This window comes from Candoia aspera, chromosome 16, assembly GCF_035149785.1.
Source record: "Candoia aspera isolate rCanAsp1 chromosome 16, rCanAsp1.hap2, whole genome shotgun sequence".
Taxonomy (NCBI): domain Eukaryota; kingdom Metazoa; phylum Chordata; class Lepidosauria; order Squamata; family Boidae; genus Candoia; species Candoia aspera.
Window position 1 is genome coordinate 4,817,116 of NC_086168.1, and position 121,896 is coordinate 4,939,011.

Consider the following 121,896-nt stretch of genomic DNA (forward strand, 5'->3'; position numbering starts at 1 on the left):
CTACTTTGGACACATTATGGGAAGTCCCAGCTCTTTGGAGAAGGCTCTAAAGCTGGGAAGGTGGATGGAAAGAGACGAAGAGGGCAACCAGCAGCAAGGGGGACTCAGTTCTGCTGGGGATGGGGGGCACCGTTGGGAGACTTGAAAGAACAGGTTAAGGATAGATCAGCATGGAGAAAATCTATGTGGTCATTAAGAGTCAACACCAACTTTAACCTTAGAGAGAGCGGGTAAAATATAAATGGATCTATAACCTGTCAAGAAGATCAGAAGCCACGTCTTTAAAATCTTTCCTTTGCTTTTCCTATTTTCTTTTCTCACTATTCACTATTTTTCTTTACTTTCTCTTATGCTTTTTAGTTGGTTAAAAAATTCTCTGATAATAACTATCTATCTATCTATCTATCTATCTATCTATCTATCTATCTATCTATCTATCTATCTACCAATCAGTCAAATTTTATCACTGCCCATCTCCCTCCTAAGGAGGGGCTCTGGGCAGTTTACAATAAAATAGAATTAAAAAGCCCAAACAGTTATAAATACAATAAATACAGTAAGAGTAAGAAGGTGATGGAATCAAGACGGGAGAGAGTTCTTTATCAGCCCATGAGTGTAGCAGGTCTGTCTGAAGTCACTCTAGGGCGCTAGCCATCCCCAAGTACGACTGTTCCCCCTTCCATTCCAAGCCAGCTGGCAAAACCAGGTCTTTCATCTTTTTCGGACGTCCAGGAGTGAGGTGGCCTGTCTCACCTCTGGGGGAAGGATGTTCCAAAGGGCGGGAGCTACAGCAGAGAAGGCACGCTTCCGAGACCCCGCTAGGTGGAATTCTTTTATGGATGGGGTCCGCAACATGCCCTCCCTGCATGACCGGGTGGGGCAGGTTGATGTAATCAGGACAGGACGGTCCCTTAGATATCCTGGTCCCATGCCATGCAGGGCTTTAAAGTTAATAACCAACACCTTGAATTGGACCCGGAAGCAGACTGGGACCCAGTGCAGCTCAAACAAAGATGTTACATGTGCAAAGCTTGGCACACCCAGGATTGCTCACACAGCTGCATTCTGGACCAGCTGTAGCTTCGGGATACTCTTCAAGGGTAGCCCCATGTACAGCATGCTACAGTAGTATAGTACATATATATATAAAAAGAGTCAACAAAACTCTGTGGCATGTAATCAATCCATCATTGGAAAGAACAGACTGTTCCACTCCGCCAAAGTACTAAAATTCAGCCCCCAGAAAGCCATTGGGTAGGAAAGCATCAAAAAGTCTCTTTTCCTCTCCCTTTCGCCTGCAAATTGTCCTCCTCAAATCTTAACTTTCCACCAAGGAAGCAGACTGCCAAGCAACTTGCTAGGAGAGTTCCCAGCATTAAAACATTGGAAACCCCAAATCAGTGGTTTTTCTGATCTAGGAAATAGTGTCTTTGAGAAGTCCTACGATGTCAAGTGGGCTATCAGCAGAAAGCAAAAAGAGAGCCTACAATGTCATTCCTCTAACAAAATCAGGACATGAAAAAATTTATTGCTCAGTTCTTCAAATCTTCTACCGAGGGGAAAGGCCAACTGGTTCTCAGGGGGGGGAATCTGTTATCTGGTATTTACCTCTCATTTCCTTAAAAAGCACGAAAGGGGGGATGAAATACGGTTGTCAAGAACTACTTGGATCTTTTTCCTTTCTGCAAGGCCCCGCGCTGGCGGTCCTATTGCCACCCCCGCCTTGTACGCCGGGATGCCTCCTGCACCGTGCTGCTTTTGATCTACTTAAACAGAACCAAAGGGAAAGGTTGCGAGTAATCTCTCTCTCAGGATGAAACGTGGAAGACAAGGAGATCTCTCACTTGCAGAGGTTACCAACAAGGAAAGCTTGAAACGCAAGCGGGCTTGTTTTCAATTTCCTGGGCTTGAAAAACACCCCAAGGGCTCTTGATGCCTGGATTTAATTCAAGGATGAGGCCTTTCCCTTTCAAAAGGCCCATTTTGGCATCAACATCTCTAGTCACCAAGAGTCACCTTGGGATCGTTCTCAACTCTCCCTAGAAGCTACTTTTATGAGGAATGGACTATTGAGATCCGTGTAAGCATATGCGTTTGTTCGTTCCATTCCCATTTCTCTATTAATCAGTTTTTTTAAAAAAAAAGTGCACAATGGATTGTGAATATGAAGGGCCTTTATACAATGTGTTCAGTCTTAAAAGCACATATTTTGGGCTTTTTCTCATCACAAAAATCTGCCTGTTTAACCAAGTAGGTGCTTTCGGGAGGTGGGGTAGGCTGATAAAGAAGGGGGGAATGCAAAGGATAATTATATTCCAAACAGCACATCAGTCTGGGAACTGCAGACAAGCTGAGTTTGTATCAGAATTCCCAGGGATGAAATTATTGGTGGAAAAAAAAAAGATTCCCTGATGAATCTTGCAACAACTTAATACATACAACAGAGGTAGCTTTAGCCCAGTCCAATTTTAGTAAAAGAAGGGGAAAAAGAAACTTGCTATTCCTTTTCTCCAAAAGAAAAGAGCCTATGATAGCTTATTCCACCTCCAGAGCACCATGTTATTTTGGCTGAGTTCACACTGCTCCAAGTCATGGTTTATGGAATAAACCACAATTCCCTAGGTTCACACATCACACCAGCTCATTGGTCTGTCTTCTCTGTCTTTAGAAGGAGTGTCTTTTGCTCCTACCTTTGTTTTCTTTTGTTTTTCCCTTGTTACTAAAGGAAATATCCTCCTTGGCTCTACCTTGGCCAGGTAAAGTAGTGTAGAGAGTAATGAAGATAACCTTGATGGAAATATGCAGGAACCATTCCCTAGGCAAAAGAGGCTGAAACATTTTTGAAGTCCAGGACAGTGAGATAACATTTGGAAGTGATTAGGCAGACACCTCCCTAATTCACTGGAGTATATGGGGGGGGGGAGGTCCAGAACAATCAGACTTGCTTGATTATAGCCAATCTGAGTAGTTTTAGCCTTCCTGTGGAGTTGACTTCCTGATCTGGTCTACCTAGTGGGGCTGACAGGTAGTCTCCAGCTGGGAAGTGGGCTGAACTCAGCTCATCTCAGCTAAATCCCTTCAGCAATGTGGGCCAGGCTGTCTAGTAGAAGCAGCACATGTCAACCTCTCTTAGGGATGGGGGAAGGACAGGGCAGGCTGGGATAAGCACTTTTCTTTCCGGTAGAATAAATCAGATCACTGGTAGAGAGCCTCCTTTGCTTGTCCAACGTTTATCTAGATGACATATGGACATCCTTACTTAAACCAGGATTAAACACAGCTGTCTTGGGTATGCTTTGGGCAGAAATATAGGCCAGGAATCAAACGAATAACCATACTAGCAACCAAATGCAAGCAGCTCAGCCCCAATCAAACCACATTCTGCTTCACAGGATGTGTGAATTCTCTGACAGCTCCCCACGACGCTTCACTTGGAACTTTGCAGTGAAGTGAAAAAAAGCAGGACGGATTCTTTTCAACACGGTCCCTTGTTTTAATAACAAAGGTGAAAACAAACAGGAATGAGCTAACAACCAAGAGTTTAATTCATATGACTAGTTTTAGTTTGCAGGCAAAATAAAGCATAGACAAATGTAAGGGAGTTCACAGAGTCTTTCCACTGGTGACTTTTTGCTCCCAACAGAGCTGGATCCAGGAGAGGCCTTGAGAAGCTGAGGAACAGGCGTCAGAAAGCAGGAAGGAGCAGCTGCCCTTTCTGGAAATGAGTAAGGGGTTATTTGACAAGATTCCTTTGGAACCCTGATGTTCTAATCAACAGCCCATTGCGATAATAAGGAGGAAAGGGGTGAGGAGCCCATTTTGGACTTCTGCTCAGAAATTTTAAAAGAAGGAGAATCGAAGAGCAAAAGGATCAATTTTTATTTATATAAAGAGAAGTTTAGAACTGCAGACCAATTTGATGGAAAGCCCACATCCTCTTGAAAGCCATCAAGGAATTCACATCAAGTAGTGATGCTGGGTTTCGAGAGATGGATAATAACCACTCTCCCCATTCTTGGCCGAACCAAGTCATTATCATGGGATGGGTTACAATGGTCCACCAAAAGATTCATCTAGTCCTCCTGAGGTTCATGTAAATATTGATCTTGGTCAAGGAGGAAACAGAATTTTTAGCCATATGGAAGGTCTGACTTCTGCTTTCTTTTGTTTCCGTGTGTTCTTATCAGCCTCTAGATTGGGTCATTGCCTACATGTGTCATGGAAGGCTTCCAGCGTCCGAAAGTCACGCCAGGTTGGGGGGAGGCCATCCTGCAGAAATTTTCCACAGCGTTGGCAGGGAGCTTGGAATAGCTTTATGTAACTTCTCAGCCAGGTCTGAAAAAGAAGAGAGAAAAAGAAAGCTATGAACCAACCCAACATCAGAGCTTTGGTTCAGACCACAACATGTCTTCGATGAAGCCCTGATGCAGATGTAGAAAGGAAGGGTGCAAGGCCCAAGAGCACAGTTTATCTGAGCTTCCGTTGTTCTGTTCTCTTCCAACTTTCTCTGGAGGCAATAACAGAAACGGACGTTCCTGCAGCTACAAGCAGGTATTTGAAAATAGATCACCGTGGACTGAAATGAAATTCAGCTTGACCATTCACCTACAAGGGAGACTTTGCAATGCAAGGCACCAGCTCTCCTTTCTGCCTTGTGGCTTCATCTGTTCAAAAGCCACCAGGAAGAGGGTAGAACCATCCTAGTCCATAAAAGATCCCTACAACCCTTTTCACACATCTCTTTCTCAACACCTATATATTTTAGCGCCAATATAGATTTTAAATGGTTGTAGAACGGAGGCCCTGGTATTGGAAACAAAATCATCTAGGGAGGCAGGAGCAGAGCTGCAGATGGCAGGTCCATTTAAAAGCGAAGATGTGGGAAACCTTTTGTCTCTCTGAAAAAAATCTTTCAGCCAACAACCATCACCTAACTTATTTAGACTCTTTGGAGACAATTCTGCTGCAGTCACAATGTACCTCCTTGGTTTCCTTGGTCAACTAGGGCTGCAAATTGAGTTGGGAAGGAGAAGGAAAAGGGAAGATTACCCTAGGACTCATGAAAACTTTCCTTTTCATTAAGGATGAGAATTTTGGGGAAGGGTCTGAAGTGGGGAGAGTCACAAGGTGGTCTTCTGGGTTCTGGTTAGTGCAAGGTGAGATGATGTAAGAAAGGGCACTTTAATATTTAATCTAACAGAATATAGGAGCTATTTGGTAGACATAGGAATTGAGCTTCCACAGAGAACCCAACCCCTGTTGTTTGTAAACGATGCCTTCTGTCATCGATTATTTAGTCATTCATATCCTTGTTGTTGTTGTTGTTGTTCAGTTGTTAAGTCGTGTCTGACCTTTCGTGGCCCCACGGACCACAGCACGCCAGGCCTTCCTGTCCTCCGCTGTCTCCCGGAGTTTGCTCAGATTCTTGTTCGTTGTATTGGTGATGCTATCTAGCCATCTCATCCTCTGCCGTCCCCTTCTCCTTTTGCCTTCAGTCTTTCCCAGCATCAGGGCCTTTTCCAGTGAGTCCTCTCTTTGCATTAGGTGGCCAGAGTATTTGAGCTTCAGCTTCAGGATCTGTCCTTCCAATGAGCAGTCAGGGTTGATCTCCGTAGGATTGACTGATTTGACCTCCTTGCAGTCCGAGGGACTCTCAAGAGTCTTCTCCAGCACCACAGTTCGAAAGCGTCAATTCTTCGGCGCTCAGCCTCCCTTATGGTCCAACCCTCACAGCCAAACATCACTACTGGGAAAACCATAGCTTTGATTATATGGACCTTTGTCGGCAAGGTGATGTCTCTGCTTTTTAATATGCTGTCTAGATTTGCGATAGCTTTCCTCCCAAGGAGCAGGCGCCTTTTAATTTCATGGCTGCAGTCACCATCTGCGGTGATCTTGGAGCCCAAGAAAATAAAATCTGTCACTGCTTCCATTTCTTCCCCTTCTATTTGTCCGGAAGTGATGGCCATGATCTTAGTTGTTTTGATGTTGAGTTTCAAGCCAGCTTTTGCACTCTCCTCTTTCACCCTCATCAAGAGGCTCTTTAGTTCCTCTTCACTTTCTGCCATTAGGGTGGTATCGTCCGCATAGCTGAGGTTGTGGATATTTCTTCCGGCAATCTTAATTCCGGCTTGTGATTCACCCAGCCGGGCATTCATATCCTGCTTTTCCCCAAAGCTGCTGAAGGTGGCATATGTAGTATTTGCTCTTCCAATTTTATCTCCATGATGATCTTATGAGCTAGGCTGGGCTGAGAGGAAAGGAATGACCGGTCCAAAGTTTCCCAGTGAGATTCTATGACCAAGGATGGACTTGGATTTCCCTCTCCTGTTGACTATGGTTGCCCTCTTCAACATGAGCATCCTCCAGGTGCATGGACTTCAACTCCCAAAGTTCTCAGCAATGTCCATGACGGCTAGGATATTCTGGGAGTTACCCATCAGCACAGAGGGAGTCCACCTGAACTACAGCATCATCTCAACTGACTCTTGACATTGGATTGCACTGACTTATCATTAAAAAGGTTAGGGGACCTAATTATAAGGGCATGCATTACCTTGGGGTAAAATCATGGAAGATTTGGAACCCTGCAGAATTGCATGATGATCTCCTAGATGTCTGGGCTGTGAATTTTTCCATCAACTCCATCAAGCCAGAACATTAGCGTTTGCATATTGGCAGGCCTTCTGCCAGGAGCCAAGCCGTCCCTCAAAACACATTTCAGTAAACTACACAAAGTCTGTTTTGATTTCCACCTCTTCTGGCAATGCAGCTTTGCACTCATCATCACGCATGCGTGCGCTAAGACCAGACCAATCGTGAAATTGTAAATAGCAAGAGCCTCCACTGCTCACCTGTTCAAATGGCAAGGAGAAAAAAAACTGCCTTGCACAATATGTGGGAATGTGGAACCCAGTTCCAAAGTAATGTCCCCTGAGTCATTCACCCCGCTTTTAAAGATGGAAACAATTTTGGAAGACCAGCCGATACAGTCATTGCCAACATCACCAACCTGATGCAGTCTTTTAAATCTTAAGCACGCTGCTAAATGCAAAATCTTAGTCTTCATGTTAATGTGGGAATGGCCATCAATTTAAATCGTTTTAAAAGGGGAGGATGGAGGATCTGGGTGTCAACAGCTACTGGTCTTGATATCTCCATAACCACCACTTCTGCTTGAGAAAAGCAATGGAGGAGGGCACCTTGAGTTCCCTAAATTCATCCAGTTGGCCAACATGTGTCAAAGAATGTTGGATTTGATTCATCTTGGACTGATTCAGAAGAGTTTTTGGGTTCTTCAGCCAATGTTCCTGCATGGCCCATAAGCCGGATACTGCTGCCGTTCCCAAGTTCAGCTGTTCCCAAGTTCACTAGATGCATACTTGTGGCTTGCTTATGTAAGGCTAATGGTCATAGCAACATCAGTGCATAGTTTGAAAGTGACTTACTTTTGCAAAGAGGGTGCATACATAGATGGAAGTGAACTCCACCTAATCACTTCCCATTAGATAACATCTCCACAAGCCACGTTCAGCTGCTGGAGGGGGATAGGAAAATGGCATGGAAGTAAGGCGGAGAACCTTCTGTGGCTGTTTATGGACAGTAGAGAGCCACATTAGTTGAAGAAGAGTGGAAAGTGGGCAAAGTCAGGATTTTTTTTTAATCCTGGTTTTCCCTTTTTAAAAACCATGCTAAGCCTATTTTAGAGCTTACCACTATAGTGTCTCTGTGTGTGTGTTCGTTCCCTGCTTTGGAATAGGACCAGTTTTCAGGAACTGCAGTCAGAAGAGGCAGTAAAAATGGTCTCTGAAGCTTGTGGTCCCTGTTTTTCTTTTTAGAATAATTTTTATCAAATAAATTTTTAACAAAGGCAAAACCACAAGAGAAAATAAAGATAACAAAGAATAGTAAATACGGGAAAAATAGAAAAAAGAAATAAACAGAGAAAAGAAAAAGAAAGAAAAGGAAGATTATAAAGAAGTGGCTTCCGATCTTCTTGACAGTGGCTGTAGGTACTTTTCATAATCTCCTTCTTCCATAAGCTACCCTTTCTAATCTTCAAACCCATAAATCACAAGTTCATTTTTCTCTTTCTTCAGCAAAAAGTCCATAAGGGGTTTCCAGTCAGTAATAAATGGAGTTGTTGATCTTTCTCTAATCACACAGATTAATTTTGCCATCTCCACTACTTCTGTCATCTTCACCAACCATTCCTCCTCTGTTGTGCTTATTTCAGAGCCTTTGAAGCTTGAGGTCCTGAAGACAAAGGGAAGTGGTGGTCATCAGGCACGATTTAGCACTTCCATCCTTTGCTCTCTGTGAATTCCCTTCCACTTGCCATGTAACTGAGGAAATTAAACATATAAATGACTATCTGGACATAGGTGAGAATGGAGGTCTACCAAGATTAGTCTCATCTACATGGAGTGGTGATGGCTCCCCAGAATTTCTGGCACAGGATTTTTTATTTTTATTTTTTAACTGGAGGTGCTGAAGATGGAATCTGGAACCTTTGACATGGAGAGCTATAGGGCTACTGAAAAATATACCTAGTTGGGCCTAAGCAAAGGCCAAGAAATAATAGAAGAACAGCATTTTAACGTCTCAGCTTTAATTAGTCCTTGGTCATTGGGATGCAATTGGTGGGGATGAGAAAGAAAAAAGAAGGTAAGAAAGAGAAGAATGCTAAGCATGGTTTTCTAAGGTTAAGGTTTAGCTAGATTCTTCTTGTCTTTTGTAAGAGTCCATGTTATAGACTGCAATTGCAGGCTCAAGGAGATATGCAGCTAAAACAAATAAAAATAAAACAAGTTTCTGGGACAATCAGATTCAAACCAGGAGCAATGCTCATGAATCTTGTCATCTGAGGTCTTGGTGAATTATATCGATCAGAGAAAATTGTTCTCTGAAGACAACGTTGGCCGCCTTTATTAAAATGAATCCTTCTGTCTTCATTGGAACTGCCTCTCCATCTCAAGCCGTCAATAATGTTCTCTCTCCTCCCCCAGTATTTTCGGAGTGGAGAAATCAAGCAGAATGGTATTCAAACAGGGCTGGCCAATGGTGGTTTATTCGAGCGTCATCGGACTGGCCTCGCGTTCGTCAAGAGCCTGAAATATTCTGATGTGTTTTTCCTTTCTTGGAACATGAAGATAATTCAGGTCCGATGTGGTCTTTAAACTATTTTCAGAAGGTGGTTATGAAGAGAAGGAAGGTTAGACCTTGTCTAGATAATTAAGACTTCACTATATTATGTTGGTGGGACTGGACACTTGACCATTACTGTCAGTGGAATGAGTGTCTCTGGCTTGGCTTTGTTCAGTGCCATTGAAGGGAATCCCAACCACGAACCAACAGATCAAGCGTTCTCACCGGTCTCCCCACATCCACTTTGGGTGGTGGGACATCAGCCATAACGAGCAAGGAGCTGGAGAAATGTGAGAACGGTCTGAGGACCGAGTGGTTTGCAGCTCTTGGTGAAGTTCAAAGTCCTGGGCAAGAGATTAGTTCAGATCTGATAGAACTCTGTATCTTCTCCACTCTGCTGTCTGGGGGGCTTTGTACCCACTTTCCGCTCTTGCCCCACCCACGATGGCTTCAGCCCCACCCATTTTTAAAATGTGATTTCCACCCCTCTTTCATTGAGGAGCTTGACCACATCCCATTATTCTCCACCGCAACCCTCTGAGGTAGACTGGACTAAGAGAGAACGGCTGGCCCAGAGTCTCCTAAGACTTCCCACTCCTAGTCCAGCCCCATCACCATTAAGCCAATTGGCTCAAAATCCACAGGCAACTTCTGTGGCTGAGGGGGGACTAGAACCTAGGTCTCCCTGGTCCTTGTCCAGGATCTTCACCATTGGACCACATGGGCTCTTGGGTTAAGAGGGAGGGACTGTCTGGGTCAGAGGGACTGAATTGGGTTGAGATGGAGGAGGGAGGGAGGTTCTGTGGCTGAGGTGGGACTAGAACTTGGGTCTCTCTGCTCCTAGTCCAGCATCTTCACCACTGCCCCGCTCTGGATCTCATTATGCAGTCCCCAGCAAACCACCACTATAAGTGCCCTTGTCTGGAATGAGGAGGGAGAGGTAACTACAGGTGGTCCTTGACTTATGACCACAATTGGGACTGGAACTTCTGTTGCTAAGTGAGGCGGTTAAGTGAGTCGTGCCCGATTTTACAACATTTTTGGCCGCGGATAAGTGGATACAGCTTCTCCCACTGACTTTGCTTGTTGGAAGTCAGCTGGGAAGGCTGCAAATGGCGATCACGTGACCCTGGAACACAGCAACATCGTGAGCTGGTCGCCAAGCACCGTGACTGCAGGGACACCGTGACGATTGTAAGTGCAAGGACCAATCATAACTCACTTTTTTCAGCCCCGTCATAACTTCGAACGGTCACTACACAAACGGTCGTAAGTCGAGGACTACCTGTACTGCACCACCACCCTACAGCGGTATTCTTTTCAAGTTGCTCACAGAGAAGAATGACCTTGCACCAATTAAGACGTGCTGTTCCTTCCTGTGAATGTATTCAAACGTTTTGACTGGATCTGCACCTGTAACTACATATAAATTGATGGAAAACATGACCAGTGGTGGTCGGGGACGCTGGCAGCAAACCTACCATGAAGGACCTGACGACCACGTCTGGCATCTGAGGTAGCTGGTAATGTAAGAGGGCTGTGGTTGCATGATCAGTCACCTGCAGAGGAGGTAAGGAAGAAGAGTTAGGAAACCATAACTCAAGTAATTCTAGTTAGTGTTATATTACAAGATCAAATAATAAACATACGGTTTCACATGTCTTTATCATTCCTCTCCTACACAGTGGATCACCTGATGCCCTCTTTGGCCCGAGAGGGGCAATTTCCATCCATTGCTTATTTTTGCAATAGGCTACCAAGTGGTTGGTCGCTGGCTGTGTGAGAACGCTTCCATTTTCCTTCTTCGTGGGAACTTCTACACTGCAAGCCTCAGAGGCAGGGACAGCCTTGCTTTCAATAAAGGTCGCCCTCACTTGGCGGCCACAATTGGGACCGGCAACTCGATCTTTAAGTGAAGCAGTCGCTAAGTGAAACCGAGACAGTGCTTGTGATCCTACTTCAGCTTTCCTTTGCTTCCCAGACCTGCGAAGGTCGTAGCTGTGAGGATCGGTCGCCAAGTTACTTTTTCATCACCGTCGTAACAGCAAATGGTCACTGTACGAGGCAGTCACTAAACGAGGACGGCCTCTATTTACATGATGCTCTAGAAGGCTTTGGGGAGAAAGGGGGGCGCCTTCAAGAAGTAATTTAAAAATACCCTGTGTCATGGTTCCTGTCCTATGGAACAGTATACCTCTGAAATTCAGAGGTCCCTGACCCTGATCACCATTTTTAAGGCACAGAAGACTTGGCTTTTTCCTGGGTATTGACCCAGGCTGTTGGGTGACCCTCTCTTGGCGTTTCCCCGCTGTCTGTTTTTGAGACACTACAAGCACATTGTGCTGTTTTAATTTTTCTTTAAATTATCTAAACCGTTTTTCTTTACTGATGGTTATTCAGGAGGTCTGCCACCAAACTGTAGACAATCCTTTCCTCCCGCTTAGGAAGAAACAGAGCCAGTCTCCCTTCCTTGCTAAAAGACGCAGTCCTAAATTCAGGGGGGGACAAAATGTTTCTGTAACTATGCTCGATCTTAGCTCAAGGAATGCGCTGAGATCCGAAACCTAGTTCCTCAGGTTTTATTTTTGCGAATTAAGATTCTTGAGTGGCACCAGAGAGATTGCAACATAGTTGGGAATGTAGCTGGACCCAGTGAGCATGTGAATGGAAGACACCAAGAAATCTCTGGGCTGCAGACCAGAAGGAAAGAAAAGCAACGCCTTTAGAAGAAGATGGATGTAAACAATTTTCACTACAACTGCCGAGAAAATTGCACGGATGTCTTCATGGAGCTGAGCTTGTCTCGAGAACATCTATTTAAGGGGAGAAAACAGTGCTCTTAGATCTAATCAGGGAATAGCGACATCAGAGGTCATGTTCTAAGCTACGACACGGATATTGGCGTGCGTGTTAATCCCCTTCTGGCTGTGCTCCCTGAATGAAGTCTGGCCTGAAAGTTAAGCATTGAGGACTATCCTTCAACGGAAACCCCTTTTTCACACATACCCCCACTTTCCATTAACCTCCTCGGTTTCAAAAGGGCCACGCTGGAGAGCTGAAGTTATAAAAGAAAGTTGAAAACTTGTTGGCTGGAGGAGCTAAGGAACTGGAAAAAGTTCCTCTGATACCTCTGATTTAGGGAAGGTTTATGTAACTGAGGTCAAAGACATAGGATTTACACTTGGTAAATTTTAACCTTGGTTAGGCTTTCTGTGAGCTAGCATGTCATGAGAATGAGGAGTAATAGGGTATGGATGTATTTTGTTAACAAAAAGTCCTGTGGCTTTTTTTTTTAATACATATATTTTGCTGGTTAACTGTGCAGAGAAGTGACTGTTACCAGCTGGCAACCTATAAGGATTTACTTATTCATTTATTCAGTCAATCTATATCTTGCCTTTCTGATCAACTGAAAATTCAAGGGAGTTTACCTGGGGATAGATAGGCAGGTAGGTACACAAGGGGTATAGCTGGATAGAGAGATAGAAGGAGGGGGAGGGATTTAATGTATTTAATTTATGAATGCCTGACTTTGCACAGTATACAATAAAACCAAACAGAATGAAAATACAACACAATAATTGGACGGACAGACAGACAGATAACAAACAGAAAACAAAGATACTTAAAAACACACATTGCAAAATAAATAGAGCACACTCCTAGCTAGGTTCAAATGGGTTAGGGTAGTTTGTGCTTTAATTTGCAATGGGAACTCCCAGCACAATTCATTCCTTTGGGCACCCTGTAACAGCAGCAAGTTTGTATGGCACCAAGCCAGACCCAAACAAATTGCATTGTGGCTGAGCAGAGTGCGGGAACCTGGTCTCTAAATCCCGCGGTTGGAGGCTGGCGCATACAGATGGCCTTCTTTTCTGTATCTCCATCGCCCTTCAGCTCACGCCAATTAAAATTCAGGCCCTGATGCTCGCGGAAAGTGCAATTCATCAGTGGAAGCGCACACACCCTGGCCTTTAGCTCTGCTGTAGAGGAGGTAATTTTCTCCCCTCACGGCGAGTCAGAAATCTTTGTCAATCCTGTGCAAAACATCCCAACATCTCCCAGCGGCCATTCCCAGCCTGCGTTAATAGAGCCGTGCATGGAAGGCTGGGAGGGATTTTTTGGGGGTGGGGTGGCTGCTGAGGAAAAGAAAAATTAAATCTCCCCTTACGTGTTCAGTTCTCCAGATGAAAATCTCACTCTTGCCATGGTTTACTGGAAAGAAGGAAGGAAGGAAGGAGGGAGGAAGGAGAGAATGAGAAAAGGAAGGAAAAATAGGAAAGAGAAATGAGAGAAGGAAGGAAGGAAGGAAGGAAGGAAGGAAGGAAGGAATTAGAAAAGGAAGGAAGGAAAGAATAGGAAAGAGAGAGATGCGGGAAAGAAGGAAAGAAAGAAATTCCAATGGCCACATCCTTCGGAACTCACCATGTTCCTGCCCTAATTTTTTTAAAAAGGTGCTTTAAATTACCGAGGAAAGGTAGCCTGCTGCCAAACAAGGCTGCAGCCGCAAGCACCATCTGCATTTTCCGTGCTGCCTCTGCGCTCAGTATCGATCCCGGAAGACTTCTAAGAAAATGAAAAAGGAGGTGCCCACGGGTCAGCGGCTCCCTTGCTTTCTGCTAAATGGGTGGGGGCTGGCACTTGGCGAACGTGCTCACCCACCCTTACTCTGTTCCAGCCTCCCCAATTCCTTCCGTGGCCCGTTGGCTTAAAAATGTGGAGATGCTTCTGGCACTAGAGAGGCAGCAGGAAGAGAAATTAAGTTAAAAAGTAGAAAGGGATTACTTTTGCCAACAGGAGAACGGAATGACGAATGGTAAGCTGGTTGTGAAGGTTAACACATTAGCTGAGTAAATGTTAAGTTCACAGGTGTGTATAGCAAAAGGATTCACGCACCCAGTGGCCCCTGAACTTGGATGTGGCCCCTGGAGGCCTCCCCAAATTGTCCATAATTATCTGTCGTGTGAAAGGAATTAAATGCTCTGATTCTGTCCCTGGGTGATGCCAACACACAACATCTATTTCCTTCCTCTTCTGGAATGGCCGAAAGCAGACCAGCACATCTCTGACTCGGGAGGAGTTGGCCAACCTTGTAGGGTTGTACAGCATCCAGAGGATGATCCTTTGGAGTGCATAAAATCTTAATTCACAGGTTTCCCTTTCTGGGCCATCAGCATTCCCATTCTAGCCAACCAGCTTTCCCCCAATGTCTAGTTTTCCCCTCCCCAAAGCAAAGATAGCTTTAGACTCACAGCACAGCCATGCATACAGTCAAACCATTAGCAAAAACATTGGCCTGCTGTTGTTATTTCAGCCTGTGCGAGCCCTTCAAGGTAGACCAGACTAGGACACCAAAGTCACTACTTTATTATAAGGTTCTGTTACTATCTTGCAAGTCTGAATGTGCTCCTCCCCTCCCTTTAGCGAAAACTAGGGAAGGTCTTGTCTGAGACGCTTTCTCAGATTACAATTCTGGACCAGACTCAGATTTCTTTTATCTGAATGTTGTTTTGGCTGTAGCTCTTCCTCCTGTTCCTCAAGGTTATTCTTTCTGCCCATTACAGCCTGTGACTTTTGTTTTGTTTAACAGATCCACCACTAAGGTGGGTACTATTACTACTACTACTACTACTACTAATAATAATAAGAATCTGCTTTGGAGAGAGATAGGCATTGCCATTAACGAATTCAGCATGGGCACGCAGCATACTGTAATACCTGGCTAATGAGATTTCACTGCAATGTAAAACCTTATAATCATATTTTCCAAACAGAACGAGGGGCGACCTTGCAGCTACACACGCAGAGAAAGAAGCAGTGTTTTGAACACTATCAAAGCAGATACTAAAGAAGAAGGAGAAGAAAAGAGAGAAAAATCTCCCCGTAATAACAAACAAGGCACAGCGGCGAACGAAAGAAAAAAAAAAAATCAAAATTGAAGCGTCTGAGCAAAGGGGAGGGTGTCCCTGCCAGAACTCTGGCTTTTGTCCCCTCAAATGGCAATCTCTTTCAAGGTGCATTTGCTTTGACAAAGGAGAAAGGGAAAGATCGGCCTCCGCAGAGTTATTTACAAGGTAATTAGTTTTCCAGGCCACGGGAATAGAATCATAGGTTCCAGATATTTAATTTGCCCGTCCAAATTTGGATGCTGTTTGACTGGCAACCCCCCAAGTCATTTCATTAGTAGTCCCCCCCCCATTCCCAATCACTGCTCATTTTAATGCAATTTGATCTTCTAATCCCAAACTCCTTCCTTTAATGCTGGTTTTAATTCAAGGGGGAAGTCCTAAAGTTGCACAGGTCTTGACAACAACCCCAGGGGCATGGGGGGGAAACACAGACAGACCCATTGGCTGTTGAGTTAAACCCCTTTAGTTTGATAAAAGAAAGCTGTTTTGAACTTACAGGTTGTCCTCACTTAACAACCATTTGTTTAGTGATGGTTTGGACTTAGGACGGTGCTGGAAAAACTGACTTATGACCAGTCCTCATACTTACGACAGTTGTGGCATCCCTGCGGTCACGTGATCACAATTTGGGCGCTTGGCAACCAGTTCACATTTATGACCATTGCAGTGCCACTTTTAACCTTCCTGGCCAGCTTCTGGCAAGCAAAATCAATGGGGGAACTGCATGATTTGCTTAACGACCACATGGTTTGTTTAACACTCATGGTGATTCACTTAATGGCCACTGCAAAAAAGGTTGTAACTGCTTCGCTTAGCAACCAAAATTCCAGTCCCAATTGTGGTCATTAAGCAAGGACTACCTGTATTATTTTCAACTGTTATCTCCTTTGATTAAAAACTACGATATCAGCAAAGGACCAAATCTGGTGTGTCAAGGAGAAAAGAGCAAAAGAAAAACAGAATTTGCAAATGGGGTGCACCCAACTGGGAGCTGGGAATAAAAATATTCTTTGCACATGCCCTGGCTAGATCAGATCTCATTGGGTCTTCTTGTTCTATTCTGGGTAGAATTTGGTCCTGTTCTGTTCAGTTTTTGGACAGTCGACTGATAGCCAGTATTCTGAGCCCCTTTACACAATTTCCTTCTAGAAAGCTCAGCAGCAAACATTCCCAAGAAACAGAGCAGATTGATTAATATATCGTTATTGTATCGATATTTACATCAACCCCTGCAGGGGTTGGTACTACAGATCCCAGAATGCCAGTGGGCTAAGCCCCAACACATCTGGAGGGTGCAGGTTGCTTAAAGGGACAATCAATTTTATGAATGAACTTCACTGCAGAGGGAAATGTGAGTCCCGGCTAACTGAGCGGCTGGTGGATTTAAGTGACAGGGAAGCAGATCCTGGTTGAATGTTAGGAAAACTTGCTAAGCAGATCCTGGTTGAATGTTAGGAAAACTTGCTAAAAGGAAGAGGGAGTGAGCCGGGGGTGGGGTGGAGTGCTGCCCTTTCTTGGATGTGTCAAGGGTTTTTTTTAATTTGGATCCCCACCCTAGCAGATGGATGGCCTCAAGAAGCCCTTTCAATGCCAATTCCAAATAAATAAACAAACAAACAAATAAAATCGCTTGTTCACTGCACGCTCTGCCTCCCTTTTCTGGCTAGCACGTTTTATTAAAAGGGATCAGCTTTCGTGAGCTCCACCTCACTTCATCAGAAAAATGAAATTCTCCTAATTTTGGGGAGAACTGGCCAATGGCTGGCTGTCCAGGCTAAAGGTCATTTTTAGTGGGCTTACAGCAAAGGGTAGCTTCCACCAGCTCAAGGACTCCCAGCTATAAAGGGGGCCTTTTAATTTTTCCTTTAATTCTTGTAGGTCTCCATTTTAATTTCTCTCCTCTTTCGATTCTTTTGACTTTTTTACGCTGCTGTGGTTTGAGGGGAGGTGGAGGGGTGGATGGCAAAATTTCATCTCCGGAAAAGTAAGATGCAGATTAAAAAAAAAAAAAGCCCAAAGAAAAAGCAGAGGACAGGATGACTCTTGAGATCCCCCCCGCCCTGCCGCATTTTCCCTTCCTCTACAAATGAATCAGCCTTTTTTTTTTTAAACAGGCAGAGCAAGCAGAAGTAAAAAATGACAGTAGGTGATTATCCGGCGCAGATTTTAATAGGTGAAATAGGACACCTAATCTTAAACAAGGGAATACAAAGGGCCAATTTTTTAAAGGGGGGAGTTGTTTTATGTGCTGATATGATGAAAAAAGGTGTGAAAATGTCCCCCCACCTCAAAATCCAGCCAATTGCTACTTATTCCACGAATCAAGGGTAAAGAATGAGGGTTTAATGTGATTTTGATGCCGTCTGGTACATATGTGAAAAGAATGAAGTTGATGCCAAGGTTCATCAGAAAACTGCTAGAAAACATGATGAACCCCCCCCCCAAAGCCAATTTTGTAATGTCTTTTAAATATACCTCTAGCCATATATACTGAAGGCACCAAAGGAGAGGAAGAAGCTGAAAAACTTTAAAAAAAATACAAAGAATTTAGGGCATCTCGAACTTTGGCTTATTCCTATTTTAAACAAAAAGATGGTTAGAGATTTCCAGAGGATGCAGAAAAAAGGAAGAATTGTATCTCCCCTCTACAACCCTGACATTTGGGGGATGCATAATAATTGACAGGGCAAGAAAAAAAGAAAGAACGTTCTTGTCTATAATAGATAATTAAATTTTAGGAATTTGGTGTCCTCTGCTAGGTGGGGAAGCTTCTGGGGGCACCAAGGCAGGAGATACTTAGATTCAATCTTCCCATGTTGTCAGCCTTACCAGGTAGACCAGACAGGAATCACAACCAGATGAACTAATTCTACTTTATTGTTAAGCTACATTAACAGAATCTTGCAGGTCTGAAAGTACAAATCTGCCTCTCTCTCCTTTACAGCCCGAGAAACTAGGGAGGGGCCCTTCTGAGCCTCTTGCCCTGCCTGCTATCCAGCCGGGGGGTGTGCCCTCTCTTATCTGACCATTCCCCAGGCAGCATCTCTTCACTCCATCTCTCAAGGCCTTTCCCACATCCATTGCAAGATTCTTACAAGTCTAAAAGTACATCTCTCCCCATCTCCTTCACAGCCCAGGAAACCAGGGAGAGTCCCTTCTGAGCCTCTTTCTCTACCCATTATGCAGCTGTGGGTTCAGCTGCCTCTTATCTGACCATTCCTCAGGTAGCATCTCTTCGCCCCGTCTCCCAAGGTCTTCCCCACATACCATTACACACGCCAAGTGGCATGAAGTTGATGCTCAAGCCTTTGGAAAGTGGTGCTAAAATTTTGGTACCCCGTTGTACATTCCAACCATGCAAGGGGGCAATTTAACTGGCTGTCCCTGCAGCAGCTCGTCCCTCGTCCTTGGGGGAGGGTGGTCAATATTCAACAGCTGATTATGCAGGCGTTCATTCCATGCTTTTCCTCAGGAGATTAATGACAGGAATGCATCTTAATATATTACAATTTTGTGGTGCCCTTGTGGCCCTGGGGAAGCGGGGCCTTGAAATGGCACACTTGGGACAGCAAGATTGTGCACCAAGCTGGGGCAGTTAGAGGCCTGTTGGAAAAGCCAGGGTGCCCTCCAAAATTTCTCCCATCTCATGCCAAATTGGCCGAGTCTCAAAACTAGGGGACGACAATGTTAATCAATAGAACGGAGAGTTTGCAATTGATAGATGGTTCCTCCTTTCAGGCTCCTGGGATGGGAACAGGCTATGAATATTTTTTTAAATAGGATGTTTAACTTATAAAGTCCTACGCTTCTTATGGATCCATAGTTATATGGGTTTGGAAGAAGATGCCTTTAGGTGGCCTGTAGCATTTCTGGAGGGGTGGGAATGCTTTCTGTGTCGCTCCTGAATTGGAGAATGTGCTGCCCACCCCAGGAAATAAAATGATGCCCCTTTGGGATTTTTTTCAGGCATCTCATTTTAACTTGACCTTTCTTATTACGACCAGCATTCTGTTTAACAATTCTGTTCCCTTTTTTTTTAGAAAGCAACTTTTATGCCATCGTAAAAAAAAGGAAACATTAAAACACACCAAGGAAAAGGAATTGTTGCTAAAAACATCCATCAAAACCAGAAAATTCTCCCAAGCTTGAAGGCCCACCTGATGGATGGTGAAAATAAAATGATATAAAAGGAAGCTGAAGATCCTCAGATCTATCTCTATCATCTACCCACCCACCCCTCTTTTTCTTTTTTAATATTTGTGATCAATTTCTCTGACAGAAGCAAATTCAACCTCCCTCAACCATTCTGCCATGATGGTCTAGAGGGGGAATGCCAACAAGATGCTATTTTTAGTTGTGCTGTGTACAACTGCAGAGAAACTGAGATTTGATTAAGCAGAGTTTCTTTTTTTCTTCATCCAGCAGAGAAGACGAATGACCACCCAGCAGAACTGGATTTAGGGGCCCATCGTACCTGTCTTCATGATCACAAGACTTTTTGCTGAAACTTTTTAGCTTCTGGGCAAGTTAGCTACATTCTTGTATGCATGCATGCATGCATGCATGCATCCATCCATCCATGTCTTCCATCCATGTCTTCCATCCATCCATGTCTTCCATCCATCCATGTCTTCCATCCATCCATCCATGTCTTCCATCCATCCATCCATCCATCCATGTCTTCCATCCATGTCTTCCATCCATCCATCCATGTCTTCCATCCATCCATGTCTTCCATCCATCCACCCACCCATCCATGTCTTCCTTCCATCCACACACACACACACAAACCATACCTCACCTACATCCAAGGAAGAGAAAGAGAAAGAAATCTGGTATAATCTATCAGTTATTCAATACTATCCATACATTAACTGGAGAGAGAATTCTCAGAATTGAGGGGAATGAACCTTAACTTCTATTGACAAAAATTAATTAATAGGGAGCCTCAGACTGACTATAAAGAGATACCCCACACCCCAAAGACCACCCAACCCCAACTTTCTGATATTCTTTTCCTTTGTCACACAGCTTTCCAAAACTTGAGTTCCTGGTGGCTTCCTTTGTAGTAATTAAGAAATAAATGTTTGGATTTGGTGCCCCTGCAGATGCCTCTTTGTTGAAGTGGTTCAGGAGATGGTTTTCAAAATGACAAGAGCTAATGGGTGGAAGCCTCACAGGAGGAGATCCAAATTGACCATGAGAGCTATTAAGCAGTGGTGCAACCTGTCTTCTGGACTTTTGGGGTCTTCATGACTGAATGCTTCAAGCAAAAGGTGGATAGCCATTTGTCTGGGATGGTCTGAGGATTCCTGCCCTGGGCAGAGGGTTGGAGTAGAAGACCTCCAAGGTCCCTTCCACCCTTATGACTCTATGATTGTATTCTCCATAACACCCAAGGGTAGGACAAGAGCATATGGGTGGAAGCTTTACAGAGGGAGATCCAAACTCAAGTTAAGAAGGAATTTCCTGACCATGACAGATGTGAACAGTGGACCAGTTTGCCTTCTGGAGTTGTGGGGCTCCATCACTGGAGAGTTTTAAGCAAAGGTGGGATAGCTGTTGGTCTGAGGATCTCAGCCTTTGGCAGGGTGTTCAGCTAGAAGATCTCCAAAGCTGTATGAGTGTGATTCTAGCTTGGGCTAGTTTGCATTTGCTGTAAAATGCCATGGGGATATTTCAGCAAAAAACGAAACCAAAGAAGAGTGACCCACACTGCTACTTAAATATATGAAATTGATCAATATTGCACAGGTTTTATTTTCATATTGTAAAGCCCGTGGCCCGGCTTCAGAATGGAGTGCCCACCCCAACAGGAGTTTTTTTCTTGTTTATTTCAGTGGATGCCGGTCTGAGCATTAATAAAAAGGTTAGAGATCACCTCTGCTTTTTCACCTGCAGAGTTTAAAATGTCAGGAAGAGGCGGAGATGCCCCCAAACTACCCTTGGCTCTTTGTGATTCCACCCTTTAGAGTTTCCAGCTTGCATTTTGCAGCTCTATTCTCTCAAACTCTCCCTGCTGAGGCTAACAAAAGCTCAACTGCCCTGCAAGGCAGCTCAGGAAAATCTCTGGGGATGAACGCTGGTAAATACCTGAACACTTGAGCTATAATGGGTCTTCTGGGAACTTGACCCCCGCCCCCCATCAAATTAATCAAATCACATCCCGGGGAGCTTAACAACCAAGAAAAGATCTTTGGGCAGCTTCAAGAGACAGGAACCTGATCAGCTCCAGATGTTGCTTTCATGCAAATGCAGGGAACCTTTTCAAAATTGGGGGTGGGGTGGGGGGGAGGAGGGCAGCTCTTGTCCTTTCCTAAATTGAATTTGTTTCTTTGGCTTCTGGGGACTGCCAGGGGTGTCCAGTGACACAACAGCGTCACAGAGTGGACCATGCTGACCCTTTCGGCTAAAGTTTCTCCGCACCAATAGCACCACAAAAAATTGGGGGGGGGGTTCCCCCCAATTTTGGCAGCACGATATAAAGTTGACTCAGAGGTTTTGGGCTGAAGCAGAATAAGGGGTTCTGGGCTCTGCGTGCACAGCTGGTTTGTCCCAACTTTATTGCCACTCCAAGGGAAAACAAAATCACTGTTTCTCTGCTTTGCAATGTTTTTTTTAAGGGGCCACCTGAAAAAGGGAAAGCGGACTTTCTCATTAGACATCATTAATCACTTCTGGGGTGGCAGGAATCTGCAAAGTGTTCATACATCCTCCTGATTTATTTGTTGCTGGGTTATCTTTGGGGGGCGGGGCGGTGTTAGCTTATAATAGTGCTACTTTTATTTCTGCCCAAGTTCAAAGCACACCCACCGCCCGCACACTTGCAAGCAGCTATACGGATCCCCAGAAAAACAATCCAATCCAAACCAAACAAACCAGTTATAAAAACCTAAAACTTAGAAACATCATCTGCCAAGGTAACCACCTGATCTCTTATAATCCTGGAGCAAAATTTGGCAGCCTTTCTCATACGCGTTGTGTGTACGAACTGTGATGAACCCAAAATAAACAAGTGGCTGATTTACCTGGGAAATGAGGTAAAGTAGATGTAATTTATTTATGACAAATGTCCTTGAATACCAAAACACAAACTGAGTTTTTTCCATACTACTCTCTAGACAAGGACATAAATGTTCAGAATAAGGCATCTTTCTGTATCTTTCAGTCTTCTATTAAAAATGTAATTGCAAGGATTAAGAGAGAGATCCAGAACTCTGGCAGAGTATTAGAGCTACTGGCCAGGATCATGCCATGGCCAGGAATTAGACTAATCTGCTGTAAGTGGCAACTGTTCCTTTCTCCTCAAAGTGTGAGGCCTTCAGACTCTTGAATTCTTGAGTAGGGATACCAAGACATGAACCTTGATTTGAGTATACATAAATAGGGCTTGTGTTTTATTTATTTATTTATACTTCTTTATTTATTTTCGTCCCACCTTTATTATTTTCATAAATAACTCAAGGTGGTGGACATAGCTAATACGCCTTCCTCCTCCTATTTTCCTCACAACAACAACCCTGTGAGGTGAGTTGGGCTAAGAGGGAGGGACTGGTCCAAGGTCACCCAGCCGGCTTTCATGCCTAAGGCGGGACTAGAACTCTCCTACCACACCTGATTGGCCCGTGGGCTGAGAGAGAGCGACTGGCCCAAGGTCGCCCAGCCGGCTTTCGTGCCTAAGGCGGGACTAGAACTCTCCTACCATGCCTGATTGGCCCTTGGGCTGAGAGAGAGCGACTGGCCCACGGTCGCCCAGCCAGCTTTCATGCCTAAGGCGGGACTAGAACTCTCCTACCACGCCTGATTGGCCCTTGGGCTGAGAGAGAGCGACTGGCCCACAGTCGCCCAGCTGGCTTTCGTGCCTAAGGCGGGACTAGAACTCTCCTACCACGCCTGATTGGCCCTTGGGCTGAGAGAGAGCGACTGGCCCACGGTCGCCCAGCCGGCTTTCATGCCTTAGGCGGGACTAGAACTCACAATACCTGAGTATTTATGAGTAATTATACCTGGCAATCACCGGAATTCTTTCTTGATGGTTTTGTTCTTGCAATGAACTTCCTTATCGGAGTGCTGCATCCTTAAACCATGGCCTACGTGACTTGCAGTTCTAGTACCCGCGAAGAGAAGCTGAACTCACAGCATTTTTCCATAATGGATATTATTAAATCTATATAATACTAAAACTCTTGCATTTGTTTGTACTTTGGGGTTTTAACTGGGCGAAACGGTCCATCGTAGGGCAACCGTTTTTGAACCAAGGTATCTGAAATGGGCTAATTTACGGAATGCGTCCAAAATCCGGGCCCCATGACTCCCGTGGGATTGAAATTTGGCAAATTTTATAAACCATTTTATGACATTAAAATGATCATAAACCATTTTATGACATAATACAAAATGTCACAAAACATGTCCTGTGGTCAACTCCTGATGTTTGACTGGGCTATACCATTCAGCGTGGGCTACTGTCAAGGCAGAGACATTTCTGAAGGTCTCCCTGGATTTTTGAGAACTTTTCCGGTGAAGGCAGGACATTAGCAGCTCTGCTACTGTTGAAGGCATTGAAAAGTCTGGTAAGGAAATCTCCCTGAAACAATGACCCAACGGCTCATGGGTTGAGTAGTTGTGTACTAAGACTGGGAAAGGAGGGCATAACTTTGTGGGGCCAAGGGCCATGCTTTGAGCCATGCTGAGCAGCGCTCAGAATAAAGTGGGCAGGACAAAACAAAGACGTGGGTGTGGTGAGGACAAAATAGCAGGTGGTCCGAAGAAAACCATTTAAGTCTGACTTCATTTCAATTGACAGTTGCATTCAAGATGGTTGGTATGATCATTCCCCACCCATTTAATATATATTTAAAAAATCCAAACAGGGAAAAACTTTTTAACAGCCCAAACAAAAGCTGTTTCATTAGCTGTAACAAGTTTAAGGCGTTATTGATGAAGGATTATCACTGTGGATTCTGTTCTTCGCTGCTTTGCATTATGCTCTTCTCTGACTGACACAAGGCCTGCATTTTTAGAAGGGAGAAAAACGTGTGGCTAATCCTTTAATTCTCACCCTGCCTCCAGAGTAACAGACTAACTACTGCGCTATTCTGGCTTTAATGCTAGTTAAGGACTGGGCTGCTTCATACCTCCCCAAAGCTATCCTTTTGATCTGGAAGAAGTTGGCCAAGGTCAAATTTTTTCATTTCTGGTTGCACAAAACACTCCACTCCAGAAATGAGAATCATGGGAATTGCAGTTCAACTCATCTGTCAGACTGGGCATGGATGGGATCACCTCATTAGTTTAATAAAATTCAATTCCATTTCTGTAAACAAGAAGTCCCTATTAGAAACCAAGAAGCTTACCTTCTGAAACACTTGATAGTTGGACTTTGACCATATATCAAGCTATGGGGGGTAAAAAAGAACCTTGTATTAGCATACTCAGCAATTCTGACAACTCAAGATTCATTCAAGCTTCCGTAGGCTTATTTTACTTCAAATTATTCTTGATATGCCCAGAGGGTACAAATATAAATCAATATTTTCAACTTTACAGTAAGTTTTGAAGACTGAAGAGATGGTTCCTTAAGTATGTTTAGAAGTTCAGGATGACTTTCATGACTGCACACTCCCCAGTTTGAATCTCATTCCTTGATCCTGTAAGACTGACTTGTGTAGATCATGGCTAATTGACAACTACACTTTCATTTTTTTTTAAAAAAAAAATTGCAATCCCTGTTGTGAACTAACCATCGTTTTTTTAGATAGGGAGACTTAAAGGCAGATCCTTCACCATTAACACCCAGGGAGGGGTCTGGAAACTACAGTCTGTTCCAAATAGCCATACAAACATTTTATACACAACACAACTTTCAGATTAATGAAGAGCTTGATACCGGGCAGGCTGGGATCAATTCTGCCCAAGCCATTGACTTTCTGAGCTTGATTCCTGGTGATTTCATGGACACGTTCACGTTGTTTTCTTGGCAATAATATGGATGGAGTTTGCTGCTGCTTTCTTCTGGAAAATATTTCCAACTTCCCAATCTAGCCTAAGATTCCCAACAAATCTCCTCTGTAAATTCTAATCACGCCTGACCCTGCTTAGCTTGCAAGCCCAGAAGATTAGAGAAGCTCAAAAGGATCTTGTTTCCTTTGTGGCAGGAACTGAAGAACCAAGTCTCTTCGGTGTACAGAACTTCAAAAGTTTCTCCAGAAGTTACATTTTTCTGGTCCAATATGAGCTCACTCAGGCAAGCTGTTCTTGAGTTCCCCGCCTTCCACGGTAGCGAGATTGCTTCAACTCAGTTGGAACAGATTGTGCTGATCCATATGAATATTTAACAGCCTCAGAATGGTGTCTACAACAAGGGCATCTCTCAACGCTTTGATGCATCCTTGTGTCCACAACATAAGTAATTCAGTGACAAGTGACACAGAAAACATTTAGCTGAATTAAGGCAGAAAACTGCCCTGCAGAGACTAAATAAAATGACCCCCTCCACTAAATATTACATTTAGATCCCGGAGACGGGATGTGGGGAGAGAGGTTAAGTGAAACTCAAGGAGTGAAGTTATACATTCTGTAAGTTGGCTGTTTTCACATTATGATGTCAAGACAAAAAACCTTTATCTTGACTTATAGGATTACGAAGAAGGCAACATTAGGCAATTAAATTAGACATCTCTAAGTAATTGTGTTCAGTTTCATGTACCGTCTTTAACTTCACGTAGAGACTTGCTATTCTTTCAGAAAAGTTGCGAGTAAATCAAGAACAGCTTTCATTGCCTCACTTCATCCCTCCTAAAAATATTAGATTGAATATGATTAACCAGCCACCACAGATTTACTGGGGGGGGGGGGCGGGGAGGACCCCTAATTATTTGGATTCTCGCTGAGCATTTATCCCAAATAAAACCATGTGCATATCAAAAGGTACAACAATAAATGAAATGCAGGAGAATAACTCAAGTTCCACTTGCTATTATAATGTGGAAAGCCAAGTCTTGTTTAGAAATTTCACAAGGACATTCTCATCCAGAGTCACTTCATCAAAACTGCTGTAACGCTTTAGCCCAGGCTGGGCTCAGGTTTCGTGAGTTGGTCACCCGGCTTTTTCAAAACACTAAACTTTCATGCAATTTTTGTGGCCTCGTGTGAGAATGCCAAAACTTCACACGGGCCCACCCAAACCTTGCAAAAATAACACGGTTCTTGCCTGAGGCCTCACCAGAGTTCAAGTAAGAACACTGGATCTTAGAAATGATGCGCGTGCGACACCTATGTCATTAAATCAGAGGGTCTGTGAACGCTGTTGAGTGGTGCTGCAGATCCTTTCTGGCTGATCTGTCAACCTTCAATTCAGAATGTGGTCTGATTGCTCAGATTCTGTACCGAAGAGATGGTTTTCTCTGGCTGGTTTTCCTTCCAGGTTTTAAACACCGATAATCAAGGACATATTTAGCTTAAGGTTCCATCTGCACATCATCCAGTAAAAGATGCAACATTTCTTCCTCCAGTTACGCAATCCTCTCCCCCCATTACAGACTTATGGCCCCATTCCTTCCAAATTCCAAATATCCGACAACAGCTCTGTGTTTTCCTCTCCTGTCCAGAAATACGGCTCGATTAATATTTTAGTTATTGCCATTATTTATTCATCCAACGCTCCCAAACGTGCCTGGCACTTGACAGAGTACAAGAACAGAGGTCGTGGGCAAGAAGCCCTTCCGATCACTAGCACGGCGTCGGAGAGAGACGTCGGATGAAAGGAGGGAGGGGAGCACAGGTAGAAAACTGGCTATGCGGACTCAAGGTGGCTCCCAAGGGACTTCTCAACCCTATGAGGTAGACCAGATTAGGAAACTGAGACTGCAACTCTGCTTTATGAGAGTTACAGTAACAGAACCTTGCAAGTCAACCTGTGTTTTCCATTTCTCCCTCTTATACCCCAGGAGCTGGGGGTAGCCAGTCTTTTTCTAGTACTTCCCACCCCCTGGGCTTAAAGCAGGCTTCTTCTGCACCTGTTATTGTCCTGATGGCCTTTGGGTACCTTCTCCAACGTCATCTCCATGGCTCCATGGACTTGAGGCCAAAGGAAGAGAGATCACACCTCAGGAATCCTGTAAGAGGCAGCTCCAAGCATGGGCTGATAATCCACCAGATCAGGAGGGCCCTGTGATCATGGTCATGGCAAGAAACGAAGTCCTATGCTGAGGGAGCGGAGGAACGGGGTGCATCTAGTTTTGAGACGAGAAGGTCAAAGGGGACCTTTGCATCACTCTTTGAATGTTTGGAAAAGAGGAAGGTCAAGACTTTTTGCTCTTGTTCCAGTGAGTAGGGCAGGATGTAGAATAATGGATTTAAGCTACAGGAAGGCAGACTTCCACTGATTGCTTGGGGGAAACCTCCTGAGGGTAAGAGCAGCTCAGCAGTGCAACTGAGGACACACATACATTCCAGTGCACCAGATGCATTCAGACACAAGTTGGACAACTATCTGCCAGGGAGGTTTTATCTGGGATTCCTTTACTGAGCAAAGAGTGCAATTCAAGATAACTCTCCTTTGCCCACATGGCTAATAGGGGTTACATCATCACACCTTGTGACAAGATGGGCAATGTAGGCCTGCGGCTCACTGTTTTCTCACACATAATTGGGTGATCAAAGGGGTACTGTCCTAACTACCAGGAAACACGCTGAGACAATGAACTGGTCTCTAATATTTATTGCTAGTACTTAACAAGAATCCTAACAAACTGAGGAAGCGTGGGAAAAACCCAGACATATAACCCCCAAGGGTTAAGGCGGTCCCGATCTGTGTCTCTTTGAATGGCTGAACCGTTCCTCAGTGCTACGCATGCGCTTGACGGTCTGGGTGGGAGCCCCCTGCTCGCCATCCTTACTCATGACAGGTATGTAATCCACAACATGGTTTCCTGCCTTCCCTCAACCCTCGTTGATGATCTTCTGAATGGTGGTGAAGTTAACCACCCAACCCTGTTCCAGCTACACCTGCCAACCCCAGTTACAGGACCGTACAATGGATAAATCTCTTATTTTCCCCTTTTGGTTCTTTAATTTTAAAAGAAATTGAACGATATAGAAAAAGTATGTGGCCGTGGCGGCACAATCAAAATTGGTACTGAACAATTCCTCAACATCAAGGCGAGCGAGGCCCGACATAATTCAATCTGGGCAGCTTTTAATGCTCCCCAAGGTTTAAAAAAAAAATTTTTTTTAAAGAAGGCAAGGCATATGCAAGGCCTGTAGAGCCTACACCTTAGAACCAGTCGAAATGAAGCGGGCGAGCTAAACAATGCATTGTTGCAGGTCTATTATTCTTCAACTTTTCACTTTCAATCAAGACACACATTTGTAACTTAAAAAAAAAAAAAAGCTGCTGAAAAGCACAATTTCAAGGCATCTTCCTGCATGCGAATTAAGCCGGGCCTCTTGCTCTTCCTGCCCGCACACCCCGCTCTCCCGGCACCCATCCCTGGCGCAAGAAAGAAGAGGCCGCTTTCTGAAGGTCGTCGGAACGATTTCAAAGGCGATCACAAATCAAAATGTTCCCTGCATCCAATATCAAACAGAGCTGGTGCCAACTTTTATTAGAGGAATCCGATTCACCCCCCCACCCTCCTCTTCACCCATACACACACACTGCTCTGCTTTGAAGTGGAAAGAATGCAGGGATCAGAAATTACTTGGGAGACAGCTCTGCCTACCTTTGAAGCTTTCGCTTTGATACAGCAAGGCCTTCTCCCAGCTCAGTGCTGGAAGGCACAAAACAGTCTTTTCTTATTGACACAGAGTAATTAATGAAGGCAGAGCATTAACATAACCCATGAGGCTTAACATTCCATGATTTCTACCTGGTGCAAACATGTATATACGTTGGGCCAGACATTAGCAACTTGGGATGCCCATCCTGAAGTTGCCAAGTCATGGCCACGCCCCAGGTATAGTGCTTAGAACTGGGGAGGCATAGACAGGGTCAGGAGAAAGCAACGGGTGGGGCCAGGATATAAACCAACTAGCTTCGTTCCAAGGTTGTTGAAGTTTGGCACTCCATTAAAAGATAATTAAATAAAGCCGACACGATCCCTGCTTGTGAAAGCTTAGAATATTCCCCCTTCCATCACATTCAACAGTTCGTTACAACCGGGGGACTCAATCCTTGACTTAGCCCGATCCCAACAGAAATCTTAATGGTATTTCATTTTGCCCATCCAGAATTGGATGGGCAAAGCAAACTCCTTGGTATTTATTTTATATATTTATTTATATCCCGCCTTTATTCTTTCTGTAAATAACTCAAGGCGGCGAACATCCCTAATACTCCTTCCTCCTCCTCTTTTCCCCGTAACAGCAACCCTGTGAGGTGGGTTGGGCTGAGAGAGAGCGACTGGCTCAAGGTCACCCAGCCAGCGTTCATGCCTAAGACAGGACTAGAACTCACAGACTCCTGGTTTCTAGCCCAGCATCTTAACCACAAGACCAAACTGGCTTTCCTTAATGTCTTAATGTTTTTAATTAAGCCATTAATCTTAATGCCTGCTCCCCAAGGAAGCTGAAGAACGTCTATTTCTTCAACAACTTGGGCAACCTCATTTAACTACATGCTGTACAAAGGCCTTGGTGAGGGACGCCTTACAAAAATGGCATCCAAAAAGAAGATCTATCAACAGGCACTGGGAACGCAGCCATCTAACTTGAGTAGAAGACCACAGGCCTGGTGAATGTCTAATATTTAGTACAACCCCATCCCTACAAATAGGCAGCTTTTCACTGTTCCAGGGAAAATGTGCACATGCAGGACAAAATCCAACCTTAATCCATTGCAGACCTGAGCGAATTCCAGTCTTGCATTGGCTAGTGAGTTAAGGCACCAGGCTAGAAACCAGGAGGCTGTGAGTTCTAGTCCCGCCTTAGGCCTGAAAGCTGGCTGGGTGACCTTGGGCCAGTCGCTCTCTCTCAGCCCAAGGGCCAATCAGGCGTGGTAGGAGAGTTCTAGTCCCACCTTAGGTATGAAAGCCGGCTGGGCGACCGTGGGCCAGTCACTCTCTCTCAGCCCAAGGGCCAATCAGGCGTGGTAGGAGAGTTCTAGTCCCGCCTTAGGCATGAAAGCTGGCTGGGTAACCGTGGGCCAGTCTCTCTCAGCCCAACCACCTCACAGGGTCGTTGTTGTGGGGAAAAGAGGAGCAGGAAGGAGTATTAGGTATGTTTGCCGCCTTGAGTTATTTACAAAAATAATAAAGGCGGGATAGAAAACAAACAAACAAACAAATAAACCAAAGTGTCCTTGATTGCTTGAGATTTCTAAGACCAATGCCAGTTAATAGTATTTTGTGAAAGGGGAGTGCTGGGCAAAAATAAACTTGGATTTCTTTTGGCTACCCTCTTAATTCCTGGAAAAATTTCTCAAGACGCTTTGACGCTGCTCCTTTGCAATCTCTCTTCAAAAGCCATTTTCTCCCTTAGACTAGTGCTAACCTTCATCTCTAGTGTATGAGATGCATCTGCTCACCTACTGCACACACTTCCTAGGATATGGTTCTCACCATTCCAAATCCAGATTTTCAACAGATTTATAAGCTACTCAGTGGAGGAATGGATGTTTTCCCTCTCTTTCACATCCATAAGACCACAACGAAGTTTCTTATTCACCACTCTAAGATCACTTGCAATGCCCCCCAAACCTTCGGTGTGGCCCTCTCGAGAACCTCTAGAAGTTGCCGTCCAATTGTATTTTTAATGTAACTTTAATGTGAGAGTGGTCTAGTAGATACCCAACTGATCTTGTCCAATCTTAGAAAACTAAGCAGTCAGAGAAGGAGAACCCAGGTTGTAGGTTGGGAAGAAGGCAATCTCAAATCCAGGAAAACTATGAATGTGTCCATGAAATCACCAGAAGCCAGACTTGATTTGAGGGAAATATTATTCTTATCAGAAGGAAGATAACCATCATGAAACCTTCTTCCATGCTTCTCAGCACCACTGTTTACCAGCTTCACCTCTTGCCAAGCAAGCAACATGGATGTATCTCCTAAGCTTCAGCAGATGGCAGCGTATCTTCAACCTTGGCTGATCTCAGAAGATAAGCAGAGCTGGCTCTGGTTAGTAACTGGATGGGATACCGCCTGGGAATTCCAGAGTTTTAGGTAAGACTGGGAAGTGGGGAAAAAACCCAGAAGATGGCAAACTGTTTTTGTAACATTGTGGGGGGTTAAAAAAACACAGACGCAGTGACCAGAGTCGAGCCCAACTCCGTGGTGGCTCTTCACCAGGAAAACAATTAAATCCACGTGGAGTAATCCTGTTCAGTGCGTTTAATTAACGTCATGTGAAATGCATATACATCCAAATTAAATTACATCAAATGTAGTTTGGGGCTTGGTCCCACATACCTTTTGGAACGTACCCCTCTCTTCCAAACCATCCAGAAGAGACCAGCTCCTTGACACCCCAAAATATTGCAATTCCTAATCTACAAGGATGGTGCTATATGAGTTAGAATAAGCATGTATTAAGTATCACTGGGTGATGGGCGCACCTTTGGAAGACCTGAAGGACCAAGTTGGAACAGATCCTCCTGCAGGAACTCTGCATCTTGGTTGCTATAAAAGTTGACCCCAACTTGATGGCACATAATCAAGTTTCGCTGGGGAAGATGGAGATGTTTCAACTTACAACCCAACCCTGTTCTTCATGAATCTCTACCTTTACCCAGCTTTCTTTTCTTTCTGGTTACCTTCTGACAATGCAAAACTGGTTTCTTTTGCATTTCCTCCTTTCTTTGATGACCTCTCTATAGGTTACATGAGTTGCTAGAATAACCTTGTTCAACATCACTTAAATGCTTCTTTTTCAAAGCAACCTGGCCAGGGTGCCGTTCGCTCAGTCTCAGGAACATACGAGACAAACCAAACTTTGCATATCAACTGTCTTACGCAATTCCTTATGTCACTGCAATAGACCTATGAAATGTAGGGCTTTTTCCCCCCACAGCCCAAGTCAGATTCAGTTTGACAGGAAGTATTAAAACAGGGCTTTGCAGCCTTTTCATGCGCGGAAAACCTTTCCAATTGACCGTTTTATCCCAGATCTTCAGAGATTTCAGCACTTGTGCTATAAATCATTATGGAGATTCACGAGTGTTGACTTGGTGAAGATTCATGAGATTAAAAAAGAATTGTATTTTTGAATTTTTTAGACACCATTTCGCCAAGCTTTGATTGCAACATGTTACTTTGTTAGTCAATTACCGGTAGTCCTCGACTTACAACCACAAGTGGGACTGGAATTCCCGTTGCTAAGCAAAGTGGCTGTTAAGTGAGTCATGCTTGATTTTATGACCTTTTTTGCTGCAGTCGTTAAGCGAATCACTGCAACTGTTAAGTGAACCACGTGGTTGTTAAGTGAATCCAGCTTCCCCCATTGACTTTGCTTGTCAGAAGTCAGCTGGGAAGGTTGCAAATGGTGATCATGTGATGCCAGGATGCAGCAACTGTTGTAAATACATGCTGGTTGCCAAGTGCCTGAATTTTGATCATGTGACCTCAGGGATGCTGCGACCGTCGTAAGTGTGAGGACCAGTCATGAGTCACTTTTTTTCAGCACCGATGTAACTTCGACTGGTAGCTAAAGAAATGGTCATAAGTTGAAGACTACCTGTATGCTACTGAGCTATTGAAAGACATTTACCAAACTCAACTTTCCCTGTTCTGTAAACATCCCAAGCTCTGAATTCAAGTCTTATTGAGAATAAGCCCAGGAGAATTTTTTCAGTCATGGTACATATAGGCCAGCTTTATTGAGGGCAAAAATGCAAGATGGAGGTTCTAAGGCTATATTGCATTTAAAAATTGATTTTACACTACACAGGATGCCATCTTTCTTTTCTATTTTACTGTCATTACTTTTATTATCTCATATATAGCTCCAAGGCATTTTGGAGAAGAAAAGAATTAAAAAAAACAAAAAACGTCTCCTGGCTGTCAGCTGCTTACAGTCTCAATTTAAGGTGGGGGTAACCCAACAGCAGGCAGAAGGTAGCAAAAAAAGATGACTGAAGACAGCAGAGACTTGGTCTAACTTTTCTCACAAGCTAAGCCATGTAAGCAACTTTCATATTTTTTAAAGCAGAAGCATATAGTAAAAAGTCATTTGAAATCAGGTGACACCAAGATTGATGGATTGATTCAATCAATCAATCCATCCATCAATCGAAGTACAATCTTGTTAGGCAAGGAAAATGTGCCTTAACTGCCAGTTAATCTACTTTTGCATTAAAAAATTATCTAGGCTATTAAAACAGATGTCAGCCTTATGAGGTAGACTGGACAGGAAACGCAATCAGATGAGCTAATTCTATAGACTTGGTTGCGTCTCCCTGCCCTGTCTCCCAAGGTCATTCCCCCGTACCATTACAACAGATGAGTGAATCTAATTTCACTCTGGAGCGCTAGAAAAGTAACAAGAGAAAAAAGAAAAATGATTGGGCCTTGTGAGCGGGGGATATCAAGAAGTTGCAACATGGACTCCGGCCTTATCTATTTTCCTTGCCCAAAGTTGTAACCTTTAGAAGATCCTTCTTAAGATGAAAGAGAGAACCAGAACTGGGTGTTCTGCTGGAGGGAGCGATGTTGTGAAGTGAGGCAGCCTATACTAATAGGCATCTTGTGTGTGTTAGTCAATTTCAGGTAGTCCTTGACTTACGACCACAACTGGGGCCGGAACTCCCATTGCTAAGCAAGGTGGTGGTTAAGTGAGTCATGCCTGATTTTATGACTTTTGCCACCGTCGTTAAGCAAAACACTGCAATCGTTAAATGAATCGCGTGGTTGTTAAGTGAATCCAGCATCCCCCGTTGACTTTGCTTGTCGGAAGCCAGCTGGGAAGGTTGCAAATGGTGATCACATGACCCTGGGACGCAGCAACCATCGTAATACATGCTGGTTACCAAGTGCCTGAATTTTGATCACATGACCATGGGGACAATGCGATGGTTATAAGTGTGAGGACCGGTCATAAGTCACTTTTTCCAGCACTGACGTAACTTTGAACGGTTGCTAAACAGACGGTCATAAGTTGAGGACTACCTGTATGCTACTGAGCTATAGACAGACAGCAGAGTAGGCATGGAGGAGAGCGTGGAAACACTACGGAATGGCTGAAGCAAGGCTGACAGCATCTTCTTACGAAGACCTTGAACAACAGATGCAAAGTACAAAGTCAAAGTCAAGTCTACCAAGGAAGAAGACAAATGCTGGAGAGAGCTGTCTGGGTAGAGGAGAAGTATTTAATGGAATGGCAACAGCCAAATCCTCTCCCACCCACATTTGGACTTTCCAAACAAGCAAGGATGTGTTGGCAAGGAAGGTAGCAAAACTGTGTCCCAGTCAAGAGACCTAAACAAAGATCTATTTCCATCAACATCAGATTCTCAGAAACCTGCCATCCGGCTCAATGAACCAGAACAGAGGGTCAGCGGAGACAGAAAAGGAACTTCTTGTCAACAAATGGACATGCAATTAACTTCTTCAAAGACCAGAAAATGGGAAAGAGATAGCTAAGAGTCACTCCATCTGGGGAGGTGTCCAGCCAAAAGGAGATGAGTCCGTCAGCAAAATCTGACAGCAGATGCCATTGATTTTCTCGCTCCTGCCTTAAATGGACGACCTGCAGCTGTGGCGAATGGGACACTTCCGTTTTCTTTTTCGTTTACACGTAGCTGTAGATGCCGCTTGGTCTGGGCCTCATACTAGAAGTCCCAAGGCCTCCCCCCACCCAAGCGGGGCTTTATATAACTTTGCCTTGCCATTATTTGCCATGGCCAGCGTGGAATATCATCACTGTAAAGCATTCCCCGTAAACTGTGCCAACCTAAGTACAAACGATGGAATGAATAACCAACTTTCTTTGCTCCAAATGTTCTAACACAGAACTCACATATATCTACATATGCATGCGTGCGTGTGTGTGTGTGTGTGTGTGTCCTGGATCACACCTGAATGTTGGGATTGCTGCTGCAGTATCTCTGTGATGGAATGAGCCTCAGGAGGGGGAGATGACGTGATGGCCTTCACCAGCGCTGCTGGTTCTCGGGAAGGAGGGAGCACATTCCGAGGAGGGGAGCAAGATACAAGAAAACACAGCCCAGGGAGGAATGTGGGAAGACTCCGAGGTTCAGAGTAGCCCTGCCCCAGAGCCTTCCCATAGTTATTTCCCCTTCGGTGAGGTAGAGTGGCTTTCGTTCGGCAAGATTCTGCCTAACGGTATGAGCAAATAAGGAACTGAAGTTTGACTGGACTGATCCATCATCGTTCCTGGGCTGGCCCTGACAATATCCTTCTTCACTGGCCCCGCAAAGCAGCTCCATTGGGGGGTAGGGGGTGGATGGGGTAAGTTCAATAAAGCTGTGTGCCTCTTCTGCCCAGGTAAGTAGCGAGAACTGGCCAATTTTGGCTGGGCTAAGCAAAGTTGGACCGGGTTGGCAGTTGGATGAGAGAAAGCTAGGACATCCTACGGCTGGAGGCTGGACTGGCACAGTGAAATGAACATCCTGGAAGAATGAAACTATGGGATGCTTCTATCCTGTGGCCAGGAAGACTGCATGAATCAGGCCATGGAGGCATCAGGGGTCGAGCTCTACTCAAAGGAGACTTTATCTTATACCTCTTCCCTGGGGTTGTGGCAACACAATGCAGGCACTGGACTCCAAGAAATGAAAGTGCAATTTTTTGACTCATGCTGTCAGGCAATTACACAGGGAAAGTGCTCCATTATTCTTCCTTGGGAGAAGGTGCCGAGTGTGTATGTAGTGTGCCTTTCCCAAGCCATGTGTGTTACTTAGGAAACCCGAGTTCACGCCGGAGCAGCTTTAGACACTTTTTAAAGCCTTTTCCCCAAGCAGGAGTGAAAAAAAAATGAAACAATTTGTTCTTTCCATCTGAGCAGCCTTTTTTCCCCCAGCCCTACGGAGAGGGACTCCGGGTATCTAACAGAATGTTGTGTGATGTAGCAGCATCTTCTGTTTTTGGGTGGGGGGGGGGGAAAGAAAGAAAGAATCCAAATGGCTGTCCTCATTATAATGTGGCCTTTGGGTTTCAAGAGCCCATCTGGTAAAAACGAACCTTGTGTTTTAATGGATAGAGAAGGGGGTGAGAAGAGGTAGAAATGATCTTTTCTGGCTAGTCAGAAAAGGTTAACCCTGGGTGGGGTGGCTTAGGAAGAACCTATTTCTGCTCTGAAGTGGGCATCAAGCAGAGTGCATAGAATCATGGGGTTGAAAGCTGCAGGTCCCATTAACATCTGGTAAAGCTCGGCCCAAAGCCATATGGAGCATATGGAGTCAGGAGAATTTAGGGGTTCAGGATGGATTAATTTTTCAGGAAGCAAATTCCTCGCAGAGGTTCATGCTTCTCTGCCTGGCTAATATCTGAAATGCCACATCCACTGTCAAGCTCAACTGACCGAGGACTGGCCTGGTTCTCCTGGGAGGGGTGATCTAGCTGTGGATAAAACAGCTGCAAGATTTTCCAAGAATCTGGAGGAAAAAGGAAAACTCTGAGTCTTCTGCTCTTGAGGCTACCAAAACACTGGGAAACAGAGCCCCACGCTCCCTTGATCAATGGGAATAACGAGGTAGTAGGAGATGGATGAGAAATTCAAGAACATCATGAAGGCTTAGGAAAGTAACAGATGTTCTGAAGTCTGTGGGTCAGCAGAGGGGGAGAAAGAGATTACAGGAGGTGGTAGTTCTCATGCCATCACCACTTGATCATGTGGTATGCTGGTACAATCCTTCTACAGCGCCCTAAATAATATACCAGGAAAGGAGACGCAGAAGTGATGCTCACCTTGCCATCTTCTGTGTAGACATTTTCATGGAAACCCTTGACTATTGTCCGGTCGATGAAGAGGCTTCTCATGACTACTAAAACTTTTAATACCTTTCCCAAGGTCACCTGCAAAACAAAGAGAAAAGAGGGGAAGCGTGGATAATACAGAGGATGCACCAGCTTACATAGTATATCAAAAGCAAATAAGAGTTTTCACTTGCAGTATTTTCAACTATGGCAAGCAAACGTGGAACCAGTGAGCATCAACATGGATCACATCTCCTTTCATCTGATGGGTCCAGATGAATTTTTAACAATTACAAAATGAAATAGGAAGCTGCATTCTGAAAAGCAAAACACCTGCATCTAGAGGTGTACTGATTTATGGCAATCTTGCTGGGCACCACTGGAATGGTGAAGAACATCTTCTAGACCACGAGTGGTTTATGACCAAGTGAGGCCTTCAGTTCAAAAGAGATGGGCCATTCCTGGCTTAGGGCAATTTCCCCAAGTCCTGCCTGTCACTGGAAGCAGAGAACATTCAGCCCCGACAGAAAAATTCAGTGTGCCATTTTCATGAAACTTACATTTCACAAGGGTCCCATTTTGGGTGGCATCCAGACCTTCTGCATATCAGCCTCAGAGCATAAAACCTTGAGAAGGAACTTTTTATGCTTCTGATCTTACAGTCACTTGTTTGCAATTCCAACTAAATGCATTGGGTCTTACCTCTCATTAGGTATGCACTGAACCTACCATCAGAGTTTATTTTTCAATTCGTTCAAGAGAAAAATGATGCTTTCTCAGCACACATATATCCAGCATCTTATAAAGGAACTCATTCTCTGAAAGTTATGTCACCAAAAGACCATTGTTCAACCACTGCAAGGGATTATTAACAGGTTCATGAGGACCCTAAGATTTGCAAATCTGGGACAGAAATATGAAGGAACCAAAAGAATAATTGAAAAATAATGAATACAGCATGGAGGGTTATTAGTCCTACCTTAAAAAAGAAGTTTAAAAACTAGCTTCTGGAAAATCTGTCACAAATACTATTATATTGACGACCGCACCACTAGCAAGGTGTACTTCCGTTTGAGAAGGATGAGATTCCATCCTAACTTTGAGGGGAACATTTTTGTTGTTTATTCGTTCAGTTGCTTCCGACTCTTCGTGACCGCATGGACCAGCCCACGCCAGAGCTTCCTGTCGGTCGTCAACACCCCCAGCTCCCCCAGGGACGAGTCCGTCACCTCCAGAATATCATCCATCCACCTTGCCCTTGGTTGGCCCCTCTTCCTTTTGCCCTCCACTCTCCCTAGCATCAGCATCTCCTCCAGGGTGTCCTGTCTTCTCATTATGTGGCCAAAGTGTTTCAGTTTTGCCTTTAATATCATTCCCTCAAGTGAGCAGTCTGGCTTTATTTCCTGGAGGATGGACTGATTTGATCTTCTTGCAGTCCAAGGCACTCTCAGAATTTTCCTCCAGCACCACAGTTCAAAAGCATTGATCTTCCTTCGCTCAGCCTTCCTTATGGTCCAGCTCTCGCAGCCATATGTTACTACGGGGAACACCATTGCTTTAACCATGCGGACCTTTGTTGTCAGTGTGATGTCTCTGCTCTTGACTATTTTATCAAGATTGGTCATTGCTCATCTCCCCAGGATTAAGCGTCTTCTGATTTCCTGGCTGCAGTCAGCAGCTGCAGTAATCTTTGTTACTTTGTTTGAGGGGAACATACTTGATTAAAAATGCTATTGCTCTCTTAATTCTGTAATTCTGGATTTAAGGTAGGTGAGAACTTACGCCACATACATTAAGACCTGCCAAACATTTAGGCACTATAAGCATTGCTGCTTAAATTCTTCACAAGAGGCACAGCAATATGGAAAACTTCCAACTTCACACCAAGGTTGTATTGACTCTCAAAAACCAGCAGCTGTTGTGCTGACTGGAACAGCAAATGGGGAGGGTTTGAAAATCAGGCAGTTGCATGAGACCCTAACTGCCAGATCCAGAAGGCAGGCAGCAGAATGAAGATAATTGGATGTTACGTCTTAGATACTATTCCAATTTATAGAGCCACCCATCATATATACTGTATGTACACGTGTGTGTGTGTGTGTGTGTGTGTGTGTGTGTGTGTGTGGCGTGTGAATGACTCTGGGTAGCTTACAAACAGATAAAACAACAATTCAGAAACAATAACAACTATACAAAAGCATATAAAAACCATTATTAAAGTATCATAGTGTTCAGGCCAAACTGATTTCTTTGATGAGAGAAAAGGCACTATCTACATTAATTGCTGACTGAAAAAACCTCTTATGGACTTTTTGCATGAAACCGAAAAAAATGAACTTACGATTTAGGGTTTTGATGGTTTGACAGGGCAGAATATCGAAAAAAATCAGGTTATGCTGTAACTGTAGAGCGAGAGGTAAATTTATAATCGTACTTAAAAGCTGCTGTAAAGAAATTGGAAGCTACTTCTTTGTATTTTCTTTGCTTTTGCACTTTTAGCTTTCTTTTTATCTCTTTTCTTCTTTTTCTTACTCTATATTAGTTTCTGTTAGTCATTTGTTTGTTTATTTATTTATCAATCAAATTTATTCCCTGCTCATCTCGCTCAGAGAGCAACTCTGGGCAGCTTACATAAAATAGGAATAAAACATTAATTCTATCTCTCTCTCTCTCTCTCTCTCTCTCTCTCTCTCTCTCTCTCTCATCCATGTCCTATCTATCTATCTATCTATCTATCTATCTATCTATCTATCTATCTATCTAATTTATCCCCGCCCATCTCCTCCCGTCGGAGGCCTCTGGGCGGTTTACAACGAGCGATTAAAACCATCACAATAATACAAAAAGTAAAATACAGTAAAAAATACAATAATTAAAATACAATAAAACACTAAAAAAAATCACAGCGTTCACTGGTTTGGTGGTGGTTCTTCGTTGATCGTAAATTGGAATTAATTTTAGCCCCCGAACAGTAAGAATACTGTTATCACTGTTGGGTATTCTATGCCCGTTGGCCCAAGTGGTTGTTACGAGATAGCTGGCCTCGTAAGTTGCTCCAGTGAATAAATGAAACAAAATGCCACCAATGCCCATCATCCCTGCCGCCCCATGGGGTGGGGATGATGTGAGTTGTAGTCCGACCCCTCTGGACCCTCCCCCGGCCACAGATGACCATTCGTTCCACAGGCGGTCCCACCAAGACACGGCCACGTGCTGGGGGCTGCCGGGCAACCCATGAGCTTCTGATGTGCGGAAACCTTGAGAGGATTGCGTGATGAATGAAACAGGGATGGTGCTTCCCAGCATGCTTAAGAGAACTGCAGAATCGCTCCCAATGGAAATACCGACCTTGTTTTATACACTGCAATAAGTCAGGGTGAAAATAAAGCTGGCTTAAGTGTGATGTGTAAACCAGTTCACAGAAGAATGTCATGATTTACGATTTGGCTTTACTGATTTATCTGCCTTTCATGGGTAGGTCAGGATGTGGGGTGAGGGGGGGGGAGAAAAGCTTAAACCAACAGGTAGCATCTAAGAATAGAAGCCACCACCTTGTAAATGCTCTTCAGTGACTGAGGAGGCCCCAAACGAAGAGTAAAGAAACTCAAAGAGATCTTCAGGGAAGCCAAGAACTAAAATGATGAAAAAGTAGTCATAGATTGATAATCTGGAGGACACATGCATGGAAGACAGAAGTAAGTCTTTCCAGTTGTCCACCATCTCTGATCCCCGGCTTTGCAGACCAGGCTGACAGATAAGGGAAACCAGCAGCAGCTGCTAATGGCAATTGGAAGTCCACTAACTTCTGGTTCTAGGGTGGAGAAGGCAAGGCATATGGATTGGGAAGCATCTTTTCTTGGTTGCTCAACACCAAGAAAGTCTGTCTCCTGCCCGGTGGACAATGTTTTGGCACTGCTTGAGTTTGATTTTGTTAATCGGAGCACCACTCTCTCATCGTAACCAAGGATTTGGCTCCATGCTCTATGTCTGAGAAGAAGACAATTCCCAAGGAACTTCCTTGGTTGTCCTGTCTCTCTTCTCCCCTCCCTTGTAGAGGAGAAGAAAAGCAGCTGGTGCCACTAATATTTTGCTCTGCATTATTCTTGGCCTCTCTTCCTTCCTCTTGGGGGTGGAGGGGAGAAACAAAACAACTCATCTCCCATTCCCTGGCCTACCCTCGTTTGGCATTAGAAAAGCTCAGGAAGAAGGACAGTGACATCAAACTGTTTTAATTAAGCTCTTTCATTTGGGGAGAAATGGACCATCTGAAAACTCCATACCCACTATGTGACATCAACTTGCAAGTCTTGAGACATTTCACTCCATTTTTGGTTGCAAGTCAGCAAAGTTCAGTCACTGCGAATGCTTGCAATTTCAGCTCCACTAGGCTACCATGATGACATATGTACACCATGACAGATCACAGGCAACCCCCACGGACTCCGTTGATTATTGTGCATGACTCTATGGGAAATACTGCTTTAGACACCCCAGCTGCTACCTTCCAAAGACTTGAGTGCAGAGTTCACACTCTGGTTGAGTGCAGAGTTCACAACCAGGCATCAACTCTCCAACTCTCAACCTTTAGCAAAATGAGAAGGTGGTAATGAAGAGAAAAGAGGTTCTCCATACTTTGCTCCTCCTCTTTCACCCATTCCAAAGAGAAGGGCATTATTATCAGAGTAGCAAAATTTAACTAACTGATTAGCATGACCTGAAACTCTTCCTGGAAGAAAGGACATCCTGAAGTTAAAATAGAGATATTAAAAATGGAAGAGCTTACATAAATTGCAACTGACAAGTGCCATTTTAAAAGAGATGCCTTAGCTGTTCTCTTGCAAGGCGGGGAAAGCTGCTTTTAAGCAGACGTAGGATGCGGTGGTAATTTGTTCTCAGATGTTCACATCTAACTTTCTATTGAACTGCTCCATCAACAAATCCAAGTCCTACCATGATAAAATCTATCTCCCCCCACTTTTTCCTCCAACAAGAGAAAGTATATGATCACAGCTACTTGGTTATCACATTTATCATTTACATTCAGTTTTGAAGACCAAAGTTTCAAGAAATGGCTGAATGTAAGCTACTTCTGAATTTCACAGTGGTCCAGGTATCATTGGCTGAAAACCACTGGCCTATGACACCGAGGTATAATTTTCAAAGGAAAAACAGGCTTTTCACTTGCAAACTTATGCTTGAAAAGTGTTTGGAAGCTTCAGCTGGTTTAAAATACTGTAGCTAGACTACTGCCTGGAGCCAACTGTATGGTTACATGGGAACTCCCTTGACACTGCAGTTTCACTAGATCCTAATCTGTTACTGGTTTCAGTTCAAAGGGCTGGTTGCAACCACACAAAACTCTATATGACTTTGGACTAGCATTAATGGAGAGGCCATGTTCTCCCAATTTTTTTTTTTTAATCCATTCAATTGTGTCCGATTCTTGGAGACGACCTGGACAAGTCCCTGCAGTTTCTTGGCAAGGTTTTTTCAGAAGTGGTTTGCCATTGCCTTCTTCTTGGGGCTGAGAAAAAGTGACTGGCCCAAGTTCCCCCAGCTGGTTTCATGCCTAAGGTGGGACTAGAATTCACGGTCTCCCGGTTTCTAGCCTGGTGCCTTAACCACTAGACCAAACTGGCTCTTTCCCAAATTAGCTGGTCCAGATTTAAGAGGGAGGACTTTCATCCCATCACCATCAGAGACCCATTTGGCAGGGGTTCAAGATGGAACACAAAGCCAGCTCCATTTTTATGTTATTTTTCTGATAGAGATTTTTTTTTAAAAAAAATGTTTAGACGACAACATTTGGTTCTGGGGCTGAGCAGTGGGTCTTGTTCATTCCATTTTCCTCCTGTTTCACTGTACTTTTCTTGGTGAGCTTGAATCAATTTGCTTTTATGGCGGGGCGGCGGGCAATTTTCTGTTTTATCATTAATAATTATTATTGTTAGCCACTTGAGCAGGAACCCAGGCTAGAAATCAATGATTTTTGTAACAATAGTCTTCATTTGCAATCAGGAAATAAGACTGTGGAATGCTACATGCTAGTAAGGAGATAGGCAACCAGAACTTACTATACTGATTCCCTTCCAGAAATACCAGCTTACCTATTCATTTCTGGTCCCTCCTGTTTTTAACCTTTAATGTCCAAAGCAGCTTGGAGACCATACGTATAAGAAGTACCACCTAAATCCATGCAAACTTGCATTGCAACTAAACTCAAGTCTACCAGTGAAAGGTCAGAATGCTTTTCTGCAGTGCAGCCTGCTTCAAAACCCCTTCCTGAAGATGTCTGCGTAGCCCCTCTGCCATGAATTTTAAGGATTTTATTCCTTCCCATCCACCTTTATTTAATTTACCCAAACTGCTAATTAAGTCAAATTATACCTCCTGTTTTGTCTCATTATTTTAACACTCTAACAATCTGATTATTTATTTTGCAAGGTTTAAAGTATGGTGTACAGGAGGCATTTACCCCTGGGGAAGAGGTTGTGAATCTGTTAAAATTAATAAATTTTTTTAGAAACAAATTTGCAGGTCTCATCAATCTGTAAAACTCATCCAGAGAAGTGTCTGACCTTTCCTTCCTTCCTTCCTTCCTTCCTTCCTTCCTTCCTTCCTTCCTTCCTTCCTTCCTTCCTTCCTTCCTTCCTTCCTTCCTTCCTTCCTTCCTTCCTTCCTTCGTTTTAATTATGGCATAAATAGTTAGAAGGAAGAAATACAGTACATGCCCGGCTCTAATATGGGAACATGTTTATCTCTGCACTTAGTTTTTCTAAAATAAGTTGCCCACTTGTATGTAAAACAGAAAACTATTTTGTTTGTCACAAACAGCTCCCCAAAGTGTTAGATCCCTAAGATGTTAAATCTCCAAAATGCTGGAAGAGATGCTGGTGGAAGGAAAATTTGGAAAAAAAAAAATTCCATTCACTGGAAGACCAGCCACTGCTTAAACAGCATAACAAAGGCAACATTTTTTTTAAAACACTGAGGCCGACTTCCCCCTATTAAATTTCAGTTACTTCTATCGATACTCTGATAGACACAGTACTTGGCTTTTTAATATCTAGCCTGTAGGATATGTGCCAACTCAACCTTGATGTAGAAAATTTTAATTCAAATCAATACGTGTACAAGGTCACTCTAAAATTCAATTAATATGAATGGGGGGAAAATGCCCCACATTTCTTTGAGCTGAAAATGGAAAGGCTGCACGTTAAACCAGCATGCAACCTTCTGTCTGTTATTGCTACATTCCTAGCTTGTTTTTAAATACTGTCATGCTAATGCTTGCTGTCAAGATCTAATGCTCCTGGCTGATTTTAAAGGACAAAAGGCCACATTGATATTATCCTTAAATACTTACTGACAAAAAATAAAAACAAAAAAAATCAACACAATGAAAATTCCCCAAGGAACTTGGAATTTGGGGGAAAAAAATCCTCTCTAAGCAAAGTTGCACTGTCATTTGAGTTAATGAGACAGGAATTGGAAAATACCTGGTGTGAATACTGATAAGTATAATGAAATAAAAGATGCAAGCAAGACAGATACAGAACTCACTTTTTTTAAATCTTATACTCCAACCTTAACATTTTAAAAGCCAGAATCATGTATTTAAACACAAGCCTTGCACAAAGATGGAAGGAAATTCATAATCTCTGCATCTGGCTGATTGTATGTTTTGAAGGATTTAAGACTCTGAAAATATTCCCACCTTATTTTTTTTTTAAAGGGCAAAAGCCAAGCATTCAATCCAGGCATTCTTGCTTTCCAAAGATTTCTCCAAAACTCGACTTACAAAGCTCTGGAGCAACAGGATCCAAAAAGTTGTACCTTTCAAAGTAATGAATGGTCGTTTTTGCAAAGTTGGGGAAGGCTGTTACAAACGCAATTACTGCCATCACATTTTGGGGCAATTAAATCTAAACATTAATTCTACCTTGCAACAAAGAAGTGATTTCCCCTGTATTTGACTGGCAACCCAGAAATTCCACTAGGTTGTCTCCAACTTTCCATATTATGAGTGTTTGACTGAATATTATTGACCACATAGATAAATTTTCTCCAGGAGGATCTGTCCCCAACCTGGTCCTTCAGGTCTTCCAACTCTGCACCCATCGCCACTGTAGGTGAGCCCATCCACCTTTCTGCTAGTTGTCCTCTTCTTCTAATTCCTTCCACCTTTCCCAGCATTAGAGCCTTACCCAGAAAGTTAGATCTTTGCACTGATTGATTATGCGTTATTAAGTTGGTGTCAGCTCTTAGCAATCACATACATGGTCCTTCAGATCTTCCAATGTTGCACCCATCATCACTGTAATTGAGTCCATCCACCTTGCTGTTGGTCATCCTCTTCTTCTTTCCTTTTTTTTTTTTAAATAAAATTTAAAATATTTTATATTATGAACAGCTGCCTAGATACTTGTTTCATAACCAGGATTCTCAAGGTCCTATGAAGTATTTATTTAATTATAGGAGAGAAAAGTGCATCCATAACAGCATTCTTGAACCCTTACTGTTGATCTGAATCGATGGAAAATCCAATTTAGCATGTCATTTAAATTCTGTTTAGTAAACAAATTGGGAAAAAAAAGCATGCCTTGTTAATTCCACGTGCTGAATAAATATCTGTGCTTTTTCCAATAGCTGAAAGTTGTTGAATTAAAAATCTTTGATTAACGGGAAGGGGAAATCAATGCAATGCATTTAGTCTGCCTATTGAATATAATGTTTATTATATTCAAAGAAACCCAAAGCTTTAGTCAGAAAATATTTCTATTGTGATATCTATAAATATTCCAACCAAGCCCACGTTTCACTATATTAGGTATCACCCTAATGGGGAGAAAAAATGAAGGCACTGAAAACTGTTGCAGTTCCGGAGAGCTCTAAATCTAACTAGTCTTCCTGAGACTACCAGCTCGATAAGTAAACTGAAACCCTGATTTTAGAGTTAATGGATAATGTGTCTATTCAATTACCCAGGATGAATCAGACTCATTGTGCGACTAACGAATGTTATGAAAAGAATGAGTTTTTAAATTGCGGGGAAAAAATCATTCCTTTCTTCATTCATTCATTCAAGAGATTTTTATGGCCGCCCAACTCACTCACGGTGACTAGATCAACCCAGGTCAACTAAATGCAACCAGGAACTGGTCAAAGGACAAAAAAAGGCAAACATCTCCTGGAAGCTATCCATGGTGCTGAAACCCAGTCTGCCATTACTTTCCTACAGGCATCCGACGTTCTCAGAAATGTAGAAGCAGAAAGAGAAAAATAATGAAATACTATAGCCACCAAACTGTAAACCAAAGGGTTTCAACCTCCTTAGATCTGTGGGCGTGAGGTGCGTGGTCCTTGTAATCTTAAAATCAGTAGCTCTCAATACAAGCCATGTAGGATATATGACAGCTCTTTACGAAGATTGGCACCAAACGCTCGCAAAGCCACGAATGAGTTGCCCCACTCAAAGTTTCCCTAGAAAGCATTTCGGTTTCCCTCCTGTCTCGCCCCCTCCCCTTTTTTTGTGATTATTGCCTAGTAAAATTCTCTTTTGTTTTCAGACTCTCACTCCCCTTTCACTCTGTTCCAGAAAGTGCCAGCCACTCGATCTTGAGTTGAACTCTTGTCTAAACATTCCTCTAACAGCATGCTGGGATGCAAGCCTCTCTCCCCTTCCTTTATTCTACAATGCTCTTAGCCTCTAATCTGTACACGGGTCTAAACTCTACTTCCCCCTTTACCTAACCCATGTCCAGGTGAGGCATCCAGATGCAATTAACTATTGCTTCTGGGTTGCTCCATCCTGACAGTGGGCATGGCTGACCTGTCAAGAGTAAACAAGCAAACAAGTTTGTCCATTCATGAAACGGTGGCCTTTGGAGACAACACAGACATGTTCTTCTGCCTGCAAAAGCATGCAGTTGCTCCCTATTTTCTGTAGCTCTGCCTCTTTGGGGATTGTTCCACTGGGCTGCAATCACTCCCATGTTTATCTTCAAAGCCTGCCGCAGCGGGATCCAAGGGCTTTCTGGAGAATAAAGATGACCAGGGTGCCTGGAGCCTTGCTTTGCAGCACAACAGCCTTCTTTAATCTTGTGCAAAAATTAAAAGTAGTCTTTAAACAGATGCACAAGGCGGAGTGGGGCAGGGAGGTTGGCAGGGAACAAGGGAGGTGCCTGCTAGAGAAACCCTGCCTGGGGCTATCTTTTAAAATCCAGCATTACAGTTGCCGCAATAGTACTCAGTTGCGATCATATGCAGAGACTGAATCCCCCTGTTGCAGATTGCCCTAGAAACTGGTTGCCTACACTGCCATTAAAGAGAAGTTTTTTTTCCCCCAGTTAGCTTAAACTTCTTCCTCTGAGGATCATACTGGTTGTTACTTGGCTAGTGAGATACACCTTGCTCTCATTCGCTTAGATCACAAACACTCAGAGTTATTTTAAACTTTGCCTGGCTACCCCAAAGAAGCCAACAGTTTAAATCTTGCAAAAGGAGCTGAGCTGCCAATGTTTTTCTTCCCTGTTATGCCCTGTTAATTGGCTGAAAACTGTATTTGTGCGGTAAACAGCCATGATAAAACCTTCGTCCTTCTTTCTAGTTATTTTTTTAATCATTCTCTCGGTAGCCACCTCCTTCCTCAGCTGCTGGTACCAACATTACACTTTGTTTTATCAAGCTCATTCTTCTCTAATGATGCCTATTTGTAAATAGCACGATAGGCTGCAATTAAGCCATTAGCGGCTAAACAAACAAACTTGCTAATTAGGCCCTTTTACAAGGGATTTTTTTAAAAAAATGGAGAGGCTGGAATTTACCTTTCATTAATCTAACTTAATTGCCATACCACCTGCTAGAAAGTCAACATAAATCAAGGGCTCTGAATGATTTCCTGATATTAAAAATGAGCTGTTGAGTTCTTCCTTTGCCACTCCCCTTGGCAACCAGCTGCAGATACTCCATACAAGAGGGCAAGCTGGCAAATGGACGCTAGCAGATAATTTTGCAGTGACTGTCACATTTATGCCACAGCCTCACTTCTAGTAGGAGTTAAAAAGGTCACATCCCTCTCAAGTTAAGTCAACTCCTAATACTTTCATGCATACCCATCCATATCCATGGAGTATGAAAGCGGTTTGCCATGGCTTTCTTCCAAGATAGTTTTGGATGGATCAATGCATCATCAGTGGGATATCAGGCATTTCAGTCAATGGACCTGATGCCACAGATAACCCTTCCCATCATTTGAGAAAAATGAAAAATCTGGCCCACATTTTTTACGCAATCTCGCTCCCTCTCTCCAAAACCTGTCAGATGCTCATCCCCAGTTGCTCCCTAACCCTTAAAGGCTTATAGGGTAGATGAAACACTATGAACATTTTGTTCCACAGTTGCTGACCAACTTTCTCCAGTGCTACATAAAGGAAGGAACATCAAAGTAATGCGTTCCATTACATGGGGTTGTGTTTCATAGCTACAGAAGTCTACCTACCACACAGAAGATCAGCTGTAGTGAATATTCCTTTGTCTCTGGAGTGTCTAAACATCTGGAAGTTTCCAACTATCTTAGAAGGAATGCCACAACATGTTCAAGTACATACAGCCTTACTTAAAGAAGCAAAGGGCTACACTGAAGTGACTGTTTGTCCCGTTCCCATTTAAAAAAATGCAACCCTTACTTGGATTGCAATGAAGAAAGGCACTGGGGTTCAAGGTGCCCTCAAAAGCTATGACAGGCTATGAATTAGAAGGCTACAGTTTGCCCATCCACTGATGATCCACAGCTGGAGAAGTCCTTTCAAAATACTGTTTGGATGCAAAGCACAAGCTATAGTTTGCCCATCTGGACATCGCAACTCTCCATGACTACAGAAAAGGCCATTCTTTTAGGATTAGGCAATTCACACGCTAAGGAATAGGAGGAAGTGGCATGCCCTTGGAATATCAGATTAGTCAGAGTTAATATTCCTTAGAATGATTTCTACAAATTGGAAGCAAGAACTACAGTGTCAGTTTTCTCCAACATATCTGTCCTAACACATCTGGAGGAAGTCAATAGAGAGAAAGCTTTTACAACTACCAACCATTCTGGGGGGGAAAGACCATGTATGTTTCCCCCCTCCCCCAAAAGAACAGTTTTACAAAGCCTGAAATTAAGTCGCAATAGAAGAAAAATATATGAAATGTGTTCCTGAATTGTAAGCAGCTGAGCAAGAACGAAACACTCAACTTTACAGTCAAGTTAGAAAAAGAGACCACACTTTGAACCAAGCGAGTGTAAAAATTATTTTAAGAGCGTGCTTAAAGTTACCACTTGCAGCGTTCTTTTGTTCAATAATTCTTCAGTTCTTTTAGTAACAGTCTGGTTTTTATACACATTTATAACACTAGCAAAAAATAAGAGAGGCTTTTATCCCACACGTACTTGGCAAGGGTGAAATAAAGGGTGACAATTCACCGATCACCACAGTAGAACCACCCTGGTTCACAAATGAATGGTACGCAATCTTCCCCCAACAGATGCCACCTTAGCCAAAAGAGTCCTAACTTCTACAACTGATTTATTGTACTTTCACACATCAAGACATTGATTCTGGATTATTTATTCTGCTCAATCCCTCCAACCTTCCAAGAAATGCGAGGGCGGGGGTGGAGCAAGAATAATTCAATACAAAACAAGAGTCATAATTTAAAAAGAAAGATTAAACAATAGCTCAACTCTGGTCATCTCAGGATCTGCCTAAAAAGAGGACATCTGCAGCTCTTCCAAACAGTATGCAGATTCAAAGACGATCATCTTTTGGAGCAAAGGTAGTAATAGGCACAGGTAACCTGGATGAGAGTTTCAGCCAAGACAAAATAGTGTCTTCCTTCAAGGCATGAATGTATACAGTTAGCAGAACTGCCAAATTTATAATCAAGTCGGCTCAGTTAACAATCCATGATATCAAAAAGACTGGGTTAACTTGCAAAGGTGATGCACTTAACTGAATGTACACTGCTGTGTATCCTGCACATCTGTTGTTGTTTATTCGTTTAGTCGCTTCCGACTCTTCGTGACTTCATGGACCAGCCCACGCCAGAGCTTCCTGTCGGTCGCCAACACCCCCAGCTCCCCCAGGGATGAGTCCGTCACCTCTAGAATAACATCCATCCACCTTGCCCTTGGTCGGCCCCTCTTCCTTTTGCCCTCCACTCTCCCTAGCATCAGCATCTTCTCCAGGGTGTCCTGTCTTCTCATGATGTGGCCAAAGTATTTCAGTTTTGCCTTTAATATTCCCTCAAGTGAGCAGTCTGGCTTTATTTCCTGGAGGATGGACTGGTTTGATCTTCGTGCAGTCCAAGGCACTCTCAGAATTTTCCTCCAACACCACAGTCCAAAAGCATCCATCTTCCTTCGCTCAGCCTTCCTTATGGTCCAGCTCTCGCAGCCATATGTTACTACGGGGAACACCATTGCTTTAACTATGCGGGCCTTTGTTGTTAGTGCACATCTGTACCCCTTTTATTTTGTCAACTGAAGGTTGTGTTCCTGCATTCTGGTGTTTGGGATATGGTTGATTGACTAATCGATAAACTTTAACTAATCAACATCATATTCTCTGGAATTTGGAGGTACAGACCCAGAGAACTTCAGAACCCCCTAGATGAAGCCCATAAATCTCATCAAAGTCAGTTGGATGAATGAGGACAAAGATGAGGGACTGGAACCAAACTTACAATGAGAGGCTGACTCTTGACTGCCTTGATTAGCCAAGCTGTTAATTAAGGCCGAGAAAACCTTGTCGGCAAGGAGAGGGAGCGGAAGAAGCCTTCATTCCAAATAAGGAGAAGATTTCTTTCTACAACTCTCTCATAGGAAGGCCTTGGCTCATTCTGGCCCGCCCAAGGTTCATTCAAGCAAGCACATCTCTGACCTTAATGAACCTTCTACAGTTTTAAACAGCTTATCTAGAAGACAAAGATCCCAACCAGCTACCCACCAAAATTTTCTTAAGCACCTCTGAAAATTGGTGTCCTAAAGCTGAAAATCAGCAGTATTTTCGTGCAAAAATAAAGGAAATGGTTGACTGACATTTCCATACTTCTCCTAAAGTAGATCCTTTCCATTTTGATGATTGTTCCACCTTAGAACATTTAAACATGGGGTTTGGACAAGATGGGGTTTCCTTACAGACCAGATTTTGGCAATCTGGGTATGCCCTGCAGATGAGGATTATACTTGCAAATAAAATATACATGTGTGGCTATCTACTCCCCAAACTGAGTCCAACAAAGCTGTAACAGAAAACCATTCTCTAACAAAAGGTGTAGTTCATAATCTATGGTGCATATGGATATTTTCACGTATTTGAAAAATGTTCTCCTAAAAGAAGGCAAGGGATTTCACGGCACATGACATGCCCAATTTATTTTTGGTCCAGGGCTAGCTGTTGGAGGACAATTCTGAGAGTACCTTGGACTGCAAGGAGATCAAACCAGTCCATCCTCCAGGAAACAAAACCAGACTGCTCACTTGAGGGAATGATATTCAAGGCAAAACTGAAATACTTTGGCCACATAAAGAGAAGACAGGACACCCTGGAGAAGATGCTGATGCTGGGGAGAGTGGAGGGCAAAAGGAAGAGGGGCCGACCAAGGGCAAGGTGGATGGATGACATTCTAGAGGTGATGGACCCGTCCCTGGGGGAGCTGGGGGTGTTGACGACCAACAGGAAGCTCTGGTGTGGGCTGGTCCATGAAGTCACGGAGAGTCGGAAGCGACTGAATGAATAAACAACAAAACAACCAGGGCTAGCTTGCAGTTTTCCACTGGATGAAAAGCAAGAAGCCATATTTGTCAGCAGGATCTATTTAAGAACCTAGAATGTAGGTCAAAGTTTGCCCTAGATCAGATCCTCCATTCTGGGGAGCAAAACGAGAAGACCCTGGTACTCTACCAGCAGAGGTGATCCAGCAATTTACCAGGAAGGAAAAGGTTCATATGCAACTACAGAAAATTCAGTTTTAAATTCACGGTAGATCCAGAATTGGCCCAAACTGTCTGATCCATCACATCAGAAGACTGAGCAACTTATAGTTTTTCTGATGTATTTGGTCTACAAGTTCCATCACACTGGTCATGAGATTTAGGGCTTATGGAGTTGAACAAGCCTCTTTAAAAGTTCACAGGTTGTCATCTTCAGCTCTCACGCTTACAAAGCTCAAGCCCTGGTTTCCCCAGCACAACCTTTGGCGGAAAAATCACTTTGCAAATACCTCTATCTATGTAGCCCCACAGTGAAGGAACATTGGAAGTCAGATCACATTTTATTTAACTTAAGAATTTATATGCTACCCTTCGATAAACAATATTTTCAGGGTGGCTTATAAATAAAATACAAAGGAAAATACATAATTAACCAACAATGAAATCCAAGGACATGAGAGAAAACATCAAGGGCAGAAGTGACACCCAAACATAATATTTAGGCATATTTTAGAGGGGAAAATATTTCAGTTTGATCTCTGACCATCTCAAATGGATCAACATTTCAAGGTGAATTCGGAGGTCACGTGGTTATTATAACATTTGAACCCCAGAGTTGATGGCTGAAGGGCTTTGAAATAGAAGCTGCCAACAGCATCGATGTGGTGGTGATGGACGGGAGGAACCAGGCCAAGGCAGAGGCTGTTGCTGTCCCCAAGTGACTGGACAGGTGCTCCTAAAAGGGCTATTTCAGAGGTGGGGAGAAGCCACGGGAAAATTTGGGGGAAACCCCTCTTTGGCAGAAGGATTTTTGTAGAATTTTTGCTCACACCAGTGAGAACCAGCATGGTTTTGGATAAGTGAGGGATCAGCAAGACTGTTCTTCAGCCTACTTAAGATTCTTCTGTCAATCTACCAGGTCAATGCATTGGGGCTTGGAGCAGGGAGCTTTCCTGCAAATTCCCTGGAGAAAAACATCAGATTACTTTTTATCTAAAGGTACTTAGATAAAGTACAATATATTTCTACGATGTAACTCTCTCTAAGACAGATCTGACTATTGTGCCAATGGTTTTCTTGGGAAAGGAAAAAAAAAGTTCTGTTTTCACATAGGACTGGCTGCATATCGAAACCTACGAATCAATGGGATTTGGGAAATGCAGAATTACTGTAAGTTTTCAGCTCTTTTACAATTTCTAATAATACTGTGTTCCAGGCAGTCTAGACATCTCCTGCCTATTACAAACATTCCTGAAAACTGCCTTAAGATGAAAATAGATAGATATAAATATGCGTTTATAGCTATTTATTTTAGACAAATAGCATATATTATTGTGATGCATATACAATACGCATCAGAAATATCCTTTCATAGTGATGGATATGGCTCCTTGTGCATTTCAAGGACCATTTTCAACAACACTAAGGTTTATAAACAGCAGCAGCAGCACCAACTCAGCTTTAACTTACCAGCAACATTGCAGAAGTCCCATTTGGCCTGGATAGGTGAATAGACATCTCGGGAAACATTCGGTCAATGCGGTTGATCACGTCATCAACATAGCTACAAAAACAACATACAGTGTTGTTACAGTGAGAGCAGTAACTAATGGTTACACTTTATTTATCGCATTTTTTCCACTGCCCATCTCGAAAAAACGATTATACGTAAACGAGAAAGTTGGCCAGAGTTCCATTCAGAATTGTTTTCGCCAGGAACTGCTCAGGAGGAGGACTTTGGCTCTTTCCGATGGCGGTGAAAAAGGGAACTACAAGTACCCAACGGGGCGATCCCCATCTGGAGCTCCAGCATTCAAGGTGGTATTCTTTCAAATAAAATGGCCCTGTAATGTGGTGGCAATTTACTTCCTAGCATGCCTTGCCTCAACATGCAGATTATTCAAACACATGTTTTGAGAACCTCAGCTGGAAGATCTTTCACCATCTGTCCCATCAGCAGAGACAGAATGTCAACTAAAAGATGTAAGTGAAAATAAGGATTTAGAAAGATTACGGAGTCGTCAGCTTGGAGCACAGTCCTCCAGGGGCAACGGAGCAAGAAAACACATACTGTTGCTAGCTACATTTTAGTCTTTATTTAAAGAACTATCCAGCTATCGTAACAAAATTCTAAGGGATTCACCCAGCCAGTTATTCCCTTCAAAGATGGAAAGACCCCAGGAGGGGTGGTTAGAGAGACCCACCAAACAATTACAAAACAACAACAACAACAGAAATTCAAGTTAATTAAAATCACAGCTAACAAGGGGAAGAAAGGTTTGGTAGCCACCCCCCCCCCACCCCCAGTTTTTGCCCAGGAAAAAGAAAGATATGAAGGGCTACTGCATTTAGATGGAAAATTTGATTTGGAAAGAACAGAATGTGTTGCTCAAGGCCCGCATTCGACTAGATGTGGGTTTGCTGAAAGTACCGACTCATCTGTGCAGAAAGATCCCTAATCCTTCATAGGGACAACAGTGTAACACCGCATATACAGCAGCCCCTGCATCCCTAAATTGATTGCAGAAAAGCAACACATTTTCTACATTGATGGTTCTCAGTTCTACACTGGACAGATGGCTCCCTTCTCAAGCCTGACCTGTTTTAAAAACTGGACCTCATCCAGCGATCTAGTGTTAGCGTTAAGTTTAGCAGCCCAGGCGCCGTTGAAAGCGCATTTCTCCCACACAGTTTGTAAGATACATGCTGTTCATTTTTTAACTCTGTGCATGGAGCTCAGAAGCATCCCCCCCCCAAAAAAACCACACACAATAATATAAACTCAAATCTTTATTTTTCAAAAAGGTAGAGAAAAAGGCAGAGAAGGGGAAAACTGATGTGGGGGGACCATCAGCTCTCATCCTCCCCCTCTTGAGCAATTCTTCGTTAATTAAGAGAACAAGAGCATGGTACTTGGAATGCAACCAGGATATTTGGCAGAGAATGACAATTATTTAAAAACACGTATTCTGGTGTATCTGTGTCTATCTATCTAGCCATTGTATTCCTTGGGCCCAAAGAATGCTTGCAATTATTTTTCACCCCCAACTCTATTCCCAAAATTGAGAACACAAGAACCTTGAAAGGAAGACCAGATACATTCGGGGCCAAATTTGCTCAGCTCAGAACCCTAACTTGGCCCTTGGAGAAGGCAGATTTTTTTTTTCATTCTTTGCGGAGAATCGGTTAGAATTAAACAGCTTGGGATGACCAGACGTGATTCTTGCGTTTAGCCAAGTAATAGTCAGGTTACTGATTTCCCAAAACAGAGGAGACAGAGGTGTTAACACGAGCACCTCCTTTTAAAAATGGACCACCAAACGGTCATGATTCTAGTTGGGTAGACAGATGAGCTTATTCATCTTGGGGTAAAAAAACAAATGTTTGTCCAATCCTTGCTTGTTCAACAAGCACAGACAGGTTGTATGTGTGCCTCTATTTTTCTCCAGTGGGAAGAATTAGCAGTATTTATAAAGCAGCTATCCCCACTACCTCCTGCGAAAAGTTTGTCCTTAGAGAATTGAGTGAGTCAACCCGATTGTCACATGCCATACCCTGCTCCAAAGCTGGGATGAGCCAAGAACGTTCTGGCTCACCTGCACCTGAAGCATCACTCTCAATTGTGGCTTCCCTTTAAAAAATGAGATGTCTATTTGTTTTCCCCCAGCAACACCTTCCAGCATTGTGCCTCCCTTCTCCAAGTTTGGTTTGTGTTCGCCAGGGTAAAACAAGTCTGGAACTGAGTGGGGGAAGAGGGGCAGACATTTTTGGTGGAAGCTGGCATGTGAAAGATCATCTAAAGGCAAGTGTGGTCTGGACCAAATCATTGTCATGAAAGTGGCAAGACTTATCTCTACAGAAGGAAATCTAATGATGGAATTCCATGAATGCAAAGGTGAATGAGGGATGGATTTCTCAGAAGACCATCAAGGAAACCCAACCAGACTGGCATATAGCTGACTTGTAAGCTCCCTGCAATGAAGAATCCAAGTCTCCAATATCTGTAATGAAATAATGTTAAGATAATTGGGGATGGAGAGAAGAACTGGGTACCCGACCTTCAGAAAACTGCTTTGAAGAAGGTCCCATGTTTATTAGTAGGGGACCCTTGGGTAAAGGTTTTAGGGTAAAGCTTAGGGCTACCCCTACAATTTCATGGGACTTTACTGCCATGTGAAAATTCGTTGAGCTGGCCCACCTTGGCATACCCTCAAGATGCATCAGATGACAATGTCTCTCATCTTCAGCCAACATGTAATGAGGATATCTATCACTGGAGTGCACCCAGTTGGGAAATGCTGGCCTAGCTAGCCATACACTTGATAGACACAATGAAATAGTCCAAAAATACTTGGATCCCAAATGCTTTTCCATTCATCACAAAGGGTACTCACGTTATTGCTCAGGTAAGGTAGGTGGAGGGGGAAAACAGAGATCTCAGACATCAAACGAAGAAGGGGATATTCAGTTTAGAGAAAATATTATGCAGGACATTAAATTGAGATATTGACCTGCAAAGCTAACCTACCCTAATTTGCTCAGAGGTAAATGATTAGTTAGGTAGATTTTCTCTGTAGAGTTTGAACACACAGGCCCCATTCGAAGGCCCTCCCTAATTTATTCCAAAATAGTGGAAAACAAAAACATCCAATCTGGCTGAATGACAGCACCATGGAACAGGCCCCAGGGACTGCACAGTCCTTCATACTATTTTCTTAAAGGTAGAAAAACAAAACTAGTCTCTCTGAACTTATAAAAACAAAGGTGTCCGATTTTAAGCACTTTCACTAAGCGACTGTTACGCATTTTGTTGAAGACTATTTTTTTCTGACAAACAGCTAAAAAAAAAACCTAAACAAGTTACTTGTAGAGATGAAGGCATCACAAGACTTCTAAATCTGGTCACATAACAAATGACAAAATTATCTCTTTTGGGTTTTTCAAACTGTTTGATCTCCTCCCCCACCCTCCAATATACAAGTCTTAATTATAGAAAGCCTTTATGCTGTTCAACTCTTCCAACTGTTTATGGTAAAGGGGAGCGGGGTGTATAAGGGAAGCATGGTCTTCTGAAAATGTTCCAGTAGAATATGATAAAAAAACTATTTATTTCACTAAAGCAGGTGTCTTTTATTTAAGCAATTTCTCCCTGGCTTTTCAAGATAGCCAAGTTGCATGGCCAACATTTAAATAGCAAATCACTGCAGATCAGTCCAATTCTCTATCGGAAAATAAAACAAAGGGGCAGAGTTTGAGCTACCCACTAGGACCAGCTCAATAGATAACGTGTGATTCAGGATGCTATGAAAACTTGGCCTTTCAGTTCTGTGAGTTGTTTGATTTCAAGTTACTATGGATGGCTTTACTGTGGATGTTTTAATATTTAATGTTGCAATTACTATAGCAGTTGCTATTTAATATTTATTGTGGACTGGGGTCTGTTTCACACGCTTCGCTGCAACAGATTTCTTAATTATTACAATCGTCACGAGCTGCTGCAAGTCTGTTTGGTTCGGCGATGTAACAATTAATTAATTAAACTCGGCCATTTTGTAAGGTCCGCATAGTTACAGCAATGGTGTTCCCTGTAGTAAATATGGCTGCGAGAGCTGGACCATAAGGAAGGCTGAGAGAAGGAAGATCGATGCTTTGGAACTGTGGTGTTGGAGGAAAATTCTGAGAGTGCCTTGGACTGCAAGAAGGTCAAACCAGTCCATCCTCCAGGAAATAAAGCCAGACTGCTCACTTGAGGGAATGATATTAAAGGCAAAACTGAAATACTTTGGCCACATAATGAGAAGACAAGACACCCTGGAGAAGATGCTGATGTTAGGGAGAGTGGAAGGCAAAAGGAAGAGGGGCCGACCAAGGGCAAGATGGATGGATGATATTCTAGAGGTGACGGACTCGTCCCTGGGGGAGCTGGGGGTGTTGACGACTGACAGGAAGCTCTGGCGTGGGCTGGTCCATGAAGCCACGAAGAGTCGGAAGCGACTAAATGAATAAACAACAATTTTGTAATATAACTTTACATGTTTGGGGCATGGTCTGTTATATGAACATTCTCACTGTCCTCTGTTAAGATGGTCTTAGAGTTTAACATGTACATAAATCCAGCCAAAGAACATATCACGCCTGCAACGAGCTTAATGCCCCTATAATTTATTTATTTTTAAGTCAAATGTCACTGCAACCATGAGTCAAAAGGAAGCATGAATCTGCTCTGCAGCCATTACTGGAAACTCATCTGAGCGTGCAAAACATTTTCAGCGCATTGACTGAAAACTGACACTAATTCCTTCAGAAAAAGAACTTGAAAAGAAACATGTCCAATCCTGGACTGTCAACTCTAAGTGGTAATGGGATTTTAGGAAAACAGACTTATCAGGCTGAGATTCATGGTATATTAAATTGCCTGTTTCTTGAAGTAGGCTGTGTTTAGAGTTAACACTATATTTTTGGCAGCGGTCACTCAAGTCACCTCTGAAAACAGGGGGAAAAGGCAATTAATAAACATTTTAGCTCCGTCCTTTAGAAAGTATCCATGTGGCAGGCAGTTGGATCTTTGCCTTGAATGGATTAGAGGACAAGTATTGGTAGAGGGTTATTTTAAACATATTGCCAAAGCCTCATATAAGGCTCTACTTGTAAACCTAACCTCAAATCCAATGTCAACTCAGGCTAAGATAAATGAGAGAGCCAGCTTGGTGTAGTGGTTCAGGCGTCAGGCTAGAAACTGGGAGACTGTGAGTTCTAGTCCAGCTGGGTGTCCTTGGGCCAGTCCCTCTCGTTCAGCCCTAGGAAGGAGGCAATGGCAAGCCACTTCCGAACACTTGCCAAGAAAACTGCAGGGACTTGTCCAGGCAGTTGCCAGGAGTCAAATGGAGTCGAGTCAACACTGACTTGAAGGCACACACATGCACACATTCCAGGTATGGTCTGACCAATGCAGCATAGAACAGAATTAATACTGTCCGTGATCTCAGGATGATACTTTTGTTATATGCTCATATGTTCAGGCCTTGCATTTTGGCTAAAATTTCAGAGGTGATTCTCACAGCAGCTTAGAAATAAGTAAAAGCTTCCCCACTATGCCCATGAAGCCACCAAGAGTGGAGCTTGATTTGAGTCTACCTCTCATGCATGCAATCTTTTTATTCAGTTATTAGTTGGCTGTGAGTGTGCAAGGCTCTCGTGTTTCCACCCTCACCACAGTGCCACCTCCTTTCCATGGCTACCTTGAATCACAGTAAGAGATCATATTTCGGTAGCACAAGCATTTAATTCATACATCCGGAACTTCTTCTAGCTGTGGTTGATGAAGGAATTGAATGAATCTGTATTATGCTCCTAGACAGCACAAGGACAAAGTCAGGGATAAGCAGAATATATATAATGCTGTCTTGACTTTGGCTACCAGTTCAAACAATGGCTTACAAACTGCTCTGATTACAACAGGAATCCCGCTTTAACGTTACAAAATGCAAGCACTGCTTTCAACGTAACACAGCTTTCAGTTTTATACCAGCTTTAAACCTAGTATAAATGTGGGGACAGGAGGAGAGCAAACGGAGCAAATACGGGGGCCCACAGCTCACTGTCTGATTAGCCACAATTAGAAAATCAGTAACATTAAAGTGAACTTGGTATTGGTTGATCAGATTGCTCAAGGACTGGATTTTAACACTGATGAGGATTTCGCTTGATTTAAACATAGGACTACTTAATGGTGGCGGGAAGGATTCTCATCTGCCGTGACCCTTTCAGACAGATCGGATTAGTAGGGAAAGGAATCCTGCTGACAGGTGAATTCAGACCATGTTTTAGCAGTTTGGCACTTGAACAAAGAAGAGTTTAAGAAAAGCCCAGCTAATTCAGTAGACTGCAACCGAGAGAGCTACAAGAAAGAATACCCATTAAGCCTGCCCTTACCTTCTCTCCATAGCATTCCACGTTCATGTTGGAATACAGCACCCATAATCCCCCAGCTGTCTGGCAAAAAGGGCAACCCTGCTGGGCATGTGTAAGCTGTAGGCTGGTATAGCTGACACACCCCAAAGGCTGGCTCAGCCCCTTGGCAGATGTCCCCTTATCTTCAAAAGCCACTTGTTGTGCGAAGATGGTAGCCAGCATCTCCCTTATGGGAAGGGCTCAGCCTTATTTACCTATTTATGAGGCTTAGATGGCCATCCATCTTATGTGGCATAACTCTGGGTGGCTCACACCAACAGCAATAAACATTAAAAAAAAATCACAGAAACCTTGCTGTCTTGGGGAGACAGAGGACTATGCCTTTGGAGCCATCTGTTCCGTGTCTGGCCACTGACTCTCCCTGAATCCTCTTCAGTATGATGAGGCAAGCTCCTTCCTTAGTTTGGGGTCAACTTAATTGACCCTGCTATCTAAATACAAACACTGTTTTATGAGGTTCCTCTTAGTTCAGCAGTGATGCTCGGCACCATATCTGAGCAACGTCCAATGAAGCAGAACGAGGAGACAGGGAGCATGCGAGTCCAGCAGTTACTCAACTGTCTGCACTTGGGCCATGCCAACTTCCAAACCTTCCCGAGCCTTCTTCCAGCCTTGAATTAAGCTAGGAATCACCACCTAATGATCTCTGCCCAGTTTTAGGAATCCAGGGCTGAGGGAAGGCTAGATTCCTCAAATTTGCCTGGCTGGAAGTAGCATAGTCAGCCAATAATTTATATCAAGTGGGAAGGCTACTGCTAATGAGAGCCATTTGCCACAGTCTTAAAGGTACCAGTAGTAGAGCCGTGACCTCCTGGTCCTGCAACGAGGTAAAGGGTGGAAGCCTGAAGAGTTCCAATAAGGACACAACTGGTTGCATAGTACCTCCTACTAGTAAAGGTAAAGGTTTCCCTTGACATTAAGTCCAGTCGTGTCCGACTCTAGGGGGCGGTGCTCATCTCCGTTTCAAAGCCGAAGAGCCGGCGTTTGTCCAAAGACACTTCCTCCGTGGTCATGTGGCCAGCATGACTACACGGAACGCCATTACCTGCCCGCCGAAGCGGTACCTATTAATCTGCTCACATTGGCATGTTTTCGAACTGCTAGGTTGGCAGGAGCTGGGACTAGCAGCGGGAGCTCACCCCATCACACGGATTCGAACCGCCGACCTTCTGATCGGCAAGCTCAGCAGCTCAGCGGTTTAACGCACAGAACCACTGCATCCCCACCTCCTACTAATCAGTAGCTAATATAACAACCAGGTAAAGGGTGTAATGATGGGTGCTATTGATTCTATAGGCCACTGACTATATCATGGACAGCAAAGTAGCACACGTAAGACAGATTCAATTGCTGAGTCTTCAGCCTTTCACTCTGTGCCAAAGCTTGGATCCACTCAGAAGTTGGCGAGGGTTCTGCTTTTCAGCCTCTCCAAGCCAACGCAGAGCTAGAGGAATGGACACCTTCTCATTCCCAGAGAACTTTAGGGGAGGTCTTTTTAATTTCCACCCAGCTTGGGGAAAGAATACTTCTAATTAAATTCTCATTAAGCCCAACTGCTGAAGAACTTGGAGGAGGACAAGGGCATCTGTGGTGAACACCTGAGCGGTTTTCCCATGACCCAGGTGGGTGAGGTTTTCCACCGCATGCTCCCCAGGGTCTGGGAAGCCCTAAGGCAACTTGTAGGAAAGTAGGAATTCCAGGACACAAAAATCAGGAGTAATTGCATCAAGGTTAATAAAAGGACGTATAATTAATAGCCTTTTACGTGCAATCCGATTAGAGTGAAAAATGGTATAACAATCCAAAGCGATGTATGGCTAATTGGACAGAATCGCCCAATTAGCCGTATATTGCTTTAGATTGTTGTACCATTTTGTTGTACCACACCAGCAGCGACTCTGATGCCTCCCAAGAGGGAAATTGGAAGAATGGGGATGGAGAGGATGGTTTTGTCAAGGCTGTCATCAATCATTTGTACTTCACGGCATTTGCTAGGCTGGCTTCAATTCAAGATCTTCAGAATTGGCAGCAAGAACATACCTGGGCCGTTACTATCCTCTTATTAAAAACCTGGGTAAATGGTAAATAATGAACCTTGAAATACTTGTGTTCCTGCACTCAGAATATAAAAGAAGAATGATAAGGCTATCGGGGGAAAGAGAAGATTTGCTTATTACACCAGCTAGGGACAAAACAGCAGTCATCAAAACCAAGGCAGGCAGGAATCAAATTGAGGAGAATGAGGCTGCCTGGATAAAGCAAGATTTGAGAAAAGGGAAATGCAGCCACGCTTGGGAACTGGCTTAGAATGGTTCTCTAAAATGTTAATATTGTTTCCCAATTTCCTGCCAAACTAAAATATCCAAGTACAGTCTGCAAATCCACCCCACAACCTGCCACCTCAAAAAATGTTCTAGTGCTCATGGATGCTTGACAGAAAGAGCTCTCCGGTCTCCAAGATTCTCTTACTTGCATGTGGGGAGATTAACATCAACACCAGCATCAGCACTAACCAAGACTCGGGAGTCAGTTGCACATTGTTCCTATGTTTACCTGCTTCCCAAGACTTGGGAAGTCCTGTAATCACCAGGATAGATTAGCTATGGCAGGAAACACAGTTCAGGTGACATGGCATAATGGTGTGTGGGAATGACCTTGGGAGACAGGAGGAAGACCACAGACTGGGCAACAGTCAGATAACAGGCAGCTGAGCCCATAGAAGGAAAAGGGGTGTGGGAAGCATCTCAGAAGGGACCCTCCCTAGTTTCTTGGGCTGTAAAGGCGAGGCGGGGGGGAAGATGTACTTTCAGACTTGAAAGATTCTGTTAATGTCACCTTAGAGCTAGTATTTCTGGGCGTGCTTGTTGTCTGGACTACCTCGCAAGGCTGATGTGTGTGAACCTAGTCCTAGTTTAGCTTTGAGAAGAGAAGACCCAGACGAGATATTACAGCACTCTTCCAGTGCCAGCAAGGGGTATAATTTATTTAGATAAAGAACGTGGGAAATATATTCAGAGCCCATGCACTGATGACGGCAACTCATGTTCCATCCTCTAGGGATGTAATGGTATGTGGGAATGACCTTGGGAGACAGGGCAAAGAGACGCTGCCCAGGGAATGGTCTGATAAGAGGCAGCTGAGCCCACAGAAGGAAAAAGGGTGTGGGAAGCATCTCAAAAGGGACCCTCCCTAGTTTCTTGGACTGTAAGGGCGAGGGGAGAGAGATGTACTTTCAGCCTTGCAAGATTGATGTCAGCCTTGCAAGGTAATCAAGACAAGAAGCACACCCAGAAGTACTAGCTCTAACTTTACAATAACCTTTATTGCAAGGTTATATTAACAGAATCTTGCAAGTCCATAGGAAGGCTAAAACTACTTTTATTGAGATTGGTTACAATAACGGCATCTTTCAAGTCTGATTGTGCTGGACCTCCCCCTTCTTATACCCATGTGAATTAGGGAGGTGTCTATATGAACAGCTTCAGAGTGTTATCCCGTTTCTCTGGACTTAGAAAAATGTTTCGCCCCCCTGTGGCCTAAGCAATGGTTCCTGCATATCTCTGCCAAGGTCATCTTCCTTACACTCCGTAGGGCAAGTGCAGCAAACAAAAAGTTGTTTGAAGGTAATGGGGGGACAGATTGAAGAAGCCTGACACCAGTGCTACAAAGCAGGCAAAGCAGAATTTCCGCTGGTTCTTACAGGAAGAAAACTGGGCCTGGCAATTTGGGAGGAACTAATTCCAAGGATAGGATGCCACAAATGAAAAGCTCTTACTGATAGCAAAAGGTGGAAGTGGGGAGAGAGACACACGCACACACATCTTTGGGGGGAGACACACACACACACACATCAAACCAGGGTCTCCAAAATCTCAAATAGTGACATTTCAGTATCTTGACCTTGTGTGGTCTTTGTATGTTAGCATACACACAGACACAGACACCCCCACCCCAACAAATAGATGCTAGTCAAGTAACTTGGATGAAAAAATGCTGACCAGTATCTCTGTGTTGGATAAAACTAACAAGCCAAGCCAAATCACCCATTTTCTGCCAGTGGCCAGCTGCAAAGAAAATGACAGAGGAAGACCCTTTTCTTCAAAACAGATGCACAAAGAATTTGAGCTGGCAGTTTAATTTCAAAAGTAACTAGCTGAACTGGCATCCAGCACTGACATTCCTTGTCTGAATAATGCCGGCTGCTCTTGTTTAAAATGTACGCGGACAATTAAAACGTTACTTAACTTTCCATTAAGTAACTTTAAAGATAAATCCATAGGGACTCTATCACAGTTTGAAGCAGTCCTTTGCTGAAGCCACGTCAACCATCTGTTAATCGATATGGCAGAAAAGTAAAGCCATACTTTTCTGATTTTTCACAAGCTTTTTCACAAATTGTAACCAAAACGCTAGCAGGCTGTAACCTTTAAAAGAGGGGAAATCTCCCAAGAATGCAAAACAGTGTTAGCAGCTTAAAAGGGTTAGAGCTCCTGCTATCGATTGCAAAATCATTTTCTGAGAAACTGACAATTTATCGTCTTTGTGTGTAGGATGTCTGTGTCTTTCCGTGGAAACCAGTATGAGAGATAAAAGGCAGAAGAAAATGCTGTTGCAAACACATGTTGACTGCTGAGTTTTGAAAGTCCTGTTTTCCATTCAATACAGGTGGTCCTTGCTTAATGACCATAACTGGGACCAGAATTTTGGTTGCTAAGTGAAACAGTCATTAAGCGAATCTGACCTAATTTCACACTTTTGTGGCGGTTGTTAAGCGAATCACCATGGGTGTTAAGCAAATCACATAGTCGTTAAGCGAATCATGCAGTTCCCATTTAATTTTGCTTGCCAGAAGCCAGCCAGGAAGATCAAATGGCGATCACATGACCATGGGACGCTGCAGTGGTCATAAATGCAAACCAGTTGCCAAGCACCCAAACCATGATCACGTGACCGTGGGGATGCTGCAACGGTCGTAAGTGTGAGGTCCAGTCATACGTTTTTTTTTCAGCACTGTCGTAAGTCTGAACCATCACTAAATGAATGGTTATTAAGTAAGGACTACCTGTAAAAGTGTCTGAATATTATCTTACTAAGATGGGCATTAGGGCTGTGCAGTGGTTCAAATCCACTTCTGAAAAGGGCTGCAGGCCAAACAGCAATCCTAAAGCGGCAGCTTTAATGAGCCAACAACAGATGCAACATTGTTGTTCTGGTATGCTCCTAAGAAACTTTGCAGAATCGAATCCATACATCTGCACAGCCTCAATGGACAACTGGACATCACACACTGTGTGCCAAGTATCCTCAATGAAGTAGTGTTCTTCAATCATGGTGGGATAAAGCCCAGATTTCCCAGGTACAATACCTGCCACCAGGAATTCTGGGAGCTGTCTCACCACGATTGGAGGAGAGCAAGTTGGGAAATCTGTTTCAGTGCAGGTCAAATTGCTCAGTACAGCAATGAACACACATGTCTGGTATTGCAGGAGATGGTTTTGTATCTTCCATTCTGCTGGCCACTTGATAACTTTAAAAAAAGGTCCCTATAGAAATGCCGCTCCTTTTCCTCATCATTCCACATATAACCACTCTTCTCATTTTTCAAGAAAAGAATCCCTTCTTTTAAAAAATGCCACTTTGATGCCTTGCAGCAGCTATCCACTCCTGGTTATCAATCATAAAGAAGAACCCGAGGAGAATTTCAGTAAGGTCAACCGTTTATCCATCTCATCTTTTGCTCGCTTCACCTTCTAGCAAATTGGGATCAACGTGCAATGGAATGCCAAAATGTTAAAAGGGGAGGAACGGATTTTAAATGCCCTGCACCCTACAGAGAAAGAAGGGATTTAAGCCTACTAAAGTATCATTGGATAATGAAGTTTGCCCCAACCTGGCACCATCGTTCTGGAAGCTGTAGGACATCTAGTAGGCACCAAGCTGGAGAAGGGGATGTCACTGATGGGTGCAACAGACTGAGGAAAATGGTACCTTCTTCACAGCTTCCCAGGCATAGTAACAAATGTGATAGAAAAAACCTACGTGGTTCTTCCACCTCCTTCCCTACCACAGTCCTAAGCTTTTCCCAACTTCCGTATCCAACTTCTCTTTCAGGACCATTCCCTGTCCCCTTTGTCTCCTTCCCAGTGTGAGATTTGACACAAGCGCTCAGAGATTAAAAATGTCTCCTCCACCAGAGCCTAACCACTCAACTCAAAAGACGCCATTAGTACATTTGCAATTCCAAAAGGTTCTATTAAGACAAAAAGACTCAGCTCTCCAGATGAATGATTTTGTTCCTGAGAAATCGCTGATACAGCTGGAGCTGCCAGCCAGACAATTTTATAAGTAATAATTCAGAGACATATTTGCCCACCCAAAATAAATAAAAGCTTTCATAGTAATATGTCCTGAGACCGTAAGAGTTGAATGAGAATCTGTCTTATGACAAAGCTTGTAGAGAGGGACAGAATGTAAATAGTCAACAAAGATATAATGTCCTTGTGGTTGTCTGGGGAATTCTGACCCGAATTATCCCAAGGATTGTCTTGGAAAAGGAGTGAAATAGATGCCTAGTTACTCTAGAAATATTCTCTAACCCATTCTCACGAGCTCACGTACCTATTATCAGTAGCTACTGCTACTGGTTGTACGCGCAATGGAATGCAAACGATCAGTTACGAGGCGATAAATTACATCTCTAACCACTCAAAGCACTGAATCCAAAGTACGTTGCAAATTGGGCTAGGCAGCTTGGCAGAACTTCCCTGAACCCAGAGAGTCGTTCAACCAAGCCATTACCCTAACGAACACGCACAAACTGTTTAAGACGGCAGTTAGAATTCAGCAGTACAACATGGCTTGGCTGATACAAATGCGGCTGATATTACAGGCAGGTGCCATGGCTTATTTAATGCATCCCCTGCAGAAAATTATGTAGTAATGATTTTGAAGCCTCGGATTTCAGTGCTCGTTGCTGAGGGTCCAAAATACCTTTCCTTAAAAGAAGAGCAAAGTGCATGAGCTTGCAATAGCAATGAAGATCTCCAGGGATCTCCAGACCTTACTCGGTCAAGATTTGGCCCTTATTGGGGCATGGACATTGCTATAGCTATCTTAAACTCGGGTGGGCAACCTTGACTGCCTGCTGAACTGCTTCCAATCACTAACAGTTGGCAGCATAGTTTCCTGACATTTTGAGGGAGTCGACATAAATTGCAGGAGAAACTAAAACAGGTTTAAATATCCTCAACTATTGTCTTCGAACCTGGCAAAAATGGAAAATGTTGGCTTTGTTACACCAGTAATTTGGCTGTGTGGTTGTCTAATTGCCCTGCCACTGCACTTCGTTGCCCATTTCTTTCCTTCCTAGCAATGGGTTAGCTTCATCAAGACTTCTCACTGCTTTTAATACTATCAACCATGGTATCCTTCTGCATCCTTCTACAACCCAAGCAGCCCCAGTCAAGGGTGATTTTTGCAGAGTTGGGCCACTTCCATTCAGTTTCCGAAGCCAGTTCACCCCCAATGTGCAACCAACGATTATATCCCTGCGTTTCGATAACCATCCTCTTGTTAACATCTCTGGAGTCTATTAGACATGTAGGAAGGGAGGGAAAAAGTTACTGAAAGTTTGTTCTTTCAAGCTTTAATGGCAATGCTGGGAAACATCTAAAACTGCAATCAAGTTGGCGGGGGGGAGTTACAATTAGACTTGTGGCTGGTTCTGTCAAGGTGATGTTCTTATTTTGAGTTGGAGGTGGGGGACGCAGCACCAGGATCAGCACTTCTGTTGGCTTTTCCACCTCTGTTTTAGCTTGCCGGATACTAAGCCCTGGATGTAGCCCGTAGCAGACAAGCTGAATGGTGATTTAGAGACTTGGGTCGGACCCAGACTGAGAGGCTCCATCCAGGCTTGCTGTCTCAAGATTGTGCTTGCACTCTGCCTTTTTGCTCCTGAAATTGTACCTACAGGCAAAATGGCAAGGCACACAGAATCATACATCACAGAGCACTTATCAGGAAGAATCCTGACAGTGAGTAGATCACCTTCCCAGTAAGAGACTTTAAAACACGAGGCGGAAGGAGAGATTCCCTGCCTGTCCCTAATGTTCCATGAATTTTGAATGCTTCCTGGATAGGAGAAAATAGCAACTTTCCTTGAAAAATCATTCCTACTGTTCATGCTCGGATCTCACCCAGGACGCACCGCCACTTGCTTGGAACCGCCCTACAACGCAATGGTGGAAAGCCCCAATTCTTCCCCACCTCCTCCTCCTGCCTTTTAACCCACCCTTTCCACAACAGTGAAATATTCTATCTGGCCTCTGGCCAACTGCCCTGGAATTTAGAGCATTTTGCTGACAATCCCAGGCAGATGGATCTAAGACAGAAATCCTCTTTAATCCATGGAGCCAGATGCCAGGAAAACCAACCCATCCCCACCAGCCCATTCTTTATAAGACGATCCCAGCAAGATCCAACGGGGCCACTAAAGGCCTCGTTTGTACCCCAAACAAAGGAACAAGATCTCTGAAGGCAACGAGGAATGCCAGTTCCTGCAAGCAGGAAGTGGAATTGAGGACATGGATTGTCCTCACCTAATACTTGGCCTAGAAGAACACAATGCAATTCTCTAAGGAATCCCCTTCTCCCACAAATACAGTCCATCATCTTAGAAGCCACCTATTCATGTTTAATAAAACACGACACTGTGGTATTTTCATCGCGGAAGTAAAGGCCTGTCTCACACCACCTTTTTTCAAATATCTTTCTCCTGCTTTCTACTGGGTACAGCTATTCTCTGCATTTCTTTCCTCTTGTGTTCTTTCCTTTTTCCGTGGTCCTCAATTAGCCATCCATAAACCCTTTCTACTTTCAGCAGCCTCATACTACCCATCCTCCCTTCCCTGTCCTTCATGAACGACGGACCCCATTTTTCTGTCAATTCACGCCGGCACACACATTGAGTACCCCACCATTTATCCGGGCACTGCATTAGTAAGGTTATTTATTGCAACAAAAATACTTATTCTATAAGTGATTTTCCCCCCCGTCCCTCTCCTCGCCCCCATCTGGCTAACGACAAATCTCTTTTAGCGGAGACACCATAAGCTGCCGCTACTGTTGCAGATTCCTCAGCCATCAATCTCGATCGACCAGTTCCAGCTCTTGGGGTGGGGGAATGCATTTCTAAGGAAATGTGCAGCAGCTCAATACGTGAACAGAAGTGTCAAAACGGAATCTGAAGACAGCCGAAGACAGTTTGCGCGGTAGAGTAAGATAAAGAGGAGGGAATGTGGAAGGTGTGACTTTCTCTTCAAATGCCTGACACAACAGAACACAACTTAATTCTACAAGGAATCATTGTCTGATCAATGATAGACATTTGGCTTCTCCTAAAGAGGTGAAACATTTACATACCAATCTGCAAGATCAGACAAACAGAACCTCAGAAAGCAAAAGAAAGTTGAGCTGGAGTGGGAAAAAAAGAAAAAAAGCCACAATATCACAGATATATCATTGCCGGGCTGAGTACAGGAGAGCAGTGCAGTCAAAGGAACGGCTACAAAATGCATCTCTTTTGTATGGGTTGGCAGTCGCCTCACATTTTAAACTAATGTTGACTCAAGACTTTTTGATTTCAAGAGTATAATTTCAGGCTGAGGACGAACCCTCTTCTTACTGTGCTTAAACCATTCTTGCCTCTCCAATGCAATGAAAATGCAATGAACGGGTGTGTCTGACGTCCCCCTGAAAATAATTTAAATTGCTGGCCGCCCCCACATCAGGTAGCAGCAAGTTCCCCAGGTTGATTATGGCGGATGCGTTGAACAGGATGCAAGAGGTGCGCCTTCAACTTGTACCGTTCTGAGAGAATCCACCCTGGTTTCCCACTTGCTAATTTAATACCCTGAAAATTCAATTCTCAAGGAATGGTGTGATAAGACACCACAAGTGGATATCAGATATATCTTCTTTCATACCGAAAGTTATTGGAAAATGATCTCTTCCTTATTAATGCAATTCCCCTTTTGTATAAGAAAGGAATCTCTATCTTGAAGAAAGCACACAGTATTTTAATCTTTAATTATATTAACTCTTCTAGGGAGAAGCACAGACCTAGGCCTGTGGATTATTTCTTTATTGCATATTATCTCTGCGATGCTTAATGAATATTGTTATTTAATGCAGCATTTGCCAGCAAGGGGTGGGGGAGGAAAAGTCAGGGTTGCACTCAGACATTTGGAAGAGTGGAAGTTATTACTATATGCTTAGCTGTTCTGTCTCTCTGGAATCGCAGTCTTTGGTTTGTCACATATTATTTGCCACTCTTTTCGACAACAGCAAGTGCCAAAGCATTGTTGGTGCCCACAGTTAGGATTGTCAAGATGCCCACAAAGTTGTACGGATAGCGGGGGGGAAAAGGCTTGATACAGGGCAAAATGTGTCTGTAAATTAAGGCCCACAAGAAGAAATTTTCTAGTTTTCTACAGACAGGCAGAGCCCACTACGCAAAAACAGTGCAAACTGTATAGATTAATCTACGATATGACCGTGGAAAGCACAGAGATTGTCTATTACGGCCAATGACACCTTACAGACATAAAACTAGCATTAGTTGTGAAATTAATTAAGCATGTCAATCCGGCTGCTGTGCATCTCGCATATTACATGACTAAATTTGGCTACACTTAAAAAAATAGCCATTTGAATCCGGGAGTTATAGTTGCATATAAAGCTGATCAGAATGACTGGGAAGTTTGATTAAGCGTGGGGCTATCTGCTCAGGTGGATGTCAACATAAAACAGAGAGCATAGGAGGATGAGTCTACTGTGCACTGAACTTGGTTTTAAGTTTGCCACGTCGCAATCTGGATTGGAAGTTGCTTCCCCCATCACAGCGCTCTGCAGACTAAGCCAAAAGACAGAAAAGGGTCACAGCCATTTGAGGGTCTGGGGGGAGAAAAAGAACGAGAACAAGAAAACAAGAGCAAAGAAGGGGGGAAAAACCCCACCCATTTCAAGGAACTACATCCAGTCACAGCTGACGGTGTTAAGATGGCTATCTGTCTGATCCCAGGTGAAACCTCCATTTTGCCTTTCGCAAATAAAGCAGTTATCGGCTACATAAATTGGTTAAATAAATGCAAGAATAAATTTAAGTTCAGAAATCAATAAATATATACAGTACAGCATATTGGGGGCGCAGGAGGGAACACATCTAGACCTCATCAGGAAGATGCGAGTCAACTACATGCCTTGGATATGAGCTTAATTTATTCCGCAACTTGCAAAGAGGCCCACGGTTAGCCCAAAAGCTGGGGTGGAGGGCTGATCAAAGAATTGGAAAGTCTGCTTGCCTAGGCCATATTGTTTAACCAGAAAATGTGGGCTCCCCCTTCCCCAGACACTGGCTTGCTTTCAAAATTGTGATTGAACCTGCTTGTGCAGGCTGTTAAATTTCAAGGTCTAGTCATGGAAATTCCACAATGCCTGATAAGCTCTGAAACCGAAAAGCTGTGCGGCAGAATTTCCCGTATTCCGTCTTCTCCCAGCCCCTCTTCCCCCAGAGTGCTGAAGCCTCCTTGCTAAATCATGTACCTACTGGAGGATCCAAGCCACACAAAACCTATTTCCTCACAAAAGGGACATCCGGGGGTGGGGGATGAGAGGCTCATCCCGAGTTTTAAGCAATTATTTAATTTCAGCCATTGTTCCATTTTTCTTGTCAGCCTGATGGAGAATAATGAGGAACTTGGAGAGACGGAGAGAAACCGGTAACCAAGTTAGCCAGTCACGGAGCCCACTTTGTCAAGTTTGGGAGGACGGCTGAAAAATCCCCCCCCCCACTGGCAATTCCTCAGCCTGCAAATGATGGCAGCTTAGTGCAAGTGTGAAAACAAATGCAAGCTGTCTCCTTGAACGCCCTCGCTCATCCCTTCCCATCTCAACTTTTCCAGGGGGTGCCTCCCTCCTTTGCAAGGCTTCAGCTGGGCAGATGATGCAACAAGTCCCTCAATTAATACTGTGGAGATCTAGCTAAGGATGTCTTCACTGAGCCCCCAACAGGTTGACCCAATTCCCATATTGCACTAAGCTATAAAGAAGCTTCAGTTCAGCTTAAGATGTTTTCTGAGTCCAAACACCATGGCTTGTAAATCTTAGTTCATGGCTTATTGCAGTGTTTCTCCACCTCAGCAACTTTAAGCTGGGTAGACTTCAACTCCCAGAATTCCTCAGCATGGCTGAGGAATTCTGGGAGTTGAAGTCCACCCAGCTTAAAGTTGCTGAGGTGGAGAAACACTGGCTCAGTGTATTGGCTGAATTCAACAATCATGTTAAAGAAACTCCCGATATATACCATGACACCTCATTTTTAGCTGACTAATATAGGAAAGGTTGGTTATTTCCCCAGAAAGTGAGGAGTGTGTCGTCTTGGTGACATAAATCACAGCATCTGCATCATTAGCACAATGACACTTGTGTGAATGTCATAAACGGGTGTAAACTGGGATTTGCTAAATTGCATGCCAAATCCATTGTGGGTGAACTCTGCAAAGCTTTGTTATGCAGATCGGGAGTGCCTGGGTCACCAGAAACCAATTCCTGTTCCAAGATTTGCTTCCAGAAAATTGCACGGGACAATTTGGTGTGATCTGGAGGAAGAATCAAACATTTCATGTCTATCTATGTATTACCAGCAGGGAGAAACTTTATTTATTTTATTTATTATTCAAATTTAATTATCGCCCATCTCCCCCAAAAGAGGGCTCTTGCAAACTTCCCTCTAAAGCAGTGTTTCTCAAATGTTTTGGTCTCAGCACCCCTTTACATTCTTAAAAATGACTGAGAGCTCCAAAGAGCTTTGGTTTATGTGGGTAATAGCTATCAATATGTACTGTATTAGAAATTAAAACTGAAAAAAATTAAGATACTTATTTATTTGATTTTGCTGATCCCCTGAAAGGGCCTCGGGGGCCCCCTAAAGCTGTGCTTTGGACCACAGCTGCTCTAAAGCATCATTAACATACAGTGAATAAGTAAACTGTAAAAACTGGATCTGTAGCCCCTCCTCTTTGTTTTATTTATTCTTTCCAATAAGGTTACTCTGTATTGGTCTTGATTGTTGGAAGCAGCCTTTAGGGATGCATAAATAAGGACAGCTGGTCTACACATCTTTATATAAAGAAAGGTAGCACTCAAATGCCCATTTTTCTCCAGGTATGTCCAAGCAGAACATCAAGAGAAAATGCTTGCTAATTAATAATAATGAATAACAACAACAACTAATAGGAGGTTCCATAACCTCCACGGTCCTGCAATGTTTTATTTTCACAGAGCTGGATGGGCCCACTGAAATCATGAAATCCCAACCCTTGCTCAGTTCAGGAACCCAAAGGAGAGCATCTCAGACATCTAATGGTGGCGCAGCCCCTGTGTGGTCCTTTGAGGTAGTCCAAACAAGAAACCAACACCATGAGTACTAGCACTACCTTAATTTTAAGGTTACAGTGACAGAATCTTGCAAGTCTGAAAGCACTTCTCCACTCCCTTGACTTTACTTCCCAGAGAACTAGGGAGGGTCCCTTCTGAGATGCTTCCCACACCCCTTTTCCTTCTGTGGGCTCAGCTGCCTCTTATCTGATCACCACAGCTGGATAGCAGGCAGGGCAAGAGGCTCAGAAGGGCCCCTCCCTAGTTTCTCGGGCTGTAAAGGAGAGAGAAGCAGATTCGTACTTTCAGACTTGCAAGATTCTGTTAATGTAGCCTTACAATAAAGTAGAATTAGCTCAACTGCTTGTGTCTCCTTTCTGGGAAGGCTGACATTCCTTCTCTCTTTCCTCCAGGACTTACGTTTCCAATCCTCGTTGGCTTTTCTGAATTGGCTCCATTGGCTGGACTTCTTAAAGAGCGAGACTCAGTCCTGAATGCAACACTTGAGATGGGAAAGGGAGGGGGATATGACCTACAAAGAACAGGATTCCTTTGCTAAACCAGATATCATTCATCTCACACCTGCACACTCTTGACACTTACTGAGGTGGCAACACCAGGGTGGTTGGCTGGGCTTTTGGTCTTCGCTTGGCAGATACTCCCATTTGGTTGGCAGACCTCTTCAAAGACTGCTGGTTCAGAAGACCAGATGCCAGGCCGGTGTGGTACTGCAACTAGAAAAATAGGAGAAGTAAGAATGATAGATCTTCAAAAACCAACAACCCCAAAGCACCTCTTTTTATTTCATTCCAACGCCTCCTGAGCCAGATGTGCAGGATGAAGATTTTAGCCCAGAACCCAAGGTTTCCTTCCACAAAAGCGCAGTTTTATGCCACCCAAAGCACGTCCCCTATAAAGCATGGTCTTTGGAAGGAACAGACCATAATTTGCCATATGGTATTTTGTGGTCTTTCTGGCAAACCTTCCCACGCTCTGTCTGGAGATTACAGCACTTTCACAACAAGCGTGATTAGGCCCCCAACATCAGCAAGTGACTGAGATGATGACAACTTACTACTTCACCAGGACTCATCCAAATGTCCTCTGGAGATGTATTTATCAGGAGATGGCTTGCAATTGTATTTGTGAAAGACGGTCCTTTTATTTTGAGACAGTGAACCTCCACTGGGTCTGGGGCACAGAATTTCTTTGCCCTCAGAGACCACAATTAAAAAGAAAAGGAAAAATTCAACATCTGCCCCAGGGCCCACAGTTGAAGGGCAGTGATATAACACTGAACAACACTAAAAAATGAGATACACATTTTATAAGCAAACAACTTAGTGATGGTACCACCAGGAAAGGGGATTTTCATGCTAGTTCCCCCCTTTTTCTTTCATCCCACTTCACTTTTACAGATGTTGGTTAGTACATGCCCAATCCTGGTTTGATATATCAAGAACTTCCTCTTCTATCTCTTTGGTCCCAACTTTGCTTGAATCACCTTAGCAAAGTCATCTGAGCAAAAAGCGAGTCTGCTTTTTGAAAGAATGGCCAGTTCACCATCAACTAAGGAACAAACTAATTTGTGGAAATTCACATTCTTTTGGCTGCCATAAACAACCAACCAATAGATTCTCAGTCGGTAATGGAGGAAATTAATGATTTCGTCCCCTCCACATCCACTGCTTCTGGCCAAAGGTTTAGCAGAAAGGAATACCCCAAAGATGTCTTCCTTCCAATTTTAAGAAAATCAAGCCAATTACAATACAGCACATATCCCACTGAAAGTGCATTATCTTTTAAGGGATCTGGAACTTACACATTGGACCAGTCCAAAGATGATAAATTAACTGGTCAGGTTTCTTAACCATATGTACCACATAATCAGAAGCTCAATTAAGATAATGTGCAGATTACACATTTGCAATTACAATTGGGAACAGAGAACAGAGGAAAGAAATAACTATGCCATTAAAGTAATGGATCATTATTAGTCATAGGCATACAATTTTCAGAAAAGGTTGTTTAGGGGGATGGCAGAACTGGAGAGCGTGGTTTTAGCTTAGTGTCTTGTGTGAATAGACCACCATGGATCGAAAACCATGATCTACAGTTCAGACTGTGGCATGAACCCAAGCTTGTTTGGGCTTAATTCTGTGAGAGTAAGCACCAGCCAAAATAATCCTGATTAAGTCATATAAGCCAACAAAGAATGGGTGCAGGAAGGCAATAACCCACAACATACTGAGAGAGCTGTCAAAAAAGACCTGCTGAATGGGTGCTTGATGGAGCAAGGTACACTTAATTTGTTTATACTTGGAACCTAGTATCCCATTTTTGGAAAAAGGTATCAAAGATTAAGAGCTGTGGAAAAATCCAATGTTATCAAGCCTATGTGTGACAACAGAATGTTTCAGACCAGGTAACTGCACACTAATACTGGGCTACGGTCAAATTCTATAGATTAATTATGGGTCTATGGAGTTGAAAACAGATAGGCAAACTTTATTTCAAGCTACTGGAAAGCTTTGCAGCAGCTATGGATGATGGCACCAATAAAAAAACACTTATTTTGCAAAAGGGCAACAAACTTTAAAATGTTAATTAAGAACCTGCAAGCATATCTGTAGAGAGACCACAAAACAAAGATTTCAAAACTGTCATGTATTTTGGCTCCAATTTGTTTAAACAACTTCCAGTTTATTTTCTCAAAAGTTATTGCCTTAGTTTAATCTTAAAATCATCTTGGCCAACTCTTTTTAACGGTTGCCCTGCAGGAAAGGAATTTGCGTTTTGCAGGATGATTTTTACAGAGGTGGGCTAGAGATGAAGGAGGTCTACTCTGGAATGATTGCTTTCCCCAGAGGGCCAGCATACTACAAAGACTGATCATGCCACAGCCAAGTCAAGAAATTAAAAAAGAGAACAACCCTTTTCACTGTTTAAGTAAAATGTCATGGTGGGAAAGGGAGGAAGGGAGAGAACTGCATGCAGTGTCCAGCAGATCAGCCTTCAAATCAAAGCAGTCCTTACGATGAGACCACCACTGATCACATCTTGGGAATAAGGTGGTTTTGGAGGCTGAGAGAGATCCCCTTCTGTGTTTGCTCTGCCTTGCATCATCCTGAGCAGTTGTGCAACAATGTTTTGCAAGGTTTTTTGGGGGTTTTTTGCAATATTTTTCAATAACCTCCCTATAGAAATAAGGTTGCTCCATGGGATGCGGTGGCGCTGCGGGTTAAACCGCTGAGCTGTCGATCGGAAGGTCGGCGGTTCGAAACCGCGCGGCGGGGTGAGCTCCCGTTGCTCGTCCCAGCTCCTGCACACCAAGCAGTTCGAAAACATGCAAATGTGAGTAGATTAATTGGTACCGCTACGGCGGGAAGGTAACGGCGTTCCGTGAGTCATACTGGCCACATGACCCGGAAGTGTCTATGACAACGCCGGCTCCATGGCTTAGAAACGGAGATGAGCACCGCCCCCTAGAGTCGGACACGACTGGACTTTACGTCGAGGGAAACCTTTACCTTTACCTTATGCCTTCTAAGATTCCAGAAGGTACTGAAGAGACAGTATAGAAAGTAAGGAAGATGACCTTGATGGAGATATGCCAGCTCCATTGCTGAGGCGACAAGGAATAAAACATGGTCTAAATCCAGAAAAACATTTGGAGGTGGCTCAGACAGACACTTCCCTAATTCACAGAAGTATAAGAAGGGGGAGGTCCACCACAATCAGATTTGCAAGATGCTGGTATTGTAGCCAATCTCAATTAAAGTAATTTTAGCCTTCCTGTGGAATTGGTTTCCTGGTCTGGTCTAGCTAGGGTGCCCGACAGAACATTTCCGAAGAGCATTTAATCAAATCATTTGATCTCACCACCTTTATTTCACACCGAATGACTTATATTGGCTATTGATATTATTTTATTTGGTTTTGTTAGATTCCGATTTATTTACTCCCCCTAATCCTTGCATTATTATAACTTGAGTTATTGGTTGTTTAATTTATTTAAATTTACCACGTATTTTTAATGGATTGTTGTTTTTTTTAATGGCTTGTTTTGTAAAGTGTTTTCGTACAATTATGGATGTTGTGGACTGTTTTGTAAACTGCACTGATTTGGCAGTAGAAAAGTAAAATAAAGTTGCATCAGCTCCTTGATCTGGTCTAGACACCAATATAATCTAAAACATCAGTGAGTTCACCCTCTATATCCTTAGCCTCAACTTGATTCACTAGTGCATGGCTGTACCACATACAGGCACATATATCGCCACATGTCAAGAAAATACCTAATTACACAGCAGTATTTTGTATAAATGGTTTCTATCTTTAAGACTGAGGGAAAAAAACCCCAAAGGAACTGATCAAGATCACACTGGGAATTCCAATTAATTGCTTAGTGATGGAAGTTCTGGTCCCAGTTGTTGTAAGTCAAGGACTACCTGCAGTTGAGCCTTAATGAAGAGAAGGAAACATGGCTTGAGTTGGGCAGGAAAGGAGAAAGTCAGCAGGGTTTTTAATTCCCTGAAAGAGGGACACATATTGGTTCTTAATGCAAATCTTAGCAGTGAAGATGGAAAACAGGAGCAACTGACATCTTGAAGCATTGTCTTTCAGACTTCTACAGCAAATCATACAGTCACACCAAAATCTTCAGAATAAAAATGGAGACAAAACCCCCAGATCATGTTTTTTGAGACTGCTGTAAAAATGGATGAAGAGATGAGAGTGAATTGGCAGGGCTCATAGGAAAACACGGGCTGCTTCTTAACACCTTTCTCGTTTACGCAGCCAATATATCACGCGAGCTAAAGGGCCGTCCAAAGACATATCGTATTCTTAATAAAAGTGGAGTTATTCTCTACCAGAGAAGGGGAGGGGGTATCACTTCGCCCTACCTCGCTCGTCTGAGGCTGGAGAATTTTGCACAAATCTGTTTTTCTCACGCAGATGCCTTAAATGGGAAATCAATGAATGCAGGGGACAGTAGAAGTTTGAAAGACAATGCTTCAGGATGTCAATTGCTCCTGTTTTCCATCTTCACTGCTAAAATTTGCATTAAGAACCAATATGTGTCCCTCTTTCAGGGAATTAAAAACACTGCTGACTTTCTCCTTTCCTGCCCAACTCAAGCCATGTTTCCTTCTCTTCATTAAGGCCCAACTGCAGGTAGTCCTTGACTTACAACAACTGGGACCAGAACTTCCATCACTAAGCGAGGCGGTTGTCACGTGAGTCATGCCTGTTTTTACAACCTTTTTTCCCATGGTTGTTAAGTGAATCACATGGTCATTAAGCCGTTAGAAGCCAGCTGGGAAGGTCACAAGTGGCAATCACGTGACCCCAGGACTCTGCAACTGTCATAAATACATGCGGGTTGCCAAGCACCTGAATTTTGACAGGGACCTTGCGACGGTCATAAGTGTGAGGACTGGTCACAAGCCACGTTTCCCAGCACCGTCGTAACTTCGAACAGTCGCTGAACGAAGGTCATAAGTCGAGGACTACCTGTACTAAGACCCTGGGATCAACATTCTGATACTGAAAAGACTACTCAACCTTAGGTAGGCTGTACAATTGAAAGGACATCAACATTTGCACCTATCCAAGCCACAGGGCAAACTGCATCTTGAGTCATCCTGGTAGAATGTCTAATTTGGAAGGATTTTCAAACTGCAGGGGGATCTGCTATTCCTATTTAAAAACAGAAGGCAGTTTGTTCTGGATGGTCAACCACTTTTGATTAAACTATGTTCATTAAATGCACACAGACCCCCACATCTTCTGCCTCCAGGAACAGAGATTCCACTGTCAAGATCTGTAAGAGCCCATTAAATATTTACCAAGCCATCTTTATAATGGGAGAAAAGGTCAAAGTTAATAAAACTGATAGGCAGCTTTTGTCCAACCTGATTTATATATTATTTAAGTACCACACACAGACACACAAACACACATACTGTATTTTACAGAACGCGTCCTTCCTTTCCTGCTGGAAGCATTTTCTTAGCCCTCCGGCCGGACCAACCCAAAAACTACGACCAATTTCGAAAACACAACCCATAGAATTTGTTGTTTATTCGTTTAGTCGCTTCCGACTCTTCGTGACTTCGTGGACCAGCCCACGCCAGAGCTTCCTGTCGGTCGCCAACACCCCCAGCTCCCCCAGGGACGAGTCCGTCACCTCTAGAATGTCATCCATCCACCTTGCCCTTGGTCGGCCCCTCTTCCTTTTGCCCTCCACTCTCCCCAGCATCAGCATCTTCTCCAGGGTGTCCTGTCTTCTCATTATGTGGCCAAATACTTCAGTTTTGCCTTTAATATCATTCCCTCAAGTGAGCAGTCTGGCTTTATTCCTGGAGGATGGACTGGTTGGATCTTCTTGCAGTCCAAGGCACTCTCAGAATTTTCCTCCAACACCACAGTTCCAAAGCATCGATCTTCCTTCTCTCAGCCTTCCTTATGGTCCAGCTCTCGCAGCCATATGTTACTACGGGGAACACCATTGCTTTAACTGTGCGGATCTTTGTTGTCAGTACCCATAGATATAGAGAGCAAGAGGCAGAAGTACCTAGAGATGTTGTATTTCCCAGTTGCTTAAAGATTTCCATGACATAATCATTTCCCAAATGCTAATATTCCGTATTTAACAATATCTATTGCAGAATTCGGACACGGCTGTAGGACTGGACGAAATGGTAAGCAGCGAGAAATCAGCATCCAGAGCTGGACTGGCTAGGTGCACCTCTGAACCATGGCTTATCCTTGAGAAAGTTGCTACCAGCTTCCAACCCACGTGCTTTGCAAACCACCATGGTACAGATGCCTTCATTTATTTGTTGTGCTACTCATACGCCTGCAGTCTCGTCAGGATACAGGCAACCCTTCCTTTCTGCACCACCTTTGGGTTAGAAAAGCTCTGGCTAAAAGCTTCCAAGATCTGCCCAGTGGTGCAACTTGCAATAAATGCAGGAAGAAAAGAAGAGATAAATCTGCTCATTTCACTGGAGATTGGGAGGGAATTATTTATAAAGATGGGAGCTGGTGCTGGAGGGCAGAATGTCCAACAGAGCAGTTTCAGAAGTCTTTGGAGGTGTGATGGAATGTGAGGGCAACCTCTGAAGATGGGGAGGGGGTAAGAGATGCCACCTAGGGAACGATCAGATAAAAGAGGAAGGAGCCCACCACAGAGTAACGGCCAGAGGAAGAAACTTACAAAGGATTTGCCTTAACTACTCAGGCGGTAACTAGGGAGGGTGGGAGATTTGTCCTTTCAGACTTGCAGGATCCTGTTAATGTAGCCTTACAACAAAGTAGAATTAGCTCACCTGGTTGTGTTTCCTGTCTGGTTGACCTGGGAGTGGGGACATCAATCTAGCAAGTCTGAAAGGACAAACCTCCCACCCTCTCTATTTACCGCCTGACTAGTTCGGGCAGGTCCTTCCTAAGTTTCTTCCTCTGGCCGTTACTCTGTGGTGGGCTTCTTCCTCCTTTATCTGATCATTCCCTAGGTGGCATCTCTTCCACCTATCTTCCAAGGTCACCTTCACATTCCATCACAGGAGATGGCCTGCAAGCTACAGAAGTAGCTCATGAAGCTGCAGGTAGAAGGGTCACAACTGGATTCAGTACAACGAAACAAGTTTTTGTGGGCACGTCTTTGGAGATTTTAAGCAACTCATGACATCGGAAACTATTTTTTCTCCTTTCCTGCCCTGTTTCTGTAGCTAGCCAAAGGAAGACAGCCCATGATGTCAAGAAGGAAAGTTCTTGATAACTGCAAAGGACAACAGCCATGCATTTGGGAAGGACTGGGAGGAGATAAACATTAGGTGAAACCAAAGAATTTGTTTATGGCGAGAAGACCTTGGCTTGTTCAAGCACAGATAGATAAGGCAAACTATGCCATAGCATTTAAGTCACTTGTTGTGAGATGGGTGGCCATATAAATTTGATATATAAGTAAATAAATAACATCTGAAAACAGCATGAGGAATGATACGTGGGAATGACCTTGGGAGACAGGAGGAAGAGCTGCAGACAAGACAACGGTCTGGTAAGAGGCAGCAGAGTCCAGAGAAGGAATGGGGACATGGGAAGCATCTCAGAAGGGACCCTCCCTAGTTTCTTGGGCTGTAAAGGCAAGGGTGGGGGGAGATGTACTTTCAGATTTGCAAGATTCTGTTAATGTAACCTTACAATAAAGACAGAGCTAATACTCATGGTTGTGCTTCTTGTCTACCTCGAAGGGCTAATAGCATGTGAGCTTACCAGCTCATTATGCTTTCAAGGAAATATTTCCAGATTGACCCAGAAGAGCTTTAAATAAAAACCAGAGGATCCTGAGGTAGAACTCCACTGTTTGTCCTGCACCTACTCTAGGTGAAATAGTATTTCTCTTCCCTCTAATTATTGCTCCTACACTCATATACAGGAAGCCCAATTCATAGAAGCAGCAAGGACTGAAGGAATTCTAATCATTCTGCCCGGGATTCTGTTAAAACTATTCTTCTTGCAGTTCAAGAATGGGCATCTTATCCCACACTTCCAAGCTGTTGCCATGTCAATTCTCCGCTGTGCCGTCACCTCTGAAGCAGATCAAAAAGAGCTCAAGTAGAGCAATTCACGGGTTGTCTTTAACCATCTTCTTCTAATAAAAACCAACTTGCATGCCATTCTTTGTATATCTACGATGTCAGACGGTGCTGCTGTTGACCTCAGATTACCCTCAATCTTAAATGTGACGGGGCTTGCAAAATGCTAAACAGTGAAAGGTTCAAACCGCAATCCGCCTTACACCTTTACTCAGTCCCGTCATTCTGTACCAGCCACAGCGAACCAGATCCCCCAAGGAATCTTATTACAGCAGGAGAAATATGGTTTGTGTTGGGGAATTCCCAAACGCCTGCTACGCAATTCTCTATTGCTACTGCCATCATGGAGTCCTTCAGAATAGATGTAACCTGAACATCTATGGTAGACCACATTATTAATTAGTTTAAATGGGCTTACTGGCAAATGGATTACCCACTTAGCCATTGTAGGTCTGTCCTCCCAACCATAAAGGAACGGACGTATTCTTCCTATGCAGCATGGTAAGTGGCACAACAGGAGGGAACCGCTTTGCCCAGACCAAAGCAAATAAGCAAGAAAGGGGAGGAAAGAAATCTTGTTAATACGTGAACAAATGTGATTTAAAGTTACTTGGAAGCCAATACAACCTGTGGCCTTGTTGAAAACAAGAGCTCTTGTTCTTGCTTAGGGCCTTGTCTCTAAGTTCCTGTCAGCCTTGTGAGGTGGTCTAGACAAGAAGCACACCCAGGAGTACCAGCTCTGTCTTTATTGTAAGGTTACATTAACAGAATCTTGCAAGTCTGAAAGTACATCTCTCCCCCTTCACCTTTGCAGTCCAAGAAACTAGGGAGGGTCCCTTCTAAGATGTTTGCCACACCCTTTTCTTTCTGTGGGCTCATTTGCCTCTTATCTGACCATTGTCTAGTCTGCAGCTTTCTCCTGTCTCCCAAGGTCATTCCCACAGACCATTATAGTTCCTTGCTTCTCCTTGTCAGTTGGTAGGTTGGAATCTCACAGGGCCAATATCTGCTATTGTGCAAAGCAAAGGATTAGCAACACAGACTTTTTAAAACAACACGTTTTGTAAAGTGGCAAACTCTTGATATCACCAAATCTCCTAAGGTTTAGGGAAGTCACATCTGAATTTCTTGCAAGAATGTCTCACAAGGTTTGGAGTGAGAACCACTCAGCCCTACAAGTTGTAGAGGATTTGCAAGATTCTCAGAGTTTTTTTAAAAGAAAGCTTTTCCACTTTTTTTTGTGAGGGTGGAGCCCAGGGCCTGAAAACGTGACTGATCCTGCTGTAAAGCATCCTTACAAATCTTTTCAAGTTACTTTTACTACAAGCCACATTTTTGCTCAGCAAAAAAGAAAGAAAGAAAGAAAGAAAGAAAGAAAAAAGAAGAAGAAGAAGAAGAAGAAAAGAAAAGAAATACAACTTCTGGATTTGGTTGGAAAATTGCTTCAGATGCAGGTCACAAGACCATCATTTGTCTAGCGTGGCAATTTTAGTAAAATTAAAAAATAGCATTGTCCAGCAGCCCCACATGAGATCAAAGGGACAATCTGCTTGTGTAACTCAGGCACTGGAAAACACTTAGAATGCTAGTAGATGGCAACACCTGCATAGGGAAAAACAGCAATATCTGCAGAAAAATCCTGCAAAAATAAACATTTTTGTTTGGCAGATGCTGCAAAAACCGGGTAGCAAACCAAACTGCAAACAAGGAGAAGCAAATGAGGCTACCAAAGGGTGTGGTGGGGCTGTTAATTCTAGCCATTTATGCATATTAAAAAAGTTCTTTGGATCCTAGTGAAAAATCCTACAGATGTTTTTCTCTGGACCACGGAACAGATAACTCTTCCTCCTTTCCCACGCCTGCTCCTTCCCCTCTTTCACAGACACACATTTGCCCGATGCCACTGAAGGAATGCTCCTTGACGCGCACCCTGAAATCACAGCTGGAATGTCACAACCATCAAAATCCAGAAAACCTTCCGCACTTGCAAGAGAATGACATTAAACCAGCAATATGCATAAAGTTGTCCCAGATGATTAGAGTCAGAACAAACACACCACAATCTGTCACCTCTCATCCTTGTTAACAAGCAAACCAATGCATGAAAACGGACTAGCTGCACCTTGTATATATTGCTTCTCCTAATAAATCATCCTAACACACCCACAGCGTGACTGACTTGCAATCTTCCTTCTCAGCTGGGGGGGAGGGAATGATCCATGACTATACTTTAGCCAACATGGTACAGCGAGAGGTTTTTGCAAACAGCCCCATCAATGTCATTTACAGAGAGTTGTCTTCATCTTCCCCTGTGCGTCTTTCACACTGTTACTCTGCCAACTTGGTGCTCATTTCTCCACCATTAATCCATGAGTGAAAAATAGCTACAAGTAAGGCAGCGTTTTAGGCAAACGAGTAAAATAGATAGGCGGTTGCTTGGAAACTGACTATCTGAAGGACTGCCCCTTCCCAAGCTGAGAATCTGGTAATATTTACCTTCTGACCGAATGAGAGACTGGCCATTTGCAAGTAAAAACATTGTCCATTTTATTCTTTGGGACTGAGGCGTCTACTTGGGGTCCTCGGGGCAATCAGAGTGAAAGGTGGATGCAGCCGAGGGGCTTGCTCGGAAGCGGGCACTCTTGCCCAGAGAATCAGGAGTTGGTAGCACCTTTCCCGACCAACAAATCTGATTAAAAGGCAGCAGCTTTTGTGAGCTGTGCTCACTTCCATCAGATGCCATACCTTAACAAAATCTGTTAATCCAAGCAGGTGCTACAGACTCCTTTTGATTTCCTGCCACCATAGACCAACATAGCTCTCCTCTCACTTGCCCAGAGGGAGTGAAAAAGAAAGAAAACCAAGATAAGCAGGGGATTGGAAAGCAATCTGGCTAGTTTTCCATCACTTGAATGACCAATTCGTTCTCCATGGTGATCACTGGAAGAGATTGTCTTCAACCCACTTTTAACAATCCAAACATGTCCACTGGCCAAACAGATGGAGAAAAACCGAGTACCTGGCTCTACACGGATGTTCATGGAGATTCAGTTTCATCCGATCAGTGGTGCTCTCGTCCCACAGAAGCGCATGAAAGCCAAGCGTGTTGCCCGAAGAGGACTGGATTATCGAAAGGAAGGCACTACCAATGCCGTGTACTCAAACGATACCAAAAATGACGCAGAGGAGGAATCACAGCAAGGTCACCACAGTGAAGGATTTGAGACATGCCATTCCAACCTAGCAAAACGATGAAGTAATTTCCCGTCCACGTGTTTCTTTCAAAGTACGTCCTTAATAGCAGGGGCAAATCCATGGCAATCTTCTTGACAATGCCACAGAAGTGCCATAATGCCATTGCCTTCTCTTCTAGAATGTTTTTTCAACTTCCCACCATGGCCCTTGTACAGGTCAAGGATCCCAGCAGCATTTCGATGAGAGTGAAAATAGTAAGAATTGGTTGGATGCAGCAATTCTATGAAGGATCCAGAAGGACCTCCGGCGCCCACATCCACCTGTCCAGCCGTTGGGGCCATCTTCAGAGTGGGTCTATGTGTGGGGTGAGAAAATGGGATTGGGGAAACCGAATCCAAGCCTTCGCTTGGACAGGATGCCCAACAACAGGTCATTCAACCTTCCTTTAGAGCAGGGGTGAAGAGCAGAGACATCACACTGACAACAAAGGCCCGCATAGTTAAAGCAATGGTGTTCCCCGTAGTAACATTTGGCTGCGAGAGCTGGACCATCAGGAAGGCTGAGCGAAGGAAGATCGATGCTTTTGAACTGTGGTGTTGGAGGAAAATTCTGAGAGTGCCTTGGACTGCAAGAAGATCAAACCAGTCCATCCTCCAGGAAATAAAGCCAGACTGCTCACTTGAGGGAATGATATTAAAGGCAAAACTGAAATACTTTGGCCACATAATGAGAAGACAGGACACCCTGGAGAAGATGCTGATGCTGGGGAGAGTGGAGGGCAAAAGGAAGAGGGGCCGACCAAGGGCAAGGTGGACGGATGACATTCTAGAGGTGACGGACTCGTCCCTGGGGGAGCTGGGGGTGGTGACGACCGACAGGAAGCTCTGGCATGGGCTGGTCCATGAAGTCATGAAGAGTTGGAAGCGACTGAACAAATAAACAAGGGTAGAGGGTAGAGGGTAGAGGGAACGGCCTTGAAGGAAGGAGGAACAGCTGCTACCAAGACATTAGTCACAGAAGCAGGACTTGAACCCAGGTCAAGGAAATAACCCGAGAAAACATCTCAAACAAGCCCTCCCTAGTTCACAGGAAGATAGTGAGGGAAGGGGGAATCATATTCAGACTTGCAAGGTTCTGTTATTACAGCCATTACAATAAAATTAGTTTTGACCTTGGTTTCTTTGTCTGGTCTACCATGTACAGCTGATGGGTACAAAGACCGTCGTTTGCTGGTTTTGATAGTACTCAGGATTTTTTTAAAAAATGACAAGTATGGTTTAAAAATGCTTCAGAAGGATAGAGAAAGGCCATGATTTCTCACCTGCAGATATTTATCATTTTCCCAAGCTGCTCTTTTTCACTGAATGGGATTGGCAGGAGACGAACTTATGAAGAGTAAAGTTCTGATCAGAAAGAGTTTGATTTCTCAGTGGGGTGAGACTACAGGAAAAAATGACTTATTGGTTTAGACCAAAACTCATGGGGCTGCTGGGACCAGGGAAAGATCACTCTTGTTCCTTCTTTTGGCCATCTCAGCATTATCAAATTCCAGGGTACAATTTGCCTTGCAGAGTTGTTAAAGGTAAGTCTGCCAGAAATGGGTTTACATTTAGCACCGATCCATTAAGCTCCCCCAAGAGTTAAAACTGTGGGTTTTTTAAAAAAAAGAATGCAAACAAAATCCATCATGTCTGATTGATAAAATATAGGTTTTAACTGCAGCTGAAAAAGTGAAGATTGGCAACATTTTCCTCCCTGACCCCCCCCCCCCACATAATTTGCTTCCTTTGCTTTTTTTCACTGTAGAGGGCATAAATCAAAGAAGTGTTAAAGAGACCCATATATCACCAACTGGCGTTTCAAAACTATTTACAGAATCCATAATATTCTCAACATGAAACAAGCAGCCTAAAAAAAGCAACAGCAAAAGATGAAAAAAATTAAGACGCAATTCCCCACACCCAAATGGGGTTAATTAAATCAAAATCTTCACCAAATACATCCAGATGTTTAATAAGAATGGCACTAGCAGGTCTGAAGTTGCAAACACCCAAGGCAATCTATTTCTTGGCACAAAACCAAGTGTGCACCAGGACTTTTTTTTTTTTAAGCAGATTATCATCTCAAAATGCAGAGGTTCCCAACTTTCTTGAGCCAATGGGGATAAAGTTTTGAGTACATATTCCAGGCAATTTCGAAGTATGAGTGCCGATAAGAGGATTCCATCTGGTGGGGTCCAGGAGGTGGGCCTTCTCTGCAGTAGCACCCGCCCTTTGGAACATCTTGCCCCCGGAGGTGAGATTAGCCCCATCGCTCCTGGCCTTCTGGAGGAAGTTGAAGACCTGGCTCTGCCACCGGGCTTGGGGCAGGGAGGAGAATCGGCATACTTGGGGTTGCCTAGTGCCCTGAAGTGCCCCTCCTACACAATGACTGAATGAGACCACAGCCATCTGGATTTTATTATACTTGGTAGCTTTGTGAAATTGTTTTAGTCTATATTTTATATTGAAATTTTATTATATATTTATTGTTTACAATATTTATATTGTAAACCGCCCAGAGTCCCTCCAGTTGAAGGAGATGGGCAGTGACAAATTTGATAAATAAATAAATAAAGGCTGTGCCCAAGGACTACTAACCAGAAATCAAGATGGTAACACTGCTTCACATCACCCATCCTATAAGGTGAGCTGTATGACCTTGGCTAATCTTTGTTGCATCAATCCTTGCATTAATCGGTTGGAACTGAAGAGCAGTTAAAGGTCTGGGGGCCCCTACTCTTCCTGCAACATAATAAAATCAAAGATTTCCAACAGAGGTTCCCTGCGTAACACTGAATTGATATGAAAAGTAGGTATTTTGAAAGCAGTTGTTCTCATGCCATGTTCTTGATCTTCCAGGCAGCAGATAGATGGCTGTTCTTTTAAGGATTTCCAAGAAAGAGAAAACCGATTATCAACCCAACTGTATCATGCACAGAACAATTCCGGGCCTCTCCCATTTTTCATCAATCAAAGCTAAACCAACCTCTTATAAAATAATACTGTTATAATACGTGCCTTATCACACAGAATATATAAATATTTTGGGGGATTCCTTGGTACCTGGGCCTAGGCATGCAGAGTATGGCCAATGACCAGAACCCCAAGAGATCACTTCAGAGAGTGGATCTTTAAGACAAAAGGAAATAACTGTGGGTCAACTGTGAAAGACCCACACACTTTCCTAAAGAGTTAGGATACAGCGTTCTTCCATTTTGCGGGAAAGCCACCTAGTTCAAAAAATTCCATTCATCCCAAAGTAATTCAAGCTGAATAAATGGAAGTTCTGGGTAAGGCATACAGCAGCATGTCTATTAAATGTTTACTTTGGAAAGGAGGAAGAGAAACATTGCTAGGATAGAGGGAGCTTTCTTGTAGCGGGTGGGGTGGGGTACCAATGTGTTTTGCTTGGGGTCAACTTCCTGGAACTCATAGTCTTTTAGGATGGCCTTCTGCAAACTGAGCACCCTTCAGATCTGTGGATCAACTTTAGACCTCCAAGCAAGGGCCACACAGGTTGGGAAACTCTGGGCTGAGCTCCATACAGCTGGAAAATTCAAGGTCTGGGAATTGTAGGGCTTTAACAGCTGTTCTACAAGCCCAACAAAATAGTCACGACAAATGCCCAGGTTGCATAATATGCGCAGGTTGCAGAAGCCAGCCTTGTGGCCCACCATGGCACCCTAGCAAATGGACACCCTTTGGGATCAACTCTACACCAGCTTGGATGCTGTTCTTCATAATCCAGGCTCGGCCAAGTAGCAATCCGCCATCTTTCGTTATTATAATTAACTTTATTTCCCTTCTTCTCTTCTCAAAAGGGCCCCTCGTGTGAGATCAATAGGATAAAGCAGAGCTTTTTAACTAGGAATAACCCTTTGGTTCAAAACAGAAACTATACAATGGAATCTATCACAATCCTCACCGCGATGCTGCCTTTGTGCCCAGTGCATTCATATTCCAACGGAGCCAACCCATGACTGTGGGTGCCAAGTCAGCCTTGCCAAGAGCATTTAATCAGACACTGTTGTGTACAGCAAAGCTTTGGTTGCCTCTTGATTATGGGTGAAGAGGACAAATGAATTAACTGGCATGGGCTCTTAGCGACTGACCATGCTGTGCACGGCCACACTTCCCTTTTGTGTTGATCTAGCGGCCGTGCATATTTTCACACGTCGCCTACACTTATCTACCCCCCTCAACAGCTCTGCTTCGCCACTAGAAAGCATTCAGCATTTCATTATCTCTGTAACCTGAGTGCATTTTGCAAATTAATTGATGTGTGGGAGGAATGGCATCTGCTATTGTAAAAAATGTTTTAATTATTGCAGCAAAACTCGAAATTAAAAAACAAAAAAACAAAAAAGCATGATAAACTGACAACAATTAACAGGTGGGAGCAAGCCTTTGGATAGATGTTCTTTTACAACCCTTCTTCACAAGTTCCTTTAGTAATGTGGATATTTTTTTTCTTTCCCCTTCAATAAAACAGGGTAAATGCTTATTGTGAAAAAAAAATTGGGACCAGAGAGAAGCAGAATTCACTTACTTGGGCAAAATACAGCTAGGGCAGGAAATAATCTGAATGGTTTTTTTGCATACCACAAATCACTTTTTCAAAGAATTCGGGGTCTACCATGCTAGAAGCAAAAGGCCAGTTTTTTCACCCTAGTAAGGACATTTACATGGATTTGAGACATTCTGTTATTATACTGATCATTTATGGCAATTTATAATTCATTTGCAGCAATTTATGAAAAATCGGCATTCTATCGAGATTCCTTCTGTCCCCCACCCATGGCAAGCAAGTCACCGGTTGAGGACTCTTGATCTAGAGAAATCCACTTCATGTTCTCGGGATAAGCATTCCATTCTTGCAAAGAAATAACCAGGAATCTCACAACTGCTCCGTGAGATTAAAATACAGCAATAAAAAGAACAATGTATTGTGTGCAATTGCTGCAGAGGAAGATCAGCGCCAGCAAATGAAAAGCGTTGAGAAGGTTGCTTGTTGATCATCACCCTGGGAAGCTTCTACGGAACCGCAGCATTCCTTGGAACACCATCTTAAAGGTGCGATGGTCAGCTGGCAAGGTTGGTCGCCAACCTGCAGGCCCCAGCCTTGCTAAGCAACCTCAAAGTGTACAAGTTTTTGTGCCCAGAATTTTGCAAGCTATCAATTGAAACTTGTTGGCAAGTAGTCACTTCTATGTCCCTGGATGGTAAACAATTTCATCCTTATAAATATCCTGTCTAAAACCTGGACCCTACCTACTAAGGAGTCATTTCACAGCCTGTTTCTAACTCCCTCTCTTTGGCACAGTCTTCTTTAAACAGAATCTGCTCACCTTGGGCTTTCTACCCAAGGGGGACATTCCTGATATGGTCCCCCATGAAGTAAGAGAGACTGGCCCAAGGTCACCCAGCGGGCTTCGTGCCTCAAGCAGGACTAGAACTCACGGCCTCCTGGTTTCTAGCCTGATGCCTTAACCACCACACCAAACTGGCTCTCTAAACATACATTTACCAGAAGGCAAACTGGTGATGTGAAAGGAAAATCAACTTGCCAAAAGATCTAAGGAGACCTTCTAAAATCACAAACTCGATTTTTAAATTAAAAGAATCTAAAAAGATTAAAAAGGTACCAATTGAAGAGAATTAAAAAAAAAATTAAATTAAAAGATTAAAAAGGGGCAGAAAGCTTCTTGTGCACCAAAGGGCATGCGTAAAGGCACCACCTTGGTGATCTGAGATCTAGAATTTTGAGTTCCGGCATCTAGGGCTTTGAATGTGGAATGAATAGAGTTTGTTGTGCTTTGTTCAACAGGCTAACGTTAAATACATTTTGAGTTAGCCTGCCGTGCCAACCAATCTACAGAAAACATATGTAAATCAACCATGTAAAGATTGTGCTGTAATTTTAAAAGCTGGGGGTGGCGGGGGGGAGGACACATACTTTTTAAAATACCTTCCTGTTTTAAATTACAGGTATTTCTCAGAAAGCCAAATGTCCAGACTGATCATGTGCGTTAAAATTTTTATATCATCTTCAGTTTCAATTTGAAACTTTCCCACAAGGCAACCGAAACTCCTAATTGTCTGTCCTAAACTGCAAGATGCTTTTTCGGCTCGCCCTGTTATATTAATAATAAAACAGTACAGATCTCACGCAGCAGCAGTGTAACGTTAGCAGATACAAGCCAACCTGAATGGAAATGAAATTGTATATATTATCAGAGCCTTTAATATGCCGGGGAAGGGGAGAAAAGATCTTAGCAGCAGAGACCAATTTAAATCTCATTTTATGCCCTGCAAGCACGCAACCTTGTCATCCCTAAAGCAAAACTTTAAAAAATAAGCAACGCGCATTCACACTCAACCCCAGCTTTTAGGGGCCAAGATCGTAAGTGCATGCCATTTATTTGGTCCAAGGAAAAGCTGGAAGGGGCAAATGGGAAAAAGGGTATTCAAGCTTACAAAAATACACAGTGATCAATTTAAATGGGGGGTGGGGGATGTTATACCCTAAAATAACTGGTGCAATATAGGTTGCTATCCTGGGCTTGGTTGCATTCAAAACAAAAGTGTTAATGTGCACATAATGAAGTAGGCTGCCTCTAGTGGCTATTCCTAATGAGAAAATGTGAGCCATGGCTGGGAAGACCAAAGCACCACTTTCTCTTGTCTGGCCACTGTGGAAAGAGGGCCCAAAGGTTTACAGGTAGTTCTTGTTTAGTGACTGGCTTGTTTAGTGACCATTCACAGTTACGACGGGTGGTGAAAAAGTAACTTTCTGACCAGTCCTCGCATTTACGACCTTCGCAGGGCTGTAAAGCAAAGGAAAGCTGAAGTAAGATCGTAAAATTGTGATGTTTGACTGAGTGACCACTTTGCTTCATGACAGTTGCCGTTCCAATTGTGGTCACTAAACAAGGATTACCTGTACTTGGTTCTACCCCATGGATCTAAGCAGAAACGTAACAGGACAATAACAAACCATGACTCTTGAAAAGTTCTACCGGAGGAGGAGACAGAATGGACGTACAGGGAAACAATTTCAGTTTCTTCTTCTTAGAGTTTGTCCAGTCCCATGTATAGACTGGACAATTTCTCAGGGAACAGAGGAGGGTCAAGAGCAAGGATCATCAGACCTTGCTTGATGGATAGATCCAGAAAACAAGTGTTAAAAATACGACAGTGTGGACCACAGCACCGCTTTACAAGAATCGGAAAACGGATCCGTGAAGAGTTCAAGGTGAGGGAGATTGGAACACCTGGATAGGTAAAGGTAAAGGTTTCCCTTGACGTAAAGTCCAGTCGAATCCGACTCTAGGGGGCGGTGCTCATCTCCGTTTCTAAGCCTTGGAGCCGGCGTTGTCATAGACACTTCCGGGTCATGTGGCCAGCATGACGACTCGGAACGCCGTTACCTTCCCGCCGAAGCGGTACCTATTGATCTACTCACATTTGCATGTTTTTGAACTGCTAGGTGAGCAGGAGCTGGGATTAACAACGGGAGCTCACCCCGCCGCGCGGTTTCGAACCGCCGACCTTCCGATCGACAGCTCAGCGGTTTAACCCGCAGCGCCACCGCGTCCCCTGGAACACCTGGATATTAACCAGAAATGCTACATGGTCTATCATTTAATCCTACTAGTAGAATAAAAACCAAAACTGAGAGTCAACATCACTAAGGGAAGTCAAAATAAAACTTGGATGGGATCAAAAGGAGATGTAAGACCCGGGGGATAAAAGTTATTCTTGTTAACCTAAACAGTCCGTAGAGGGGGACCACCTTTGCAGATAATGGAAAAGAGACCAAGAGATAAAGAACATGGCCGTCACGTTGGGCACCCTCAACCTGGTAAGCGTCAGATACTGAGAGGAAGGAACGGGAAGACAAATTGAAAAGATAGTTATCTTAAATGTTTAAAAAAGTTCCAGAAAAGCTGAGCAGGTTTCAAGTGTGTGCAGTTGCCCCCCACCCACCCCCAAGCATTCTTTTTTTTCATAACCGAGCAAACATTGTATGATATTAAGCTGGGAGACAAACACGGAAAAACAGCCCTTTGTTTATTTTCCCGTAAACTAGACGTATCAACGCGCCCTTCGTTTCATTTGATGGGGTCCGGATTCATTCCGTCACTTTTTTAGTAACTTGACGACCCAAATGTCCTCCAACAAGCACCACACAACTCAAAGAAGCAGGGCTAGATTCTCTCTCTCTCCTCCCCACCCCATATTACATAACTAGTAAATTTTAAGTCAATGACACAAAGGGAAAGGAAAAAGGAGGGATTCATCACATGTCAGTCTTAGATCCTGAGCAAGCAGAGATCGTTCTCATTCCACTCCCTACTTCCTTATTCATGACCTAAAGAGAAATGAACATTCATCTTTGCTGCAGGTACCTGCAGTGACTATTACAAAGACAGAGAAAAATCAATCAATGCAGCTGCCCTCGTGGCTTCATTCGGCACGCTTCCTAAGCAGCAACAACAACGAAAAGAAATCCGAAATATTCATTTCCCCCAATGAACCTGGTAACTAATGAGATGCATCGCACGTCGTACGGTAACAAGCCAAGTTTCTCCGTAGATCCTGGCTGAGATCCAACTGACCATGAGTGATTGAATGCTCATAGGCTTCCAACATAGATGTCCAAGCAACGTGGAAAGTAACTGCATCAAGTGCAAAGCAACAGGTCAAACTGGGACCACTTTTTAAAGTTTCCTCTTGTCAAAAATTGCCCATGTAAAACAATCTTTACTCCCTGCCTGCAGACTTCTGTTCTTCAGTACTCACAAGAATGTTCTTTCCAAGTGAAAGCTCTCCAAAAATTAAGCACAGGATGAACCCAAAACACCATTAAGAGGAGAGACTGAGCTTAGACTGATGTAGTCACGATCCTCTGTAAATACGACGTACATCTTTCTTGTCTGTTGGTGGTCATATCCTACATGTTGCCACTAATTATTCATTGGGTTAATTTTTTATTTACTTTGAGTAGAACCACCAATTGCATGGGTCTGCTTTAAAGATGACCGATCTGTTAAAGAGGAAAGGCTTAGATTTGCTGCTTCAAACCTAGATGACGGCAGTCTAATAGGACAGGACTGGGAAGGGGCTCCTTAAAAATAGGCATGGGTGTGTAACAATATCCATGTCACTCAGAATCTCATTAATGTCACTCAGAAACTCTTGACGAGGGGAGGATAAGCTGTGTCAACGGATTTGAGGCTACAGTAAATATTATGTCCTTGTAAGCTTAACATTAAGAGTAGACCACTGTCAGGTGTTCTATGAGATCGTTCAAAATTTTCCCTTGTTCAGAACATACTTAGGATTTTTTCTTTTGACAGTACTCCCTGTACTGTTAGGAGTATGAATTACAGCAATGCATGGACATCTATTGTAGCTTCCTATTTTCTTCTGGATACAATTCAAAGGACTTACTTTGGTCAAAAGTATCTTCATATAATCTCAAGGATAATTTTGGGAAGCGCCATAACTCAACCGCAGGATACATGCATGTTGCAGAATCCATACAGAGGTGGAATCATTCCATATTTGAAACCCTGGAGAGTTTCTGCAACTCAGTGCAGACCAGTGCTACTCAACCTGGGCAACTTCCAGACATCTTCAACTCCCAGAATGAACAACAGGAGGACAGTCACATTGGCAAAGGCTGGTATAGACTATGTTGACTTTGATGCAAGACAGTTGCCAATATTCTTATTTATCTGAGCACTTCCAAGAATCATTTAAAAGCTCCTGGTTTGGGCCAGTTTTTATTGCTGAAAGATCAGAGCTAAGGCTGATTCAGAGAAAATGTACTACAAGTTGTTAGTTTCACTGGATTATTTATAATGTGCTATGACTCATCCCAGAGTCTCTCAGTTGGAATGGTTTAAGATATAATGATCCAAAAGATTTAAATAAAGATAAAATCTAAGTTCAGATTTGATCTTTCCTGCACATTATTATTTCACATACATTTATTTCAAGTTTGGTGAAAGAAAAAGAACTTAAAATAAAAAGCTTAGGGTTAAACAGAGGGCAGGATTCTGGGGTACTATTAAAATGAGAACATCTTCATATATATGCCTTCCTAATTCTCAGCAATAAATCTATTTGTCTAAATTCCTTGTGTCTGCTTGGAAATGCAGAATGGGAGACAGTTTAATCACCACAGCTGGTATGAAGGCTTCCAAGTGACAAATGCTGAATAAATGTTAAACATATGCCTTTATCTCCTCCTCTTTTAAAACTTATTTTTATTCTTAGCATGGAGCTATACTCTCTTTGACAAACTCATCTTCTGGGAATTCACGGACAGGTCCCAAGTAGTTTTCGTTCCATCAGTTTTCCGTAGGATCAACCCTGTTTGTTTTGAGGTCAGCCAAAGGAGGAAGCCTATGGCAATCCACCATCCCTCCTAGATTATCTTGTTTTCACAAATTTGCAAGGTGGCATCTCTCTTGCTCAATACAAAATCAACCAGGGTTGTACCAAATGTTCTACACCAGCAGACTCAGTCCAACAGACTAGGGTTTTTCAAAGTATGTTCTGCAGAACCCCAGCGTTCCACAAGGACTTGACAGAGTTTCATGAGAGCTTAAGACCCCACAAAATACTATTCACTAGAGCTTTGTCTCTTGTTCAGGGTTCCATGATTTGTTTTTAAAAACTAGCAAGTTTCGTGGTGTTTGAAAACTTCTACATTAGATGGTAGCATCAACAGGAGTAAAGGATGGGACAAACAAATAGGCCAAAGAAGAAGCATGATGATCAAGAGATGATCAGGATTAAACCAATGCAAAGATGTTCATGACCAGGAACTCAAAGCAGCCTGTATCATCTCACCCTTTATAACGGTCTGTGAGTATGTCCTTGAGAAACAGGAGGAGGAGGAAGAACCACAGACTGGGCACTGGTCAGATAAGAGGCAGCTGAGCCCACAGAAGGAAAAGGGGTGTGGGAAGCATCTCAGAGAGACCCTCCCAAGTTCTCTGGAAAGTAAAGGCAAGGTGGGAGAGACGTGCTTTCAGACTTGCAAGATTCTGTTAGTGTGACCTTACAATAAAGATAGTGTTAGTACTTACGATTTTGGTTTCTTTTCTGGACTGCCTCAAAGGGCTGACACCTGGCTTTGAGCCTTGTGCTAACGCAGCTCATCAGGTTTGACAAACTGCACAATCCAGAAACCAGTTGAATTTGCTCATCAGGTTGAGGATATTGTGCAAGGGGTGGTACTTCTGTGGCTTTCTTGGGTCTTAAGGACAGAGGTCAGGCAATTCCCCTTAGTGTGCAAAGGTGGTTTGGCTTGCCCCATTGTGGGAAGCACAGGTGTGTGGCCAGTGCGGAACACTTGCACCTTCAAGGAAGCCTCTAAATTGGTTGGCCCCTCAAACCTTGGGCCATAAAAACATCTTTGCACCAGGCCAAAGGAAAAGATAAAGCAGCATCCATCTGTTGTAATGGTATGTGGGAATGACCTTGGGAGACAGGGAAAGAGATGCTGCCTAGGGAACGATCAGATAACGGGCAGGGAAAGAGGCTTAGAAGGGACCCTCCCTAGCTTCTCGGGCTGTAAGGGTGAGGGAGGAGAGATGGACTTTCAGACTTGCAAGATTCTCTAATGTAGCCGTACAATAAAGGTAGTGTTGGAACATCTTCATTGGACTATCTCTAAGGGCTGACACCCTTACAGGAGCAAACGTGAGAATGGCAGGAACATTACTTGTTCGATGCTGAGGCAACTACTAGCTGTCGAATCAAGTTCACTTCTGGAAGAGATGTTCAAAGACCACGCCTGCCCCCCTTCACCACTAAGCCGTGGTTCCTGCAGCCAATGAAATCACTCCGCCTGCATCACAATCACCATTTGCTCAACCAAGTTCCCCATACATCCCATAGCCTGACAGGCAGCTGGCTTCTGATGAATGAATTGAAGTATGGCAGGACATAAAACGCTTACGAGGTATCGCAACCCTTTCAGCATCGCTCTTAAGGGTATGCAGACGTGGGCAACAAAGTATGATTTAGAACAGGAATATGCTTAATGGGTCCCCCCACCCTCCCCTCTCCTTTTTGCAGCCCCCAGAGCTCATTCAACTGCGCTTGTTCAGAATCAGGGAGACACTGAAATCTGTAGTGTACATCCTACGGTAGGCTTGACACAGTTTAGAACACAAAAAAAGAAACTCAACTTGTTTCCTCAGCTGAAACAAGGGCAAAATGAAAAATGCAACAATTTTCAGCCTGCCCACCATTTTATGCAGGAAAATTAAAAGCTCCCGGATAATGCATAACATGAGACAATGCGACAGAAATCCACACTACCATATTAGCCAGGGCAGGACAGCAACACAATATAACGCTTCTTGGATTTCTCTTCCAAGCCCTAAGAATTATTCCACCTCTTCCTGAATGCAGGACGAGGGGAAAAAAGAAAACATTGGAAAGTCATCAAATTAATTACAAATAAGAAGCTTGTAAAAACACCTCCTACTTCTGGGCTTCAGTTTTGATTGCATTCAGCATGAACAGAATTAAAATAGATTCGTCAAAGTAATTATAACCAAGAGCATTCATAGGCCTTGGCCGGGCATGACAGCTGCCACTGGTATCCTTCTTCTCAAGAATGCAAATGATTAAGGAAGATTAAATACCTACTTTGCTTAAATACTCTTGATAATGAGCTCCTTTCCTTCAGAAAAAAGTGTGTTTCATGTTGGCAGCTGATGGAGCTTGCTCTGAATTCTTTTAATTTGTAACAGCACCATCTGTTGTTCGGATTCCCAAGTTCACAAGCGGAGTTGAGATCCAGACTCACAAACTTGGGGAACGAGAGTGGGACGGAATGAAAAACTGAACCAAGCTCACAATACGGAGCATACTGAACAGTGCTCTTTTCAACCATCTTTAAAAAAAAAAAGCTGGCTTTAATTAAAACCATCCTCTAAAACATGGATGGCTTTATAAGAGGGGCCACCAGCAAGGGTGGAAACAAAGATGCAAAGAAAATGCCCTTGGAACCTAAGTTATACATCAGCCTAACAATATGGTTATTATTTAGATTCTTCCTAATTGTAAATAGCTGGCACCTTCTGACAGCATTAATGCTCTGCTGTATTCAGTTCTTAATGTTATTATCCATGCCATTAAAAAGCAGGTCGCTCTCTAAGAACAGCTTTTGTGTCACAGTTGAAAAGCTAAAGTAGTCACATCAAGGAGACAGGAGAAAGATTAGGGACGGTGATGTTTAACACAGAACCAGGAGACAGAAGAGAAGCGACTGTGATAATTGAGTTACCGGGCGGAAAAATAGAGTACATCTGGATCATGTGGTTGAAAGCTTTCCAGACCGTCTTGCAAAGCAACGCAAAGACCCATTCATTCCCCATCTTTTGCGCTGCAGCTGACAATAACATGGCATGCAGATGGGCAACCTTTGGAGGCCATTAGGAGCAAGGGGAAACTGAGTCTGAAAGACAGAGCACCCTCTCCAACTTTGCACTCAACGCACTCCCCAACACAACTGCATCAGCTTTCAAAAGCAGGTCAGGGCCAGCAAAGAAGAGCCAGGATGCGTTGCTTTGTTGATCATGTACCGTTATAATTACAATAATTATGAGCCAGAGATGGGGAGGACAGAAACAGCTTGACTTCTAGCTCATCTGGGACTCATGGCGTATACTCCACCAGCAGCTCAGATGAGGGGCCACCTGGCATGCTGGCTTGTTGGAACAGGGTGAGATGACTTGGAAGGACTGCACTTCTCCAGCTGTGGATGCAAGTGCACATCTGGTTTCAGCTTCACTCCGGATAGGCTTTGGTGCTTCCTCTCTGCTCCTCTGTGTTTTTTCTGAGCAACGATGAGCGAGGAGGTATAGGCAAATGGCCGGAAGGTGTGATAGACCTGTGGAAACTATATCCTTTAAGACAATGTGCATTAAAGATGTTTCATTGCTTTGGGAAATGGGAATAGGGCAGTTATCCCCCAGCACAAAGGCATCAATTGAGTTCTGACTGCAAGCCTCTAATCAACTTGATTGGGTTTCATCACACAACTTATTAGCTTATGCTTGGAACTACAGGTGTCCCACTGCTATAAAATATTCAGCTGTATGCAAGATACAAATCTATTAGAGGGAGAGCCTGTTGGATTGATCTAATGATATATCTCTTGCCTTGCCCTGTGAAGCCTCCTTGCTGACCAAGAACTTCAGCCCAACATAGTTGACTTAAGAGAACACAGAGGATACTTTGCATAGATGGCTTTCAGAGAAGTAGGAACCACCACCTTAATTTCTGGGCAGCTTCACACACACGTGCCAAACCCTCACGGACCATGAACTTTCCTCAAGACCAATAAGGGGATAGAATATTACCTTGTCAATCAACTGGCTTGACCTCTGTAAAAGAGGGTGAAGTAGAGGAAGTTTCCTAGAGACAAGCAAGTAATGCATCAGAAATGAAACATGTCGAGATGTCCAATACCGTAGTTGGCCAAGATGACTTTGGATGGACCTGCTACACTCACGGTCTGATAAACTCTTGCCCATCTAGATTCTATCACATTCTTGCTTATTGCATTTATTGTATTTATAACTGTTTGGGTTTTTAATTCTATTTTATTCTAAACCGCCCAGAGTCCCTCCTTGGGAGGGAGATGGGCGGTGATAAAATTTGATAGGTAGTTCAATCAATCAATCAATCAATCAATCTAAAAGATGGGTTTAAAAGCAATACCCATTCTTCAGCTGTCCTGAAATGCAAATTTGCCCGTTAAATTCATCTGATCACTGTTGAAGAATTGGAAAAGGTAAGGGTACAACTGAGGACCAACTGAGGAGCAACTGCCCCACAGACTGTATGTACAGGAGCTGATTCACCCAAGCCACTCCATTTTGCTGGAGAAGTTTCCAAGATTTGTCTCCAAGAAAACCGCCATGCTGAATCTATCCTATCAGCAGATGGGAAAAGGTCAACTCCTTGCAAGAGGAACGTTAAACCAATACTTATTTGGATGTTTTCATATACAGCTCATGAGAGGGATGGTGGAAAAGGAGGGTGAAATTTCAATTAATCCTACAGCAACACCAAGTCAGGCATTTTAGGAGGTGGTAAAAAGCAAATGAAGGGCTGGGTTGGGGGCTTCAAGATATTCCTTGGTCTTTCTGGGCAAAAGCTTATGCAGAAATATTCTAATATTAACAAGTAATGTTCTATTTAACAAGCCTGAGAATCTCTGTCACTGGCTGAACTGTGGTGAACCTGGAATTCTTCCAAGAAAATCAAGGAACAAAGAAACATTTGTGAACTAGATTTTTTTCACTCTTGCCCCAATAATAGTTAAGGACGAGTAGTAAGTTCTGAGAGTTTTTAAAAATTAGAAGTGGCATAAAGAATATGCGATGCTGATTACGTGCCATCAAGTTGGTGTTGACTCTTAGCAACCACATAGATTTTCTCCAGGAGGATCTGTCCCCAACCTGGTCCTTCAGGTCTTCCAATGGTCTACCCATCACCTCTGTAACTGAGTCCATCCCCCTTGCTGCTGGTCCTCCTCCTCTTCTCTTTCCTTCCACCTTTCCCAGCATTATGGACTTCTGTAGGAATTGTATGGCTTGTCCAGATAGACATGGATGGATGGATTGTGTGCCATCAAGTCAAAGTCAGCTCTTAGCAACCATGTAGCTAGACCTTCTCCAGGAGGATCTGTCCTCAGCTTGGTCCTTCAGCTCTTCCAATGGTCCATCCATCACCACTGTAACTGAGTCCCTCCACCTTGCCGCTGGTTGTCCTCTTCTTCTCTTTTCTTCCACGTTTCCCAGCATCAGAGCCTTCTCCAGAGAGTTGGGTGTTTGTATAATGTGTCTGAAGTAGGATAACTTGAACCTGGTCATTTGTGCCTCACGTGAGAACTTTATGTTGATTTGTTTGATGATCTACTTGTTTGTTTTCTTGGCCATCCATGGTATTTTCAGGAGTCTCCTCCAACAACAAAGCTCAAAAGTATCAATACTCCTTCTATCTCACTTCTTCAAAGTCCAACTTCCGTTTCTGTAGAGTGTCACAGGGAATACCATGGCTTGTATCATTCTGGTCTTCGTAGGTATAGACACATCTACACTATGTGCTCAGATTACATTTGACCTTGGACCAGTCGCTTTCTCTCAGCCCTACGAAGGAGGCAATGGCAAACCACTTCTGAAAAACCTTGCCAAGAAAACTGCAGGGACTTCTCCAGGCAGTCTCCAAGAGTCAGACACAATTGGACGGGGGTGGGGGGAATACTCAAATCACCCTAAGGATTCTATTTTAAAGGGTTTTCTAAGAAATGCTTCCCATAGTTTATCTCCACCCTGGATTCCCTGGGAAAAGGGAATCTCTCAGAACAGTTGGCCCGTAGTGTGGAAACTCCACCTCATCCTAGCAAATCAGCCAGGGATAAGAAGGTATTAGATTAGGGTTTCCTGTCAGATAATCAGTGGGGTCTATGAACCATTGCTTGCAACTAAACAGCATCGTACCCCCACCCTTTTTAAGGAACAGCACTTCGGAAAAGGAAGTATGGGAGGAGGGAAACAGAATATGAATTTTGTATGCTCTCAGAGCTTGATTCTGATAGCCAGTGAAAATTTCTGAGTGTGCATTCTTCCATTCTTAGCATCCATCAACTTGATCATCTAGTTCATGGACCTCAATTTCTAGTAAAAACAAAAACAAAACTAAACAGAATGTCAGGTTTGAAGCCCAGCAGATTAGACAATATTCAGCAAGACATTTGGAGGCTTCTGATTACCTTTCACTGTTGTTGCGTAGAACCACGCATTTGCAAGAGGCAATTCTACTCTTCGCTGCATCAATTTTAGTCAACATCAAGTGTGATATTGTGATCCCACAGACATCAAATGATTTGTACCAGATATTAAAGAGGCGGCGTGAGCTGACTGACATCAACAGCAGCTTCTCCCATTTCCAAGTAATGTTGCATAGTCAAATTCTCATCAAGTTTAATGATCTTCCAGGGCTCAGTTTTCAATGGGGCAACTACCCAGACTGTAAGACAGGATGTGTCAATCCAATCCAATTAAATATAAAACAAGCCAAGATAAAATATTAAGGGGGGAAAAGTCCTAATTCCTGTAATCTTTGTTGCAAGATATAAATATTACATTCCAGGGATACATTTCGACTAACCTCAGTATTGCTTCCTCTTCTTTACTCATGCTAATCTCTGAGCATAATATACCCAAGTCAGTTTCTCCCGGACTTAAGAAAATACTCTCAGGCCAAACTTCTCCCTCCAATCAGCAGGTCTTTAATGATGCTTCCTACAGCTAATTAGGGACGTGGTGGCGCTGAGGGTTAAACCGCTGAGCTGCTGAGCTTGCCGATCGGAAGGTTGGCGGTTCGAATCCGCGTGACGGGGTGAGCTCCCGTTGCTAGTCCCAGCTCCTGCCAACCTAGCAGTTCGAAAACATGCAAATGGGAGTAGATTAATAGGTACTGCTTCGGCGGGCGGGTAACGGCGTTCTGTTTAGTCATGCCGGCCACATGACCACGGAGGAAGTGTCTACGGACTAATGCCAGCTCTTCGGCTTTGAAACGGAGACGAGCACCGGCCCCTAGAGTCGGACACGACTGGACTTAATGTCAAGGGAAACCTTTACCTTTACCTTATAGCTAATTAGCCCTTACAAGGGGGGTGAAATACAGTGAAGTTCTCATTGTGTGTGTGTGTGTTTCCCCAGACCAAATTGTAGGAAACTCTGCAAAAATCAGCAATAGAGCAACAATTCTGTTAAAAGACCATTTGCTCAATGCTACCATTCTTCCCTGGGGACAGTCAGCCATCCTGGAGCAAATAATGTATTTTAGGATTGCCTATTCATTCATACCAGATGCAGCCAGAGCTTCAGGTGAGCCAGCAGATGTTCTAAAGAGGAAGTGTATCACCTGAAGCCGCAGAATGCATATGTTCTCTCCACCCCTACCAAAAATCCCTTGGGTCGGGCCTCTAGACACTACCAAATGTTGTTACCCAACTGTAATTTTTAAGATAGCAGAAGGCAAAGAGTATTAGAGGCATGTGCAGTGAGTAATAATACTGTATTTAATTCTAATTACCGCTGAACATAAAGGAGATGGAATTCAATTCCGTTTTTGTCCTAGCTCCAGCAATTATATTTTTGGATTGCCTTCCCCCACAACAGACAAATCTGGCCCCAAAAAGCTTTGCACCCATGTTCTAGAACCTCAGCTCCAGAATTGGAAGTATCTGCTGCAGCAAGGCCTTTGCTGTAGACACACACTGCTAAAAACATCACCCAGAATTATACAGTTCAACAAGCAGTGACTGTGGGCACTGTAAACTCATCCCGATTTCTAACAAGACTGTCGAAAAGAACTTCCATTCTTCCCAAATTCGCCACCGTCCTCCCATGCAATGCATGGAGAGAGAAATAACTCATCCAGAGGTGCTGCAAAGCCATTCTAAGTTTAAAGGAAAGAAGTTGGCCAATGTAACCATGACAAGCAGAAAAAAAATGTTTGTAGAGAACCCATTTGTATCCAAACATACACAATAGCAGCAACTCCATATGAACACTCGAATGGCTACAGTGTGAAATCAGATTTTAGAAGAAGCTATCCTGGTGCTTTTTAAAAAATAAATAAATAAAAAAAAATTTTTTTTTGCCCATTCAATCATGTCCAATTCTCAGAGACTGCCTGGACAGGTCCCTGCAGTTTTCTTGGCAAGGTTTTTTCAGAAATGGTTTGCCATTGCTTCCTTGCCAGGGCTGAGAGGGAGTGACTGGCCCAAGGTCACCCAGATGGCTTTGTGCCTAAGGCGGGACTAGAACTCTCATACCACGCCTGATTGGCTCCTGGGCTGAGAGGGAGTGACTGGCCCAAGGTCACCCATCTGGCTCAAGGCAGGACTAGAACTCACAGCCTCCTAGTTTCTAGCCTGATGCCTTAACCCCTACACCAAACTGGCTCTCTAAATTAAGTTAAGTTATACAAGACAGTCCATTTTCAAACAAATATACAGCACTTCAGCAATCCAGGAATCAACTGGAAAGAAAACGCACGGAAATAATTCACAAATAAGGAAGAGTCCCACATTTTACTTTTTGAGTGCTTAAGAGGCAACCCTACCCCTTAATTTTTTTTCTCTCTTAAAAGTTTTCTCATATGCACTTTAAACCCTCTTCCCATGGATTATCCAAGCCACTGCAAAATCCCAGAGGAATGAATCAGTTTTATTCATGCACGCAACTCAGGTGAGATCTGTCCAAAGCTGACAGAGAATCTGAGGCTAAGAAAAGTCCCAATTCATTCATATAGGAGCAAGCAGTAGATAAAATTGTCTCAATTCCACTCATTTTGGCTAAATGAGGCCTGTTCCTTACACCTTCTGCAGTTGGAAGCAGCTACGGAGGACACTGGGAAGCAGTGATGTTTCAAGCAGCCTTCTACATCAGCTAGTTATCATAAGTGCCCAGAATTTCACAGAGGTGAGCAAATGAGTCCGAAAGGAAGTGAAGATCCTTTTTCTGGGCTCAGCATGGATACTCAGGGGTCTGATCTTCAGAAGAAGGTAGTCTTCTTTAAATCATACTCAGGTCCTGGAGACCTCACGGACACATCAGTGTTGTCTTCTTGTCACTGCAGAGAAATGGTTTGCCATTTCCTTCCCACTTGAGCCTGGTGGTCTCCTATCCAAGGACTAATGTGTACTAATTCAACACCCAGCATTAATAGGCAGCTCTCCGTCCTTCCACTACCAGCCCACAGCAGATTGATAACCCACAGGAAGATCTTTAACGATGCCAGGTTAATCTGAGATGCTTCACAGGAGGTGCTTACAGAGAGATAGGATGACCATCTGTCAGGAATGATGCACTTGTGGATACCTGCACTGGGCAGGGGGTTGGACTAGATGATCTCTGAAATCCTTTCAAAATCTGGCATTCTTTGTTTGACTCTAAAAGCATACATGGTATATTTCTGAACACTTAACCTTGGCGCTTCTGCTGTCATTATGAACCTGGTGTCACCTGCTCAAACCCACCACTGAAAGTCACCAACACCCTGATGTCTCCGATGGGCCAAAACAATCCGTAAAATTCATCTTTTGACGTTTAGCCCAACAAGGTTCCACTCAAAAGTAGAAAAAGTCACATGTGCACCACACCAAACAGCTTTTGGTCTCAGTATGGCAACAGCCTTGAACATCATCCATTTGAAAGCGCATAGAATAGAGAGACATTTAGACATTTAAACTAAAAACTCATCTAGAGCCGGAGAAAGAGCTGGATCATAACTTTGCTATCAAGGGAAACAAAATGAATTTTGGGGGGGAAAAAAACAATTTTGCAAAACCGACGGCTGCAGTGTATTTCAAACGAGACAAGGCCAACCAAATAAAGCAAATCCCTGTTAATGTCACCATTTCTGTAAAAATCTACTCTTTTATGGTTAAACAGCAGCCATTTCAAATGGAATTAGGCGACTGAAAAATAAGCTGTCAAGTGCCAGGTACACTGGAAACATTAAAAAAAAACCCTTTATTTGGCATTTTTATTGTAACGGTCAGCCTTAAAATAGGAAATCAAGGAAGCCTATTAACAGTTTAGACACTACACCATTTTATAAAGGAAATTTAGGCTAACTCAGATAACTAAATTACCTCCTAACATTCAGCCTCAGATATTGAGGGCACTTAACTTCAGGGCACAAGATGGACTTGGCAAAGTATTGCAAATACATCTACATTTTTGCTAGTAAAAATCTTGAAGCAGAAGGCAAGCATCTGACCAGGAAGGATCAAGTCTACCTTTATGTGCTGGTGCTAAGCTTTGATCTTATTTTTGCTGAGAATGCAAGCCAGGGCATTAAAGAATCAATAAGGAGAGCTTTAGGATTTTTCTCACTTTTAGAGGAAGATTCTTTCTTTTTAAGCCTCTGATACCATTCCTACATACTATTTAAAATACAGTGTTGGTGGTGATGCACCACCAAAATCCAGCAAAAAGCCCAGTTTTTTAACCATGGTCTTAGAAGCGATTGGGGTGATGCCCAATGAAAACCACAAAGCGATAAAAAATAAGCAAACCCAAAATATAACAGACCACAAAACAGTGTTTGGTGAAGGCATCTCAACAATCAAAACAACCATCTCAGAGGGATTCACAGATCTTTCTGATGGGGGGGATCCAGGTCTTCAAAGCATTGGGGGTGGGTGGGGGGAATGAAGGTCTTCAAACATGAGGAAGGGCAGGCAGCTTAGGAGCCATCAGATCTCAAACTGTTATTCCGTCGGGAGGATGCAGGACCAGAGATGCTTGCACACAACATTACAAAAAAAAAAAGGGTTTGGAGAGTACAGAATTTAGACAGGCCAGACAAGGATGCTCGCAGTGATAACAAAGAAAATCCAAATCTGTTTAAGGGCTTGATTGCTTTTAAATGCTTAGTAACTAAAATTGGTAGGGCTGTCACTTTCTAAAGCACAGCAATATTTACAGTGCTGTAGTAAAAAATAAATACTAGTTTCACACTTCCCTTTGTTAGGCAGAATTGGATACCAATGCAGCTGATAGATTATTAACACTTTGGTCCTCTTAGGAAAATGGTGTCAAGGCATCTTCACTTATCCAGTAAGCGTTTCACTTGTCCCTAATAGGGAACAGGATCCTAAAATTTGCCAACTGTCTTTCTTCGGCTACAGATATTACAGATCTCTAAAGATGGGAGAATTCTTCAATATTCCCCTTGGATTAAATGTGGAAGTGATCAAAATAGCAACTCTCTACTTCCCAAAAATAGAAGAAGAGTTTGGGTTTTTATCCAAACCAGAGAGCTTGAAAAATTCAGAAGTGTGTCTGTGCGCGTTCACATAGAAGTTTTGCAAACACTCATACCAGGCACTGGATTATGGGGAAAAAACGCGACGGCCATTGGTACCCATCAGATATTCTGCTTCCATCCAAAAAGGTGGGTACCACTGATCATTAACTGACCACTTAAGAGGAGCGACATAGCACAGCCATCCCATCCACACGAAGCTAGACGCAAGATTTATTGTAAACCACCCAGAGTCCCTCTTCTGGGGGAGATGGGCGGTGGCTAAATTTGAGCAATAAAAAAATTAAAATAAAAACATGTAGAATACTAGAAGAAAATATTTCTAGAACCATAGATCCTCTTGACACTAGTCAACAGGAATTATGGTGGTTGTTGTTAGTTGCCGTCGAGACGTTTACGACTCATGGCGACCCTACGTATAACAGAACGAAATGCGGTTCGGTCTTGCGGAATTACTACATATATATATTCATATATACTCCGTGTTCTACTATACAGAACCACATGCATTTGCATCTGGGGTCAGGAATGCAGAAACAAGGAAGAATAAATGTCTTTGTCTTAGGAAGTAAAAACAGACATATTCCAGGTAATTATATTCCTTCTTTACTCTAAGTTTTAGGACTACCTTGCTCACTTCCCTTCCCATGTCCATGAGAAGTTCAGCACACATCCACCCCCACTGGAAGAATTAAACTCGATCTTTCAAAGAGGGGTAGAGGTGGAATCAAATTTTTGAATGGTCCACTACATAAAGGAAGTATATTCTACTTAGATGGAAAAATCTGACACTTTCCTACATGTGGTGGTAGGTGGGTAGATTTGGAAGGGAGCAAGCTGCAACATGGACAGATTTTCCTTGTATCTGCAAGTGCTGAAGTGGATACAAGAACTGCTATTGAGCTTGCTCTAACGATCACAAAGATAGGAAGAAAATTAATGATGATTGATAAGATGTAGCTAAGAGGGAACAAATCTCAAATTCAAGCTGTAAAGATACCAAAACCTTCCCAGACAACCTGATGCATCTGGTTTGCAATTTACTCAGGAGAAAAAGATGATGTAAGCAAGTTGGACCTGGGGCATCTTTAAAATTTGAGAGGGCATTGGGAAGCACCTTCACAAAATGCCTACGGTGTCAAAAAAGATGGGTAAGCTGCTCCCGCAAGGTGTTTTATTACCACTCCAGTTGGAACATGAGGTTGTGGGTTGGTGTTTTGCTTTGCTGAAGACTAGTTTCCTAGTCAATGTTTTATGAAAAGCCTTTTTCAATAAAATCAGATGGAATTGGGATAAGGAACCTATTGAGATGTGTAGAAAGACACGGATGGGCTTGAGGCTCTTACTGAGAAATATCTAAAATTGCTCTTATATATAGGATAGAAAATGAGTTAACGGCAAGAGACAGAAAAGAGACAGATGAGTCTTAAGTTAGCTTGCAAATTATCAATCTATGCTAGAGCAGTGTTTTTCAAACTCCACAACTTTTAAGATGCGTGGACTTCAACTCCCAGAATTCCCCAGCCAGCATGCTGGCTGGGGAATTCTGGGAGTTGAAGTCCACGCATCTTAAAGTTGCGGAGTTTGAAAAACACTGTGCTAGCGCTTAAGAGGGTCTCCCCAAGGGTTCCACAGCTATACAACATCCCTGCATGTTTTTACATCTGTCGGTAAGACTGCAAGCTTGCCTATTCGTGATTCCTTTGCATTCCACGACGCTGGACCCGCGCAATTTCCCCAACGAAGCAAAGCACACCGATTCAAGACACAGACACTGCCCACCTGCAGAACCAGAACCGACACACTGCAGGGCACCATCCTCCACCCTCTGCGAAGAAAGGTAACATTGTGCTTCGTTACTGAAATCCGGAGGGCGCCCCGTCGAAAGCGGCTCAAATTAAGCCAAAGCAAGCTGGCCAGGCGAGCAGAAACCACCACGCACTTATCAACGCTGCTCTGTCGGCTTTGCGGATGCACGCAAGACTCAAGCGGGAAACTCAGCAGGCTTTTGTTCAGGCTTCGGCAAAGCGCCCCAAGACGATCATTCACAAAAGCAGACCACTCACCGAACCAGTTACGGACTGAGAACAACGGTCCCCCATAAACCAGAATGTATTAGTGTGCCCAGTGAAAAGCAGTATGGGACCATTAATGCCCAAACTGGCCCAGAGGGGCAGAAAAGAGATTTTTGTCATTAACTCTAAGCTTTGTGCCTAAGTGGTGTGACACAGATGGTGACGCCATGAGACCCTAGCATGCGTGCTTAACGATCAACAGCCTGGCCGTTTACTCCCTTTCACAAAAGCACCCACCCACGTTTTGAGCCAGCTTTGCACTCCAATTAAGCAAGTGTTTGGGGCAGTTATGAATAAAGGCCAGCAACCCAGTTGTCCAAAGAACAGAGGCTGAGTTTGGATTCTCTCCTGCTGGAAATCCCGATTAGATAATTGAATGAAGCCCTATAAGGATTTGCAGCCTACAATACCGCCTCATCGTCTTCACATTCTGTCCATCTGGAGAACTGGAAAGGTTTGCTTTCCTGCAGGCGAGGAATATTGCATGGTCCAATATTAAACGCAACCCTAAAAAAAACGGGGGAATGAAGTGACCCACGAGCGGCGTGGGCAAAAACATGCCGGTACAAGTGAACGCTGATTCTAGAAAGGGCTAAACCTGGTGGAGTTCTTGGAGCTCACTTGGGAATCTGTAACCCAGTGTTTTTCAACCTTGGCTATTTTAAGGTGGATGGACTTCAACTCCCAGAATTCCCCAGCCAGTGTGCTGGCCGGGGAATTCTGGGAGTTGAAGTCCATCCACCTTAAAATGGCCAAGGTTGAGAAAGTGCATTTGATTTTTATCCCTGCGACACCTATATAGACTGTCCCCTGCTTGGCAACCTCCAGATGTGTTGGGACTACAATTCCCATAATCCCAAGTCAGCATGGCCAACAGCTTCTACCTAAACAAACCACAGAAAACCCTCCATAGTTTGCTTAATCACACCTGCTGCGAGGCGGAACTAAATGAGAACAATTAGCTTAGGTAGACGGCTACCGCCTATTCAAAATCCTCAGATAAAGACAATTAATTATCATGCAATATAAATATTTGCATAGAAACATGCAGTTGTTGAAATCGTGCTCTGCCTCAAGGTTTATGCTGTTGCTTTAAGCCACCATATGCCGATATATACAACTGTTCAAGGAAAGAATATTTCGCTCTACCCAAATCCTGCAGAAGGAACCAGATCAAACTTTGCAAAGGAAACAGGGAAGCTAAACTTAAGCAGGAGCAACCTTCAAAGCACACTTTGGATTCATAAATCTCCAGCACTGCGATAAATAACTCGAGCTTTGATGAAAGAGCGCGCTTGATGCCAACAATTAAAGAACTCCTATGGAGAAATTTCTCTTATGAAGTCCAGTCATTGTTTAAGGGCAACGTGCTCTTTGGGGCCGCGAGTGCTCAAAGAGGGTCTGGAAATGGTCGGCTTAAAATGCAGCAATGCAGATAGTGGGGTTGCTGTATCACCCTCTCCAGGCATATGCACATTTTGGCCAAGTCACTGTAGGACTACCTACGGACCACTCCACGCTTGCAGATCTTCATCAGAGCGGTTCCTGCAGGTCCACAGACGTTCTTAACCTCAATAATAAAAGAAAAACTCTGAGTTGTCCATGGGAAATCTTGCCTTGCTGAAGCTTACAGTTCAGGAGAAGGGGTCAAAGACGTTTCTTTCCACCTAGGCTCTGCAGAGTTCAGTTGCGAAGCTGATGGAGCGGTGGAGGCATCCAAGTTTATATTTTTGCACGCCACCCACGGCCAAATGCCTTACAAAAAGAAACAGATAAGCCGTATCTATCCATGCTAGCAAGGTTCAACTTTCTCAGGCAAAATAGATGCATCGCATTTGTACCAGCAGCTTGAAGAAGGAGCAGAGGTAGGTGGGGTGTCAAATGTGTCTAACCCAGGCATGGATAAGTGGGCTGACCCAGAATCTGGCATGACACAATGTCTTCCCTTTTTTGTGCTGTGTCGAATAAGATCACTCAAGGGCAGAACTGATGGTTTGCAAACAGAAGACCCCACCATTGATCCTTGGCATCTCCAGTTAAGCCAGAGAAGGGCCCCCGTCTACAATCCCCAACAGCTGGCACAAAGCAACTTCCTTTCTTTGCGCAAAGCCACCAGGGAAGGGACATTTTGCTGGCTGGGAACAGGAAGCAATTCAGTCAATCCTCTTGCTCATTTAGCAGCTGAGAACGAGGACAACCCATTCCGTCTGCCAGCTACCACCAATTTAATGTCAGGGTGATGATGGGTCCGTTTCAGAAGATGGCAGACACTGCAAGATTCCCAGGAAAGGTGCCCTTCCAAATCTCTCTGTTACCTATTTGCATCCGATTAACCAGTTTTCACCCTGATTTGCTAGCAAACAACGTTGTTACGGGCCACCGCAAAATCCTTGGGAACATCTTAACTGGCATAGCCTCAGGGATGTGCTGGGGCTAGAAGTGCAAAAGACACAGCAAGGACAGAAGCAGAAGAAAGGAGATTAAAAGAAGACTTCACATCCTTTGGGATTTTCCTGCCTTACAGGTGGTCCTCGTTTAACAACCACAATTGGGACTGGAATTTTGGTTGCTAAGGGAAGCAGTCATTAAGCGAATCTGACCCAATTTTATGACCTTTTTTGCAGCAGCTGTTAAAAAAATCACCGTGGGCATTAAGTGAACCACATGGTCGTTAAGTGAATCATGCGGTTCCCCATTGATTTTGCTTGCCAGAAGCCAGCTGTGAAGGTTGAAAATGGTGATCACGTGACCATGGATGCTGTGATGGTCATAAGTGCAGACTGGTTATTAAGCACCCAAATCGTGATCACGTGACTGCGGGGATGCTGCAGTGGTCCTAAGTGTGAGGACTGGTCATAAGCCAGTTTTTTCAGCACCGTCATAAGTCCGAACCATCACTAAACAAATGGTTGTTAAGTGAGGACGACCTGTGCTACCTTGCCCTAAAACAGGGAAGGGAGCAGTGTTAATTCCACCAAGTTTCCCCCCCTCCGCAATCTGAAACCACAGAGATGTGCTAGGCATCCAACGGTTCCCCCCCAAAAAAGTCAAGTCAACACCAAGCCCCAAACCTACTTAGCATGACAGCACTTTGTGGCAACTCCCAATTTTATGAACCCAACCTGTAAACCATCCGGTCTCTCCTGACGACAAGATCAGAAATAACGGGTTTAAATAACAAGGAAGTCGATTTTGGTGGATTTCCTAATAAGCTGTTCAACAATGGGAAAGTCTCAGGAGAGGGTATGCATTCTCCCTTCCTGTAAGGGGGTGGGGCTGTAAAAAGAGCTAGAAAGGGGGGCTGTAGCGGTGGATTCCTACCTGGGGGGCAGGTGGCGTAGACAGTCTCCAAGCTGTCTTCCAGCCCTTACATTCTACGAATCTATTATTACAAGTCTACCAAGCCTTTCAGTGAAACCCAAATAACAGGATATGTTGCTTCAGGGAAAATATAAATCTAAGGAGCATTGGCAGCTTTGAAATCCATGTATTACCCACAATGCTAATTTATGGCTTAAATTATAAGTGGAAGAGTTTCTCACATCTACCATCCAGAAACACCCTCTTCTGAATTTGAAAAGAATCAGCGTCCCATTGCATCTTAAATTTCAGGAGAAACCTAAGCTAGCCTCAAGTCTAAAGGAAGTGGGGGTGGGGGTGGGTGGGAAGGGCCGCATTACTTACGTTCTGGGAGCTGCTGAACTCGGGTTAGCGTCCGGCGAAAGACAAGCCAGTCAATTCGGTTTGCAACCGTGCCAGAAAAGGATGTCCAGACACTGCAACCTCATTCAGACAACTTTAATACATAATGCCCGTTACTGTATGTCTGAACACAGCAAGGCTCTTTTGATCCTGATTCGTAATTTGGATTTCGTGGGAAGCCAAGATAAGCAAACTCTTTCACGACGCACAGCTCCGTGACCTTGGAACCCACACGTCTTGTTTTTGTGCCCCACAATTCTGTATTATGTGCCTCCCAAATGCTCAGCACTGGGGGCACGATTCGCAAAGCCTTTCTACAGCTGGCTGCCAAACCATTATTATTATGAAAATGTACATAGCCACCCATCTCACTTCTGCGACTGAGAGGCGTACAAAATTCACACCCCCCCCAAAAAAAAACATAAGACACAACTCATTAAAACAATAAAAACTATTAAAATCATTTTAAAAAACTATAATCTGTGGGAGAACACCATGCATTTCCCAGAAGCAGAACCCCGCTGCAGGCTCTGTACCAAATCTTGAACATCCAAGGGGGATAGGATTATTGAATATACGGGAGCAATGATATTTACCACAATTAACTAGCTTAATCTTAATTAAATGGAAATTACCTCAAGCATCATTTTGTCCTTGCCGCCCACTTAAGGGCTGGTCCCAACATTGCCACATGTTCTTGGCCTGAAAAAGGCTGTATATTCCTGCTTTAGAGTATTAAAAGCCCCAGAGAAGGGAGCGAAAGAAAACTATTGCTGAAATTAACTAGATTTCCTTGGGAAAAAAAAAAAAATCTGCAGATGAAGACTAGGGATATAATCCAGGTTCCCATATGCTCTGACAAGCAATTAGCTCACTGTACCTATATTATGAAAAACAATTTAGCGTTTGGCACGAAGCAAATGTGGCAGAGCTGCATTATTTCCCCCCCCCTTCCAATTTAATGCGTTTGCTCTTCAATGCATGCAGCAGAGAAGCATCTGTGTTGCTTATTACTGGATCTGTTTGCAAACAGCTCAAGACAAGCACGGGCAAAGTAGGGTATCCTGGGACGTAGGAAGCAGCCCAATTATACACGCAGGGAAACAAAACACTGGCTATAAAACAGGGCTGGTTCACGGGGCTGTGCAGTGCTGTGGATGGAACTCCAGAAAAGTGAGTTCCAGATCGTGGCCCCATTCCCCAAACCAGCTTCCGTGACACTTTGCAGTTTTCACTATACTTGGTCTTTTTTCCTCTCTTATTCTCCTTTCCTCGCCACAAACTCTTTTACCACCCCCACTAATTTTCCAGAACCCCCTCCGATAATATCTGGATTTTGGTCCCAAGCCACTACTGAAGTGCTAATGTTCTACTCAGGCTTGGAAGCAGGCTTGCTAGTCTTCACACCAGGTGTTCTCCAGCCTGGAAGATAACAACTGATCTCTTGTTGACACCAAATGCCACTCTTTCGAATATTCCATCCCTTTTCAAGCTTTTCCATCGTAGCCTGGTTAAAACAATATTACTCCACTGGGCCTTCAGCTCAGGTGGATTGTGGCACCCACCTTGAGCACATATCCATACAGGGAGTCCTTCCTTAATAACCACAACTGGGACCAGAATAAACAAAGCGGTCATTAAGCAAAGCTGACCCAATTTTATGACCTTTTTTGCAATTTTATGACTTTTGCAATTTTATGACCTTTTTTGCGAATCACCATGGGCATTAAGTGAACCATGTGGTCTTTAAGCGAATCATGCAGTTCCTTGTTGATTTTGCTTGCCAGAAGCCAGCCGGGAAGGTCGAAAATGGTGATCACGTGACCACGGGATGCTGCAACGGTCATAAATGCAAACCGGTTGCCAAGCACCCAAATGGTGATCACGTGACCGGAGGGACGCGGTGACGATCATAAGTCGTAAGTCGTAAGTCATTTTTTCCAGCACCGTTGTAAATCCTAACTGTCACTAAATGAATGGTTGTTAAGCGAGGACAACCTGTATTGTTGCTGCGGTTTTAATCTGTTTCTTATTGCTTGTATTCTGCATCGTTGTCCACCACCCAGAGTTTCCACTGATTAGGATGGTTTACAAGTGTCATAAAATGAGCAAAATAATAACAATAACCATGCTCCCACACATCATTTTATTACTCTCTGAGCAGCTGAAAACAACAGATGCCCCAAGTTTTTGCTGTTCAACACGCAGAGAGGTTGGCAATAAAATAGGGTTGACTATATTACTTAGGGGCCATATTGCTACAGAGGAGAAGGAACGCAGTGACCGTTAGGCAACCGTCAGCTTTGCCCAGATAGACAAGAGAAGGTGAAGAAAAGACTGCCCTATCATGATTCGCTTCAATATAAGAACGGAGAAAGAGAATCTCCATCAAGCTTCTGTTATCATACCCTAGAGTAATAAAGAGACGATCCAGTAGCATCTGGTTCCTGACCAGCTCCACCTCAAAGGGCTGACATCAACCCCTCTCCCAAAAGAGCAAAGCTAGGACAAAGTCTAAGACGGATCTGTTTCAATTAGAGAGGACATGCAGCTCTTCTCTGTATACTTAAACCTGTTCCCCCTTCTGCTGTATTAAACATTACAAGGGAAAAATCACTTTTCGAGCAGGGTTTTTCAACCAGGGTTCCGCGGCACCCTAGGGTTCCGTGAGAGGTCACTAGGGGATCCCACTTTATTTAAGAAATTATTTCAAATTCAGGCCACTTCACATTTAGGAGGTCAGTTCCCTTCTTTATTTTCAGTTTCAGAACACTGTGAACGCATACAGACAGGCCTACCCAAGAAACAAATGGAATAATTTTGTAACCTCTGGCCTATCTTTGAGCCTGAACGGGCAGGGGTTCCCCCAGGCCTGAAAAATATTTCAAGGGTTTCCCCAGGGTCAGAAGGTTGAGAAAGGCTGTTTTAGAGAGTTGGTGGGCTGCCCCAGGTCTCTTAAAATGACATGAAGCCTGAGATTGCGCCCAACTTTGTGGCCTGAGAGATCTTCTTCAGGGTCCAAGATCTTGCACATCGCAAACCTAACAAGCAGAGCCAGCTTGTGAATTTGGTTCTGGTTGCAATGCCTCAGGGGAATCCTCATTCCCTAAGCCTCATTCCCTGGGTGGTAATGTAAAATGCCAAAATCATCAGCCAATGCCACTCTGGACAGATTACCAGATCCTTAGAGAATTACAACCCCCCTGCCCCTCTAGGCCTCGATTTGATCCTGTCTCAGCCATGTGTTTAAAAGTACAATCATTAACACAAGAACAACCCAGTCTGGAGGCACAGAAAATGCCTTGCCTCAGCTCATCAAAAATACAAGAGGCCAGCCGCAAAGGATTCGAAAATTAAAAATTAAATACAGAAAGCACTTCCATATAAGTTATCAAACATGCTCCTTTCAGGCAGCGATCACCGACTGCAAAGCAAAGGTTTGTATCAAAGAGGCTTCTCAATTATTCCAGATGCTCTTATTTAAAGCAGCTGCAGCGAGGGGATGCGGCCTCGTCGCTGAAGCCGGCTGGCAAAAGTGCTGCGTCATGTAACTGCATTGTACAATAGCCCAACACCAAACGCCAGCCGGGAGGGCACCTTAAATCTCAGAGTCCGGAGAATGGCGAAGAGGAACGCTCTTCAAGCGGGCAGGGGCTCCGAAGCCGTGGGCAGAGCTTAAACAGCAACCGCCGTGGGGACGGATTTAATATAAATTAAACCACACTTAAGCCCCTCAGCAAAGCTTGGGTTTCAAAAGGGCTCCCAGTTTACGTTAAGCCGTAGCTTGGCTTTGGTTGACTGACCCATTGACCACCAGGAGGCAGTGTTAATGGCAGAGTCCTTGGTGCTCTCTGAGCTTGGTTCTTGGCCTGCAGATGCTGCATTGCCCCACTAGGTAACACCATCAGTGCAGGCTTGGCTGCCTGTTTATACTTAGTAGCTTCATGACGATCGTGCTGATGAGGTTACCTAGCTGGGCCATGCAATGTCTGCAAGCCAATAACCCAGCTCAGAGCTATTAGATGTAAACAGGCGGCCAACCCCACCCTCCCTCGCGCTGATGATGCTACCTAGCTGGGCCATGCAACGTCTGCAAGCCAATAACCCAGCTCAGAGCTACTAGATGTAAACAGGCGGCCAACCCCACCCTCCCTCGCGCTGATGATGCTACCTAGCTGGGCCATGCAACGACTGCAAGCCAATAACCCAGCTCAGAGCTACTAGATGTAAACAGGCAGCCAACCCCACCCTCCCTCGCGCTGATGATGCTACCTAGCTGGGCCATGCAATGTCTGCAAGCCAATAACCCAGCTCAGAGCTATTAGATGTAAACAGGCGGCCAACCCCACCCTCCCTCGCGCTGATGATGCTACCTAGCTGGGCCATGCAACGTCTGCAAGCCAATAACCCAGCTCAGAGCTATTAGATGTAAACAGGCGGCCAACCCCACCCTCCCTCGCGCTGATGATGCTACCTAGCTGGGCCATGCAACGTCTGCAAGCAAACCAGCAAGCTCAGCACTATTACCAACAGTCCTCAACTTGACAGCAATTGTGCCCGGAATTCCCATCGCTAAGCGATGCAATTGTAAAGCATGACTTAGCAACGGCAATCCCTGTGGTCCTGGTTGCAGCTGTTAACTGAATCCCACGGTCATTCAGTGAGGCAACTTCCTGCTGGCTTCCTACAACCAAAGGCAGGGGGAAAGCCAGCCCAAAGTTGTAACTCCCAGGCCAGGAGGCTGGTAAGTGGCTGCTGCTGGGCAGGGGAGGATGCGTGAGGGCACAGCGCAGGTCAGGGAGGGTGTGCAGAGGTGCACGAGAGTGCACCGGTGTGTGCAAGTATGAGTCATGTGAGTTTTGAGTCATAAGTGTGAGTTGGTTGCCAAGCACCCAGATTGCAATCACGTGACTGCAGGGGTACTGGGACAGCCAGAACTCCGAGGACTGGTTGTAACTACCCTTCATTCAATATGGCCATAACTTCAAACAGTCGCTGAAGAAATGGTCATAGGTCAAGGATTACCTGTACACATAAACAGCTAAAAGTAACTAAATAAAAGTAGAATAAGAAAACCAACTGTAACAAATGATACAAAAAGTTAGTTACAACTGCGGGATGCCTAATTTTCACAGCTGCCACAATGTTATTTTGCTATAATCTGAGCTATAAATGATTTACAACCTGAAAAAAGGAGAGGCGTATAAGTATGTATCACCCAGGTTGCTGACGCAAAAGAGACAGAACGTGAGGCTTTACAAAAATCTCTGGAGATGGTTCCACAAAACAACACATGTTGGATTGTTTAAACATCTCCAATTCCACACAGGCAAACGTGTTTCTCAAATGGGATTTTAGACTCTCTTTCCTGTAGTAATGCCAAAGGCAAAATATTATGCCTTGCCCAAAGGAAAGCTTTCTTTAGCTTGGTGAACATCAGTGACAATTAATGTTAACACTCACACACACACACACACACACATACATACTGTATGTGTGTGTGTATTTGTATTTTTTATTTTATTTATTATTCAAATTTCTACTACCCCCCATCTCCCCCCAAAGAGGGGGACTCTGGGTGGTTTACAATAAAATTATCCCTTTAAAACCTCAACACAGAAAATCAACACCCAAAATACTAAAATAAGAAATAAATGCAAATAAATGTAAAACAAGCGATACAACTTGTACGCGTATATTTACCTTGTTGGACCATTTATAGGCCTGGAGCAGTTGACTGTAGAGGGGTGTTTTGTCTTGAACAGGATCTAGACTAAGCAGACCGCTGTTGTGGAGGGGATGGTTCTCAGACGGCTTGCCCACAAGGTTACTCAGGCGCTCCAACTCGCTAAAAACAAATTACAGGAAACACACACAATTAGGAAGCATAGCTGACACCCACAGTTTTCACAAATCCATCCGTGGTGTGAGTTGATAATAAATAAGCTGCACTGTCATCCTCTCGCCGTGAAAAAAAGGGGGGCTAAAATTAAATGTAACGAAGACCACGCTAATGACGACAGAAGAAGAATCGACAGCGAAGATACTGAAGTGGTGGAAAGCTTCCGCCTTTGAGGATCAACAGCAAAGGAACCAGCACTGAAGAAATCTGTTGCAGATTAGCAGGCGTGAAGGATCTGGAACAGATATTCTCTAGGGCCATGATGTGTCTATCCCAAAAAGATCAGAATCATGGAAGTGCAAGCTGGACTTTGAAGAAGCAGGAGAGGAAGAGTATTGATGCCTTTGAACTTTGGCGTTGGAGAAGACTCTTGAGAAGACCGTGGACAGCCAAGAAAACAAGCCAACAGATCATCAAACACATCAACCCAGAGTTCTCACTCAAGGCATGAACGATCAGATTCAAATGATCCTACTTCAGAAACATTGAAAGACCGAACCCTCTGGAGAGAGAGCCAGTGTGGTGTAGTGGTTAAGGCACCAGGTTAGAAACCAGGAGACAACGAGTTCCAGTCCCACCTTAGGCACAAAGCCAGCTGGGTGACCTTGGGCCAGTCTCTCTCTCTCTCAGCCCTGGAAGGAGGAGGAAAGGGCAAAACACTTCTGAAGATCTTGCCAAGAAAACTGCACGGACTTGTCCAGGTAGTCGCCGGGAGTCAACAATGATTTGAAGGAACCAAAAGACAGGTAGGTAGGTAGGTATCTGGAGAAGAAAGGTGGAAGGAAAGAGAAGAGGATGACCAGCAGCAAGGTGGAAGGATTCAATCAAGACAAAACACAAAGTTGGAAGACCTGAAGGACCAGGTTGGGGACAAATCTTCATGGAGAAGGTCTAGCTATGTGGTTGCTAAGAGCTGACTCTGACTTGATGGCAATCAATCAATTTCTATCCAAGCAAGCTACACAATTCCCAGAGTAGTTCATAATCCTAGGAAAGTTGGAAGGAAAGAGAAGAGGAGGAGGACAGGCAGCAAGGTGGAGGAACTCAGTTACAATGGTGATGGGTGCACTGATGGAAGACTTGAAGGACCAGGCTGGGGACGGATCATAATGGGGAAAATCTATCTTTGTGGTCGCTAAGAGTCAGCATCGACTTGATGGCAGACAATCAATAAACTTCTATCCAGGCAGATGATACAATCCCCAGAGAAGTTCATAATGCTGAGAAAAGTGGAAGGAATTAGAGGAGAACAGGCAGCAGCAAGGGGGAGGGACTCAGTTACGGTGGTGATGGATGCACCACTGACAGGCCTGAAGGACCAGGCTGAGGGCAGACCCTCCTGGAGAAGGTCTAGCTACGTGGTTGCTACGAGCTGACTCCAACTCAATGGCACATAATCAATAAAACATAGCCCCCAAATAGAAACAAAGAAACGGTGAGATAAAAGTATAGACATTTTAACACTTTATTCTTGTACCGCAAAGGTCTGCGTTGTGCACCCCACTTCAGAGGTCACTGAGTTAGAGAACATAGCACAAGATGAGTAAAACTTGGGCCAAGACTCTAGAAAATCACTGCCAAAATATTACTGCTACTATTACAGTAATTAAGCTTGCACACTGCTGAATCATTCCAGTCCTTGCAACTTTCTACAAACGATAAATACAGGAAGACTTTCTCTACAAGAAACCAGTAAAAGCTGACAAGTACCAGAAAGGTGAAGAGACATGAGTTTGCAGAGACCTGGGCAGGCTTCTGCTACTCTGAGCAGGCCATGGTCCTCAAGTGACAGGCCAGGATCCACTACATAGAGTCACAGACCATCTTTCTCAGCAACAGCCCCACCACAATCCCTCAAACTCAGTCCACAAATGCACAGGTGGATCCCCTGCCCAAACAGCTTAAAGTCCACTCTAAAGACGATACCAGGAATAAGATAATAAGACTACCTAATTATCGACCATCTCGGAATAACCACACATACAAATGCAGCCAGAAACCATGCCTTTTTAGCCATGGTTTGTTGAACAAGCCACAACCTCCGAGGCTAGGGAGTCAGTGAAAGCGACACTGAAGGCGGAGGCTCTGTAGAACCCTGAATGCAGCGGCTGATTTAGTGGGTGGAGTGCAACTGGACGCAGAGGTTCCGTAGATAACATGGTCATAGTGCACAGACTGCAGCTGAATATGGAGGCTCTATAGATACATGAATCCCGAACATGGTCATATCAATAGGCCCAGTGCCACTGGACATGGAGGCTCTATAGGTACATGACCCCTGAATGTGGGTCATAGTTAGTGGGGGGACTGCAACTGGACATGGAGGCTCTATAGACACATGAACCCTGAACGTCGCTGTATTTAGTAGGTATACTGCCTCCGGATGTGGAGGCTCTACAAATGACTTCAGCTAGATCAGCCTGCTTCCCTCCCCCCTACCCGATATGAGCAGGATGGCTCCTGCTGCAATGCAGCACCGAGGTCCCAGTCATGCCCATGCCTTGCAGGTGGGGATGATGGGCAACGTAGTCCCACCCCTTGGGGAGCAAAGGGCCGGGCAAGGCCGCCTGGGCCCGCCCCCTTCCTGATTATCCTGCTTGGCCGCGCCCCTCGAGGGGCAGCGGCGGAAGAGGAAGGGGCGTGACCGTTGCCCGGGGCAACCGGCCCTCATTCTCTCCCCCCCCCCCCGCCCTCGCGGGGCTGCCTCACCCCAAGTCGCGGCTGACGGAGTGGAGGCTCTCCTGGAAGCTGGCGAGGAAGCCCTTCTCGCGCCCCTCCAGGGCCTCCTTGTGGCGCCGGCCGTCCTTGAGGCAGTCGAAGACCCGCGTGACGCTGGAGCGCAGCGCCTGGATGGCCGCGATGGCCTGCGCGAAGGCCTCCAGGTTCACCCCGGCGCTCAGCACCCCGTCCGCCATCTTGGAACGGCGCCTTCCAGCCGCGGGGCGGGCCGGGAAATGTAGTCCGCCGGCGGAAGCGCGGCCCGGGCTTCCCAGCGGGAAAGCGGCCGCCGCGAAGGCGCCTGGGAGCGGGAGGGCCGCTTCGTCCGCAGGGCCCGACGGGAAGTGTAGTGCGCGGAGCGGAGGAAAACGCGCGGGGCTTCCAGGTGCTGAAACGAACAGCTCCTCGCCCGCACCGCCTCCGCTCATCAATCGCGTTTCCTATTAATTTATTGACTTTGCGCGG

The 121,896-nt window shown here is 43.8% G+C and overlaps 1 protein-coding gene across 2 annotated transcripts; it reads right to left on the reverse strand.

Moving 5' to 3' along the window:
- Positions 1-3,863: 3,863 nt before the first annotated feature.
- MED27 (mediator complex subunit 27) lies at positions 3,864-121,661 on the reverse strand. Of its 2 annotated transcripts, XM_063315985.1 has the most exons (8): positions 121,423-121,655; positions 118,515-118,659; positions 73,911-74,041; positions 53,373-53,466; positions 36,917-37,024; positions 24,413-24,454; positions 10,629-10,706; positions 3,864-4,335 (listed from the first exon to the last, which is right to left on the reverse strand). In XM_063315985.1, exons 1-8 carry the CDS (start codon positions 121,626-121,628, stop codon positions 4,201-4,203), a joined length of 939 nt encoding a protein of 312 aa, XP_063172055.1. In that variant the 5' UTR covers positions 121,629-121,655; the 3' UTR covers positions 3,864-4,200. The 2 variants fall into 2 exon arrangements, with proteins under 2 accessions (XP_063172055.1, XP_063172056.1); XM_063315986.1 differs by lacking the exons at positions 3,864-4,335; positions 10,629-10,706; positions 24,413-24,454; ... (1 more) ...; positions 53,373-53,466; positions 73,911-74,041 and adding an exon at positions 101,473-101,843 and having other exon boundaries at positions 121,423-121,661.
- Between the last annotated feature and the right edge of the window lie 235 nt (positions 121,662-121,896).

Excerpts from the sequence above, each read along its gene's own strand:
- MED27 (XM_063315985.1), bottom strand. The coding sequence starts at position 121,628 with ATGGCGGACGGGGTGCTGAGCGCCGGGGTGAACCTGGAGGCCTTCGCG. Across the intron at positions 74,042-118,514 it reads CCTATAAATGGTCCAACAAG|TTGCAGTACCACACCGGCCT; the intron begins GTAAATATACGC and ends CTATTTTTCTAG. Across the intron at positions 53,467-73,910 it reads ACCCTGGTGTTGCCACCTCA|CTATGTTGATGACGTGATCA; the intron begins GTAAGTGTCAAG and ends TTGTTTTTGTAG.